General features: G+C 38.2%; 15 protein-coding genes and 2 long non-coding RNA genes across 25 annotated transcripts in view; 6 read left to right on the top strand and 11 right to left on the bottom strand.

Moving 5' to 3' along the window:
* Positions 1–3086, bottom strand: part of LOC114540990 (meckelin-like) — a 3565-nt gene extending 479 nt beyond the window's left edge. Inside the window, 4 exon segments of the mRNA XM_028560980.1 lie at positions 1–490; positions 867–887; positions 889–1876; positions 2565–3086. The exon segment at positions 1–490 is cut by the window's left edge and continues 479 nt beyond it. Of these exon segments, the coding sequence (XP_028416781.1) occupies positions 66–490; positions 867–887; positions 889–1876; positions 2565–3086 (1956 nt within the window). The 3' untranslated portion in view covers positions 1–65.
* Positions 3087–4797: 1711 nt separating this feature from the next.
* On the top strand, positions 4798–23710 carry LOC114540975 (DNA-directed RNA polymerase III subunit RPC1-like). The gene is made up of 42 exons (XM_028560961.1): positions 4798–4849; positions 5060–5195; positions 5394–5543; positions 5834–5993; positions 6155–6309; positions 6494–6547; positions 6630–6751; positions 7333–7432; positions 7505–7582; positions 8461–8598; positions 8679–8726; positions 8823–8926; positions 9092–9137; positions 9211–9306; positions 9509–9649; positions 9843–9912; positions 9995–10122; positions 10509–10644; positions 10752–10864; positions 10961–11012; positions 11515–11687; positions 12157–12268; positions 12664–12777; positions 12870–12965; positions 13045–13106; positions 13265–13420; positions 13984–14105; positions 14181–14246; positions 15085–15122; positions 15220–15408; positions 15540–15691; positions 16033–16119; positions 16243–16311; positions 16483–16599; positions 17246–17366; positions 17463–17535; positions 18226–18325; positions 18407–18475; positions 18663–18726; positions 19070–19139; positions 19764–19859; positions 22377–23710. Exons 1-41 carry the CDS (start codon positions 4806–4808, stop codon positions 19846–19848), a joined length of 4206 nt encoding a protein of 1401 aa, XP_028416762.1. The 5' UTR covers positions 4798–4805; the 3' UTR covers positions 19849–19859; positions 22377–23710.
* A 1129-nt stretch (positions 23711–24839) lies between these two features.
* On the bottom strand, positions 24840–26366 carry LOC114540977 (neurogenic differentiation factor 6-B-like). The gene is made up of 2 exons (XM_028560966.1): positions 25769–26366; positions 24840–25126 (listed from the first exon to the last, which is right to left on the bottom strand). The coding sequence occupies exons 1-2, from the start codon at positions 26306–26308 to the stop codon at positions 25064–25066; spliced, it is 603 nt and encodes a 200-aa protein (XP_028416767.1). The 5' UTR covers positions 26309–26366; the 3' UTR covers positions 24840–25063.
* A 3075-nt stretch (positions 26367–29441) lies between these two features.
* On the top strand, positions 29442–38353 carry LOC114540998. The gene is made up of 4 exons (XR_003689176.1): positions 29442–29566; positions 30564–30643; positions 33950–34004; positions 37437–38353. It is a non-coding gene; the product is annotated as an uncharacterized LOC114540998 (long non-coding RNA).
* On the bottom strand, positions 34680–36208 carry LOC114540995 (basic helix-loop-helix transcription factor amos-like). The gene has a single exon (XM_028560989.1). It carries the CDS (start codon positions 36013–36015, stop codon positions 35176–35178), a length of 840 nt encoding a protein of 279 aa, XP_028416790.1. The 5' UTR covers positions 36016–36208; the 3' UTR covers positions 34680–35175.
* A 174-nt stretch (positions 38354–38527) lies between the features above and the next one.
* LOC114540994 (prolyl 4-hydroxylase subunit alpha-1-like) lies at positions 38528–51884 on the top strand. Of its 5 annotated transcripts, none has more exons than XM_028560988.1 (14): positions 38528–39440; positions 40550–40878; positions 41076–41127; positions 41513–41754; positions 42327–42497; positions 44601–44668; positions 46857–46956; positions 47965–48018; positions 48532–48594; positions 49076–49144; positions 49646–49742; positions 49991–51368; positions 51612–51697; positions 51794–51884. In XM_028560988.1, exons 1-12 carry the CDS (start codon positions 39101–39103, stop codon positions 50059–50061), a joined length of 1656 nt encoding a protein of 551 aa, XP_028416789.1. In that variant the 5' UTR covers positions 38528–39100; the 3' UTR covers positions 50062–51368; positions 51612–51697; positions 51794–51884. The 5 variants fall into 5 exon arrangements, with proteins under 5 accessions (XP_028416789.1, XP_028416788.1, XP_028416787.1 ...); XM_028560987.1 differs by lacking the exon at positions 44601–44668 and adding an exon at positions 43866–43936 and having other exon boundaries at positions 38529–39440; XM_028560986.1 differs by lacking the exon at positions 44601–44668 and adding an exon at positions 43561–43631 and having other exon boundaries at positions 38530–39440.
* A 122-nt stretch (positions 51885–52006) lies between these two features.
* Positions 52007–53570, top strand: LOC114540997. 3 transcript variants are annotated; one of them, XR_003689174.1, is made up of 3 exons: positions 52007–52495; positions 53158–53247; positions 53450–53570. It is a non-coding gene; the product is annotated as an uncharacterized LOC114540997 (long non-coding RNA). The 3 variants fall into 3 exon arrangements; XR_003689173.1 differs by lacking the exon at positions 52007–52495 and adding an exon at positions 52600–52741; XR_003689175.1 differs by lacking the exon at positions 52007–52495 and adding an exon at positions 52610–52647.
* A 7685-nt stretch (positions 53571–61255) lies between these two features.
* Positions 61256–62980, top strand: LOC114540988. Its single transcript, XM_028560979.1, has 4 exons — positions 61256–61311; positions 61951–62266; positions 62425–62544; positions 62936–62980. Exons 1-4 carry the CDS (start codon positions 61256–61258, stop codon positions 62978–62980), a joined length of 537 nt encoding a protein of 178 aa, XP_028416780.1.
* On the bottom strand, positions 62805–66546 carry LOC114540996 (elongation of very long chain fatty acids protein 4-like). Its single transcript, XM_028560990.1, has 4 exons — positions 66416–66546; positions 65567–65694; positions 64665–64883; positions 62805–63403 (listed from the first exon to the last, which is right to left on the bottom strand). The coding sequence occupies exons 1-4, from the start codon at positions 66435–66437 to the stop codon at positions 63047–63049; spliced, it is 726 nt and encodes a 241-aa protein (XP_028416791.1). The 5' UTR covers positions 66438–66546; the 3' UTR covers positions 62805–63046.
* Positions 66547–66906: 360 nt separating this feature from the next.
* On the bottom strand, positions 66907–71880 carry LOC114540992 (E3 ubiquitin-protein ligase RNF19A-like). The gene is made up of 5 exons (XM_028560982.1): positions 71788–71880; positions 70375–71378; positions 68869–69031; positions 68177–68540; positions 66907–67909 (listed from the first exon to the last, which is right to left on the bottom strand). Exons 2-5 carry the CDS (start codon positions 71208–71210, stop codon positions 67566–67568), a joined length of 1707 nt encoding a protein of 568 aa, XP_028416783.1. The 5' UTR covers positions 71211–71378; positions 71788–71880; the 3' UTR covers positions 66907–67565.
* Positions 71881–72249: 369 nt separating this feature from the next.
* Positions 72250–99494, bottom strand: LOC114540987 (golgin subfamily B member 1-like). The gene is made up of 36 exons (XM_028560978.1): positions 99478–99494; positions 98709–98979; positions 98090–98350; positions 97236–97487; positions 96578–97123; positions 95993–96273; positions 95538–95792; positions 94781–95101; positions 93952–94266; positions 92840–93305; positions 91250–91305; positions 90606–91146; positions 89459–89784; positions 88588–89002; positions 88290–88445; positions 86953–87876; positions 86331–86609; positions 85166–85993; positions 84546–84809; positions 84086–84340; positions 82973–83344; positions 82172–82612; positions 81254–81538; positions 80210–80803; positions 79495–79749; positions 79177–79323; positions 78869–79096; positions 78064–78747; positions 77388–77674; positions 76923–77072; positions 76397–76773; positions 75639–76030; positions 75070–75371; positions 73955–74189; positions 72955–73559; positions 72250–72825 (listed from the first exon to the last, which is right to left on the bottom strand). Exons 2-36 carry the CDS (start codon positions 98898–98900, stop codon positions 72501–72503), a joined length of 12612 nt encoding a protein of 4203 aa, XP_028416779.1. The 5' UTR covers positions 98901–98979; positions 99478–99494; the 3' UTR covers positions 72250–72500.
* A 4047-nt stretch (positions 99495–103541) lies between these two features.
* Positions 103542–111459, bottom strand: LOC114540991 (rootletin-like). The gene is made up of 5 exons (XM_028560981.1): positions 109459–111459; positions 108577–108856; positions 106776–107012; positions 106159–106364; positions 103542–105622 (listed from the first exon to the last, which is right to left on the bottom strand). Exons 1-5 carry the CDS (start codon positions 110949–110951, stop codon positions 103546–103548), a joined length of 4293 nt encoding a protein of 1430 aa, XP_028416782.1. The 5' UTR covers positions 110952–111459; the 3' UTR covers positions 103542–103545.
* A 648-nt stretch (positions 111460–112107) lies between these two features.
* Positions 112108–112503, bottom strand: LOC114540986 (amelogenin-like). Its single transcript, XM_028560977.1, has one exon. The coding sequence runs from the start codon at positions 112501–112503 to the stop codon at positions 112108–112110; it is 396 nt and encodes a 131-aa protein (XP_028416778.1).
* A 1164-nt stretch (positions 112504–113667) lies between these two features.
* Positions 113668–115195, bottom strand: LOC114540985. Its single transcript, XM_028560976.1, has 2 exons — positions 115191–115195; positions 113668–115128 (listed from the first exon to the last, which is right to left on the bottom strand). The coding sequence occupies exons 1-2, from the start codon at positions 115193–115195 to the stop codon at positions 113700–113702; spliced, it is 1434 nt and encodes a 477-aa protein (XP_028416777.1). The 3' UTR covers positions 113668–113699.
* Positions 115196–123390: 8195 nt separating this feature from the next.
* On the bottom strand, positions 123391–129012 carry LOC114540984 (potassium voltage-gated channel subfamily A member 2-like). The gene is made up of 2 exons (XM_028560975.1): positions 128926–129012; positions 123391–124689 (listed from the first exon to the last, which is right to left on the bottom strand). The coding sequence occupies exon 2, from the start codon at positions 124660–124662 to the stop codon at positions 123391–123393; it is 1272 nt and encodes a 423-aa protein (XP_028416776.1). The 5' UTR covers positions 124663–124689; positions 128926–129012.
* Positions 129013–130538: 1526 nt separating this feature from the next.
* LOC114540976 (coiled-coil domain-containing protein 43-like) lies at positions 130539–135165 on the bottom strand. Of its 3 annotated transcripts, XM_028560964.1 has the most exons (9): positions 134997–135165; positions 134833–134917; positions 134370–134517; positions 134100–134158; positions 132438–133898; positions 132000–132056; positions 131373–131570; positions 131132–131212; positions 130539–130991 (listed from the first exon to the last, which is right to left on the bottom strand). In XM_028560964.1, exons 1-5 carry the CDS (start codon positions 135162–135164, stop codon positions 133711–133713), a joined length of 648 nt encoding a protein of 215 aa, XP_028416765.1. In that variant the 5' UTR covers position 135165; the 3' UTR covers positions 130539–130991; positions 131132–131212; positions 131373–131570; positions 132000–132056; positions 132438–133710. The 3 variants fall into 3 exon arrangements, with proteins under 3 accessions (XP_028416765.1, XP_028416766.1, XP_028416763.1); XM_028560965.1 differs by lacking the exon at positions 132000–132056; XM_028560962.1 differs by lacking the exons at positions 134100–134158; positions 134370–134517; positions 134833–134917; positions 134997–135165 and having other exon boundaries at positions 132438–133714.
* Positions 135166–138178: 3013 nt separating this feature from the next.
* LOC114540980 (protein IMPACT-like) overlaps positions 138179–139236 on the top strand; it is a 1674-nt gene continuing 616 nt past the window's right edge. Inside the window, exon 1 of the mRNA XM_028560970.1 lies at positions 138179–138720. Coding sequence (XP_028416771.1) covers positions 138357–138720 — 364 coding nt within the window. The 5' untranslated portion in view covers positions 138179–138356. The remainder of the gene's footprint in view (positions 138721–139236) is intronic.

The following is a 139236-nucleotide window of genomic DNA, read 5'->3' as shown; positions in this document are numbered from 1 at the left end:
GTTGAATGCCTGAGAAATATACCCACTTTATTGTAGCCAATTTTGTCGGAACTAAATGCATCATTTTATATCAAGAATCGTTCATCGACCAAAGTTTTCTTCGCTAAATTCTTCTTCCCAAGAATCTCTCTGATCGACTTTACAATTCGACTTTGAAGATAGGTGAGCACTCCAGCTAAAACGAAGTTCAACGCGGCGTAATCTACGATAGCAAAGAACAGGACTTCCCAGAGTAGCAACGTCCATTCGTGACCGAAGAAAAAGACGTTTGTAAACGAACGACCATCGTCGTTGTAAAACACTGCCTTGTCCTGAGGTAGTTCCCCAAGTTCTAAATCAAAGATTCTTTCAAGAAGTAGTTTGTTTTTTACGGCGTAATCGTGTTCTCGGAGCGAATGATCGATGAAGGCGGAAAGGAATCTATTCACAGAAGAATAAGCCTCGATTGTCTGCTGAACAGCCACGGAAAGATTAACTCCAGCCGAGTGACCTGAAATATTTACAGGTGGATGGTTATGGAATTGGTTGATGTGGGTGAAATCTGGTTTGGCGTGAGGTAAATTTTGTTTATCAGAATATATAATTTCACCTCAGTCACATGTGAGAAGAGTGCTTCTAGTTTGACTCTACCAAACACAGTAGTTAGTCCATATGTCTTTCATCTCTGTGACTGAGGTTTGATTCCTGTAATATGCAGTTGTGTGATTATAATTTCACCTCAGTCACATGTGAGAAGAATGCTTCTAGTTTGACTCTACCAAACACAGTGGTTAGTACATGTGTCTTTCATCTCTGTGACTGAGGTTTGATTTCTGTAAAATGCATTTTTTTATCATAGTTTGCCAATCGGAAGAAATATGGCTTACCTTGGATCTGAGGTGCATTTCTCGATATTCTGCGTTTGTGTTCGGATCGGGTCGTAAAAGCGGTCGTATGTCGCTCGGAACTTCCTCGTGACCATCACGTCAAACGTCTGCCTGTCGGAATTCGGTTCGAGGCCGCGTTTTCCGCAAAGATCGTCCTCTTCACGCTTAAACTGTTCGTGCATTTCCAACATGTCCGTATCGGACCGCCCGTGAACAGATCTTCCGTGAATATAGTGGCCGTAGAGTTTATTCTGAAATATCAACACGCTTACGTTTGCCATCGAGCACAGATCAGTGAAATCCCCAAACGGGTCGCCCAGGAAGCGTTCGTATATGAAAGAAAAGAAAATCCATTGGACAAACGCTATCGACATGTAAAGAAGCACAGCCACTGCAAATCGTAGAAGATGGCTTTGTTCGCCCACGTAATCTGTGGTGTAGTCAACCGAATATCTGCGCACGGGATCTGTAGTGCAAAGGTGCTCGAACCCAACCGCCTTGAGAAAGAAGAGCACCAGACCGATTTGTATTTCTGGACTAATTTTGCGCAGCGTCTGAAGTTCGTTCCATTCGTTTCCGATGAAGAGTGTTCTCCACACGCTAACAGGGGCTTTAGCGTCCACCCCTTGGTTGGTGGAACGGGGCAAGGGGCGTGGTCGTTCCCAGTCCACGAAGAAAACATCGATGCTGGTTTGGGACGAGATCACGTGAACCAAATCGATAAATTTGAATACGAACGCGATGATGAGCAGGTTTCGGAATATGTTTTCTTGCTCTGAAGTTGGAAGAAGGCGATACACGATGTCTTGTTCTTTGAAGAAGATCAACCAAAGGCTGGCGAGGCCGAAAAGGACCCAGAAATACATGGTCGCGAGGGAGCCTAGGGCGAAGGCGACGAAGTGAAGCATTGTGGGAAGGTCGATAACTTCTATACCTTTGCGTCGGCGCCAACTGTACACGAGAATGAGGCCGTATATAATCCCGAAGCCTGACAATACTCCTGCAGCAGTCTGGGGAGGAGAGAGAGGAAATTGTTATGTACTTGATATGGTCTGAAGGCTGTCATAGCTATCATTCTGATGGAAGGGTGAGTGCAAATAGTTACAGTGGGATGTAGATTTTCTCAAGATGGGGGAAACACTGATTTTTCAAGCAGATGCCCTCTTACACGCAGGCTGGCTAAAGTTCTCAGGTTGTAATTGTGATATTGATATGAACAGGTTTGAATAATGTTGTATTGCCCATATTGTTCAGAGTTGTTATAAACATTTAACAATTATTCGCCGAAGACAAGGTGACTATCAGGAAATTCCCTGATAACCACTGAGCCTAAAGCGAACAATTGTTTTAGTATTTTTGCACAAGTGAATTGACACAAGAACTTCATTTGTTCGTTTATCTCTTTGTAAGAAACATCCACAAAACGGCCAGTTGCCATTTTGAAATTTTTTATATTCACCTGAAGGTTAATATAACAGCATTTTACGTCAAATTTGACCAATCAGAATGTAGGATTTGTTATATTTACTTGTGCAAAAATACAATATTGTTACACCTGATTTAGTTTTAACAATATTATTTAATGTTTTTGACAAGACTGTAGTGTGAACAATATGGGCAAAACTACATTGTGCAATGGTCTTTTAATCGCCATGGTCTTGGAGTTCTTAGTTTTGTAGAGCAATTTGGTCAGGTTACCTTGACATCTTGCGAGATTGAAGAAGTGTCCATTTCATAGTTGACACTGAAAGAAACTCGCACAGTTGGGTCCCTCTTTAAGATATCATCATTCAGCTTGATAGTCTTGTATCTCACTTTGATATACGGAGGATAAATTTGACCCTGACCGTTTCGCAATCGAATGTGCAACTGAAGCATCTCTGCAACCCGGATAACCTTGTCGGCAGAGGCGTCTGTTTTCGGGTCGCCAGACACGGCAGGCCGGCCACTTAAGTTATCTACGAGAAAAAACCTCCGCAAAAGATTCCATGATTTAAAAGAGTCCTCATCATTGTTCTTGTAATTTTCTAAAACCATTGGAATTGCATACAGTCCAGTACTGCTTGACTTGAAATACAGGTCATAGAAAAACATCTCCTGTCGTTGCCAAAGATCGCTCACATTTAGATCGCAACTGTTCTCGTAAAGAGTTGCAAACTTGTTGGCAGCTTGACCTGGACGCACGATCCTTACACATTTGTAACTCACTAAATACATCATTTTTCAGCCAACAAAAGAACCATTCGCAGCATAAACCGCTACGAGGAAAGGCAACGATTGCTCAGTTTTGAATTTGATCTTAATATCCTCTTGGTAGAGTTCGACGCCAGGATCTTGCTGGCTGTTGAGGTAATACAACCATGGCATATATATGGGCCAGTTTGCATTATCCTGCCCCCCTTTGCTTCGGGCTTTTGCCTGTCCTTCAGGGGGATTGTTAACCATGGCAAGATACTCCTTACAAGGGTTATCATCAGCTTGCTTATAGTCCAACATAACGCACATATTCCCGAGCAGCTGGCAGGCGGTGAAATTCTGTTTTTCCTTGCAAAATGTTTTGGCCGTGGCAAAATGATCTTCGAGGAATTTGCTCCTTATTTCAACGTCGTTATCATAAGAGATATCCAAAACTTTTGTGTTGGTGAGTGCTTCGACATCGACACTGCAAGAGGGGCAAACCTTGCAAAAGCCCTCGCCTGCATTGGGATTAATCGCCGTATTAGCCGCACAGGTAAGGCACAACTGTTCATTTCTATTCCCGCCGTTTAAATCCCTTTCAACAGCTACCTTATTCGCACTACAGTCTTCACAACGGCCGTTTTTCCTCCCATTATTGCATTTCAAACAGAACCATCTATCTTCGGAAGACACCTGATCGCGCGGGCAGGGGCTACACGATACTTTTGGCCCGCCAAAATACTGTGAATTTTCTATTCTGAATCCACTTTTACAAGTGCACGATAAGCCATCAGTTGAAACGGCTTTACCGTTAGCGTCTTCGCATTCCCCGCATTGTAGGTTCGAGATTTGAAAGAATTTCTTCACGCTTCTGCAGTCCTCGATCGTTTTGTAATCGATCTCGAATAGCGTGACAGGAAGAGGCAGAAAGAGAACAGTACACAATGGAAACATAACAAAATAAAAAGACGCCATGTTGTTGAGAGCGACGCGCTCGCTTAGCAACGTGGGAGTCTGGGACGAGCCGACCTCACGCGGCTTTTGCCACTGAACTATATAATTGGTACATCGTTCCACAGCAAGCCCAAGGCCACGAAATTGAATTGAGTGAAAAGCTCTACACCAAACCTTTCAGTAATTCGGGATTCTTTTGGGATTTCTTTTTTTTCGAGATTTTAAAAATAAAACGAAAACGAAAAATGGTGTATTCGACCATAGTCGAGTCCGCCGGAAAACGGCGTATTCGACCATTGTCGAGTCTACCCCAAAATGCGAATTCGACCATGGTCGAGTGTACCGGAAAGCGGCGTATTCGACCATGGTCGAGTCCAGTGAACTGTATATTCATTTCACTGGTCGAGTCTACCCCAAAATGGCGTATTCGACCATGGTCGAGTGAACCCGAATTAAAATAACAATGACTGTCACTCGTACTTTCGACTAGTGTGCGAATAATACACCGAGCCCAACATTTTTTAAGATGCTTTAATTTTAGGTTCTTTCTTAACTCTTAAGTCGGAGGCCCCTTCAGGTTTGGGGTCCGGGGTAAAATACCCTCTGTCGCACCCCCCTTTGGATTCTGCTATGTACTCTCGGGTTCCGGGTGTAATTCCTAATCTCCGCGCGGAACTAATACCCTCGCACCGGCTCGGGGATAAATTTGGAATTATATACAAGGTCGTGTTCTCGTGGAACAAAAATTTTTGTTACAAAAACAATCCTTTAAATTTTAGAATAAACATGTAGTTTTCCAACACAAACATGGTGAAGGAACAGTTCAGAGAAACAGACGTCGCGCGGAGAGTGTAAGTAAAATAGATTTGATTTCATTATTTTCGAGTGATTGTATATTTTGTACATTTGGTGGTAGTGTGGTACTGTGGTAGCTAGTCTGTGTGTAGCATCACTAGCATGGCTGATCGAATGTTGTGAATTTCCTGGTATGATGTACAACCTAAAAATGATAGATTGACAATTAATTCATCCCCATTATCAAATTTTATTTATGATTTCAGAAGCCATCTGGAGTTTGGAATTTTCTCACCATCTCACATGCAAAAAAATGCACAGATCCAATGCGTCAGTAAGAACCTGTACATGCCAGAGAATGCAAGGAAACCAGCAGGGTACGGGGTGCTGGATCCACAACTGGTAATGTCGAATATTTTGCTTCTGGATCTGTGGTGTGGAATATGCGGATAGATTCTGGCATTCAGGAAGGTTCTGTGCATGGAGCTTGCTCTGTCTATGATCAGCAACTGCTCTTCTGCAATTAATCTGAATCATTAGCCTCCAACTAATACTTGTATGGATTGAAGCAATGTTGTATCTGACAATCCTCCTTTTCAGGGTATCAGCAACAAGGATCGATCTTGTACAACCTGCGGGAAACAGCTTGCCGACTGTGTTGGTCACTTTGGATTTATTGATCTTGAATTGCCTGTCTTTCATGTGGGATATTTTAAGGCAACAATAGCCATTCTTCAATGTGTTTGCAAGGTATACTTTTATGGTACACCACTTGTTGAATTAGGAGCTCTTTCTTAACTTAAATTTTATTTGCATCTTTTAAAACTGCTTCACGTTTGACTTTCCCAGTATTTTGCAAACACACTTGTTTCTTGTGGTATATTTTAAGGCAGCAATTCTAAATGTATATCTGTTCTAAATGAAAGAACAGCTTTGCAAATCTGAACCTCTATATTGTACCTGTCAAAACTGCTTCATGTTTGACTCTTCCTGTGTGTAACCATGTAAAAATGCTTGTTTCATGTCCAATTTTATTTCAGAGTTGCAGTAGAGTTTTGCTGACACCAGATGACAGGATTTCAACGTTGGAATCTCTTCGCCGTCCTGCGCTTAGTAATCTCGCACGCAAAGGAATACTGAAGAAAGTCAATACAAAATGTCGCAAGTTGTCGCAATGCCCGTACTGTGAGAGTCTTAACGGTGAGAAACCATTTTTTTCGTAAAAACTTTCAGAAGTGAAAGAATTTTATTAAATATTCATCTTGCCTGGTAATTTAAGGCTAACTAGGATTAACTTAGTCTTTATGTCTGTAAGATTATTGAATATCTTAATTGCCATATCTAATTTCCTTGAACTGTAGGAAATGTAAAGAAAGTAGGAATGATGAAAATTGTTCATGAGAAATATAAAACGACAAAGAAGATTTTGCATCCGGTGATCTCAGAGTTTCATGCCTCATTTCAAAATGCTCTTGAACATAATAAAGAACTGGAACCATTATTAAAAAAAGCTCAGGTGAATCATTATTTGATGGCAAACAAAGTATTAATGGCCTGTTATCTAATAAAAAAAAGCTAAAGGGCATTATGTATTGCACACTTGCAATTTTGCTCCAATTTTGAATCTGATTGTAGCAGTTAAAAAAGCAGTAAACAGGCCTTTTCACTGACTGCTTATTGCTCTCTTTTTTTCACTTTAGGAAATCTTAAATCCATTGAGAGTTTTAACAATTTTCAAAGATGTTCCTGATGAGGTTTGATGATGCATCCAATATATTTTTTGTACGAAATAGGATGACGATAATTTTCATTATATTTTTTCATATGTTTCCTTAGGATTGTCCATTGATTGGAATGTTACCCAGTATTTCCCGACCGGAAGATCTTATTCTCACTAGAATTGTTGTTCCCCCAGTTTGCATCAGACCATCTGTTGTCAGCGATCTTAAGGCAGGCAGGTCAGTGTGTTATATGAGATGATCTTTACTGGATCTGGTATAAATAATCTTTAGCTTTAGTTTAGTTTAGGTTTCCTCCTGTAGTAATATACTGGATCAATAAGAGATGATCCTTCCTGGACTTCTAGGAAAAACAGTTTAGAACTGATAGAGCTATCCAATATAAATAAAGTTAGTTTAGTTTAGGTTTCCTCCTGTAATAACATTGTATCAATAAGAGATGATCCTTACTGGACCTCTAGGAAGAACAGTTTAGAACTGATAGAGTTATCCAATATAAATAAAGTTAGTTTAGTTTAGGTTTCCTCCTGTAATAACATTGTATCAATAAGAGATGATCCTTACTGGACCTCTAGGAAGAACAGTTTAGAACTGATAGAGTTATCCAGTATAAATAAAGTTAGTTTAGTTTAGGTTTCCTCCTGTAATAACATTGTATCAATAAGAGATGATCCTTACTGGACCTCTAGGAAGAACGGTTTAGAACTTATAGAGCTATATCCATGCAGTATAAATAAAGTTAGTATGTTATATTACCCCTGCTGGAACTTATTTAATTGAATCTAATGTTTCTTCTACAGCAATGAAGATGATGTTACCATGAAACTGACAGAGATTATATTTCTTAATGATGTCCTTCGCAAACACCGTTCAGGCGGTGCCAAAGTTCAAATGATTATTGTATGTTTCACAAATGAGTGTTGATAGTTGATATGTTGTGCAAAAAATAGAATGTTTCTCTTCAATTTATAGGAAGATTGGGATTTTCTACAGCTGCAATGTGCTTTGTACATAAACAGCGAAACAACTGGGATTCCTTTGAGCATGCAGGTATTGTAAGTTTATAACTTTGAAATAGTATTAACAACTTCAAAAGTGAGAAGTGAATTGGATCTGACAAAGTTGGATCGTGTGACCAAGCCTTTAGCTCGCTAATAAGAGTGTGTTCAGACCCACAACCTTTTGAATAGAACGAGATTTTCATCTTTTCCATTATCTTTCCTGAAAAGGCTCTTTGAAGTATTAAAAGTTAGATTAGGGAATAGGAAGGCAATTTAAGGGGATATTTACATGATCCCGCCTTAGCTGAGATTCAACAAGACGTGAGATGGCTTTGACGTATTGAAATGAGTATATAACACGATCCCGACAGTAATACAGTGATTGCGACAATGACATGTGCTTCTTTGGTTTCATAAAGACTCATGATTCAATGCCTCAAAATCACATTAGCCTGGTTTACCTGACATTCAACAAAGCGTCAGATGATTTTGAGTAGTAAAAGGTTTACTGAGTCTTTATGAAACCAAGTAGCTGAAATAAGCACATACTATTATTGTGATGACTAAACGACTGCCTATTTATTGTACAGGGGCCGGTTGTATCAAGCCCGTTTAGCTTAAACGGTGGATAAGTTCAAAATAGAAAGCAAGTCTATCGTTTTATTCAACAAGCTTTAACCTCAATACAAAGATACTGTTTACAACTACATATTCAGTGCATAATATTCAAGTTGACTCATTCAAGAAAGATGTAAGATCGTTATTTAATTTTGACTTATCCAAAACGGGCTTGATACAACCGGCCCCATGCAGCACACTCTTTTCATTCCAAACCCATTTCTTCGCAAAATCTCGGTTAAACAGCCACCCAGCTAAATCTGCTATCATAATTTGCTTTGACATAATCTTTCATGTAATATTTCACAGCCTAAAAAACCCACAAGAGGCTTCGTGCAAAGACTAAAGGGAAAGCAAGGACGTTTTCGTGGAAACCTTTCAGGAAAACGAGTCGATTTTTCCGGAAGAACTGTCATCTCACCGGATCCAAATCTAAGAATCGATCAGGTGAGCATGCACTGATGCGTAGCACCACTTTTGTTGTTGTTTTTGTAGTTGTTGTTTATTTGTTTATGTTTACGTCTCAGGTCGCCGTGCCAATCCACGTTGCAAAAATCCTCACGTACCCAGAGAAGGTGAAAAGCATTTTAAACAAACGAAATCCATCTTGTGCTTCTTGTGGAAAGCGAATGCAAGAGGTCTTTCAATGCTGTATGTTTTCATTTCAATAGGTTACGAAGGCAAATATAGATTTCATGAAGACACTGGTCGAGAATGGAGCGACTGCCCACCCCGGAGCAAACTTTGTCATTCAAAAGGATACGAACATTAAAAAGTAAGAATTGGATCATATTTTTGAATGCTGTATCTCACTGAATAATGAAGTGCTTTGAGATTTTACCTCGTAAAGAGTTCCATTAACTTATGGAACTCATTAATGGAACTCTTTAATGGAACTCTTTAAATCAGATTTTCATGTGTTTTCGTTCAAAATCTTCAGGTTCCTTAAATATGGAAACAGAAAGTTTATCGCCAAAGATTTGAAGGTAATGAATGCATCATTTTAAACTTGCAATAAAAATGAAATTCAAATAACTGATTAAGATTATTTATTGACAGTTAGGGGATACTGTGGAACGTCATATGATTGATGGTGATATTGTGTTGTTTAACCGACAACCGTCGCTGCACAAACTCAGCATTATGAGTCATTTTGTAAGTAAAACCTCAACCAAAACTAACTTTATTTATACTGGATAGCTCTATCAGTTCTAAACTGTTCTTCTTAGAGGTCCAGTAAGGATCATCTCTTATTGATCCAGTGTTACTACAGGAGGAAACCTAAACTAAACTAACTTTATTTATACTGGATAGTTCTATCAGTTCTAAACTGTCTGCATCTTCTCTCGTTTTCCAGGCGGTGGTAAAGCCTCACAGAACCTTTCGTTTCAACGAGTGTGTTTGCACTCCTTACAACGCTGATTTCGACGGCGATGAAATGAATTTACATTTACCTCAGACAGAAGAAGCTAGAGCCGAGGCTCTCACTCTGATGGGGGTGAGGAAATGCTGTTATTTACTGGTTAACTCTCATTGGACTTATGCATGCAAATCTTCTTCTCAGTTGAATGATCATGGTGATGCTTGTGTTGTGTTTAGATGCTCTCATGCAAGGCCATGCAAACTCTTATTTACCGACTTGCATCAACTCTTGTTGCTCTCAATCCTAAATGGATTGCTTGTGGTTTTAGGTGAAGTCAAATCTCGTCACCCCGAGGAACGGGGAGCCCCTGATTGCTGCGATACAAGATTTTATCACAGGTTATTGCTTGGAAAATCCCGTAGAAAATGTCATACGTCAAAAGTAGGTCGCAATCCGACGAATGTTTGTTCCGATTTTTAGGTGCCTATCTGCTTACACAAAAAGACGTATTCTTAGACAGAAGTCATATGACACAGTTGTGTGCGGCCATGTTGGCGGGCAAAGACATTGATATGAGGATAAATCTTCCCCCACCTGCTATTTTTAAGGTAAGTGTCCCAGTGAGGTCGAAACCTGAACTGAACTAACACTGGATAGCTGTATCAGTTCTAAACTGTTCCTCCTAGAGTTCCAGTAAAGATCATCTCTTATTGATCCAGTGTTACTACAGGAGGAAACCTAAACTAAATTAACTTTATTTATACTGGATAGCTCTATCAGTTTTAAACTGTTCTCCCTAGAGGTTCAGTAAGGATCAACTCTTATTGATCCAGTGTTACTACAGGAGGAAACCTAAACTAAACTAACTTTATTTATACTGGATAGCTCTATCAGTTCTAAACTGTTCTCCCTAGAGTTCCAGTAAGGATCATCTCTTATTGATCCAGTGTTACTACAGGAGGAAACCTAAACTTTCATGAATTGCCTTATTTAGCCTGTTAAGCTGTGGACGGGCAAACAAGTGTTCAGTGTTTTGTTAAAATCTCACCGGGAAGCTTCAGTCAAGATGAATTTGCGGGTGAAAGGAAAACAGTACAGCAGTGGAGAGGAGTTGTGCAAGAATGACTCCTGTAAGATTCATACTGAACATAAATCTTCTAACTTTACGCAAACACAAAGCCTCGCAACATTGCCAATTCCGATGTCGTTTAGAATTGAAATTTGTCTTATCTTTCAGTTGTCGTGGTCCATAACAGCGAGTTAATGTGTGGTGCACTAGACAAGGCAGTTTTGGGATCTGGTTCTAAGAACAACGTTTTTTATGTTCTCCTGCGCGACTTTGGCCAACAGGTGACGGAAACTTAATTTTAGTAAACAATTACAAACGTTTTCCCAACATTACTAGTGAGACGTGAAAACATTTGCAATATTTGATTAAATTTCTAGTTTGCCGCCGATGCGATGTGGAAAGTGGCTCGTGTCTGTCCTTTCTTCCTCTGTAAGTATTGTTTTGATATTTTTACAGCTCATCATACACATCTAACAGCTGTGAAAAAATGGCCATTTTGAGGCTTATTGAATGGCAATTGAATGGCAATTTTGTTGGATCCAATTCATTTCTGATAGATGTTTAATAGTCTGTCGACTTGCAATGAATATTGGCAGCAAATACACCGAAGCCAATTCAGTATTACTTTTTCGATAACACACTACATCCCATACGTCAGAGGTGAATTGGATCCAACAAAATTGAATCGTGTGAACAGATCTTTAGAGTATTCCTTTTCTTTGTCGCTTCACTGATCTGATAATAGACTGGATATAGCAACTATACCAAATATAGAAGGCTCCCCTAAGCTCTTGGATGCGATGTGAATATTCTGTTTATTTGACTCTCTGGAAGCAAGTTCGTTTCTATATTCGTTGAATTATCAGAACAGTGATTTCTATCTCGTGAATGTTTTAATGGTAAAACCGCTGGTATTCTCGGTCTATTTCAGCAAACAGAGGCTTTTCAATCGGTATTGGCGACGTCACACCTGGTCATGGTTTGCTAAAGGCGAAGGACGAGCTGTTAAGTCATGGTTACACGAAGTGCGACGAGTTTATTCAGGATTTTAAAGAAAACAGATTGCAGACTCAACCTGGTTGCTCAGAAGAAGAAACACTAGAGGTCAGCGGCACTTATTTACGGTCCACCCTTTAATTTTATTGTTGTCCTATAAGTTCATGTTACACGGTGCAAATTTTTCTTGCAACTTGCAATGCGATTCTACTTTTGAGAAATGTAAATTAGTGAAAAGTCTTGCAGAAGTAAAGTGCATGAAGTGTAATAAACACAAAAGTTTCGTTGTTCCCAAATGTACATCTCTCAAAAGTAGAATTGCATTGTAAGTTGCAGGAAAAATTGCACCGTGTAACAGGGCCTTAAGGTATATTATTGACCTATTTACAGAACACGTAGGCCAAAGTAACTTCAATTTTAGATTTTAAAGTTCTAAATTTCAACCGGTCTCAGCTTTTTCTTTTCATCAATATTTCCTTATTATATCACATATCGTTTAATCCTAGATCTATGAAGCCGGTTTTTCACAATCAGCTCCACGCAACTATCGTATTATTGAAGTTTTCATTATATTTAGGCTGTTATCCTTCGTGAATTGTCTGTGATTCGAGACCACGCTGGAAAGGCCTGTCTTCGAGAGCTCCACAAGTCCAATAGCCCCTTAACAATGGCTGTCTGTGGATCAAAAGGTGAAATACTGTTTTATTACTCCAAGATTGTCAACTATCCAGTTTAAATAAAGTTAGTTTAGTTTAGGTTTCTTCCTGTAGTAACACTGGATCAAAAAGAGATGATCCTTACTGAACCTCTAGGAAGAACAGTTTAGAACTGATAGAGCTATCCAGTTTAAATAAAGTTAGTTTAGTTTAGGTTTCTTCCTGTAGTAACACTGGATCAAAAAGAGATGATCCTTACTGAACCTCTAGGAAGAACAGTTTAGAACTGATAGAGCTATCCAGTATAAATAAAGTTAGTTTAGTTTAGGTTTCCTCCTGTAGTAACACTGGATCAACAAGAGATGATCCTAATTACTAGACCTCATATACGGAATGATAACTCTCTATATTCTTTTTTATACATGCAGGATCCTTCATCAACATATCACAAATGATTGCTTGCGTTGGACAACAGGCTCTGTCAGGAAAACGTACTCCGAACGGCTTCGAGAATCGATCCTTGCCTCATTTTCGAAAATTCGGTATGAATTAGACATCCATTTGACATCTTTTATGCAAATGAACAGTATAAGCATCTTCTCCTGATTAAAATACGATGTTTCTGGTTCTTTAGCCAAGTTTCCAGGTGCAAAAGGCTTTGTGAAGAACAGTTTTTATTCTGGGCTGACTCCAACAGAGTTTTTCTTTCACACTATGGCCGGACGTGAAGGTATATCGGGGGATGATTCTTGATGAACGATGGCCAAGTTAAATCACTTTTACTGACAGCTTAAACTGTTTCAACTTAGGCTTAGTTGATACGGCAGTAAAAACAGCCGAAACTGGTTACATGCAAAGACGTCTTGTTAAGGTAAGACTTGAATTTACAAAGGAATCGAGAAAATAGCTAATGGTTGATTATTAAAATCATTCCTGTGAACCTCAGTCAATCAACCTTGAAAGATTATTGTACATTAACGTTGACAGAAAAGGCATTTACAACACGTTGTATGTATTCTCGTTTTTTAGTCATTGGAAGATTTATCGATCCAGTATGATATGACTGTTCGAAATTCCGTCGGGGAGATTGTCCAGTTTGTTTATGGCGGGGATAGTCTGGACCCTGCTTCGATGGAGGGAAAGGATAGACCCGTCGATTTTGACCGTATCTTGGCGCATGTCCAGGTAAAGAACTTTATGCTTTCTTGTGCTTTTGGATTAAAAAGAGATCTTTTTCTGTGTCACGTAATATTTACTTTAAACCTTGGTTATATAATCAGGCAACAGTATGCTAAAATTTTAAATATTAAAAATGTTTTGCAAACTCTAAATGCATCTATAAGGTATGTTTACTATATAATCTAAAAATATGATTAAAATGAAACGATTTCTCGGAATACGGCGAATGGAAAATAATACTTTAATCGAAGGTACTTTTGTATTTATTTCAGTGATAATGGCGTTGACATTTATAACATTGTTGGTAGCCGTTATATTTTGAGATAACTCTTGTCTTTTGGTGTTTTACAATCAACAAATACAGTTCAAAGCTTAGTTCACAAGTCACAACATAATCTAAGGAATAAAGTTAAAATAAATGAACTTTAAGTGATACGCCGAAATGATTTTATGTTTTGAACGTTTTCCCGCCAAAACTCGCAAAGTATATAAAAGGATCTCCTCTTAGGAAACAGTTTACTGTGGAAAACAAGTTACTATATTCCTTATTTTCAATTCTATTTCCTCAGTCATCCCTGCCCGATCAAGAATCGTGTGTATTATCAGCCGCGGAGATTAAAGATCAGACCGCTTCTGTTTTGAACGAGGAAAAATATCAAACTTGCAGCGATGAATACAGGAGGGGATTGAGGTAGAGGTTTTCAGCTGTGGTGTTCGGACCCATTTACAATTCTTTGCATTTATTTGGAGTTTCTTGTTTGTTTAGGAAATTTACGGACAAGTTGAGCGATAAAGTGGCTGATTTACACTCTCGTTATAGTTTTCCGGAGACGTAAGTAATGTTGATACTGGATGATTAGTTCTAAACTGTTCTTCCTAGAGGTCCAGTAAGGATCATCTCTTATTGACCCAGTGTTACAACAGGAGGAAACCTAAACTAAACTAACTTTATTTATGCTGGATAGCTCTATCAGTTTTAAACTGTTCTTCCTAGAGGTCCAGTAAGGATCATCTCTTATTGATCCAGTGTTAACACAGGAGGAAACCTAAACTAAACTAACTTTATTTATACTGGATAGCTCTATGAGTTCTAAATTGTTCTTCCTAGAGGTCCAGTAAGGATCATCTCTTATTGATCCAGTGTTACTACAGGAGGAAACCTAAACTAAACTAAACTTTATTTATACTGGATAGCTCTATCAGTTCTAAACTGTTCTTCCTAGAGGTTCAGTAAGGATCATCTCTTATTGATCCAGTGTTACTACAGGAGGAAACCTAAACTAAACTAACTTTATTTATACTGGATAGCTCTATCAGTTCTAAACTGTTCTTCCTAGAGGTTCAGTAAGGATCATCTCTTGTTGATCCAGTGTTACTACAGGAAGAAACCTAAACTAAACTAACTTTATTTATACTCGATAGCTCTATCAGTTCTAAACTGTTCTTCCAAGAGGTTCAGTAAGGATCATCTCTTATTGATCCAGTGTTACTACAGGAGGAAACCTAAACTAAACTAACTTTATTTATACTGGATAGCTCTATCAGTTCTAAACTGTTCTTCCTAGAGGTCCAGTAAGGATCATCTCTTACATTATTGATATAAGGTCAACCTCATTATATTTAAGACTGTTCCACTCAGTATGTTAATCGTATTTAAATCCACTCTTTAGAATGCAATCCAAACCTGAAAAAGGAAGACTTGGTTTGGGTGAGTCTCGTCTTCTCTTCGTTTCAACCCGTGTCATTTTATTATGAGTTAGTCCAATAAACGCCGATTCAAAACATTTTCTTTTATTTTCCCTCAGCTGTGGAGTGGGTGTCAAGATGCACCTCACTTCAGTTGCGAAAATTTATCGACATTTGTCACGAAAAGTTTATGAAAGCGAAAATTGAGCCCGGCACAGCGGTCGGCGCCGTGTGCGCGCAGAGCATCGGAGAGCCTGGTACCCAGATGACCTTAAAGACTTTTCATTTCGCTGGAGTGGCCTCTATGAATATCCTTTTCCCAACTTATATGTGATGTTCCTTCAGAAATAAGTGCATGCAGCAGGTGCATGGTTCATCCAGTCTTAGTATTTATATCAGTGATGTCTTTGCTTGTTTGTTCTCCTTAATTGATGTTCACATATTACCCTGGGAGTCCCTCGTATCAAGGAGATCATCAACGCATCACGTTCTATCAGTACGCCAATCATATCGGCGGGTCTCGTCAACGAGTCGGACCCGGACGAGGCGCGCATCGTTAAGGGGAGACTGGAGAAGACCACGCTGGGAGAGGTGAGAAAGAAATGAAGTTAGGCTTGTTTTTGGGATGCGTTGTTGCAGGGGGGTTATGCGAAGCCATGGTGCAGCATTCAGGGGGGGTAAAGACTACGCAAATCTAGGGTACCAGATCGTGTTCAACTTGTGGTGTTTTGGGTGATGGAAGGGAGTAGTTCCTCAGTTCGGGACAGAAAATAGTCCAGAACAAACCCTGTATACACTGCAGCCTAGTCCAATGCCAAACTGACTGTAGACGTTACTTTAAAAGATCAATCGGTAAATAAAATAGACAAAAACACTTCTCGAAATTCGATTTCGTCAGAAGAATATAGTGTAAAATAACTATCCTTTTTTAGGTGACAGAGTATGTGGAAGAAGTTTTCGCTCCTGACAGCTGTGTTTTATTTATAAAGTTAGACTTGAATCGAATAAAGCTTTTGAAGGTATTTGAATGACTATAGATATATGTCAATGCATCTTTTGTGTGTTTGTGGAAAGTCTTCAAAAGGTCTCCTTTTGCAAAAGTAGTTTCGACATGTTCAAATTAATACTTTATCTTTCATCAGCTTGAGGTTAATGCAGAGACAATCGTGTTTTCCATTTGCACGGCGCCAAAGCTCAAAGTGAAACGTCAGGTAGGCTTTGAAATTTCACGAGTAATTTCACAACCAGCATCAGCGAATTTTAGCTTTGTGTTCATCGTTTGAAACGAAGTAAAATTAAAGCAACCTGTGAAGAAATAAACGAAAGGGAATCGTGAAGAGAATTATCCAGAATGAAATACGGTTTTGTTTAATTTTCTTTAGCATATTCACATTTTGAGTCCGTGTATCATTTGCGTTTATCCACAAGAAAACAGCAAGAGTGCCTTGCATTTTGTCATGCAAACGCTGAAGAAATCTTTACCTAATGTTGTTATCAAGGTTGGTCACACTATAGGATTAAACTGGTTATATTTTGTATCGTGCATAGTTCTATCAGTTCTAAACTGTTCTTCCTGGAGGTTCAGTGAGGATAATCTCTTATTGATCCAGTGTTACTACAGGAGGAAACCTCAACTAAACTAACTTTATTTATACTGGAAAGTTCTATCAGTTCTAAACTGTTCTTCCTAGAGATCCAGTAAGGGTCATCTCTTATTGATCCAGTGTTACTACAGGAGGAAACCTAAACTAAACTAACTTTATTTATACTGGATAGCTCTATCAGTTCTAAACTGTTGTTCCTGTAGAGGTCCAGTAAGGATCATCTCTTATTGATCCAGTGTTACTACAGGAGGAAACCTAAACTAAACTAACTTTATTTATACTGGAAAGTTCTATCAGTTCTAAACTGTTCTTCCTAGAGGTCCAGTAAGTATCATTTCTTATTGATCCAGTGTTACTAAAGGGGGAAACCTAAACTAAACTAACTTTATTTATACTGGAAAGTTCTATCAGTTCTAAACTGTTCTTCCTAGAGGTCCAGTAAGGATCATCTCTTATTGACCCAGTGTTACTACAGGAGGAAACCTAAACTAAACTAACTTTATTTATACTGGATAGCTCTATCAGTTTTAAAAAATTCTAGGGAATGAAAGGCGTGACGCGTGCTATTATTCACATCGACGAAGAGAAATCGAAGCCTGGTCAGGAGAAATATAAATTATTGGTTGAAGGAAATGATTTGCGAGGTGTCATGGCAACCGTGGGTAAGACCACTGACCACCATAACAAAAGCCTCTCTGGATTAATAACATCCGTAAACGACCTTTGACTGAGCTGGTTTCAACTGAACTGTGTTGCAGGTGTGAAGGGAACAGCGACATCTTCAAACAACACAATTGAGGTCGAGCGTGTTCTCGGTATTGAGTCTGCGCGGTGAGTGTTTACTGTGTATAATAATACGTCGTTTTTCATTTTGCCAAAGGCATCGCGGACTGTCGTAAAGGCCCATTTACGTTATGCAATTTCTCATATACGATTCCTACCCTGGCGTATGTGAACGTATGAACACACGTACAAACGTGACAATTTAAATTCCAGCCTGAACAAAATTGAATGAAGAATGTGGCATAGGCCCTCTTTTGCATTCGTGAGAATGATAATTGCATACAACATATTGTGTAGTCTAAATAGGCCTTAATACAACCCAACCTTAGTGCAAATGACAAGTTAAAACTTTTTGCTTTTGCCTATATACTCAAGTGATGTGATATACTTTAGTAATGCCGTCTAATTTAGTAATGAAGCATCTGCGTCTACAATTGCCCGGAAGCTTATTCAAAGAAAAGTCGAAAATATAAATCAAGTTTATTATTTAAAAATTGTTTCCAAATCGAATGGGGACCATTTTTGTTTCTCAGAAAGCGAGTTTGTTTCAACAACATTGTTTCGAAGCGCGAAGACCCACGAACCACAATTTTTTGGCGACAATATATATTTCTTATACTGAGTTTCCCCAAGGCTAACACATAGTTATATAGCCTCAGTCACTCGCGAAATATGCGATACCGATATTTCAATTGCTCCCGGCCATTTTAAAGTTAACATTTGATTTGATTTCTGCAGAGTAACGATTATTAATGAAATCGTCTACACGATGACGAATCACGGTATGAGTATCGACGCCCGCCATGTCATGCTGTTAGCGGACTTGATGTCTTTTAAGGTATGCGATACGTCTATTTCTTATGATATTTAAAGCTTTGCGATGAAATGAAGGTGATGTGAATGTTTTATTTTTACTCAGGGCGAAATCCTTGGCATAACAAGATTTGGTTTGGCAAAAATGAAAGAAAGCGTACTTATGCTAGCCTCGGTGAGTGTAGACACTGATCTTAAAGCAATTGGAACGCGTCTTTTTCAACAGAAGACGTTAGGAAAATATTAGTGAAATAACTCAAGTCGAAGACTGTAAAATATTTGACAATACGAATAGCAAGGTTATAGTGAATAAATAATTCAAAGAGGACGGGGTAATGTTTATTAATTTGTCCACTTTTTAGTTTGAGAAAACTGCTGACCATCTATTCGATGCCTCGTTCCACGGAAGAAAGGACTCCATTGATGGTAAACACTGTAGTGTTTATGTAAAAATTAGACAGTAAACCTATAGCGTTTTCCTTTAAGCGGGAAGACTGGTCAGACCGATCATATTTTGAAATGAAATGGAGTGTTTCGTTAACTGAATATAGCGATAAAACTGCATTTTCCGTGTTAGGAAGATGTAAATAACGATATACTTGAATGCAGAGTTCTTAAAACTTTTCAAAATGCCAGTATTCTGTCTATTGAAATACAACAGGATCGGTTTGGCCGTTTTTACCGTGACGAGGAGGGAGGGCCCGCATTCGATAAACGTTGTTGTGATGAAACATTGATAATATCCACTGAAGTCTAGTTTTGTTTACAGGAGTCAGCGAATGCATTATAATGGGAATTCCTATGACAATCGGCACGGGGATGTTTTCCCTTCTTCACAAATATCCTTTTGAAATAACTTGAAACAGCAAGACTGTTAACAACGCTCTGAAATTACTAGCTTTTATACGTTTGTGAACTAAACCGCTTCAACCTGGCTTTACTATCAGGGCTGTTTTCTACTGTCGCATTTTTTGTAAGTGCGTTCACCCGCGAAAGAGTTTAAAATGTATTAAATTATACTTATGAAATCAACGATTGAATAGTTGCATAGGGTTGGATTCTATTGATGATTCGGTGTGTGTTTCTGGGTTAAAGTAATTTATGCAACAACTTAGAAGACACTTTGGCCTGCTTCCCACTGTTTTTGCACGCACGAACACGCCCGTAAAAGTCTAAATGCTTATATAAGATATCTTTAAAGAAACTAAGTGAATAAATCGAAAGAAGTTAGTTTTCAGCGTATTTTAGTACGCATTTGTTGACCAAGATGTTAAAAAATAAAAATTTGAAAGCATTTAGATTTTTACGTGCGTGTACGTGCGTACAAAAAACGCGACCGTGGAAAATGGAAAGCAGCCCTTATGCGGAAAAGCACTATCGCTCTTTCAAGGTGAAATTTATGCAAAGCAAATGCTAATTTTCCGTCACTTCTTTCATCTGCATTTTCCTTAATATTATTTCACATCGAACATTGATACCTCACCACCACAGCGACCTCTGCTGTTTGATAACCCTGAATTTCACATCCCTGGCTGCGAGCCAAGGTGACAACACTGAAGGTATGTTTATAGTAAGTAAACGTAGTATAGTAACTAGATATATATCTTTGATCTCATGTTACTATACATTGCATGAAGAAAACCTAAACTAACTTTATTTATACTGGATAGCTCTATCAGTTTTAAACTGTTCTTCCTAGAGGTCCAGTAAGAATCATCTCTTATTGATCCATGCAGGGTTACTACAGGAGGAAACCTAAACTAAACTAACTTTATTTATACTGGATAGCTCAATCAGTTCTAAACTGTTCTTCCTAGAGGTCCAGTAAGAATCATCTCTTATTGATCCAGTGCTACAGGAGGAAACCTAAACTAAACTAACTTTTTTCATACTGGATAACTCTATCAGTTCTAAACTATTCTTCCTATAGAGGTCCAGTAAGGATCATCTCTTATTGATCTAGTGTTACTACAAGAGGAAACCTAAGTATAAACCAAACTATCAAAAGTTGAAATCAGAACTTTTGTTTGTTAACCTTGTCGCTCGTGATATTTCAATATCTGTTACGTTATCAATGTTTCCTAATCTCCACCTGACGCGTGCCGCACTTTACTCATGTCAGAAAATAAAAACAATCAAATCTTTATTAAAATATTAACAATCGAATTCCTTGTTAACCTCGTGACATAACGCGTGCCACGGTATTTGCAAATCGCACATGTTTTGAGATAACTCGATCACGCTAGACATTTGGTTAATAGACACGATATTTATGAGATTTCGCTGGCGTCTGGCGTGCGATTTTATCTTTTCAAGGTGAAGATTAAATGCGCTTATTATTTTAGATTTTTAGTATAAGCCTTAATATATGACTATGTAACTCTCTGAGTATCACCAGTTTTGAACTGGTATAGCTAGTGTAGTTTAGGTTTTCGTCCTGGACCTCTAGGAAGAACAGTTTAGAACTGATAGAGCTATCCAGTATAAATAAAGTTAGTTTAGTTTACGTTTCCTCCTGTAGTAACACTGGATCAATAAGAGATAATCCTTACTGGACCTCTAGGAAGAACAGTTTAGAACTGATAGAACTATCCGGTATAAATAAACTTAGTTTAGTTTAGGTATCGTCCTGTAGTAGCTAACACTGGATCAATAAGAGATGACCCTGGCTGGACCTCTATAGGAAAAACAGTTTAGAGCTATCCAGTGTCAAAAAAGTTAGTTCAGTTTAGGTTATACCAGACTAATTGATAACACACGCGCTCAGAAGCACTTTTCATTGGCGAAGGGGAGCGATTACGGCAGGATAAAGCAATGATGAATGGTTGCAAAGACAACAGACGCCGTATAACGTTTTACAAAAGATAAATTTAGTGTAGCGAGTCGGGCGCGTGTCAGGCATTGTATAGTAAGGCAATTATTCCTGATAATACTTACGATAAAGCTTGTCTTGTGATTAACTTTCATCACACAAGGCATGAATTAATGATCCACTTAATATTGTCGCGTTTTACAATTGAGAGGTAATTATTGGCAAATGAATGTAGTTTAATAGCGTTGTAGGCGACGTGGGTAGCCGAATGCTCGTGATTATTTGGAGTGTTAGGTGTTAATCCTTGGAAACTCATTAGGAGCATTTTAACTGGTGAGCTATTATCCGGCTATATTAGGAACTATATATATGGCGAACGGTTAAAATCAGAGCCGCATGTAAAAGAATCGATTCTCTTGTGGAAAAATCACATAGTAGATGATCCTTGATGGACCGCTGGGAACTGATAGACCCATGTAGTATAAATAAAGTTAATTTAGTTTAGGTTTCCTCCTGTAGTAACACTGAATCAATAAGAGATGATCCTTACTGGACGTCTAAGAGGAACAGTTTAGAACTGATAGAGCTATCCAGTATGAATAAAGTTAGTTTAGTTTAGGTTTCCTCCTGTAGTAACACTGGATCAATAAGAGATGATCCTTACTGGACCTCCAGGGAGAACAGTTTAGAACTGATAGAGCTATCCAGTATAAATAAATTTAGTTTAGTTTAGGTTTCCTCCTCAGGCTGTAGTAACACTGGATCAATAAGAGATAATCCTTACTGGGCCTCTAGGAAAAAAAAACTTAGCTATAAGCTTAGGTTTCTCTGATATACTAGAAGAAAGACCCTGGATGATTTATCGAGTTATTGCAGACATATTTGCTCAGTCAGAGTAAACACAAACATGCTCTATTTACAGTGTTATATATTTTGTAATCTGGTCCAGGTGGCCCTTGTCAAATGGCAATTGCGTCAGCCAGTGAAAGGTTGCATTGTGCTGATAATTAACGGTCCTTTTTTACTGAGTAGAAGCATAGATTAAGGCAAAGTTGAAAAAAAACTATAGTAAAAAAAATTCAGTTTAGTTTAGGTTACCTCCTGGATCAATAAGATATGATCCGTTCTGGAGGGCATTTAGGGAGACTAGATTAGAACTGATAGAGCTATCCGGTATAAACAATTTCCTTCTGTAGCAACACATATGATAAATGCTAGCTTCTTGCGTTAAGAATCATTAAAACTTAACATTTGCTTTATTTAGTGTTTGTTGAACTCGAGTTTGGTCAGAATCTTGTGTTTTGTTCGTTGTTTTGGCCGAAGGCGATGGTAACAACGAAGCATCATGATGTGACCGTTTATTGGATTCTTGTATTTGAGGACAAGGCATCTTCCGTAACTCATTTTGACGTTTCTGTGTTGTGTATGTGTGAGGAATATAGTCTATTATTACAGAGGTAAACTTTTTTCATGCTTGCATGGACATAAATTATAAATCAAACGGGTGGCATAACAAAATCGTATCGCAAAATTTGGGACCTCATGTGGAGTAAGTTCAATGTAACTCTTGTGATTCAGTATTTGCATAGTTTGGCGCCAAAATCATGCTGCCTGTTGTTGTTATTCGCAGGCTGCCTGAAAGAAATTAAAAATGCAGTATATTTAAAGCATTGTTAAAGTCGTTGAATGGATGAATAATTAAGCTAGCGTGGACCTCGTGGTATACGGCTTCATGTCATGATGATAATATCTTAATGATTCTATCACCGTGGATGTAAAAAAACAATTCATCGCAAACGATACAGCACTACACAATGTGTCGTGGCATACCTTAGCATGGTTTCAAAACATACCTTAACAGCATATCGTGCCAGATTAATAACATATGATACCTTATCTTAACCGTAGCAAATAGTAACAATATCTTGGCCATAGTAATTCCACATCTCGTAATTAACCTTAACAAATATTTCAACTTCATAGTTAACCATAGTAACGCATCGTACCAAAACATATACGTTACCATAGCTTCCTATGATATACCATAGCTTGTATGCCTTAAAATCACCATAACAATACCTCAACATAGCATAGCGATCTCCTTACCTTAGCTATATTTCTTAATACCAACCCCCCCCTTCCATATTTCTTGCATGCGTGGCACTTATTCAAACTGTCTCTGCACACTCAAGATTCTAATCATGGCCATTAGTAAACACTTGAATTGTATGAAACTATTCGCTTAATGATTTGATTTTGAAGCGCCGAAATTCAATCTACTCCCCCAAATAGAGTAATTCATATTAAATCATATATCCCCTAAATCGGTGAATGCTTTAAAGTTTCATCAAACCTTCAACAATTCATCTTGATAAACATTTAAAAAAATTTATACATGTTCCTACACTTTAGTTCATTTTACGCGCTCAAAATCAACCAGTAAATTATGGGGATGCTTGCCAGTGAAGTATATACATATATATGTTTGAACCTTGAAGAATTGCATTTAATAATATTGTGGGCGCGTGCCATTGATTTGATTAAGTACCATGGCACGCGTTTGTTAAGCCTTCTTTAATTATTTTCAATATTGGCATGGTTCGTGAGACGCCATGACTTATGACAGCTCTGAAGATTGACAAGGATTCCTCGAGAATTCGCGAACGAACTAATTAGAACAAGAGAAACGCCCAGAAATATCGCTGGTTTTGTGCCAAGAAGGCTCGAGAATGGCAAAATTCGATCAAACGTTTGGGCTATTTGCAAAGCATTGACCGTGACGTATTTAACACACAATTTCGCAAAGTAAATAAGTCGGAAGATAAAAGATTATCCAGTAACAAAACTCTCGAATTTCAATCGAGTAAAAAGGTCCAAAACACTTCTAAATGTTACAATACAACTTCGGTTTTGTTTGATTTGAATGAATTTGTTACAATGAAACTTCTGGGAATGCTTTTCGTTCCTTCAAACAATCGAAGCGTTTTAGGCGGTTGTGGTTGCATGTGGGCTTTGACAAATTAGTGTACTAAAGAATTAGTTTAAAAACTTCACAAAGCCACAAATATTCGTGAAAGAAGCGTAGCAAAACGCGCATAAAGCCAAAGGTTTCTGCGACGAATGTAGTTAAACTAACAATTAGACAAGTGTCCATGTTCTAATTAGCAAAGCATGTTACTAAATGTTTTCTTTACAAAATTATCCGTCTGGCACAAGTATCGCTTGGGTAAATCCACAAACGAATGTTTTTGCCGTTTCCAAACAAGCGTTAATTGCCGAAGGCAAACACCGCCCCAAAATTGCTAGGAAATAGATGTGGATTTACCTTGATAAACGAAGCAGGCGAAATAATTAAACATGTCATTCGGATACAACCATCGCAGAGTAGAATTAGTTTTGTATTTGCAAATTTGGGGTGTTTGTAAACCCTATTCAATATGTATTCACGACAAAGCAAATATCACCTAACAAAGAGTGTTTTAATATAAAAATTTTTCTATATATAGCTTGTATACAAATGTGAGTTTGATAAAAGATTTAAAAAGATTGGATCTCTTCTTTAAAATGTACAAAATTTGCTGGTCGCAACTTTGAGTTTCTATCGAGTGAGGACGATATCGACTGAGCGTTGATTGGCAATCAACGGCCTTCGTGTTTATCTCGTCCACAGGAAGTTACCAGAAGCATATAGCATGCAATGTGTATAATATACAATAATATATTCTCAATATCTCTCAATAAAATATATATCTCTAGTATTCTGCCTGGCAGGATTGGTGTCCGTTTACTAAGCTTTAGCGAGGAACTCATTTAATTAAACAATATTATAATTATAATCAATGATTATAATTCTTCAATTTCTTTTGTATCGCTTCCTGATGCCACGGCAAACTTTGTCCAATCGATTGCTAACATAAAACGCCTTCAGAGCGTTCATAGATGCATTGAATATCACTGTTTATACCCGCGAAGATAAACATCCAGTTCAGCGTCGTTAATACCGTAATCAAAGTCCTAAAGACAACAAAAAGCAAACAAGTATTAAAATCCGTTTGATCCTCGCAGAGCGAGAAGGAGTCGCATTAGAAAAGATTTAATCGTTCTGTAAGCGTTTGACTAACATTGCCACAATTACAAAGTCGTTAAGCGCATATGTAGCACATTAAAATCTTATCAAGAAGCGGTGTGTACGTGTTTGTAATAGTTTTGTGTGAATTTCATGTGGCTATTAATCGTGTTGCAAGTTTGCCTAATAATCTCCGTATACGCAAGTTCTTGAAGTATACCGAAGTTACATTTTATGTTCTGGATTTTTGGTGTGGAATAAAAAGCGACGTATCCCCGTTGGTTGTAAACGAATTTCGTGAAATAAGAGCATGCAAACATATGTAATTTAATAGTCAAACTTAAAAAAGATACAATTAATCATAGCCTGTAGCCTGTAGGAACTTATAGCCGAGCTGCAGGGTAGGCAAGAATGTCCAACTATTAGTGTTGCAATTAAGTTGAAAAGTTGTTACTTTTCGATTCAATTTTGTTCCTAAATATAGAAATTGCAAAATAATTCTGCCGTGAAGTCGGTCCACGCTTGATTTTACGGGTGGCTGGATAGTGGAGTTTCTTTTATCTAAAGCATATGAATAAGCTTAATCTCACCTCGTTTGAAGCGGTGTCATAACAGGCATATTGTGTGTTCGGTTCAGGAGATAAGCAATCCTCTAACGTGGGACTGCTTGGTTCCTGGTCGCCAGAGCTGCAATCGATCAACATTGACCTCCCGTACAACATACTCGAATATGCCGACTGGCTACCGTAGTTCATGGCTTGATCGAAGAACATTGGTGCTGTCAAAGCAGTCATCGTGAAACTTGTTGCAGAATTTGCGCTTTGCAGACATTCGCTGAGGTCTGTGATGTAGTCGATTGCTTGACGGAGCACCTCGATTTTCGAAAGTTTTTGCGGATTTTGTCTGTCGAAGCAGGGTACTTTTTTGCGTAGACTTTCCAGTGCGCTGTTGAGGACGTGCCGCCGTTTTCTCTCACGGGCACTGGCTTTCAGACGTCGCGTTTTGTCGAGTACCACCCACTTTCTGTAGCGCGGTTTTGCTTGGAGCTCCTTTGCAACCTCCTGAACGCCATTTGTGTCCTCGGCATCGTCGACACATGGCGAACTCAACGATGTTTGGTAATCGTTCATTGTTAAAGCAGCACTTGCTACGAATTGGGGCTGTTGCGACGCAGGGAGTGTGTGTATAAACGAGCCAACACGCTGAATGTAACTGACACAAATGATCTCGCGGCTTTGTTCCGGCGCAGTTATAAAGAAAGCCTTGAGTACACGCGCCTGCTCTCTGGCCTATGAAATGCGCTCTCAAACAATGGCTCGCCTGTCAGTCATAATGACAAAGCGTCAAGGCCGCCCCATTCATTCAGTAATCACCAACTAAATTGCCAGCACGTGCCATTGAGAACTCAATGTCATTTTGCGTGAATGGGTCTTAATTGACTCCGCAATACTTAAGCATGCTCAAAAAGCATGCTTTTTAACAATGGGCTCGTCGGACTCGGGACTGTGTAGTATTTTATAAATGCCTGTCGTTCGGTTATCGGCATGCGTCGCTATAATTCGCTACAATACAATGTTTGCAACTTTTTCCAATGTCTGGCGAAACAAGTGCCATTATAAAAGGAATTTGTAATTATATGAAGAGGAATTTTTGTTTTTTTATCATCACGTTTGTAGTAAAAAAAAGTATAAAAATTTGGGCGAATATAATTTCCATATCGAAGCGCATGAAATGATGTTAAGCTAGACTGTGTCTGTCTTAACATAAGATCACTTCAAAAAAGCTTATATTCATTAATACTAATAGGTAGTCAATTTACAATCGTTACATTATCAAACCCGGTTGGCTTTGCATTAGATACAACAGCTCCTAACGACTAAAGTTGTTTGAAATTAGTCTATATTCAAAGACCTGCAGAATCGTTGCAGGATGAGCACCCATGCTTCACTGACCCAGGAAAAAATTTCGTTAACTCGTCGAAATTTGAAATAAGTAGGTGTTGAAGACCACGTGGTAGGCTGTTACATGAACATGAGGAGTTTTTTAGGCTGGTGAAAGACATGTGACAGCACGAGTTGTTGTACTGAATATCACCGTGTGAACAGATTCGGCAGGCTAGCCCGCTTTGCCTTGCCCACGTGTAGTATTAAACGATAATTGATATGTCTGTTGGAAACACGGGAAGTCGCTGTCAAAGCCTATCATACCAATTTAAGCTTCCCAAATCAGGAAATCACGGCGAATGCCATGCAGTAATCTCCGTAAGGAAGTTATCATCTCGAGCCGGCTGTAGAAGTTTATTTTGATCGACGAAACAGCGTTGTTACATGAATCCGATGATAACAGTGTGTCGAGTTGTTTTACCCAAGTGTGAATCACGCCACATATTTATGGGGTAAGGATACTGCCCCATAACTTCCCCCTCGCTCCCACCTCCGCTCTTCGATCGGGGGTGAAAAGAACTGGAAGTTTTGAAATTGTTGCAAAATCCGGCGTTTAGTAAACGTGTCTAAATTAGTAAAGCATGCGCAACTGATTAGCTGTAATCTACAAGCCTCATGTCGTAACATTTGATACCATTGAGAATACCGTTTACTCATTACCGATCCCCTGTAGTACACAACCGATCCACTGTTGGCTTACCCTAACTATCCGTTAAGTTTCTTTGCTCAAAGACAGTAAATGCGAACTATATCGAAGCTTTCCAAAACGAAATTTCGAAGGCAGAAGACTGCCAAATTAGTTTCATAAATGCATGGTCGATGTTGCGTTGTAAGGCTGCAAGCGTGTTTCAAAGAGCCCTTTTTCGGAGAGCAACTTCAACCGAATTATACGTGTTGATTCAAGATATGCGAGAATTCAGTTTTTTTCACTTGATATAGCTATGTAAACATGTCAGTTTTATTAAACAGGCACTTAATTTTTAAATTTGAAATGCGTAGTTCGCCGTAATGAAGAGTATTAGTCTTGGGCAGGAAGTTATGAAAATATCCTTGTATATAACAATCGTAAACATCCGGCTGACGTGTTTGGTGTTTTTTCTAAAACTAATTATCATGAGCAAAAATTTAGGAAGTTATGCCTCCTGTGTAAATTTAGGTGATTCAATTTTAATACACTGCCGATATAACACTACACGTTTCATGTTACTCAGTCAATGGACAGTCAGGACAGATATGAAAAAAAATCAGTTACAGGAGAGGACCTTATTTAACCAGTGTTACTATAGGAGGAAACCTAAACTAAACTAACTTTATTTATACTGGATAGCTCTATGAGTTCTGAACTGTTCTTCCTAAAGGTCCAGTAAGGATCATCTCTTATTGATCCAGTGTTACTACAGGAGGAAACCTAAACAAAACTAACTTTATTTATACTGGATAGCTCTATCAGTTCTAAACTGTTCTTCCTAGACGTCCAGTAAAGATCAACTCTTATTGATCCAGTGTTACTATACAGGAAGAAACCAAAAATATAGTAAAGTTATTTATAAAGGATAATATTACCGTTTTAAACGTTCCTTCCTAGAGGTCAAGTGAAGATAAACTCTAGCGTCGACAGGGGGGTGGGAAAGTGGCATAATTATCTATGGATAAAAGGGACCCCGGTCTGTTCGAACTGCAAAAAGATGCGTGCTCCCCGCCTTTAGGGCTATTCCTAATGGAGAAACGTCCCCGATCTTGGTTGGATGAAACCCAAGCCACTTTCTGCAGTGTGCGCGCGCGGTGATGCTGATTGCTGACCCGTCGCCAGTCTGTCCGTCTGCAACGCTTAATAAATGTGAGATAAAATCTTTTGACGCATTAGTGCACCTTCGTGCACAAATCGGGCCTGGTTGAAACTAAACAAATTAGACCATATTACTTTTCGAGAACTTAGCGAGTGTCAAATTGTTTGTTGACACTGCCAAATTAGCAATTATGTAGTTTATTTTCTTTTCCATTGTTTTGTTTGTTTTACAAGTTTAAGTGCCGTGAAAAAATCTTAAATAAACGCGAACGTATTTATGTTAGATTGCTATATCAAAGCTCATTACATATTGATGCAATGTTGATGATGCATAATTACTACAAGACGAAACCTAACCTGAAATAACTGAAAAGCGCTATCATTTCCAAATTGTTTTTCCTATATACTAGTATATAGCTTCAGTGTTACTGCAGGAGGAAACCTAAACTAAACTAAAGTTTATTTATAGTGGAAAGCTCTATCAGTTCTAAACTGTTCTTCCTAGAGGTCCAGTAAGGATCATCTCTTATTGATCCAAACCTAAACTAAACTAACTTTATTTATACTGGATTACTCTTGTTCTAATCTAAACTTTTCTTCCTATAGATGTCTGAAAGAAATTATAGTTGTTTGATCCAGTGATAATATGGAAGGAAAAGGTAAAATATAGTTTGATTTTTACTATAATTAACTCCCTTAGTACATTCTTCACTGATGCAACCAGTGACCGGGCCATCAAAAGAGTGCTTTAGCAGTGACTACGAATAAAAGATTCGTCCAAACTACGGGGCTTCCCGCCCCAAACTCGGTGCTTCCCGCCCCAAACTCGGTGCTTTTGCGTACGCCATCTACCTCGCAAACCAGGCTTTTTTCACCTTCGCTTCTGAACGACGAAGTTAATCAACAAACTCGTACGTAATGATTGGCGATTTACGAGTTTTGGCTGATGGCGTGAGCAAACAACGCGCGAAAATGACGAATCTTAGTCGTATTTCTAGTCATTGATAAAGCTCCCTCCTGAATACATTTACCACGTCAAGTGTACCACGCCGTTGAAAGGTTCAAGAGGCGGGGAGGGAGGAAGCTGCAGCCTCTGAGATTTAGTGATTTAAATCCGGCAATTTTTGATGAATCATACGCATAAATCTTTAATCGAATTTGCATGATTTACAAAAATTAACTTGTGTATACCCAGGTTCTCCAGGCTCTCTTTGATAAAGTAGTATAACAACTTGCTAAAATAGACAAAACACTTCTCGACGTTTCGACTTGAGGGCCTTCATCAAGAGAGTTTGTAGTCATTTTTCATACTAACTCTCCTGACGAAGGCCCGCAGTTCGAAATGTCGAGAATTTTTTTGTCTATTTTAGCCAGTTGTTTTACCACATTTGATGCTAAGTTGTTTGAAGACGCTGCGACGCTGCTCCCTGGTAATATTGGAACGTATCTCTTTGATAAAGGTTATTTATATATCTATAGATGCTTTGTCGTCTTTATAACGTACACAGAAACGGCCAGTCTTCTCGATAATTGTAGAATATCATTATAGTTTAAATCTAGTATTTCATTAATAGATTTAACTGCTCTTAATCCCCGATTGATTGTTATTCTCGTTACATGTTACATTCTGTAGTAGTGCAATATTCTTTGTTTTAGTTACAATCACCTGAGGCTGAACACGCGTCAGATGCCGACACGAGGTCATTTCAGTTCAAGGAAAAAAAATCACGTTTCAGGTTAGTAAATAAAGCATGGGGTCATTATGGCAGGAAATATTTAAGAAATGTAGGCTAGTTCATTAGATGCTAGCGCTTTGAGGAAAATTTTTGACTTCATTATGCTTGATTTGATTTCTGTAATATGCAGTTGTCTGATTATAATTTCACCTCAGTCACATGTGAGAAGAGTGTTTCTAGTTTGACTCTACCAAACACAGTGGTTAGTCCATGTGTCTTTCATCTCTGTGACTGAGGTTTGATTCCTGTAATATGCAGTTGTCTGATTATAATTTCACCTCAGTCACATGTGAGAAGATTGCTTCCAGTTTGACTTAAATGGAGTCAAAAGGCCACCGGTTGATAATGCTTATATATAATAACGTTTGCTTGCACACATTATTTTTTCTGGATAAAACGTAATGGGGAAATAAGCAACTGCTATAAAAAATACGTAAAATATTCCGACATTTAATCCTAAGGATTTTTATCTACACGACTGAACTATGCTTTAGTAACATCGTCTTGCCACTCTCCTGAATTGAGGAATGACGAACATAGCCATAGGTCCACGAGCCGCCGACAGACTTTCTTGTATACGAAAATACAATTCTCGAAGTCCGAAAGTATTTCATAAGAGGATTTTCGAAAAAATAGCTGAGTTATTCCGGAAAGCGTGTTCATTACCATTCTAGGAAGTCCCTACTTGACGAGCGGCACGTGTTCGAAACATGATACTTGACTTTCGAGTAATTAATTGCGGCCATAAAATTTCGCTTCAAAAGAACAGAAACTATAAATCAGAACCCTCGAGGTCTTTTATGACAAAAACAAACATTGTAGACAAGAGCCACTGGCCGACAGGTTCTTCAAAGACGCGCTTTAACCGACGATAAATATATATATTAATTATAACAATCTGCTCTGGTGAGGTAAATATTTTAGTATAGGCACGTTGCCAGCTTTAACGCATTAACATTGTTGCAAGGAAGTCGTAAAACACGTGTAGGACGTTATGAAGACGCTAAATATAACAATGAGTGTCTTTGAATAAAATTATATTTCCTGTGCATAGGATTAGTGCGAAACTTGTGGTATTTATTTCCCTATAAAGTTTGTGGTTTGTGAAAGATTTGTCCTTCCCATCTCAACCTTGCTTTCCTCATTTCCTCTGCAATATCTACCACCTCACATCTTCTTCTGATCTCTTTATTTCATATCTCTGACCAGCTCTCCTTCATCTCTTCTTATTACGTGTCGATATCATCTCAACCTTGCTTCCCTCATCTTCTCTGCAATGTCTACCACCTCACATCTTCTTCTGATCTTTTTATTTCATAATATCTCTGAGCAGCTCTCCTTCATCTCTTCTTATTACTTGTCCATATCATCTCAACCTTGCTTCCCTCGTCTTCTCTGCAATATCTACCACCTCACATCTTCTTCTGATCTCTTTATTTCATATCTCTGACCATCTGTCCTTCATCTCTTCTTATTACTTGTCCGGCCATATCATCTCAACCTTGCTTCCCTCATCTTTTCTGCAATGTCAACCACCACCTCACATCTTCTGATCTTTTCATTTCATAATATCTCTGACAAACTCTTCTTCATCTCTTCTTATTACTTGTCCATATCATCTCAACCTTGCTTCCCTCATCTTCTCTGCAATGTCTACCACCTCACATCTTCTGATCTCAGCTCTCCTTTATCTCTTGTTACATACCCTCACCTTCTGAGCGATGTTTTCCATTCCAAATCTTCCCATCCCTAAATCCACAATACATACGACCAACCCTACCCTTGTTAGGCCACAATGAGATCACGAAACCCGCTGATTGAAAGGATCGCATGTACACACTGACTGCGCAGTTTATAATACATACGTCACACAGCCATGAATTATTTAAGCAACATTAACGGCTATCTTATTTCCCGATACAAGTGCTATAATTACCGCCAAACACGATATGGGATCGTACAGGTGTTAAAATATCTCATAACAGCGAATCGTATAATTAAAATTTTGTTTTTCTAACCTTTTGCGAAGCTCTGAACTAACTTTGACCCAAGCAGTTTTAAAATGCCTTTGGGAAACGTGATTGCTTATGTTGCTCATGTAAAAAATGACTCCAAAGCGCCGACTTTACCCAGTTCAAATGTCGCACTACGGTGTAAAAGGGCTTCGTTGTTTTGAGTAACGTTTACCCTGTAATTTATCAAAATGAAAATTTAATAATATGCGGGCGAAGTATGTACTCCAAGGCATATATTCCTTGTCTTTGAATTATGAAATATGAACATTAATTTGACATTGGCAGGCTTCGGTTTTGAACGGTTACGCTTCGATATTTTATCATAAAAGTTCGGAATATGTTTTGACTTTTTAAAAGAGCGATTATTTTTTCGTCTTTCCGCGTGTATTTACACAATTTCATCCTTAATTGTCATATCTGATTCAGCTCGGATGAGAGCAAAGAGGCAAGTCTTATGATGAAATATCCTATATCAGTCATTTTTATATCCTCGTTGACCTGAACCGATAATCTCTGGCGCGGTTAACTTTTAATTTTGCCAACATAGGTTAGTTTGTTCGAGATATTGTCAAATTTCCAAACGATTCGGCTCGCGTCACCGGCTGTCGCTTTTCAAAACAGCGGCGAACAGCTGTGCTTTCCTTTTGCGATTGTGAAAAATTACATATACTGCATTAATTAATTTTAAAAGAAGTTCATTACTTTTCCCGCTTACTGTATCCCATGGGGAAGACTAGATATTAAATGTCGTAGGGCTAAATATATATGGATAAATTCAATGTATATTTGTAGCTATATTTTTAAAGATGATGCGTTTTTCAAAGCAGACCAGATGCTTGCGTCATTCACGCTTGTTTGAGATTTCAAATGATAGTTAAGTTCGATAAATAGCTGACGTTGATAAATTGAGCACTAGCTGCTGTTATTTTAGTTTGCATATTACGAACATGATTTTTCCCCACCGTTGCCATTCGTAACGAGAAATAATATGATTTATAAATTGATCTATACGGTATTGCCGTTTTTAATAAATATTGAGTTTCATGCAAAGCTAAAGACTATATATTCTTTAACTATATTGTTGCTTGACTTAAGACTGAAAAGCGTTCAGTTAAGGAAAGGCCGATTCTTTTTCCAAAGATGCACCCTCATGCGGCATATGGAACAATAATTTTCCGGGAAAGTTGAAAATGAAGAGTTGACAAGCTAAAAACAGCATTGTCCATGTTTTTTTTGGAGAGCGTCAACATTAATATCATGCATTTATGCTTTTTTCTGCCACCCGTTATAGCTTTGCAAATTGCAACCGAAAATAATACCTTAGCACACCACAGGAGACGATAAAGGTCAGTGCTGGCTCCGTAATACTCATTTCCTGATAAGAGTTCCATGCATGACTGGTCCACCTATATTAGTCCAGTAGGGATCGACTCTTATTGATCCATTGTTACTTCAGGAGGAAACCTAAACTAAACTAACTTTATTTATACTGGATAGCTCTATCAGTTCGAAACTGTTCTTCCTAGAGATCCAGTAAGGATCATCTCTTATTGATCCAGTGTTAATACAGGAGGAAACCTAAACTAAACTAACTTTACTTACACTAGCTGGATAGCTCTATCAGTTCTAAACTGTTCTTCCTAGAGGCCCAGTAAGGATCATCTCTTATTGATCCAGTGTTACTACAGGAGGAAACCCAAACTAAATTTAGTTTATATTATTTATACAGGATATCTGTGCATGTCATTTCCAAACTGCATGTGTTTTCCCTGAAGGTCCACCAAGGATAATTCTCTATTGATCCGGTTTTACAAAACCAAACCTAAACTAAACCAACTATTTGTCATAAACTGTTCTTCCTAGAAGTCCAGTAAGCATAATCTTGCATTATAGTTGAAAAAATATTCCGGGTAACATATATTAGGATTTTAGAATTTTGCGTTTTAAAGCCCTGTTCTCATATGCATCGCAGACAGTCGGCGACGTAGTGTATAAAATTTATTCAAAATAACAAAGCACTTTATATATTCATCAGTGATCACCGACAATATAGGCATCGCCGACCGTCGGTGATATATGAGAACCACACTAGCTCCTAAGAATCGGGGATCCATTGTCTTACTTTCCGACGGACAAAGCATTTTATGCACAAGTGACCTCGGGCAAAAGGAATTCCAGATTCTTTGGACAAGTGTGGATCAGGCTTAAAGAAGTAAAATTATACTGAATATAATTGGATATAGGTCTGTATTTCTGTTCATTTCTCACAAGATTTTTCTCACTAATATATTTACATGCTGATAATGTCTGTATTGCTTTGCACAATATTACGTGCCGTTTAATAAAATAATTTTAAATATACAATTGGCAACAAGCAGTAGATTCAAATTGGTGGAAAAACAAGCCTATATGCATGCAGCCCTTGGTAATATACAGCGAAACTTTACCGCCTCGAACCAAGGTGCGCTGATGCGTCAGGCTGTCAGGCTAGTGTTTCATATAGTCAACATATTTTCCCTAGAAATTCTTCCTACGAGAGCGTCCCTCGGTTTGCAAAGCGTTCGTGCAATGCGACACACAATCCGCAAACTGCTTGAGAGATCTTGCTGATGTATCACTCTCGGCCAGGTTAGAAAGCGCGGAAATGTAGTACGTCGCCAGCTTCAGTATCGCTAGCTTCGAGAGTTTTTGATCGTGAGAATAACTCGGCACAGCTCGCCGTAAGTTTTCAAACGCGTCGCTCAAAATATGAATCCTTGAGCGTTCCCTTGCGTTAGCTACCAAACGCCTCGATCGACTATTTTGTTTCCAAGAGCTATCCTTTTTCGTCGCCGGTGAGGATTTTACTTTTTTCGTCGAATCGCCGGACATTTTTTTACGAATTCCACGCTTTCCGCAGTGTTTTATTTGCGCACTTGTCTGTTCCACCTCTTCGAGTTGCTCGCCGTCATCTCCTAAATGGCTCTCTCCAAACTTTCTCGCGACACTTATCGCCTTCTTTCCCGTATTCGATGATTGCCCGTTCGACTTCGAGCCTGTTGTGTTCAGATAGCTCAAGGCGACTACATCGGGTTCGTCTTCGGTCGAATGCCGTCTTTCGTAAGACCTTTTCTCAGCCGCACTTGAACTATGGCTTGCTTTGCCACGCTTTGCATCTTTGCCAACGCTCTTAGTTCTTTCAGAAGCGGTGTTGTCGCTTCCCCTGGGACGTTTTAACGAGTTCGAACCACTTCTATCGAAACACTTTGCTTTCGAACGAACTTTTGAATCTTCAGAGCGACTCTGTGACGATCTTTTGCCTGATCTTTCCGAGTATAGCAACGGTATAACATCTGTTTCAGACGTCGAGCTTGTCATCTCCTGAAAACCTTTCGGCTCTATCCTAAACAGCGCGTGAAAATATCGCTCACGTTCCTTCCTTTTTCAGATCTTTCTTTTTCCGTTCTGAATGCCTTCAAGCCGCGAATATATCCTCTTCGCTTTTGACGGGGCTGCAGATTTTAATAACGACACAGGCCTCTTTTGATTTCGTCCTTATAATGTGCGTTGTTGTAACACCTGTTCATTTCTGGCGATGCACACACGCATGATGTCAATATATTCATCATAACGCGCCCTCTAGACCGGCGCATCTAAGCGAAATAGGCCACAATACAAAACAGTACATATCTTATTTACATACATGCTGCCAGTAGCCACCTGCTCGCGTTCAAAGAAACAAAGCATCGTGTACTCATTACAGCTCGAAAATCATAATGCTATTACAAATTATTAGGAAAGAGCGAGAATTTGATGTTAAATAAGTCTCGAGACGCCGAAGAAACCTTTTTATTCGTTGTCGCAAATCTGTACGCGTCCCGTGCCGGCTTAAATTATTAAGCCGTACGTTTTTTAAAGCGATGTGTGCCTTTGTATTTTTTATTTTATTGAAAGGGAAAGGGATCTTTTATTTTCGCTAGTATACAGCTGTGTTTTACGAAAGAATTACAGAAGCATGCATTAATACTGCTGTTGATCGCGGAGAAGTAATAGATATTTTCGGCTATATTTTAGGTTGATATGAAGCGAGTTTGCCGTATATAGACTTCACCCAAAAGTCTAGTGGCTTTAGAACAGAGCCTTTCCTAGTAACGGAAGCTTTTATATATGAGCGGCTTCAACTTCAAAATCGAAGGACAACTTTAATTATGAAACAATGTAATATTTTGGTGAGAGGGAATTAAAGACCGATTCTATTCGTAGGAGTTCCCACGAACAGCCATACGGCTTGGGGGAGTTTGACGACGGATGTTTTGCACCAGATTAAAACAAAATGCTTTTCGGAGCGATGTTTTCCATAGATAGCTATCAGCGCTATATCGCTTGACAGTCTTTAGGTGAGAGTGAGAGCAACTTTCACAACAAGGATCTCAAGAAATCCCGCGATGTATACTAAAACAGAACCCTTTTATTCCACCGACCGAGGGGGATATTCTTAAACAAAAAAGACGACGAAATGTTGTCGATTTCTGGAACAAAATTCACACGGGACAAGAGGCCTATTTACGTGCAGATGTGAGCACTCTGAAACGAAGGCTTGAGAAAGTTATTCGTGCCGGACAGAAAGCAATGCTTTGTTCAATACTTTTCGACCTCTTCAATTTGCTCAGCCAGAACAGGTGTTTTAAAAACCGGCCATGTATAATGAGGCATATTTTTTAATTTTCGTAGGGAAAAGAAGCGGGGGAGCGGCGCTGCATGGGGAGAAAATCAACTCTTTGTGTTTTTTCTTTTCTCAGAACGAAGATGCACATATCAGGGAGATGAATAAAGTCAAGGATTCGTAAGTTTGTTACAACGCTGAGCTTTCATCGAGTTTTCGATTATTCTGGGCAATATAAATCAGTTTGCAATCAGTTTACACAGATGTCAACACATTTGTGAGTGTGCCATTTTCATTTGAAAGAGTGGAAGGGAAAGATCTTGAAACGGAAGCGGGTTTGTCCTTCATAGTCTCCGGCGATTGGGTACACAGAAGAATAGTATGCCTGTTTGCGGGTTAGCCTTCCATCATGCAACGCGAGCATCCTCGTTCCCAGGTTTTCTGCGTACTGCGCAAAGTCAGTCCAACGAGCGACTGGGACTGAGACGAATTGTAGAAGATTTGTAGAAGATTGAGGCTACGTTCACACGGGACGGGACGAATTTGGGACCGTGCTCGAATTTGCCCGGTTTTTTCGTTTGAACACGTAGAACTGGTCAAATTTTCATCCATTTTTACCGTTTAAAGCCTGAACCAGACGAGAACCAAAGCACTGTACCAAATTTGTCCGTTTGAGAACTTGAGAACCTAAGAACTTACCGTAGTTCGGAATCAAACATTGCAATTTTATAACTTTTAGTTTGCTCTTTCCAGCTGTGGTGGTTTAATTATTTATTTATCCTTGCCTAAAAGAAAAAAGTTTATAAAATCGATAACATTTTTATCCCAACACTCCTGTGGTCAACTGCGATCAGCCGTTTGATACTTATACCAATTTAAGGTCGACAGAGAGTCAGAGCCCGAATAAATATCAATTGATTGGCTTGCGAAAATGATACTTTTTCCACGTAAAAATATATAACGTATTTTTACGTGTGTTTAGTTAAATACGATTTTTCTTGGTGGCGTAAAAGTCTATATAAAAATTGCGCCCTGTGATTAGTCGTATACCATTCGTATACTGGCGTATGTAATCGAATAAATGCGTGTAAAGATGTCACATTTAAAACTTCGTTATAAATTGATGAACACAAAGAGTGACGTCAGGATAAAAATCGTATACGACTAATCGCATTGTGTAGATCGGCCTTAATCCAGACAAGAATTCCACAAGTTTGAATTGAGCGGCCCATAATGAAAATATAAAATATATAATGGTCTCATAACAATCGTTTAATTACCGTATCGAGAGGACTTGAGATACTAAACTGTTTTAATTTTCGATTAACCCGTGCGTGAGCAATGAGCAGGTTCGGTACTGTGGCTTTGATGAAAGCCAGCTATTGCTTTTTAAAAATAGCCCGCTGACAATGCAATTAGTACTACTACAATAGCACGAAATTTGATTCCTAAAAGCCGGTCCTTTTCTACCCCAAACCTTCAGCTCTAAATTTCAAATATGTGGACGTCGGCAACAATTTTCAACAACGAAGTGTTAGTTATTTGTTTTTCACGCGTTATTCTTGTTTGAATATTTCGCGCAAAAGCGCAAAGTTTATTTGCGACATTTTCGACCAATCAGATACCGCCGAGTTCATTATCGAGCGATGAACATGGAAATTCTCCCAAGGTGTCGTGCAAAACAAACGGGTACTATATTATTCACTTCTGTTAAAAGCCTGTGATATAGACACCGCTTTGTTGAGCATTTCACAACAAAACCGGCAACTATCTGCCGATCGGTTGCCATTTTACGATAAAATGGACTGGCTTTTTACTTGGACTACGCTGTGTTTCTTCCTGGGATGCACGATTCGCGTGCGAAGCGGGGATGTATTCACGGCATTGATCGAAATGGAGAACTTGGTTTACCGTGAAAAAGAGATGATCGTTGGTTTAAAGGACTACTTGTATCAAGAACAAGCCAGGCTGGATAAAATAAAACAGTTTACGGAAAAACTAGTTCAAATACACGACGTTATACCCGAAGGAAGAGTGGAAAACTATTTGGGACATCCTTCAAATGCCTACTTGTTGATCAAGCGGTTTGTGAAAGATTGGTCAGCCATCGAATACATGGCCAAAAACCCTTCAACAGATGGTATGCAATAACCTCGATGTGTAATAGTTGTCAATCTCTCGTTTTACGTGCTAGGATGAATAGATTCTCAACTTATTTTGCTTGAATTTCTGACCTGAAGTACTACTGCGCGTTTCGATCAGGAGGTGTCATATTTTACTGTGTTCTACCAGACTCAGTTCTTATGTCATCATGCTGTCCTTGATAGTTGACAAGTAATGTTGAGAATTTGCATCATAAAAGTTGTCTCGAATTTGATCGCGTGTTTTTTTGCATTAATAATAGTTTAAACGTTACCAGCACCAGATTTACAAGTGAGCTCTTTACTTGTTAATAGTTTAATAATAATAGCAGCCAACAATGGGGAAATAGTATTGTTAATCCATTCATTCAGGCAGGTGGTCTGACGATGTTGGCAGCTACTTAGTCCAGCATTCTTTGACTTGAGAGTAAAAAGGAAATACTCAATCTGCACTTTCACAACCAGAATTGCATATACATTAAATGTCAGTTGAAAGCATTTGCTTGCAGACTATGCACAGAGAATGCCTTGCTAAAGTGTAGTATTCTGTCTAAAGCCATGTTTACACTAGTGCTTTGGCCTAGGTGTAAATGTTGGCCTTGGTGTGAATGTTGTTTATCTGGCCTAGGAACTGGTCTAAGCGAAAAAATCCAGGGCAATAAAGGAGGTGGCCAGCACCAGGCCAGACCTGACCTGAAGCATGATTTTTGTCATGTGGACAGGCTTTACCTAATCCTGATCAATTTTCAACTTAATAGTATAATCTGTATAGAATCCATACTGGTATTTCCCTTTTTTGCCATGTTTGGGATCTTCCAAGTATTTTGTCAATTATATGTTGGCTATTGGATATCATCAACAAGAAAGACAGTTTAAACATGGCATATATTGCCTAGACTTGTTTTAGACCTGGTCCAGGCCAGATCTAGGCCTTTAGTGTAAACATGGCTCAAGTAATAGCAGTCCATTCTAGTTCACAGTTGGAAAATACTGTTGAAAAGCACTGTTTTCTTCCAAATACCATCTGGAGAGTTTTCTCTCCAGCGAAAAATGCTGATTTCAACTACTATATGAGTTGACATTCACAAGTTGTTTTAACACATTGTAGGTTTGTTGGAGATTTTGGACAAACATCGAGGCTGGTTTCCAGACATATCTGATTTCGAAGGTGCAATCGATGCTATATTCCGTGTGCAAGACATCTACAAAGTCAAGGCATTGGATCTTGCAAAGGATTTGGTTCCATCTTCAACCAGAGGTTATCCTATGATTGCAAATGATGCGTTTGAGATTGGCAAGGTCGCATATGAAGCAGAGAAGTACAAAGAAGCTCAGAAATGGTTGGCCGCGGCAGCCATACTTTGGAAGGAAGGAAAAAGGAGTGACGAGGATGACATTGCTGAGATATTGGATTATTTGTCATATGTTGAATATAAGGTTAGTGTATATATTACATTAAGAAGCTTTTGTATCCTGAAATTCACTTATACTGTGGTATAGGAACTTCCACGCTATTAGCTTTCTCTAATGCCAGATATTTGTGCCAACAAATAGAGCCAAAAGCTTCTGAAGCTGTCCAACTAACCCATAGGCAGCATTTTACAAATTTATGACACTTTGCCTTTCCTTTTTAGCTTGGTAATCTACGGAAAGCATATAATCTGACTTTAACAATATTGATGTATGGTAAGGAAACTTCAAATATTTTAAAAAGCATCCTAAGGCTTGGGGGATGGGAGTGCATCACTACCTCCCCCCCTGTCCTTACTAGGCACTAACTTCTGGTTAAGAAAGTAAGCATTTAGTAACACCTGTAACCCCCCTAACTTTCTACCAAATTTTAATGTTTTCAGAATTGATTTCTGAAATGATTTGGCTGAACCTTCTTCATTGCCCTCTTGTAGCTATATAATGCCTTTGTCTCTTGTAGACACATCTTGCCAACATATTTTGAATTGCAACTTAAAGTTTTGTTTGACACAGCTTAGCCTTACCAAATTTTTTTTGAAGAAATCAAGCTCTTAGAGTTTTAGTGGGAATGCAATTTCAATGTTTGTCATCATTTCTTCAGATCCAAGTTTTCAGCGTGCGCAGAAGAACCTCAAGTATTATGCAGATGAGCTGAAATCCACTGGTCAGTTGACAGGTCAGAAGGGTTTGTTGCGTCCGGACGACACTTTGCTACAAGTTGATAATGATGATGATGATGAGGATATTCAAGACACGGCAGAGGAAAAAGATTGGAAAGGATCAAGAGCATTCAAACGTTATTCCAAATTATGTCGATCAGATGCTGATGCTTTATTTAATTTTGTAAGTTGAAACTGATCTTTGTTATAGTACTATTGTTAGGATAGTTGTTTTAAGTTATTTTTCCCTTAAGGTCCAGTAAGGATCATCTCTTATTGATCCAGTGTTACTATACAGGAGGAAACCTAAACTAAACTAACTTTATTTATACTGGATAGCTCTATCAGTTTTAAACTGTTCTTCCTAGAGGTCCACTAAGGATCATCTCTTATTGATCCAGTGTTACTACAGAAGGAAATCTAAACTAAACTAACTTTATTTATACTGGATATTTCTATCAGTTCTAAACTGTTCTTCCTAGAGGTCCAGTAAAGATCATCTCTTATTGATCCAGTGTTACTACAGGAGGAGACCTAAACTAAACTAACTTTATTTATTCTGGATAGCTCTATCAGTTCTAAACTGTTCTTCCTAGAGGTCCAGTAAGGATCATCTCTTATTGATCCAGTGTTACTACAGGAGGAAACCTAAACTAAACTAACCCTATTAATACCAGATAGCTCTATCAGTTAAACCATTTCCTACAGGTACAGCCATTTCGATTCTTCTCTGATACAATTTACATGAATTTATAGACAGTAAGTCAACAACAGCAGCTGAAATGTTGGTATGTCAAAGACAAACCATGGCTGTATCTTCGTGGAATCGGAGTAGAACGTCTCCATGTTTCACCGGAAGTTTTATATTTCCGAAATGTCCTTACCGATCCAGAAATCGAAGTCGTAAAGAGATTGGGAAGACCAAAGGTAATTTTCAGATAATATTAACTGAAGAATTATGTGTTTTTGTGTCGATGTTTCGTGAGAGTGGTGAAGTGGAATGAATTATGATGGATGGTTGAGTTGCTGGGTTTTGGGGGAAGAAGATGACATGTTTACAATTATAATTTTAAATCTGAAAGCCTTTCAAGGTGGAAAGGCACCCGTAGGCCGTATGGCCGTAGTAAACAATTTCGTGTACACATCTTTTTTAATTTAAAAAAAAGCTATGATTATTCTTAGAAAGTCCAAACGAAAAACTGGTTAACCTTATTTTTTAGTTTTGCGATTAGCATTATCATTTCAAAATACAAAATATCGATAAATTATTAAATATATCGGCATTCGACTTCGACAACAGGGTTGAAAATATAATCTACACAATGACTTGTTTAACAGGAACCTGTTATCTTGTTGTATTTCGAAACCTTTTGAAAGTGAAGTCGTGCTTAAAATCACTTTTAATTGACAACATTTTTAGCTACAACTTGTTCAACTTGTTTACTAGCTTGCTATATATATATATACATTATCTTGTTTATCAACTGACGACATGGTCAGATGAACAAGCTGACGACAACACGTTTTTTCATGTTTACTTTTGGCCGTTTGGCTAGACGAAAACACTTGAAAACCATTTGGTGCGTGAAATTCGTTGCGCTGGAAGAATCGATATAATTAAACGAAAATTAAAATATAAATTGTGAAAGTAAACACGTTAAGTTACGTGAGTAATTTCACGTTTTCTCAAATACAAATTTTTGCATGGGAATGCTTTAAAGTCTCGTCAAAACTCAGAAGGCAATTGCAGGTGTTCGTATGTAGATGTGTTGTGCTGTTAATGGTTGTAACTTTGAAATTGAAGGTTGTTTTGTATAATGAATAATATGAAATATAAATGAACCTAATTTAACGGTCCAGCGATAAGAAAACAAACTCTCCACATGCATGGCTTTCAAAATAACTCTCCACATTTCGATCAAAATAATGGCCAAACTTTGAGATGAGATAATCCATAAATAATCATGCATAAACGTTATTTTTACGACAGTTAAAAAGAGCCCTCATACGACATATTAGGACCGGAGAGATTGAGGTTGTCCCATACAGAATTAGTAAAAGGTTTGTACGAAACCTCCCAAATTAAACACTAGGTTACCTAAATTTAGCCTGTCTATGGGGAGGAAAATAGAGACTTCGTATAAGCGCTTTCTCGCCATCCGAAACGGTTTTTGGACGAAAACATTACAGTCTAATTTCTTTTAAAAGTTGAATGAAGGACGCGTTTTCCCTTTCGGCAGGAATCTAATATTTACTTTAGGCACCTTTGTAATACGTAATTTGTTATCTAAATAGTTGCAAAGGGCCCAGATTCGTGACGGACAAACAGGAATCTTAGAACCAGCCCTGTATAGAATAAGCAAAAGGTTTGTGTCACAGCTAAATTCGAAGTTTAAATTTAGTTTAAATAAAAACTCGCGCGCCGTTTTACGTACTTTTAGTCAAATATAAGGATTGCATGGTCTGGCCTATGAGAGATGTGGGAAAGGTGTTTGGTTTTTCATAACTTGTGTTGTAACGGAGAGTTGGTGTTTACTATTACATACGTGACATTCAGTATTGTATCCTTATCCTACCACAGCTTACATTGTTTCCTTTATCTACCTCTATTTGCTTTAAACCCTTACTTACTGTACAGATGACCGTGCCTAACTTCTAACACTGCTTTGGCTAAACGTGCAAGCTTGACTACACTATTTTATCCTACTCTGCTCAGCTCTATTACAAATTTTACTCCTCTTTGCTCTTTCTATCCTTCACTTGCTTCCCAACTATGCTAGTCAGTCTCTTTCTACCCGCTATTACCCCTATTTCACTACTCTCCTAGCTCTACTCCGTATATACCTTTTTACTCTATTCTACCCCTCTCTTGCAAGATCTTTTCAATTCAACTAGCTCCTCTTCTTTTAACTACTTTCTACTTCATTTTGCTCCGATGCGCTCTCTGTATTAATACTGCATGTACTCTCTACACAACTTCTTCATTGTAGTCTACTACAACTGCACTCTACTTCACATTTCTATCCCTAGCTCCGACGAGCAGTAATCTTCAATGAAGATGGGTCTCTTCACACCGTTGATTACAGAATAAGTAAAAGGTTTGTTGTTGTACATCGCAAATCACACACGCATTCATTTTCATTTCGTGTGCTGCTGAGGTTGGATCGTTAAATTTCGATCATTAACAATGGGTTTGGAAAGTGTTGTGTGTTGAATAATGAGTTAACACCCAAGGTGTGAATCTTCTAAATTTAAATAGGTAGAAATAAATATTGAAAAATGAAAAGATATCTTTTAAAATTGATGTCTAAAGGCAAGTAATATACCCTAGTGTAGAGATTGTGATGTACAGCAATGAATCTATTTTCTTTGTTACCCTTTCGACACGTACTTTCTCTATTTGTCGGCAGTACCATCCTTACTATGGTCGATTACCATGGTACCAACCTCACTATGGTCGATTACCATGGTACCAACCTTACTAACGCTTCTCCCTCTACAGACCAAACTATTACTCTAAGTTACCGTTTCATGCCTTACCATACATTGTCTTACCACTAGTATAACCTAACTTACCATGTTACACCATACTTTACCAAATTGTACCATACCTCTACTGTACTGTACCACAGAACGCATATCATACCTTACCAGATCTTACCATACAGTACATTTCCTTGAGATGCAATACCACACCATACAAATCCTTATACCATACAGTTGTACCATACCTTACCTTACGTACCAGACTTAACTTTATTAAACTTTGCCTTTACGTAGTATACTCTACTATACCTTCCTATATCTTACCAACATGCACCTACAACAGACGATACAGTTGTACCATACCCTACCATACCTCACCATACTGATGTTTACCTTTACATAGTATATTCTACTCTACCATACTGTATCTTACCAACATCGCACACCTATAACAGACCATACAGTTGTACCATACCCTACCATACCTCACCATACTGATGTTTACCTTTACATAGTATATTCTACTCTACCATACTGTATCTTACCAACATCGCACACCTATAACAGACCATACGGTTGTACCATAACCTACCATACTTCACCATATACTGATGTTTACCTTTACATAGTATATTCTACTCTACCATACCGTATCTTACCAACATCGCACACCTATAACAGACCATACAGTTGTACCATACCCTACCATACCGACGCACTAAACTCTGACACAACTTAACACCCTGATCTCCGGCAGCTGATCATTGCAAAATACTTCTTTTTCGTTAGCTAAAGCGAGCGGTTATACAGCATCCTGAAACAGGGAACCTAGAACCAGCCGATTATAGAATCAGCAAAAGGTTTGTTGTTGTACATCCATCTATAGTCACAAGCATCCACTGTTTCCCCCCAAAAACAACAGATATCCACCGTTAAATCTTTCGTAAAGGTCAATATATAAAATATTTCTAAAATTTGAAAACTAAAACATGATTTTACAAAATATAATTAAAATATAAAAGTCTGAATCCGATTAAGGCGATAAATATGATAGTCTTCAGAATAACAAAATTAACTATTTACTAGTTAATGATAGCCATCAAACGTAAATTAAACTCGAATTAAAATTGAAATTTAAAGATTTAAAGTCTTGTGTTAAAATATGTGAATGTACAGCAATGATCAGGGCTTCACCCCCCGGGATAAACTTATAGTCTAGAGTAAAATATTCTTTCAACTTTCAAGCGTAATAACTTATTACTATAATGATTAATCATTAACCACATTTATAAAACCGGTAAAGATATACTTCAGGGGCCAGTTGTTCAAAGCTAGATTATCGCTATTATCATAAATTTAATTTGCTTTTAAGTGCTGTTTTAAAATATTTCTGTTTGCCAGTTTATTTTAAAACTTATAACTTAAAATTCTTTTGGATACAAATTGTTAAAGTTCAGATATAGCTGCTGGTGTGTTTCATTTCAAAACCTGGTTGAACAAAGTTCTTCTGGTAATGAACTACTGGCCCTAGGGGTTATTCATAACTGATATCAAAGACTAGTACACTTTAATGAATTAACCAAACTCACGTTAAATCATTCCAATCCTTTGTTACATTCATTTATTCTGCATGAACTATCATTAAAGTAGTTACCAGGCCTTTGGTTGAAGCTTGAAGAATCTCGTGAAGTTAACAAGCTCAGCCTTTTGTAAGGCGATGACGAGCAACCCTCCCCTCCCTCCCCCTTATTTTAAGACCATAGCATTTTGGTGAACCCCGTTTGTTTTTCAAAATATCAGCGGTTGGTTGAAAGATTCCGAGGATCCTGTGATAAGACGTATCAGCAAGAGGAGCGAAGAATTAACTGGACTGACATTTGCCACGGCAGAAGAATTACAGGTTAGTCATACCGAACTATATAAGCTAACTTTTATTCTTTTGAGCTGGCTAATGTCGTTAAAATACATTTCGACGGTCTCCGTGTTTAATACTACAGGAGAAAACCTAAACTAAACTAACTTTATTAATACTGGATAGCTCTATCAGTTCTAAACTGTTCTTCCTAGAGGTCCAGTAAGGATCATCTCTGATTGATCCAGTGTTACTACAGGAGGAAACCTAAACTAAACTAATTTTATTTATACTGGATAGCTCTATCAGTTCTAAACTGTTCTTCCTAGAGGTCCAGTAAGGATCATCTCTTATTGATCCAGTGTTACTACAGGAGGAAACCTAAACTAAACTAACTTTATTTATACTGGATAGCTCTATCAGTTCTAAACTGTTCTTCCTAGAGGTCCAGTAAGGATCATCTCTTATTGATCCAGTGTTACTACAGGAGGGAACCTAAACTAAACTAACTTTATTTATACTGGATAGCTCTATCAGTTCTAAACTGTTCTTCCTAGAGGTCCAGTAAGGATCATCTCTTATTGATCCAGTGTTACTACAGGAGGAAACCTAAACTAAACTAACTTTATTTATACTGGATAGCTCTATCAGTTCTAAACTGTTCTTCCTAGAGGTCCAGTAAGGATCACCTCTTATTGATCCAGTGTTACTACAGGAGGAAACCTAAACTAAACTAACTTTATTATACTGGATAGCTCTATCAGTTCTAAACTGTTCTTCCTAGAGGTCCAGTAAGGATCATCTCTTATTGATCCAGTGTTACTACAGGAGGAAATCTAAACTAAACTAACTTTATTTATACTGGATAGCTCTATCAGTTCTAAACTGTTCTTCCTAGAGGTCCAGTAAGGATCATCTCTTATTGATCCAGTGTTACTACAGGAGGAAACCTAAACTAAACTAACTTTATTTATACCGGATAGCTCTATCAGTTCTAAACTGTTCTTCCTAGAGCTCCAGTAAGGATCATCTCTGTAATTTTTTGTTCGTTTGTAGGTGAACACGTACGGTATGGGGGGCCATTATGAGCCGCATTATGACCACGCACAGGTAAGAGAAGTTGAATTTTAAAATTCATATATTTCATTACAGTCTTGGCTAGACCTATTTCCTCCTCATAGAAACGATTTTCATTCGACATTTTGGAGAAATTCCAAGCTAAACAATCCATTCATTTAAACCATTCCCTCGATGGAAAAAAATAACCAAAACATATTTTAATATATTTATCCAAATAACTGAAAAATAATTTTCAAAAGCAGTAAATTTCATCATATATTAATTTAATTACTGTCGAGTTTTTGTTCGTTAAATTGTAGCTAATATAAATATACGTTATTTATATATGTATTCTCTTTTATTTATGAGTCAAGTCTGAGTTTAATGCCATTGCATATAACATTTTTAAAACACTTAAAAGTTCATTCTTATACGGAAAGTTTTAAGTTCTAAGTTAAAGTAATTGATGTAAACGTTTATCTATTCAGATCCTACGTGATTAAGTTAATTAACTAATAATTTGTTCTAATTAACACTGATTAAATCAATTAAACTAATTTTCAGGAGCACGAAGATAAATTCTCAGACTTGGGAACTGGGAATAGGCTTGCGACATTGCTTTTTTATGTAAGTCTGTTAACTACGGTAGCGACGTGACCCTTTGTTATCCAGGCACTTTGTCTTTCAGGATGACGAGGAAAAATTTCCCAGTTTGGGGACTGGAAATAGAATAGCCACTCTGCTTTTTTATGTAAGTTAGCTCGAGTGAGAAGAAGACTGGTAACGACACGCTAGGTGATGGATCGGAGTGACTGAAAAGACACGGTTTTAACCTGTGTCAACGTTTGGCTTTTGTTTACCTGGGCCGGCTGTACGGAGGCTGGATAGCGCTATCCACCGGATAGTGTTTTTTTAACCGTTCTAAAAATGCTCGAAAAGCGATAAAATTTCATTTTTGGAACCAACAATTACAAAAGAGGATCCTCGATTTAGGAATACTAAGATTTAATGAAAGCTCTAGCAAACGACGCGCAATTTTATTAAAATATCATATTATATATGTGGTCCATCTTATTCCCAGTAATCTTTACCTGTCCTTTCATTCCAGATGAGCGACGTTGAGCTGGGAGGCGGAACAGCATTTATCAACGTCGGTGCACTAGTGGAACCTCGAAAGGTTTGAAAAAAGATTCGTTAATTTTTAACATCTCTCCTAAAACAATACATGGACGATACATATTGATGATCCAGTGTTACTACAGGAGGAAACCTAAACTAAACTAACTTTATTTATACTGGATAGCTCTATCAGTTCTAAACTGTTCTTCTAGAGATCCAGTAAGGATCATCTCTTATTGATCCAGTGTTACTACAGGAGGAAACCTAAACTAAACTAACTTTATTTATACTGGATAGCTCTATCAGTTCTAAACTGTTCTTCCTAGAGGTCCAGTAAGGATCATCTCTTATTGATCCAGTGTTACTACAGGAGGAAATCTAAACTAAACTAACTTTATTTATACTGCATGGATAGCTCTATCAGTTCTAAACTGTTCTTCCTAGAGGTTCAGTAAGGATCGTCTCTTATTGATCCAGTGTTTTCACGTGCGATTCTCTCATGAAGGGGATACCTCATTCATTTAGTTCTAATCAATTCTTCCATTTCATTCATAATCAGGGCGATGGAGTTTTTTGGTATAACTTGCTGAAGAATGGGAATGGTAATGACAACACGCGCCATGCCGCATGCCCTGTATTTGTTGGAACAAAATGGGGTGAGTGTAAAAACAATGCGCGAAGGCGGGAAAGGCCTGGAACTAGAAACACAATCAACCATTTTACTCTATTTAATCACTTTTATTCGAGTGTTTTTGATAAAGCAGTCTTCACTTAATAGCTTCAAAACGTTTTGACATTCTCGGGATAGCAGTTCACTTGTCCATTCTTCGTATAAAAAGAGTATCGCTGCAAATTTTCTGCATGAAAAATATTTTCCAAACGGATCGTTTATTTTTTTTATTAGTGGCAAACAAATGGATTCACGAAAAAGGACAAGAATTTCTCCACAAGTGTTCGTTAAATCAATGGGAATAAATAATCTATTTATATATTTATATTTTTCTAAGCTGCCGCGAAACACCAAAAATTTATAGCAATGTACAATAACAGCACGCATGCTCAAACGACTCTTGTACGCAGGCTACGCGCGGTTCGGGCTACATAGTTCTATAAGACACCTATACGACAACGATAAAAGATTAAAACTCCTCCCCCAGGAAATTTAAATTTGCAGTCCGGAAAAAGCCATTTCTTTATTCTTGCATTTCATATAAAAATAAGTAAAACGCACTTAGATCTTGCCTTATGCATACAGAATTAACAGAATTATATAATTTAAAATTATAATTTAACACTGCTAAATATTATATTGCGAGGTAAATGCCGTTGGCAAATTCATAGTATATATTTTGTAAATTAATGAAATAACATTAGAAATAATGAAATAAAGCTAACTTTTTAAACCGCATTTCATATTTTCATCTAGAAAATTTTTGTAATGTTCGAAATCTGTTAGTTGTGAAGAACTACTTTGTGATCGACCACTAAACGTTTTGTAGAACTTAACTTTTGTGATGATTACTAAATGTTTTGTAGAACTGGGTGAATCAATTATGAGGTTTGGCACTTCACTCGATGCAGGTAAATTCTCAGTGGCAAGACCGTAGGCCAAGACCAAGGCATAACGTATCTTACCAACATTACACACCTACAACAGACCATACAGTTGTACCATACCCTACCATACTTCACCATACTGACGTTTACCTTTACATAGTATATTCTACTCTACCATACCGTATCTTACTACCAACATCACACACCTATAACAGACCATACAGTTGTACCATACCCTACCATACCTCACCATATACTGATGTTTACCTTTACATAGTATATTCTACTCTACCATACTGTATCTTACCAACATCGCACACCTACAACAGACCATACAGTTGTACCATACCTTACCATACTTCACCATACTGACGTTTACCTTTACATAGTATATTCTACTCTACCATACCGTATCTTACCAACATCGCACACCTATAACAGACCATACAGTTGTACCATACCCTACCATACCTCACCATATACTGATGTTTACCTTTACATAGTATATTCTACTCTACCATACTGTATCTTACCAACATCGCACACCTATAACAGACCATACAGTTGTACCATACCCTACCATACCGACGCACTAAACTCTGACACAACTCAACACCCTGATCTCCGGCAGCTGATCATTGCAAAATACTTCTTCAAAAGCGAGCGGTTATACAGCATCCTGAAACAGGGAACCTAGAACCAGCCGATTCTAGAATCAGCAAAAGGTTTGTTGTACATCCATCTATAAGTTAGTAAGTTAAGTGGTAAATCTCTTAGTAAATCGCCCTTGGAAGCTCTACTAGGAAAATTTTTCTATCTCGTTCCTTGACACACATCAGCGAGATGAGGTCACATCGACAGTCGGTAAATTTCTACCTCAAACAGGACGAGACAACGAATGCTGACACGAACCAACCAACCACACAACCAAACTCAAACTAACCTAAAACATTCAAACATATCTTTAGGCGGCGACGAAGCTCCCGAGAGCCCGGGTGGACGACGTGAAAATCTCTCGCTCGACGGCGAGAACTCGCCTGTGGAATTCTCGACGGTGAGTCTTTGATGATTCAGTAAACTTCGAAGATTCCTATCCTTTTCAATATTTCATGTTTGCAGTTCCATTGTGTTCTACTTTGCATAATTGTAGGCTCCTACTAAACACTGTCCGAGATGACTGCCCGGGATGACTGCTTCAGATGACTGCCTGAGATAACTGCTCGAGATGACTGCCCGAGATGACTGCCTGAGATGACTGCCTGGGATGACTGCCCGAGATGACTGCCTGAGATGACTACCCGAGATTACTGCCTGAGATGACTGCCCGAGATGACTGCCCGGGATGATTGCCCGAGATGACTGCCCGAGATGACTGCCTGAGATGACTACCCGAGATTACTGCCCGAGATGACTGCCCAGGATGACTGCCCGGGATGACTGCTTTAGATGACTACCCGAGATGACTGCTTCAGATGACTGCCTGAGATAACTGCCTGAGATGACTGCCCGAGATGACTGCCTGAGATGACTGCCCGAGTTGATTGCCCGAGATGACTGGCCGAGATGACTGCCTGAGATGACTGCTTGAAATGACTGCCTGGGATGACTGTCCGAGATGATTGCCCGAGATGACTGCCCGAGATGGCTGTCAATTTACATCCTGTGGACAGGTGCTGCAAGGCCAACGCCATCCAGAGTATGGAGTCCTAATCATTTTGTTCTATTATTGCTAGCCAAAGAACTGCCAACGATGACCTTCTCGGAGCAGAACAAAAACTATTCGGAGGCATGTCATTTAGTGTTATCAGTTAACTGGACTTTGTGAGAGTTTTCTTGCAAAATGTTTGCCAAGGTAATTATTTTAAGAGATCATAAAGACCTTGTAATGTTTCTCATGGTATACTGATCTGTGTTGTTTTCTGTGATTAAGTGATGTTTTTCTTCATGTTATTTATCACTGAAGCTAAAGAATTGAGATACAACAATCTTTGACTGACTTTAGGTGTAAGACGTTCGCCCAGCTATTGTAGACCGCATGGAATCGATTCAAGTCCTTTAAAAATTTGTGAATCAAGATGAGAATGAACTTAGTGAATCTGTAATTGCTGCTATAATGTTTTGGCTAAAATATAAAAAAAACTGTTGTATGTCTCCAAAACAAAGGAGCTTATATTTATGATACCAAAAAGTACAGGATTGTTTGACATCAGAAATACAAAGAATTCGGCACACAGCGACAATTCACCTTTTAAAACGAAACCAAAAAACTAGAAGCCAGAAACAAATCGTGCTTCAAAACAAAACTAGAATGCACTGCTTTTAAAATGTTGAAATATAGGAAAGGACAACTTTTTTCTAGGCTTTTAGTGATTCGTTTACAGTAACATCGCTCACGATGATGTTCGGAGTTGATCGGCATGTTATCGTACATTATCATACCACGTGATCTGCTATGATCACATGGTAATTATTGCCTAAAAAACTAATCTCAACGTTAAAAAAAAATTTCTTTAGATTGGTGGCGATCGAAGGTGGACAGCAAGATCGAAGCTCAGCAAGATTGAAGATTGTTCGAGGAAGAAGGAGTTCGCCGTTGACTAAAAGGTGGGTTCCGGCGATTATATGCGTAATCTGCGGTTGCTTTGTCCGACCCCAGTAGGGGGACCGTTTGCCTAGAGCGTTTTGGTCCCCCGCACGCTGCTAGTTCCCACTTGTAGGCCTTTACACTAATCTACGGGAAGGCCGTAGGCCTTCCTTAAGGAGTACAGTGTAGCTGAGCCGAACCCTTTTTTTTCGTTGTATATAGGTTTATCTGAACAGCTAGTTGTCAAGATGAAGGTGACTCGCCCGGCCAAATTCAAAATGGCGATGCCAAAGAAAACCATCCACGTGGACCGTTCGCGGACCTTTCTGAGCAAGATTGTTGTGCTGTCTGGTCAAAGTTAAGTATTTTACTTTGATGTTTGTGTGCCTTCTGCTAATTGTTGGCCAGAAATAACAAAAAGCCATATACAATATGAAATATTCTGCGTACAAGGTTATCTAAAGTTTCGAGCTTAATTCTGCCTGCAATGATGATAATTTTTTACTGAAAATTTATGTCATGAGCAATTTCCGCACCCATAGACTGAAGCAGAACTGAACATTTTGTCATTAACGTTTATCTCAACAGCCAGTTATCAAGACGAACGTCAAGAGAACAGTTGAAATAGAAAATAGAAATCAGTTCAAGACTCGCCCGGCCGCCGAATTCAAAATGGCGATCCCATCCACGTGGACCGTTCGCGGACCTTTCCGAGCAAGATTGTTGTGCTGTCTGGTCAAAGTTAAGTATTTTACTTTACTGTTTATGTGCCTTCTGCTAAAACTAGACAATAATTAAGATAGTTAAAAATGCAATTTTATATTAATAATGTCTTCTTATATTCAAGATTTTCCTTGGTCAACATTGGAAGTGAACAGAGGTAATTCGATTGTTCCTTCAAAAGTTATATCAGCCTTGCAGCTGAAATTCTTGTAGTGACCTTGTAATACATATCAACTGCCCGGTTGCTGCAACTAGGATCTTTTTTTGGAAAATCGTCAGGCAGTCACAAATTTTGTTAAGATTACTAAGTTAACATTGCTTCTATGCTCACTATATGTCACCAGTAATAAATTCCTGTGGTGGTCTTTAAATAAATATAGCAACCATAGTTATATGTAGAGGGATGAAGTATAACCATAGAATACCTGACCAAAAACTAGACAATAGTTAAGATAGTTGAAAATGGAATTTTATGTTAATCATGTCTTATTTATATATCTATATTCAAGATTTTTCTTGGTCAAGAGTGCAACATGAGCTGTGGATATGAACTTTACTGTCAGATGAACATTGGAAGTGACAAGATTTCTTCACAGAGGTAATTTGATTTTGTCATGGATGGTCAGCATTTGATTTTAAAAAGCCACTACATTGTTGAGATGACAACTATGAAATTGAAATTTGCTTCTATGTTCACCATGTGTGAAACCAATGATGAAACTTGATGCTATAACAGCTGAATCAGTCTGGCTGCTTACTAAATTATTATTATTACGGATTATTCCTGTGGTGGTCTTACAATAAATATCCACGAAAAAGTGGGAGAACTTGGGAGAAATTTTTCTAATTTCCCTGTGATTTATATTCTGTAGTACTCAGAAGGGTGATACCCAGTTTTTCTGTCTTCAAATAAAATAGTGACATATGTCTGGGTTGAATATATGCATGTGACACATTCTTTTTATCGAAAATGGCAAAAATATAATTGGCATAAAAGAGATGACTAAAGTAAGATAATGAGTAATATCTTTTAATAATGATGTCAGGTTGAAAATACAAACTTTGCTGCCACTTTTTGCCTAAAAGGATTGATGAAATGCTTTTTCTCTTTAGAATGAATGAAGTTGAAGAAAGTTGAAAGGCACCCCTGAAGAACCTGAATTATTTTAGCCCTATCCTAGATTCATTAATTAATATATTTTAGTGTGTGATAACATGTGTGAAATGTGATCAATTATGTGACAATTTTCAAAACTTGGATTTATAAAGAGAAATTATTCTTTGTAAAGTTTAAGAAGTAAACCTTTTTTGTCTGGTGGTGTTAGTGTTTTGATTTTGCATGTTTTTCTGTGTGCTTTCACAATTGAAAAGATTTTGGCAGTTGCTTCTAAATGTTTTTTGAAAAGTTTAAGAAGAAACTTGATTTTTGTCTTGTGGTGTTTGTTGTTTCGATTTTGCATGTTTTTCCGTGTGCTTTCACAATTGAAAAGATTTTGGCAGTTGCTTCTAAATGTTTTTTGAAAAGTTTAAGAAGAAACCTGATTTTTGTCTTGTGGTGTTTGTTTTGTTTCGATTTTGCATGTGTTTCCTTGTGCTTTCACAATTGAAAAGATTTTGGCAGTTGCTTTGGTTTTTTCTTATACTTCTTTTCTCTTTAATTTCTTCTTAGTTTTAGTTTTTGTTCTAAATATATTTTCTCTTATTTTTTTGATGAAATTTTTTTTTTTACTTTAGTGTTGAAGAAAGTTGAAAGGTACCCAGATTCATTAATTAATATGTTTTAGTGTGAAATGTGATGAATTATGTGACAATTTTCAAAACTTGGATTTATAAAGATAACTTTTTTCTTTGTAAAGTTTAAGAAGTAAACCTTTTTCATCTGGTGGTGTTAGTGTTTTTATTTTGCAAGTTCTTCTGTGTGACTTGACAATTCTAAATTAAACCTACTAATATTTTTTAAGTTAAAAAAAAACCTGTTAGTATTATCTTCTATTTATCTAGTTTTTTCTTTTTTTTCTCTCTAGTTTTCTTTTCTAGTTTTTACTTCTATTTCTCTAGTTTTTTTTCTACTTAGTTTTTTTTCTCTAGTTTTTTTTCTCTCTAGTTTTTTTTACTCTAGTTTTTACTTCTATTTCTCTAGTTTTCTTTCTATTTTTTTACTTAGTTTTTTTTCTCTAGTTTTTTTTTCTCTCTAGGTTTTTTAATCTAGTTTTTACTTCTATTTCTCTAGTTTTCTTTCTATTTTTCTACTTAGTTTTTTTTTCTCTAGTTTTTTTTCTCTCTAGTTTTTTTTACTCTAGTTTTTACTTCTATTTCTCTAGTTTTTTTTCTATTTTTCTACTTAGTTTTTTTTTCTCTAGTTTTTTTTTCTCTCTAGTTTTTTTTACTCTAGTTTTTACTTCTATTTCTCTAGTTTTCTTTCTATTTTTTTACTTAGTTTTTTTCTCTAGATTTTTTTTCTCTCTAGTTTTTTTTACTCTAGTTTTTACTTCTATTTCTCTAGTTTTTTTCTATTTTTCTACTTAGTTTTTTTTTCTCTCTAGTTTTTCTTACTCTAATTTTACTTCTATTTCTCTAGTTTGTTTCTATTTTTCTACTTTGTTTTTTTTCTCTAGTTTTTTTCTCTCTCCAGTTTTTTTTACTCTAGTTCTAGCTTACTTCTATTTCTCTAGTTTTTTTTCTATTTTTTTACTTAGTTTTTTTGTCTAGTTTTTTTTTGTCTAGTTTTTTTCTGTCTAGTTTTTTTTCTCTAGTTTTTACTTCTATTTCTCTTGTTTTTTTTCTATTTTTCTACTTAGTTTTTTTGTCTAGTTTTTTTTTTCTCTAGTTTTTACTTCTATTTTTCTAGTTTTTTCTATTATTCTAGTTGTTTTTTTCTATTTTTCTAGTTAGTTTTTTGTCTAGTGTTTTTTTCTAGTTTTTTTTTCTCCAGTTTTTTTTTCTAGTTTTTCTTCTATTTCTCTAATTTTTTTATTTTTCTAGTTTTCTAGTTAGTTTTTATGTCTATTTTTTTCTCTAGTATTTTTTTCTCTGTAGTTTTTTTTACTCTAGTTTTTACTTCTATTTCTCTAGTTTTTTTCTATTTTTCTAGTTAGTTTTTATGTCTATTTTTTTTCTAGTTTTTTTTCTAGTTTTTTCTATCTATTTCTCTAGTTTTTTTTCTAGTTTTTTAGTTTTTCTTCTATTTCTCTAGTTTTTTTTACTAGTTTTCTAGTTTTCTAGTTAGTTTTTTTGTCTAGTTTTCTAGTTAGTTTATTTGTGTAGTTTTTTTTGTCTAGTTTTTTTTTCTAGTTTTTTCTATCTATTTCTCTAGTTTTTTTTTTATTTTTCTTAAATTTTACAAAGAAAAAAGTCAAGCCACACACAGGTAGCCCAAGACAGACACAGGTAGCCCAAGACATAATACTTCGTAAAAAAAATTTTCGGAGAATATTAAAGAAATCTTTTTGAGGACGAAAACTTTTTTAGACGAAGTATTATGTCTTGGGCTACCTGTGTCTGTCTTGGGCTACCTGTGTCTGGATTGACCCTTTTGGCCAATTAAGAAGCCATTTTAGCATTATAAGACAGTTTTTGAACAGTTCAAAAAGTGGTCAAAATTGACCAAAATGGTAAGGGGTAAGCCTTACCATTTTGGCCAATTTTGACCACTTTTTGATTCTTCTAAAAACCAACCAAATATGCTCTAAAAATAAAAGATATTAGTCTTAGGAAGCCATTTTGGCCAATTTTGACCACTTTTTGATCGTTCCAAAAACCAACCAAATACGCTCTAAAATGAAAGATATTAGTCTTAAGAAGCCATTTTTAGCATTTTAAGACAGTTGTTGAACAGTTCAAAAAGTGGTCAAAATTGACCAAAGGGGTAAGCCTTACCATTTTGGCCAATTTTGACCACTTTTTGATTCTTCTAAAAACCAACCAAATATGCTCTAAAAATAAAAGATATTAGTCTTAGGAAGCCATTTTTAGCATATTAAGATAGTTTTTGAACAGTTCAAAAAGTGTCAAAATTGACCAAAATGGTAAGGGGTAAGCCTTACCATTTTGGCCAATTTTGACCACTTTTTGATCGTTCCAAAAACCAACCAAATATGCTCTAAAATGAAAGATATTAGTCTTAAGAAGCCATTTTTAGCATTTTAAGACAGTTGTTGAACACTTCAAAAAGTGGTCAAAATTGACCAAAGGGGTAAGCCTTACCATTTTGGCCAATTTTGACCACTTTTTGATCGTTCCAAAAACCAACCAAAATATGCTCTAAAATGAAAGATATTAGTCTTAGGAAGCCATTTTAGCATTTTAAGACAGTTTTTGAACACTTCAAAAAGTGGTCAAAATTGACCAAAATGGTAAGGGGTAAGACTTACCGTTTTGGCCAATTTTGACCACTTTTGATCGTTCCAAAAAAAAATATGCTCTAAAATGAAAGATATTAGTCTTAGGAAGCCATTTTTAGCATTTCAAGACAGTTTTCGAACAGTTCAAAAAGTGGTCAAAATTGACCAAAATGGTAAGGGGTAAGACTTACCGTTTTGGCCAATTTTGACCACTTTTTGATCGTTCCAAAAACCAACCAAATACGCTCTAAAATGAAAGATATTAGTCTTAGGAAGCCATTTTTAGCATTTTAAGACAGTTTTTGAACACTTCAAAAAGTGGTCAAAATTGACCAAAATGATAAGGGGTAAGACTTACCGTTTTGGCCAATTTTGACCACTTTTTGATCGTTCCAAAAACCAACCAAATATGCTCTAAAATGAAAGATATTAGTCTTAGGAAGCCATTTTTAGCATTTCAAGACAGTTTTTGAACACTTCAAAAAGTGGTCAAAATTGACCAAAATGGTAAGGGTAAGACTTACCGTTTTGGCCAATTTTGACCACTTTTTGATCGTTCCAAAAACCAACCAAATACGCTCTAAAATGAAAGATATTAGTCTTAAGAAGCCATTTTTAGCATTTTAAGACAGTTGTTGAACAGTTCAAAAAGTGGTCAAAATTGGTAAGGGGTAAGTAAAATTTACGACTTCTTCAATGTTCCAAACACCAACCAAATATGCTCAAAACCAAACAGATTAGTCCTAGGAAACAGTTTTAGAAAATTTTGAAAAGTCGTCAAAATTGACCAAAATAGTAAGGGGTAAGGCTTACCTTTTTTGTCAAAATTGACGAATTTTTCAATGTTCCAAAAACCAACCAAATATGCTCTAAAATGAAAGATTTTAGTCTTAGGAAGCCATTTTTAGCATTTTAAGACATTTTTTGAACAGTTCAAAAAGTCGTCAAAATTGACCAAAATAGTAAGGGGTAAGCCTTAGTGCCTTACTATTTTTGCCAATTTTGACCACTTTTTGATCGTTCCAAAAACCAACCAAATACGCTCTAAAATGAAAGATATTAGTCTTAAGAAGCCATTTTTAGCATTTTAAGACAGTTGTTGAACAGTTCAAAAAGTGGTCAAAATTGACCAAAGGGGTAAGCCTTACCATTTTGGCCAATTTTGACCACTTTTTGATTCTTCTAAAAACCAACCAAACATGCTCTAAAAATAAAAGATATTAGTCTTAGGAAGCCATTTTTAGCATATTAAGATAGTTTTTGAACAGTTCAAAAAGTGTCAAAATTGACCAAAATGGTAAGGGGTAAGCCTTACCATTTTGGCCAATTTTGACCACTTTTTGATCGTTCCAAAAACCAACCAAATATGCTCTAAAATGAAAGATATTAGTCTTAAGAAGCCATTTTTAGCATTTTAAGACAGTTGTTGAACACTTCAAAAAGTGGTCAAAATTGACCAAAGGGGTAAGCCTTACCATTTTGGCCAATTTTGACCACTTTTTGATCGTTCCAAAAACCAACCAAATATGCTCTAAAATGAAAGATATTAGTCTTAGGAAGCCATTTTTAGCATTTTAAGACAGTTTTTGAACACTTCAAAAAGTGGTCAAAATTGACCAAAATGGTAAGGGGTAAGCCTTACCATTTTGGCCAATTTTGACCACTTTTTGATCGTTCCAAAAACCAACCAAATATGCTCTAAAATGAAAGATATTAGTCTTAGGAAGCCATTTTTAGCATTTCAAGACAGTTTTTGAACACTTCAAAAAGTGGTCAAAATTGACCAAAATGGTAAGGGGTAAGACTCACCGTTTTGGCCAATTTTGACCACTTTTTGATCGTTCCAAAAACCAACCAAATACGCTCTAAAATGAAAGATATTAGTCTTAGGAAGCCATTTTTAGCATTTTAAGACAGTTTTTGAACACTTCAAAAAGTGGTCAAAATTGACCAAAATGGTAAGGGGTAAGACTTACCGTTTTGGCCAATTTTGACCACTTTTTGATCGTTCCAAAAACCAACCAAATACGCTCTAAAATGAAAGATATTAGTCTTAAGAAGCCATTTTTAGCATTTTAAGACAGTTGTTGAACAGTTCAAAAAGTGGTCAAAATTGACCAAAGGGGTAAGTAAAATTTACGACTTCTTCAATGTTCCAAACACCAACCAAATATGCTCAAAACCAAACAGATTAGTCCTAGGAAACAGTTTTAGAAAATTTTGAAAAGTCGTCAAAATTGACCAAAATAGTAAGGGGTAAGGCTTACCTTTTTTGTCAAAATTGACGAATTTTTCAATGTTCCAAAAACCAACCAAATATGCTCTAAAATGAAAGATTTTAGTCTTAGGAAGCCATTTTTAGCATTTTAAGACATTTTTTGAACAGTTCAAAAAGTCGTCAAAATTGACCAAAATAGTAAGGGGTAAGCCTTAGTGCCTTACTATTTTTGCCAATTTTGACCACTTTTTGATTGTTCCAAAAACCAACCAAATATGCTCTAAAATGAAAGATATTAGTCTTAGGAAGCAATTTTTAGCATTTTAAAACAGATTTTTCAACAGTTCAAAAAGTGGTCAAAAAGTGGTCAAAATTGACCAAAATGGTAAGAAGTAAGCCTTACCATTTTGGCCAATGGTAAGGGGTAAGCCTTACCTTTTTTGTAAAAATTGACGACTTCTTCAATGTTCCAAAAACTAACCAAATATCCTTAAAATGAAAGATATTAGTCTTAGGAAGGCATTTTTAGCATTTTAAGACAGCTTTTAAACAGTTCAAAAAGTCGTCAAAATTGACCAAAATAGTAAGGGGTAAGGCTTACCATTTTGGTCAAAATTGACGACTTTTTTAATGTTAAAAAAACTTACCTAATTTGCCCTAAAATGAAAGATATTAGTCTTAGGAAGCAATTTTTAGCATTTTAAGACAGTTTTTGAACAGTTCAAAAAGTCGTCAAAATTGACCAAAATGGTAAGGGGTAATATTCTGGATGGCGTTGGCCTTGCATCACCTGTCCACAGGATGTAAATTGACAGCCATGTCGGGCAGTCATCTCAGCCAGTCATCTCAGGCAGTCATCTCGGGCAGTCATCTCAGGCAGTCATCTCGGGCAGTCATCTCGGGCAGTCATCTCGGGCAATCATCCCGGGCAGTCATCTCGGCCAGTCATCTCAGGCAGTCATCTCGGGCAGTCATCATCTCGGGCAGTCATCTCGGGCAGTTATCTCAGGCAGTCATCTCGGGCAATCATCTCGGGCATTCATCTCGGGCAGTCATCCCGGGCAGTCATCCCGGGCAGTCACCTCAGGCAGTCATCTCGGCCAGTCATCTCGGGCAATCAACTCGGGCAGTCATCTCAGGCAGTCATCTCGGGCAGTCATCCCAGGCAGTCATCTCAGGCAGTCATCTCAGGCAGTCATCTCAGGCAGTCATCTCGGCCAGTCATCTCGGCCAGTCATCTCGGGCAATCATCTCGGGCATTCATCTCGGGCAGTCATCCCGGGCAGTCATCCCGGGCAGTCACCTCAGGCAGTCATCTCGGCCAGTCATCTCGGGCAGTCATCTCAGGCAGTCATCTCGGGCAATCATCTCGGCCAGTCATCTCGGCCAGTCATCCCGGGCAGTCATCCCGGGCAGTCACCTCAGGCAGTCATCTCGGCCAGTCATCTCGGCCAGTCATCTCAGGCAGTCATCTCGGGCAATCATCTCGGCCAGTCATCTCAGGCAGTCATCTCGGGCAGTCATCTCAGGCAGTCATCTCGGGCAATCATCTCGGGCATTCATCTCGGGCAGTCATCCCGGGCAGTCATCCCGGGCAGTCACCTCAGGCAGTCATCTCGGCCAGTCATCTCGGCCAGTCATCTCGGGCAGTCAACTCGGCCAGTCATCTCGGGTAGTCATCTCGGGCAGTCATCTCAGACAGTCATCTCGGGCAGTCATCTCGGGCAGTCAACTCGGCCAGTCATCTCGGGCAGTCATCTCGGGCAATCATCTCAGGCAGTCATCTCGGCCAGTCATCTCGGCCAGTCATCTCAGGCAGTCATCTCGGCCATTCATCTCAGGCAGTCATCTCGGCCAGTCATCTCGGGCAATCAACTCGGGCAGTCATCTCGGGCAGTCATCTCAGGCAGTCATCTCGGGCAGTCATCTCAGGCAGTCATCTCGGGCAATCATCTCGGGCAGTCATCTCAGGCAGTCATCTCGGGCAGTCATCTCGGGCAGTCATCTCAGGCAGTCATCTCGGCCAGTCATCTCGGGCAGTCATCTCAGGCAGTCATCTCGGGAAACCCATGCATCTTTTGCCACACTGAAACCTTACTTCCAAAACTTACACCTAATAAATCAATCGAAAAATCAACTTCTTCTATTGACACTTCACATGCTCAAACCACCACCTGCCTAGTTACCAGTCACTTGTCTTAGCCACTACACCATCATGACTGCTCTTGAATTCCATACACCTTTTGCCACACTTAAACCTTTCTCCCAACACTCCACTCAATCCTGTCTCCCCTCCACTTACAATTTTCCTTCTTCTCGACTTCGAATCCTTTTCTGACATATTACAAGTCAACAACATGAAATGCTATTACTTTAAAAGTCCTTTATTGTTTAATGAATTAATTGAAACTTCTTTCATTGTCATAGAGAAAACAATTCTTTTTTGCCTATGGAATTGTTAAATGTTCATGAATTTTGTCAAAGCATATAGAAAATTCAATTACCGTAAGTATATTCAGAAATATCACAAAAATTCACCTAACTTGTCTTCTTAGCACTATTATTAGATCTTTGACGAACAAATGCATTGTAGTAAAAATTTGAAAATAGGAGCATCATGCTTAGTGCATAGAATGGGCCATAAAGGCAAAAGCCATGGTACAGGTAGCCACATGAGGTATGTGCCAGTCCAATAACAAACTGAAAGATTTGTAATTGAGTAAGACGCTTTTTCCACAAAGGGCTTTGTCCTGGAAAAAGTGCTGATTGACCATAGTAGAGGTACAAGAATATATGGACAAATGAGTTCATACAGAGAATGAAACCAACTGGCGGCCATCGGTAGCCACGGTAAGCTAGATCACTCAGAAGCAACACTGAACAGTGATGATAGACCTAGGAAGATAATGGTAGAACCTTAAAGGTGGGTTACAGCCGGTAATGTAAACAAAAACTGTGTTTACATATTGAATCGCTATATCGCTTAAAAATGTCCTGCCCTGTTGAAATACTTATTAGTATTTCATAATTCACTTTACTTCTAAATGAGTAAGAGAGAGAGAGAGAGAGAGAGAGAAAGTTTATGTTCCTTGAAATTCAAAAAATATTGTGAAATTTGGACAATTTCTAAATCATATGGAGCCCCCCAATGTTAAGCAGAACCGATGTGCAGAAGCCCTGTAACCCGTCTTTAAAACTACCTGCTTCAATTATGCCCAATGTATGTTCTTATATGCACATAAATATTTGTAATATGTTTTAAATAATTAATGTATCTTATGATAAAATTAATGAAATATTGTGCAAAATATTGTACAATTAACCCTGAAATGGACTAGAGTTGCAAAACACCAGTGAGTAGGTGGGTGTGGTACCAGAGGGAATTTTGCCATATTCATGAAAATTCATGTAAATATAGCAGTATTCAATATAACAGTCATAGCAACCTAGGCTACGACTTTGCAGCCAGGGACCGATTGTTTGAAAGCTGGTTAGCTTAACCCTGGGTTAAAGCAAATCTTTACATTAATTTTTTTTCACCACTTGTTTACAAAGTTGAATATTTTTTTTTCATACATATTTTCTGGACCAATAGAAATAATATTTTCTAAAGTTTTAAAATGAGTGGTTCAGAGGCACGTAAACTAAAACACTGGATTAAAATCCAACCCAGGGTTATAGTGCTAACCTGGCTTTGGTGACCAGTAAATTTAATAATAGAACTAAGTTACTGGAAATTTTCTATCCTCTTCTCGTTACATGAAAATATAACCATCAAGAAAAATATACAGATCAGCAATAATACATCACATAACATTCAAAAGGATCAATCTTTATATGGATTGATGCATAACCTTCTAGAGGAGGGTTATAGACGTTTTAGAAATGGGAATATATTTAGCATCAAATGTGGTATAACAACTGCCTAAAATAGACAAAACACTTCTTGGCGTTTCGACCTGAGGGCCTTCGTCAGGAGAGTTATGAAAATGAGTTAGTATAGTATGAATACTAACTCTCATGACGATGGCCCTAAGGTCAAAACGGCGAGAAGTGTTTTGTCTATTTTAGGCAGTTGTTATACCACATTTGATGCTAACTGCTAAGTTGCTTGAAGATGCTGCCACACTGCTTTCTGGTATATATAGAAACTTACATGAAGAAATGATATCTGCCTTTCCTTATGCCGTAAAATCATGAACACCGTATCAAGAAGTTCTATCCATTTTGTGATGAAATACATGAACAATGGATGGGCTAGATCCTTGTGATTGGTCATGTCGAACAGATCCATAGTCGTGATAAATATAATAACGAAACGAATAACAGTATAGAGACTGAGCGCACTGCAGAAGAAGTTATATACCACCATGACCTAAAACAAAAACAAATATTATCAAAGAGAAAATAAAAAAATCACTCAAGTTCTGTTTTGTAAGTTAACATTACATTAATAAGAGACAATCCTTTGATTGACCTTGATTCTTACTGGACCTCTAGAAGAACAGCTTAGAACTGATAGAGCCATCCAGTTTAAATCAAGTTAGTTTAGTTTAGGTTTTCTCCTGTAGTAACACTGGATCAATAAGAGATGATCCTTACTGGACCTCTAGGAAGAACAGTTTAGAACTGATAGAGCTATCCAATATAAATAATGTTAGTTTAGTTTAGGTTTTCTCCTGTAGTAACACTGGATCAATAAGAGATGATCCTTACTGGATCTCTAGGAAGAACAGTTTAGAACTGATAGAACTATCCAGTATAAATAAAGTTAGTTTAGTTTAGGTTTTCTCCTGTAGTAACACTGGATCAATAAGAGATGATCCTTACTGGATCTCTAGGAAGAACAGTTTAGAACTGATAGAACTATCCAGTATAAATAAAGTTAGTTTAGTTTAGGTTTCCTCCTGTAGTAACACTGGATCAATAAGAGATGATCCCAACTGGACCTCAAGAAAGAACAGTTTAGAACCAACTGTTTAGCTTTCATATGTAGTTCATGGATATGCAAGCTCATACATATTATTGTTTTAGTAAAATTCAGAGCTGAAAACATACCATATTTAATTGTAATGGTTTTACATATTTTCTCCATAATGGTGAGAGGAAAACCATAATCAAGTATCCAACAGCAACTCCAAATGTTTGAAGATTAACCAAAGTTCCCAAGAAAATAACAAATCGGTCTGGAATTGCATGTACATGAAATTGTTTAAATATACCTATAATGTACTGCAGTAAGAGGAGAAACAATATTTTTCTTCAGGCAGTTCTTAAACACAATTGATGTGAGTTGTACTTTAAGTTTAAAGGAAACAAGTTAATAATATTATATAGGAAACTGCCCCAATGGCTTAGCTTTATTGATCAAAGAGCCCCACATCAGCCACCTGGCCATGTGAACTTTGTTTTTTTTAATTTTAGCATGCAAAATAACCGTTGTCTTAGCCCAACAAAAAATCGATCATTTGAAATTAACCTAATTTATTTAATTTAAGTTGGTAGTGTTTTACAAGACAAGTAAAAAACCATGTTAACGAAACCCAAATTATGTATCCTCAACAATGTTTAGCTCCTTAGTAAGTACAATATTATTGAACTTAAAGCAGGGAGAATTTGATATATTTTAGCACCCTCTTCCCACGTGAGAGGTGATCTAGGGTGTTTACCCCCAACTCTTATAACCCCCAGAAATATACACCAAAAACAACCTTTTGTTTTGCAATTTGTTTTGCATTTTGTTTTGCAACAAATTGTTTTGCGTTTGCAATTCTCTGCAAGGCTTAACCGTAAAATATCTGTTGTGCAATTTGCATCAAATAACGTACATAAATTATAACATAACATCCATCTCCCATATCATATGGCGGCATGGCATGGCGCCAATATTCAAAGATTTTTTCTTACCTGCAAATGTAGAAGATGCCATATTTATAGACGATAAACACGACCTTTAAACGACCCCCAAAATCCAACAGAAAAATTACAAAGAATATTCCAGAATGAGTTATATAATTATTATATAAAATAATTGCAAGTATTTGCAGCTGAACTTTGATCTTTGTTTTGTAAGTTTCGCAATGGCACCACAGGCGGCCAAAAAATTGCTCGAGAAATATTTCGGGAGTAAAAAATTGCGAGAAATATGCCTTATATTGACAAATTATCGAAAAATTTCTCCCGCAATTTTGGGCCCGAGATTTTTTACTCTGCGAACGTTATGCCATTCTCCCCCCGGGGCTGGGGCACACCACCGTCACCAGGCGGGGTGGGGGGGTCCGGAGAGGAGGGGCGTTCTGATAATGGTGCTTTTTAACAAAGTACAACTGCTGGAGAATGTGACACTTGTGGCATGGTCCAAAAATACTCAAAAATATAAACATTTAAGTTGTGAAAGAGGTTTTTATTCTACCATTTTCTAACTTGCAACAAAAATCATTTAAACTTCACAAATCTACACTATTTATAAATTAACTCAACAACTATTTAAATTCTAGCCTACATTATCTATATCAACATTGGAAATAGTTACAGTGGTCAGACAGACAAGTGTGAGAAAGTCAAGTGAACTGTGAACACACAGTTGCTTTACACTTTAACAATAATGCACTATCTCAAAAATACCATGTACAAAATGATGTGAAAGTTGGCTATTGATTAGCTCAGGGCAGCACTGACAGTACCCATATGTACAAATTCACTTCAGTGTCTTGCATAGTTCAATTACTTTTTTCTTCTTGTGACGAAAGCAATAATTATGTGTGAGAAAACACCAAACGCATAAATTCACGCCAATTAAAATAAAAACATTTTAAGCATAATACAACATATTGACTATGCACTCACTCTATTGTTTCATTGGCCGACTATTTTAAGCTTAAATGGAATTTTCCCTCACAGGGGGCAAGGGGATGTGAAGTGCAAGCAGTGGAAGACCCAATTAATCCCTCAGAGAGGGCAGAGTTCCTCACAGGACCACTGCAACATGCAGACATCTTCATGGACAGTGTAGATTTACTTTTATCAATATCTAAAGCATTATTTACAAGGGTACAATTCATGATTCGGCAACAATGGTTGGTTGCTCTACATCACCTACACATTCACTAGCCACCTTAAGTTGAACGACCTTCTTCAACGAGGATTCACTCATCGCCTTACTACCAGTTAGGCTACTTGTGCTTACTCTGTCGTGTTCGCCGACCTCTAGTGACGGGCTGGGATTGTCCGAGACATTTATGTTCAAATTCTCAATGCTGCTTGCGATGCTCACCGCACAGCTACGAGGCCCAGGAATCATGGAGCCACTATCCTCACGTCCACTTGGCTCGATATTGCTACTTGCAAGACTATAGCATTCTTGGCTCAAACTCACGCTGGGCTGTTTACCACTCTCCGCGTCTATAAAAAAACAAACAAATAATATTTACCTGCTGTAATTTGCAAACCAAAATGACAGGCAACTACAAACACAAAGTTAGTCTTAGGTGATTTCAAAAAATTGATATAACATTAGTTCACTGTATAACATGCAAAATAGATTGTTTTTTAGGTGATCAGTTGAAGAGAATTAAACTATTGGTTGAAACGCTGCTAAAATTGTTGGTGCTGCTGAAAGCAGCTAAATTTTACTTGATGTCTGTTATGTAAATGAAAGGCATCCATTACCTGGTGCTCTTGTGTTTATTGTCGCTACAACAGTTACGACACTGTCAATGTTCTCATCTGCAGCAGAGCTTGCCTCATTTGCAGTCGATCGCTCATTAGGGTTCGTAGCCATGTCGCCCTCAGAGTCAAACTCCAGGTTCACGCCTCTGCCGTTCTTTAGGGTTGTCACTGAGGCACAGCCACCACTGCGGCACAATGAGATTGGCACAACCCCATAGATGTAGCCAAGGGCGATGGGTACCCCCACACCTACGGTCAATGCAGCAAGCATGGGCGAGACCAAGATGGATAATGTCACTCCACTGACAATAGCAATGTTCCTCTTCTTCTTGGTATGATATGGCCGGTTGTATTTCTCATGCATCTGTAAAGTAATATGAAAATATTAATAAAGCAAACCATGAACTAAACTTATTTATACTGGATAGCTCTATCAGTTCAAAATTGTTCTTCCTAGAGGTCAAGTAAGGATCATCTCTTATTGATCCAGTGTTACTACAGGAGGAAACCTAAACTAAACCAACTTAATTTATACTGGATAGCTCTATCAGTTCTAAACTGTTCTTCCTAGAGGTCCAGTAAGGATCATCCCTTACTGATACAGTGTTACTACAGGAGGAAACCTAAACTAAACTTTATTTACACGGGATAGCTTTATCAGTCCCTGAACATATTGTAGTTGTTTAGCATACCTGCCGCCCAACATAGACTGGAATACCAATCACCATGGCAGGGAGTACAACCCCTGCAGCTAATGCAATCCCTAATGGAGCACCAATCAACGTGCCCATTTGCCACAGAATTTTCTTCTTTCTACTCCATGGCTTCTTTCCCCAAAACGTGCAGCCAGATGGACTGAAATTTGAATAAGAAATAAATTTCAAGTGCCAACTCATTATCTTATAATTTATTCCAATGCACCCACTCAATCATTTTCCTATAAGCAAAACGACTTCCTTTCTTCAAAAGAATTACTCAGCATTGTTTTATATTAGGCTGAGGAGAATAGCAAAGTGAAAATATTAGGACTCAAGTTGATTACATTTAATTTCCTAAATTGAATTGAACTTCACTCCCTTTGACACTTTACAAGTTTATTTCCTTGCTGTCAAAATCATCTCTATTTTTATATCTCAACTTAATAACACAATATACTGAATATGTAAGATATTAATCACTTTTGAAATCAGATTATGAAAAGAGGACATATAGTGTCATGCTTTCTTTAATAACAAACGTATTGGCCATAAGTAGTTTTGGCTTTCACTTATATTTGGTATTCACAGGGCTCGCATTCCCATTTTATATAGTATGTCTCTGATATTTTTGTAACGCATGTTTAATATTTTGTTGTGATGCAGTAGCATTATAATGAAAGTACAATTGGGTACTGATGAAGCTTACATTGGCCTGTTAAAATCAATAATGCACAAGATTAATTTAAATCTTAATCTTGACAGGAATAGACAGCAATCAAATACATTTCAGCCAATATCAGAAACGCAAGTCATTATTATACACATATGGATAGGACAAATTGTGTGATTCATATATAAATGGTATAAAAGGCAGTAGGCCAACAATGTTTTCTAGGAAATATCAAGAGTTGAAAGCATTATTTTATGAACATTAAAAAAATTTGTGATAGGCAAGTTTGATAAACACTTTAGAAGTCAAGGTTTAGGTGACAAGTACTCTCCCGAGGGCAGCATCTCTGAAGATTTTTAACACATAAAGTCATCCTATTTGCCAACTATCTGTTACTTATAACAATGGTTAAATAAATGAGTGAGATATTTGCAACAGATAAAATGCATCTTGCTTTATTAAACATTTCAATGTTGCAATTAAATGCAAATCAGTACTTTAGTCTAAATGAGATTGCAGGTGGTCCATATTGAAAGACAATATTAATGTACTTTGTCTTTGAAAATTTTTTTGTTTTCCTCCCATTAGGCATTTCAAGGCTGGCCGCTTTCTGGAACATTTTTAAACGAGCGAGGAAATGAATCATTGTAGCTTATTGTGATACTACTCTTTTACCCCATATTCTTTGAAGTAATATTTCTTGAAAAATTCAGGCAAAATATAAGCCACAGCAAGTCCTGGCAAATCCCTATCTTTGCCAGACAGATACTAGAGATATAAATGCTGTCTATTCTACAGAATTTCCCATACCAGAGATTAGTCAGGCCTACCTTAAGTAGTGAAGATCCGAGATCTCTTTCATACACAACCAGCAGAACTCGGCACCACACACAGCACAGGTCATATGGTTACATGTACCATCATCTAACTTTATGATAAAAGCACCACACCTCGGGCAAGGCTTCATGTCTTCACCTGATAAACTTTTACCATCATTCATGGGCAAGGTTCGAATATTTGAGGCTCGTCTCTGCCTAGCCATGTCACAAGTCAAATTTGGATGCCAGATTTGTTTACAATGATAACAGAACTCAGTTTTACATTTCTCTCGTTGGCATGTCAGTTTCGGGCAGCTGGCACAGCCGGCAGCTATTACGGCATACCCGCAATCCGGCGCAGGGCACCAACGGCAGTCAGGATCCGATACCAAGGTTCGCCTCAGGGTGAACTCGCTGTATTTGTTCATAAGAGCCTCATCATTGAGTACGAACCTAATATCGTTTGGGTGAAATCGTTCTGAACATTCAGGACATGTTAAATTCACCCTAGATTCATTGATTTCAATAATCATGTATTGTCTGAGACAATCACCACAAGTTCGATGCTCGCAGGTCGAAATATCTGGAAATAAGGATTGCGGTTTAACGACATAGCAAACAGGGCATACACAGACAGCTTCTGACGCACTTTTCCGTAAATGTGATGAGCTGGATTCCTTTCCTGATTTTGTTTGTCCGCTTTCGTCATGTTTACTGGCCTTGCTACTTCGGCCAAAAACACTCCTCATCGACGAACGAAAACGACTGTGTTTCTTCGGCGTCTGACTGCTGCTTTTAGGCGGCTCATTCGAGGGCTCCTCAGTCGCCTGTTTCACTCTGTCAGTCATTTTAAGGTCCTGATCTTTATCTCGCGTAGGTTTGACGGGTCTCGACGAGGGCTTTCAGCAATATTAAAATGTCTTTCGACAAAATTTGAGACTTCTATCACGGATACAAAATCGCTTCCAAGTGTCTGTCTTCATTCAGCTGTCAGTCAGCGTATTCAGTCGGCTATCCTGAAAGACGAAAGGAAACGGGTTTCACTTTAGAGAAAGATTCAATTTGCCCGAAGGCCAAAAGAACTTAGTACAAACAAGAACCCTTTTGTATATAAATTATAAAATGAGCTGGGAAAGTTTACAAGTTGTGACCACAGATGTAACAGAAACCTGTTAGCGGGAAGGAAGAGTACAGCTATCACACACTGTTATAACGTTTCTTCCTGAGATGCCGAATCCCAAAAGCGGCTCTCGTATTCATATATAATACAAAATATATAAAGGGGAATCAGCTATCGAGTTTCGCCGCTCGTTGACAAACGCAATTCATCAAAACAGTCACTGAATCACGCACGAAACACAAGTAAACGAAACCCACACAAAGCAGTAATGGCCAAATCGTTAGTACAATACGTAGAATACTTACATAATGCGTAAAATTCACGAACAAAGCAAAAATACAGAACATATATCGCGGCTTTCTCGTTGTCTTGCTTTCCTTTCGTCGTTTAAAAAACAATTGTCATGTGACTAAACAGACATCATGCCCATATATGGCACAGCTAGACCCAATGCACATTAGTATGCAAATTCGCTCGGCCTCGTCATGTTTTTGATCTGCGCATGTGCAATTATATGGTCCTTTCTTCAAAAGCACCGTCATTTACAATTTACATACGGTAAAGTTCAGAGTGTAAAAAATATATATATATCGCTGATCTGTACCAGTGAACTGATCTGTACTAAGACTTGATAACATATTTTTCATGATATTACAAACGCTAGTACAAAGACTGACTACAAAAAATACAAATCCGTTCCCAGGCTATTCGCTTTGGCTTGCGAGCTTGCGTAAAATTACTAAAATATGCAAATCTTCAGGAATATTTATAAGTGTAATTCAGTCATAACTAATAACATTGATTAGATCCGCGTAAATATATTTACAAAAAAGTGCATTATTTATATCTTACAGTTCTTTGTGTCTGTGACAATGCGTGCATGTTATTTTAAAAATATTATTGATTAGATATCGTGTATTTTGCAAAGTTCTAGTGTATGTTTGAAATAACAAGATTGAATAATGAGTGCGTATATCTTTACGTTTTGCTAAAGTTTAAAAAAGTAAATGCTGCCAACTCATTCTATTGGCGGTCGTTTACTTATCTGGTTCAACCTTACTTTTCTTTCTTGCCGCCGTTTGCGTTGGGCGTCCAAGCCCGCAATCTCGAACTCACCCTGTTTCTCGTCCCGCGCGACTGTCATCTCGAGAGCGGTCGCATCCCGTGTCTCCCCGACGTTCATGCTCATCATTGAGACTTGTTTGCTCGGACTTTTTGTCGGACTTTTAGGTGAGATGATCATCGTCTCGGACTCGGGAGTCTTCGACCTGTGTTCGATCTCCAACATTGTCACTTCGCTACTGGTCGTACGCTTTCGTTCCCTTCTCGAATCCTGCTTGAACCTGTTCAATGAATTTCTCAATTGTTAATGTCACTGAGGGGGAGTAGGAGTGGGGAAGGGATGCACAGGGTACATGCCCAAAAAACTATGGTGCGTCAACCAGGAATAACAATATTAGAAATCTTCTTACCCAAATTTTGATTGCACGCCAAATGTCGGTGAATTAGTTCCAGCGCTCCTGGGAGAGGCGGGAGATATCATCCTGGGACTAGAGGGCGACGTAGACTTCGAGCCTCGTTTGGGACCGATCGTCAACTGCGAAGTCATCCGTGGGGAACTGGGACTAGTGACGTCATACGAACTTGAAGACGTGGATTGCGCGCTCGTCTTGGTGATGGCAATTTGTGTAGTCGATGTTTCTCTGGTTTTGACGCCGAGTGGCAGCTCCAATGTGCTCCTAGCGACTCCTGGTTTCTGTTCTGGCTCAAACTTCAGCAGGAGCTCACGGTATGATCTCTGACTATCGGACAAATCTTTCTTAATCACTTTAACTTCCATTTCTAAGGTCGACACATGGTTTTGTAGCGTGCTAATTTCTTCGTTCTTGGACGCTTCAATTTCCTTGTATTTCTTCACTTCAATTTCCAATGTCGTTCTTTCTCTTTTCACAGTGTCCAACTCTACTTTTAATGTTGAAATTTCCACCTTCGCGTTCTCAACTTCAGCCGTCAGTTCACTCTCCCCAGTCTTCGCATCAACACCGTCTGACTCAACTTTAGCTAACTTCTCTTTAAGCTAGTATGGAAATAAAAAAGTGACGGTAAATGCTTGGATAGGACATCAAGTTTTTATAAACTAAGTTTTCTTTCGGTGGATAGCTCTATAACTTCGAGATATGTACAGTTCTTCCTAGGGGTCTAGTAAGGATCATTGATCAATGTCTGATTGATCCAGTTATTTACTACAGGAGGAAACCTAAACTAAACTAACTTTATTTATACTGGATAGCTCTATCAATTCTAAATTGTTCTTCCTAGAGGTCCAGTAAGGTTCATCTCTTATTGATCCAGTGTTACTACAGGAGGAAACCTAAACTAAACTAACTTTATTTATACTAGATAGCTCTATCAGTTCTAAATCCTAGAAGTCCAGTAAGGATCAGCTAGTTAACAGCGACATATGAATCTTACATCTTGCAGTTGGTACTCAAGCTCTTGTTTTTCTTTCCCAACAATAAACTCCATCGTCTTATATCCCTCATCACCACCGCGTGTCCTCTCCATAACTTCATCTCTTAAAGATTTCTTTTCAATCTCGCATTTCTTGTGAAGCTCTTCCAAATCGGAGTGTTTTTCCAGAACCAACTTCAGCTCGTATTCAACAGCTTTGCGTTGCCGAGCTTCCTTGCTGTTTGCCTTCTGCAACCTATGGTTGCACAATTCAGAAAAGATATTTTAAAACCATGAGCTCAAGTCCTATATGAGCTGAGAGTCCATGGCTGAGAGCCAACGAAGCGAGGGCAATTGCAATTACTATAGTTGGCCAACAGCCATATGACGTGAGCAAATGGTATAATTGTTTTAAGGCCAATTTAGACTACGCGATAAGTTGTATGCAATTATCATTCTGACGAATGCAAAAGAGTGCCTATGACACAATCTTCATTCAATTTTGTTCAGGTTAGTATTTAAAGTGTCACATTTACACGTGTGTTCATACGTTCACATACGCCAGGGTATGAATCCTATACGACCAATCGCATAGTATAAATGGGCCTTTAGAATACAGGCGAAATTTTTAGAATTTTAATGTGCAAAACTATATTAGATTCTCACCACAAATTCTCACTGTATTGCTGGCTGCTTTCTGACTGAGTATCTCAGCAGATAAGATCTCGTACCAGTTCATATATGCAGTGAGTATATAGCTATGTCTAAAAACTTCAATAGGGATATTACGGTGTATAGTTTGCTGTCTGTTTCCAGTAGAAATGAATATTTTTATTAAGCGGCTGAATTATATCTTAGACCGCAGGCTGAGATGTATTTTAGCTTATCCTGAATTAAAAATATGACTCTTGTCTTATCTAACCAACTCTCATGGAATCACATCGACCAGTCCGACTACTTTGATTCACAACTTTCACAATACAAACTGATTTACATATTCTCTTATATACACTCAGTAAGACCACTTGGTTTTATTCCTTATGCATACAAAAGAATATGTCAATCACGTCAGCTGACGCAATCGAGTCAGAATATATCAATGACGTCTTTGTTATAAAGTGAAAACGGTCAATTACCTCTCAATTGTTTGTTTGTTTTCCGTCTCTTCTGCTCGCAATATTTCAAGTTGTTTCATCTCATTCTCGTAGTTTTGCGTCATCAAGTCCAACCTCCGTTTCAAGGAGTCGATTGTCTCATTTGTCTCTTTCAATTCATGTTCTAACTTTCCATTTTCAATTTTCAAAGCGCCGTATTCATGTTCGAGCGAGTCTCGTTCCCCCTTTTCGTTGCCAGCTTGCGATTTCATCTTCTCGACTTCCTGCGTGAGGACGTTCAGTTGGACGGCCATTTCTCGGAGTTCCGCTTCTTTGACAGTTATCTACAAAGACAAAAGGTTTAGTTATATTTCCTTCCAAAGATGCAAGCTATTCTAGAGAGCAGCAATGCTACAAAACTAAACATTTCTCAGAAAGTACAACTTATTCAAGTAAATTTAAATTTTCCTTTTGAACTGTCTTAGCAAGTTATAGCAAAGCGGCCATTTAATTGTTCTAAAATCCACCAAGCAATTTGCAAAATAACTGGCTTAGCAAAATTCTCTAGCATCCAGCCATGTAAAACATTTTGGAGAGCCAACCGAACCTACCTTTAATTCCAAATTGGATTTTTCTTCTTTTTCTCTGCCAAGATCTACGTGCAATTGAAGATTCTCTTCTTTCAAAGTTTCGTTGAGGTGTTCCACGCTCGAGAATTCGCCTTGGTCTCTCTCGTTTCGCTTCACCAATTCTTTATACTTCGCTTCGGACGAGCTCAACTTCTCTTGTAACTGTAGCTTATCTTTCTTCTCAATTTCCAAAGCCTCAATTTGATATTTCATCTGGGTTAACTGTTGTTTAAGTTCGGATATTTCCTGATCGAATTCCTTGTTTCGTTTTGATGAATTCTCAAAGTTCTTTTGCGCTTCTGTCGCCTTCTTTTGCCAAGTATCTAAGTCATTTTTCATCGCGTTTCCTCGACTGTGCTCTGTGGTCATAGCACCTTTAAATAAAGAAAATCTATCTTCACTGGACCTCTTGGAAGAACAGTTTAGAACTGATAGAGCTATCCAGTATAAATAAAGTTAGTTTAGTTTAGGTTTCCTCCTGTAGTAACACTGGATCAATAAGAGATGATTCTTACTGGACCTCTAAGAAGAACAGTTTAGAACTGATAGAGCTATCCAGTATAAATAAATTTAGTTTAGTTTAGGTTTTCTCCTGTAGTAACACTGGATCAATAAGAGATGATCCTTACTGGACCTCTAGGAAGAACAGTTTAGAACTGATAGAGCTATCCAAGGAAAACAAAGCTCCAGACCTTTAAATGACCTTTCGGTACAAATAATGCCGAAAATTGAACACAAACCTTCGAGCTCTTGCACTTTAGCTTTCAATTCGCCAAATTCTTGTTTTGAAGCTTTCAAATCATTCTCAGCATCCTCTTTTTTCTTCCTGGAGTTCAAAATCTCGTCATTCATGCTTTTGTTTTCCTCCAACAGCTTGTCGCATTTCGAGATATGTTCTCGACATTCTCGCTCAAGTTCGGAGACTCTCTTCTGCAGTTGAGCCAGCTCTTGTTTCATTCTTACGTTCTCTTTTTCAGAGTCGGACGAACTTTCTGTGAGGCTGCAGACGTTTTTGTGAGCTTCAATCATCTTATTTCTAATCTCATCGTTTTCTTCACGAACAGCTTGCAACTCCTTTTCAAGATTCTTGTTCTTTGCCTCGTTGCTTGCCAAAAGCCTGTAGATTCAAAATGGATATAATTTATTCATGCGGACAAACACATATATTAATGTAGCCTTAATTCACGTTTTTAAGATAGGATGTATTGGTTATACGCCTTTTATTTTTCATTTTTATACAAAAGTTCAATATAAAACTACATATACCTTTCGGAGTCTTCTTCGGCCTTTCGTAGTATTGTGATTTCGCTTTGTAACTTATCATAGTTCTGGATGGTTGTACGAAGTTTAGTTTCAACCGATACTTTTTCGTTGCGTAGTGTCTCTATCATCTTTGTTTTCTCAATTATTTCTAGCCTAGAAAAGAAGAGGAGAATTATATCATGTTTGGAATTAATTTATTAAGTGAATACAACTAAAGTTAGTTTAGTTTAGGTTTCCTCCTGTTGTAACACTGGATCAATAAGAGATGATCCTTACTGGATCTCTAGAAAGAACAGTTTAGAACTGAAAGAGCTATCCAGTATGAATAAAGTTAGTTTAGTTTAGCTTTCTTCCTGTTGTAACACTGGATCAATAAGAGATGATCCTTACTGGACCTCTAGGAAGAACAGTTTAGAACTGATAGAGCTATCCGGTACATATCCAGCAATACATTAATAAAGTTCAAACCTGTACGTCTCTATCTTTGTTGTGACTTCCTTCAACTGCACGTCTTTGCTGGAAGAAATGGACAAGTCTTGTTTGTACTTTCTTTTGCTTTCTTCAAACTGAGCAATCAACGTAGTTTTTTCCTGAGAGATATTTGTTATCTCTAATTGTAGTTGAAAGATCTTTGCTTTCATTCTGTCAAGCTCGAACTGCTTTTGCGAGTTATCTACATTCAGATCCTTCATTCCTTGTTCCTTGTCGGAAAGTTTCCTTTCCATTGACATCAAACGTTGTTGTAGTTGGTCAACCTTTAAAAGTTAGATCAATTCATTAGTATATTCGTTACGGTTCTTTTCGTAGAAATTTCCTTTTAAAAGTCCGGTAATGCTTCTGATGTTGCCACTACAGGTGCAAATCTTCATTTGTGGATGGAGATATGGATCTATCAGTTCTAAACTGTTCTTTCTAGAGTTCCAGTAAGAATCATCTCTTATTGATTCAGTGTTACTACAAAAAGAAACCTAAACTAAACTAACTTTATTTATACTGGATAGCTCTATCAGTTCTAAACTGTTCTTCCTAGAGGTCCAGTAAGGATCATCTCTTATTGATCCAGTGTTACTACAGGAGGAAACCTAAACTAAACTAACTTTATTGAATTATAATTAGCTTTATCAGTTCTAAACTCGTTACTCACTTGATTAGAATCCAAACTCTTCACCGACTTCATTCCTGCCAACTCTCTGGAGACATCTTCATAATCCTTCCTTAACGTCTGAAACTTTCCAGAATCCTCCTCCCGGGCTCGTTCCCACGCCTCCATCTGATCTCGTTTCTCCGCCAGTTCTTTCTCGGAAACGGTCACTCTTTTGTGCAGACTCACAATCTCCTCGCGCAGCCCGGATTCGATGTCCTGGATTCTTTTGTACCCAGTCTCCAGGTGGACATTACGCTCTCTTGTGGCGACGAAATCACGTTCCAACTCATCTGCGCGATTCTGAGAAACTTGGAGTAGTGCTTCCAGCTCGGAAATTCGTTGCTCGGCTGATATCAAATCATTTTTCACCTCAGCGCAATCATCACGAAGTGTTTCCATATTGGTTTCACATTCATTGACTTTGATGGAACTTTGCTCCAAATTCTTCAACGCGATGTTCTTCTCTCGTTCCAGGTCGGAAAGCGTCGTCTCTAATTCGGTGCTTTTCGCTGTGGACTCGGCCAGTGCCGTCTCGAGTTGGTCACGTTGTGTTTTGAGTTGCTCGTCTTCACGAACTTGTTGTTTCAAAGACGCCAATTCCTTTTGCAACTTTGCGCGTTCCGAACGCAGTTCTTCCAACTCCATCATGGTGAATAGATCCATCTCATTGTTTGAACTAGCAACCTAACACAAGGAAGTTGGACGAGATTTTAGAAAACCTAGTTAGCTTAAGGTAGTGTTAAAAGGTTTGCAATGTTTGCCGCATCGATTCCTAGCCTTTGAACTATGATTACAATTCATTTACCTCCTCCACGGTACTCTTCGTAATGACATTGGACTCGAGAGAGGTTTGAAGCGTCGATAAATCATTCTTTACAGCGGTCATATCCTTGCTTAGTACTTCATTTTCTTTTCTAATTTCTTCCTTCTCGTTCTCGTGTTCCTTGACGATCAAGTTCAGCTGAATGACGCTTTCCTCCAAGCTCGTCTTCTCCGACAATAAACTCTCGTAGTCGACTTTCGTTGTGGAAATCTAGAAAATCAGAGATTGGCTCAAACGATACCCATATGAGAATTAAGAGTATTTCTAATTCCATCCTGCCAAATTCTCACCTCGTGTTTCAGAATGCTAATTTCTCTTTCAAATCTCACAGCTTCTTCCTCAAGTGAATCGACTTTGCCCATCATTTCTGCTTTTTCTGAGAACAACACATCGCAAGATCGTTGCTTCTCCAAAATTCGTTCTTGTAGTTGTCGCACCTAAATGGATAAATTGCAAGTTAATTGCACGGTTAATAATAAAGCCATCCTAGTCGACACGATGGAAATTGAAATCTTGGCAAAGAAAAACGGACTATACGGCTTACTTGTTTACAAAACATTATCGGCTGTTTGCAAATGCTGAATGCATATCAATCTGCTTCCTCTCACCTGAATTTTATATTGTTCATTCTTGCTCTGAGATTCTTCTAACAGCCCGTTGACTTGAGCGATGGCTTTAAGCGTCGTCTGAACTTCGTCTTCCATCTCATTTGATTTCTGGTTTGCATGTAGCAGTTCCTTCTGTAGCTCGTTACGTGTGTTGACGTAGCTCTCGTAAGCAGCTTCGAGTTCGGAGATCTTTTTATAACACTCAGTCAGCTCTTGTCTCTGTTTTTCCATCTCTTCCCGATTACCGTCGATGACCTGAAAATCAAAATTCCTTCTCAGCATATTTACGTTTCAGGAATATATCTTCGAAAACTTCGAAACCGTTTCTAAGATGAAAACAAAGCTATCTCTATTTCCCCTGGTTTCACAAGGTCATTGGAGAAGTTATCTATGTTTAATTCGACACTTTCCGAAATGGAATTGTATAGTCAATGAAAAAAAAGGGAAAATGCTGCATGGATAAAACCTTTTGTATCGTCACCAACAGGACCTTACGAGCCAAGCCAAAATTCAAGGTTTGGAATGATCCACAATGGACAGAGTGAATACCCCATCTTTTTCATCTTTTATTCGATGTACGCATTCATTATTTCACTTATCCGAATTCGGTTTGGGGCCGGTGACAAACTACCCACTTTCCCTTTCCCACATCCCTTTCCCCTCTTCCTTCCTGAGTGGCCCTTTATAGATTGATTATTGAAAATATCTATCTAACCTGATGAAGTTTTGCGCATTCTTTTTCCGTGTCGACCATCTCGTCTGAAAGGTGTTGAGATCGTTCGTTGCTGGTCTTCAAGGTTGCTTCGAGCCGCGTTGCCTTGTTACGAAACTGCGCCAACTCTCGTTCAACCCGTGTCACGTTTTGTCGAACACTTGCCAGCTCTTCTGCTGCGATGCGTTCTCTGTTCTCGCTGTCTTTGAGATACAGTTGAAGCTCGGTCATCTTATTTCGTAGAACAAACATTTCCTTCTCAACTGCATCCTTGTCTTTCCGAGATTTCGCCAACTCTTTCTCGAGACTTGAAGTCTTTGCCTGCATTTCCAAAAATTTCGATTCAAATTCGTTTCTCTCATCCTTCGTTGTTTCCAGAGTGCCTTTGAGCTCAACGTATTTTCTGCTGGCGATATCTTGTTCCTCGCTTGACTTGCTTTTCGCTTTGACCGTCGCGTCCAACGAGGATTTTATTTGTTCATTTTGAGCGCGTGAATCAGTGATTTCTTGCATCAATCTGGATTTTTCCTTTTCCGTAGAATCAAGAAGGATCTTAACTTCCGAGTTTTTATGTCTCATTTCGTTCAGCTCCGTGACCTGATGAAATAAAATATGGAAACAGAATGTAAACACTGTTCTCAGAAGGATTCTTCAGTTGGATAGCTCTTTCAATGCTAAACTGTTCTTCCTAGAGGTCCAGTAAGGATCATCTCTTATTGATCCAGTGTTACTACAGGAGGAAACCTAAACTAAACTAACTTTATTATACTTGATAGCTCTATCAGTTCTAAACTGTTCTTCCTAGAGGTCCAGTAAGGATCATCTCTTATTGATCCAGTGTTACTACAGGAGGAAACCTAAACAAACTGACTTATTTATACTGGATAGCTCTACAGTTCTAAACGTTCTTCCTAGAGGTCTAACTTAAATTTATTTCAACAAGTTACATTTCTAAAAAGACACGCTACGATTCTGATATACAAGAACCCTTCATGTGAGCCACCATATCAAAAGCGTGTCATTACAACCTTTCAAATATAATCGAACCTGTTTCACTCTTGTTTCCTCCAAACTTTCATATTTCGTTTCAATCTTCACCAACTTCTGTTGCACCAGCTGAACCTCTCGTTGTGATCCTTCGTAGTCTTGTTGAAGTTTCTGATTCTTGCCTCGAAGTTCGCTTATCAAATCTTTAAGTTTCAAAATCTCTTGTTGTAACCGATCATTTTCCTGTTTCATCATTTGCATTGAGTATTCCAGTTCTGATACCTTCGCCTCTTTATCCTGGAGTAACATGTTGTCGGAATAGTGTTGACGCTCGAGGAACTCAACCTAAAAGATCAGCAAATTTGTTATTTTGTGCAAAATATGCTCGATATCTCTTAGGTAATATTGGTAAGCAATACTGGTAAGAACTATTCCTCAACAACTGAAATTCCATTATAGCACAGTTATATAGAATATACATGGTTTGGACTTTGGAGACGACATAAAACTACAATACAACTGATTAACTATGTTGAGGTAGATTTATGCAAAAAATTATTCCTTTCTCGTCACATGTCTATTGTATTTTGCACAGATAAACCGAAATCTTATAACACATTTTTCAAGTCAAGGTTGAGGAGCTTAGCAAGACGAGTGCCTTTCATTTGGTAAATTTGGCTAAAATACAATAGACAAGTGATCATGACGAGAAAGAACCATTTTTTGGCATAAACCTGGACAATAACATAGTTAATGAGTTGTATTGCATTTTTATTTAGTCTCCAAACCATGTATATTCTATTAACTGCGATCATAGTTATTACATCTACCAGCTCAAATTTTGATAACAGGTGATGATGTTTTCCATCGTGAACCTTCAACATTGAAGGTAAATTACCGTCTTCGATAGTCTTAAAAAAGCTCTTTCATGCAAACTACCGGTCCTGTATCATGTTCAAACATGAAAAATGATGTTACCTGTTCTTTGTGAGCGACCAGCTGTTCTTTCGTAGAATTCACATCCTTTCCAAGAATCTTTTTCGCGGTTTTCAAGGTTTTAACGTCTGCGTCTTTGTCGAAGAGCTCCTTCCGTTGCATTTCAACGATGGTGTCTTTCTCTGCCAAAATCCTTTGCAGATTTGTCATCTCATCTTTCGTTTTATTCATTCGGTCCGTCAGCTCTTCAAGCTCACCTTTTGCGGCAGCGTTTTGTTTCTTTATCCTCTGCATTTCGATGTCATTGTCGGCCAAATCTTTCTGACACTTGTCTAATTCTTCACTGAGGTCTTCGTTTTCATCTCTGAGAGCTCCGACTTCGAGTTCGTATTCCGAAAGGCGTTTCATCATTCCAAACACTTCCTGGTCGCGCTCTTCGAAACGAGTTTGAACATTTTTGGCTGAGAGTTGGACAATGTTGATCTAAAATAAGAGTCATGAGATGATCCTTACTGAACCTCCAGGAAGAACAGTTTAGAATGATAGGGCTATCCAGTGTAAATAAAGTTAGTTTAGTTTAGGTTTCCTCCTGTAGTAACACTGGATCAATAGGAGATGATCCTTACTGGACCTCTAGGAAGAACAGTTTAGAACTGATAGAGGTATCCAGTGTAAATCAAGTTAGTTTAGTTTAGGTTTCCTCCTGTAGTAACACTGGATCAATAAGAGATGATTCTTACTGGACCTCTAGGAAGAACAGTTTAGAACTGATAGAGCTATCGAGTGTAAATAAAGTTAGTTTAGTTTAAGCTAATATTAATTTATTTTCAAATAAAAATATACCTCTTGACGCAATTTGCTATTCTCCTCAACCAAAGCATCCTTCTCTTCTCGTATCTTCTCAATTTGCTTCGTTTTTTGTTCCGCATCTTTGGCCAATCTTTCTGACGTCACTTCCTGTTGTTTTGCCTTCTTATTCCCGTCATCCACTTCGGCGAGGAGTTCGGTAACCTGCGCCCGCAGCTTCTTTACCTCTTCTTCATCCTGGTCAGCTGTCTCCTTGACCACACTCTCCCTGGCTAACGTGGAAACCTTCTTCTTAGTCGAGCTTAACTCCACTCGAACGTCGTCCAACTCCTTCTCTGCGCTTTGTAAGTTTGCGCGCAATTCCTCGCATTCTTTCTTAACCATTTCGCTTCCACGTTCGGCAACAACCTAGCAATTGGCAGGTAAATAGACCGTATGTATAATGACGTATGAAGCCGTGACGCCTGCAGGGAATTCTGGTTTTAGCAGTCACGGCGAAAAATTCAAACTTCAAAATTTCCCGCCGTGACTACTAAGACCAGAACTCCCTGCGGGAAACACGGCTTGTTACGTCATTATGCATACGGTCTATTAGTCAACAAGATTGGCAGTTTGAAATTCCGGACCACTGTTTCGGACTAGCCACACATCATAAAGGCATGTTCATCAACATACGCAATATCCGGTCCAACCTGTCAATTAGCCATCTTAACTTGGTCTCAATACTACCCTTAGTCAATACTAAGAAGTCCTCTACGGCCGAATGTATCCCATTTTGTCCCATGAAGACCCAACTTAAACAATTGTCTACAAGAGCAAACTAATTGTTGCGGAGAATTTGCATGTTTATCGATCAAAAAAGATTACAAACATTCATCGTGTAACCGACTTGAAGGAGTTTTAACCATAAAGTTAGCATTGATAGCGATCATAAATACGACTTTCTAAATGCAGTTTTTTCGTATTAAAAGTTGTGAATAACTTTTTTATACAACGTGTAATTCACTTTTTACTTCGCTTAACGGTCCATTAAACCTAGTAGGTTTAAACCTAGTTAGTATTATTAATAATATACTATTACTATCTCCTATTGTGATCTGCTAGTCTGTAGAAAATTACCATAAAGCCAACGAAAACAAGAACAAATACCTTTTTTTCGTGGACGGTTTCATAGTGAGCTTCCAGCTTTGAATACTTGCTCTTCACAACGATACAATCCTGCTCTAAATCTTTCTGCTTCTCTTTCAAACTGGCGTGCGCCATTTCCACATCATGTAGCTTGCTCTTCAGGAAAGATACTTCCGTGTCTCTGGATTTTGCTGTCTCCTCCAGATCCAATGCAGACTTTTCAGCCTGTTTTTTCTTCTGTGATGCCGCACTTAGATCTTCTTCAATTTGTTGTACCTTTTGAGAAAAACGATTGAAATGCTTCAACTAGCTATCAAAACAAATAGGAAATTTTTAATTTCTGTTTTTTGCTTCAATTTTTGGCTTCAACCAAGTATTACACTGAAATAGTAGTTAGCATTCCAGATTTTATTGCAGTTCATGCTGTAAGAGCCAAGACACTTATAATAGTACTGCATAAAAGCGCACCACTGGTACTAACCTTTTGCGTCAACTTCGTGACTTCCCGTTCTTTGCTCGTCTTATTTTCGCGCAAGGCGGTCACTTCCGACTCCAATCGGTTCAACTCGCCGTTAAGTCGACCAACCTCGGTGGTAGACTCTTCCAATGTTCCTTTTGCCTTTTCAAACTTTCCCGAAACGTCCTTTACCTCCCGTCGAGCGCCTGCAAGCTGATTCTTGTAATCTACCGTTGAACGTTTGAGTTCGCCAATCACTATCGCCAATCTTTCGTTCTCTTCCAGTACCTAAAAATTGCAATACAGTTGAAGATGGGTATGAAGTGTGAGTTTGGGAAATTTTAAATCTATTTGACAATGTTTTGAAAGTAGACTATGGTAAAGTCCTAAAGCTATGCTTTGGCATCCAACACGAAGAAAAAGCTAGGGGGAAAACGGCCCCAAAACCAGCCTCAAGCAACTAAAGATGGATAACCGAATGAACTCAAATTTTTCAGTAAAAGAAATTTATTCAAACTAGAATTTAAACTTTTGTTTTCATGCTCAACTCAGCTGGAGAGGAGCGCTTAGAGAGTCTTTAATCAGCGCGCAAAACATAATTGAATTGTAGAGATCTGTTGTTTCATTTGATCTGCGTATTTTACCTCATCCAACTCGACTTCCAAACTTGTCATTTTCTCCATCTTTCGTCTCAGCTCCTCTCGCATCCTGTTTTCACTTGTTTCCGCTTTCTTCACGCGCACCTCGAGCTCAGAGACAGCCTTGTGGGCGTCCAACACCTCTCTCTGAAGCTTCTCTTGCAACTGCGATTCTTTGTTGCCAGAATCCTTGCCAGCAAACATGTTCTCCTTAAGGGAAATCATCTCATTTTCAACCCTCGCTTTCATATCCGTCAAATACTTGACTTCTTCATCGCGTTCTTTCAGATCTCGTTGGCTCGATTCAAGAGAGAGTCTTAACTCGGAAGCTTCGCTGTTAATTCGAGAGTTCTCTTCCAAGCATTTCTCGTATTTTTCACCCAGTATCTTCACCTGTGCCTCCAACGAATTACCTTCGCTTGTCTTGCTCTCAAGCTTAAATTCGAGGTCGGAGATTTCATCCTGAAGCGCAAATACTCTTCCTTTTAGCTCCTTTCTTTCCGAATCAGCCGTCCTGAATTTCGTCTCAAGCTGAAGAACTTTTTGTTCGAGCATTGATTTGGCGGTTTCCTTCTCACGTTGAGTTTCCACCCAAGAGCGACGCTCGGTTTCGTATTTCTCATTTTCTGCAAAGCTTGTTCTCAACTTCGATTCAAGGTCTTTAACTTTCGATGTGGTTGCCTGGAAAAGCTTTTCCAATTCGTCGTATTTGATGGTGTGTTCACTCAGGTCCGAAGTCAAACGTTCCACGTCTTTCTCCAAACGCTGCGTCTCCGATCTCAGCTCGTTGTTTGTGTTATCTCGCTCGCTAATCTGTTCATTTAGTTGATCAATCTAATAGAAGAAGAACAGTTTAGAACTGATAGAGCTATCCAGTATAAATAAAGTTAGTTTAGTTTAGGTTTCCTTCTGTAGTAACACTGGATCAATAAGAGATGATCCTTACTGGACCTCTAGGAAGAACAATTTAGAACTGATAGAGCTATCCAGTATAAATAAAGTTAGTTTAGTTTAGGTTTCCTTCTGTTGTAACACTGGATCAATAAGAGATGATCCTTACTGGACCTTTAGGAAGAGCAATTTGGAACTGATAGAGCTATCCAGACTTCTAGGAAGAACAGTTTATAACTGATAGAGCTATCCAATTATAAAACAGCACTTTTAGTTTTACCTGGTTCAAACTGTCCTCGCAATTGTTTGTTTTTTCAGAGAGCTCTGTTGTCAACTCAGCCAACCTTCGTTGTATTTCCTCATTCTCCAGTTTTACCTTCAACAAGTTCGCCTCAGCTTGTTTACCATCCTCTTCCTTCTCAGAGATCTTACATTCATGATCTTTCAGTATTTCATCCAGCCTCGCAACAGTGTTTTGGCTGTCTTGTAATTCTCGCGATGTTCTATCAAGATTCCGCTTGACCGCGTCCTTCTCTTTCTTCAATTTTTCAATGGTTGACTAAGAAATGAAAAAGAATTTCATATGAGAAAAGTTTCTATTGTTCGATTCGATCACTGTATCACAGGCTATCTGTTTCAATAAAGTTAGTTTAGTTCACGTTTCCTCCTATAGTAACACTGGATCAATAAGAGATGATCCTTACTGGACTTCTAGGAAGAACAGTTTAGAACTGATAGAGCTATCCAGTATAAATAAAGATAGTTTAGTTTAGATTTCTTCCTGTAGCAAGACTGGATCAATAAAAGATCAATAAAATATGATCTTTAAACTGGATCAATAAGAGATTATCTTAAATGAAGAACAGTTCAGAACTGATAGAGAAATGCGTGTTTTAACTTACCTCAAAGCTTACAACTTTGTTGCGTGTAGCATTGACTTCGATCTCTAGTTGCATATTATTATCCCGCAATGATCTCACTGTTCCTTCAAGATCCACCATTCTCTGCTCCATAGTTCCAACTTCAGCGTTCAAATCTTTATTCTCATCTTCCAACTTATCAGACGCAAGCTTCAAGTTTGCCTCAGACGCTGTCAAGGTTCCCACCAACTCTTTCAACTGCATCACTCTCGCCTTCAGCTCCTCGATGTCCGTCTCCTTCTTACCTAAACTAGTTTTAAGCCTCTCGCTTTGCGATTCTGACTCCTTGCGTTTCCCGGAAGCTTCGACGAACTCCTCGCGAAGAGCGGTCAATTTCAACCGTCCATCTTCGAGCGAGGCCTGAAGCCTCTTGCGTTCCTCTCTGCTAACCTCAAGTTGTGATTCGAGCTTGCGAATTCTTGTGTTCATCCTTTCCACTTCGTCTTGCAAAACACGTTTCTCTTCAGCGAGTCCTTCGACGTCACTCTCAAGTTCTGTGATTCTATTTCGGGCCGAGATTAGTTCATCCTTGGCTTTTGTTTCCGATTGTGTGGCTAGTTCCAGTTTACCTTTATGCATGGAAACGCTCTCATCTTTCACATTTAAATCCTGTGCCATGGATTCCAGTTCATCCATCTTGCTTGCTGTTATTCGTTCCAATTCAATGATTCTTTTGCGGCTGTTTTTAAGTTCTGAATCAAGCTCGTCTTTCTTAGCCGAGACTTCTGAAAGGTTTTGTTCCAATTCCTTTTGTTTGTAAACGGTCTGTTTGAAACCTCGACCAAGCTTTGCGTACTCTTTAGCTTTCGATCTCAAGGTTGTGTCCAGCTCTGATCTCTTCTTGTCTGTTGCGTCAAGGCTTGATTTCAAATGGTTCACCTCGCCGGTAAGGGAAGATACATTACCCTAGACATAAAATAACCAACAACGATAAACTACTGTCTAAATGATAAACTACTGTTTCAACGATAGGTTAATGTCTCAACTCTCGACGATAAACAGCTGTCTGAACGATAAACTCCTGTTTCAACTACAATCTACTGTCTTAACTCTCAACGATAAACAGCTGTCTCAACTATAAACTATATTTTTTAATTATGTTCATTATTTTGCTGCAGACCATGCTAGAAAATTCCTTATTTGTTGGACTAGCAGAAATCTACGATCCCGCCCAAAGACAGACCCTTTTTGAAGTTTCTTTTGCCACTTTTTTTCACATAATACCGAACCTTCATTTTTGCCGCCAAAACTTCGAGAGTCACAGTGCGACTTGAGAAGGAAACGATCTACATGTTAACAAAAATTGAAGGCAAATGTACCTGAAGTACTTTGTTATCTTCGTGTGATTGGTTGAGTTCAGCTTTCTTAACATTCAATTCGTCTCGGACAGTATTTAGAAGTGATTCCATCTCAGACTTCTCCCGTTGAAGACCTTCCAGTAAATCTTCCTCATCGCTGACCTTTTTCTCATAATCCTATTGGTAGTAAACGATATTAAGTTTGTTTCAAGGAAAGACTTGATCTCTCGCACGTCAGTCACATCGTTTGTATAAACTTCGGAAATTTCAATACAACGGCGATGGGAATATATATTTTCCTTCAGAGTAAAAAAATTACCTGTAAAGCGCTGTACTGTTCCTCAACGGTCGATTTTACGATGACAAACTCGTTCGACACTCGACTGAAGTCTGCATTCTTTTCATCCAACTCATAACTTAATATCGACGACTTCTTCTTCAATTCTTGCAGTTCACCTTCGAGTTTCTCATTTCTTTGTTTGGACAAACTGAGATCCCTTTGAAGCAAGATATTCTCTTCTTCCATATTTCGACAGTTGCTTTGAAGCTCGGAGACTCGCTGGTAGAACGAACTGACTTCGTCTTTCAAAGTTTCGTTGTCTTTCAGTAAGGTTGTGTCGTTGATTTCAAACTCTCGTAGTTTTTGTTGGAACAGGAGAAGCTCGTCGTGAAGGTATTTCTTCTCTTCCTGCGCGCGGGCAAATTCGTTCTGATACTTCGTTGTCTCTTGCGACCTTCGAGTAAATAAAACATTTCAATTATTTCACGAGAGCAATGCCTGTATACCAAAAACTCACTCACACTCAAACTCATTGAGTGGGAGATCTCAATCTTCTCAAAACGCTTCCTTGACGGTATTTCCACTTGGATAAGAGCTTGATTTTACCTCAAATCTTTCCATTGATTAAGAAAAAAATAACTTTCTCTCATCAGTAAGAGCAAAGTTTCTATGTCACATTCAATGAGAGTTCGCGTGAGTGAGGTGTTTGAATACAGCCGTAAAGGTTTTTCGATGTAAACATGGTTAGGTAAATACGTTTCTAATAAATTGTTTATCTTCAATGAGGTTACTCTTCCAAACTATTTATAGGAATATTGCATTTTGAACGTTTAGATAAGCAATTCATACTAGGTATATACTAAACCATGATGCAAAAAGTTATAAAATCATTCTCAAAAATATTTCTCACCTTGAATCCAGTTCGTCTTGAAGCAGAGTAACTCTACCACGAAGCTCTTCTTTTGTCTTCTCAGCCGAGCGTTCGTTGGTTTTAAGCTTCTCCAAAACCCTTAAATTTTCAGAATACTTTCTCTCGAGCACGCCATTTTCTTCTTTGCTTTGAAGCAGTTTATCTTTGAATTCTTCCAGTTGTTGTTTAAGCCCGTTTCGTTCCCGAGTGATGGTCGAAAGCATTCCTTCCAGTTTCGTAACCTTGCTGCGAGTGTCCTTAACTTCTTGCAACAACTGGTCATTTTCATCTTCGTATGTTTTACGAGAATTCTTCATCTCTGAGACCTGTGGGAAATAATGATCTATCATATTCGCACCTAAATACACTAGACTGTACTCTGAAGTGTCTTTCCAGATGCGATAAACCGAACAATATTCAGAATGCATTGATAAAAAGAAGCACATCTGAAGAATAATTATTCAATGATACAGGATAATTCTAGATGCAATGATAGCAAATTTGTGCAGTGACAAACGTAATATTCATCATTTACCATATTTCGGTATATTCGACAGGTATATTCGACCATGGCAAGGTTGATAATACCATATTCAGGTATATTACTTCATCACTATTATTTATCGTGTCTTAATTTAGACTAGTCTCAATTTACGCCAAATTCGTATTTAATATTTTGTGTTTGTGAAATTTTGACTAATGCAATCGCATGAGTCGCATCAGTCTGGATCCGCTCCTGTGTTAACAAGTCATTTTCACTGATGAGAAATAGTCCGGATGTAAATTCGTCTTTATTTCTGTATTCAAATCGGTCATTGTTGACAGCACCCACACATAGAAATATTCTATTACATCAGCCACCTTGACATGTTCACGACACTAAAGGCCCTGTTACATGGTGCAATTTTTCTTGCAACTTGCAATGCAATTCTACTTATAAGAGATGTAAATTAGTAAAGAGTCTTGCAGAAGAAAATGCATGAAGTATAATAAACACAAAAGTTTGGTGTTACTAAATTTACATCTCTCAAAAGTAGAATTGCATTGCAAGTTGCAGGAAAAATTGCACCGTGTGACAGGGCCTTTACGACTAAATGTGTAAACCAGGCATATTTGTCCTCAGAGAATTATACGATATGCTACACACCTGTTTCTCAGCATGCTCCAGCTGTCGCTTTAACTCATCTTTCTCCCGCTCCAGAACTTCACAGATGGACTCAAGCTCGACAACATTCCCCTTCGCCGTTGCCAATTCCTTTTCCAACTTTGATATTTCGTCTCTATTCTCGCCAAACAGTTCCTCGAATCGCGCCAGCTTCGCTCGTGCATTCTCCAGTTGTTTTTCGAGATCAGCTATTTTACCATAAGCCTCTTCGCACCTTGATTCCAGGTCCAAGATCTTCTCCTTTGCTGAATGTTCGCCCCTACCAGCGTCGTTCAACTGCGCTAAACAAGTTTCGTGCTCTTTGAGAACTTTCTCTTTATCGTTCTGAATGTCCGAAATCAAAGTTTCCAGTTCCGTGATTCTGCTCTCAGCGCCACGGAGTTCCTTGTCGACTGTATCTTTTTGCTTCTTCAACAATTCTCCGGCTGTCTCGTTTCGCGAGAGTTCATCAGCAAGCGTTTCGATTTTCACTTCCAAAACTTGGGCCGACGATTCCAGGCGTTCAATGGTTTCGCGTTTCACACTTGAAAACGAAACAATTTTAACAATTCTGAACTCTGCGTGTGTCTTTTATTAAAATTTAACCTCAGTAACATTTGAGAAGAGTGCTTCTAGTTTGACTCTACCAAACACAGTGGTTAGTCCATGTGTCTTTCATCTCTGTGACTGAGGTTTCATTTCTCTAATATGCAGTTGTCTGATTATAATTTAACCTCAGTAACATTTGAGAAGAGTGCTTCTAGTTTGACTCTACCAAACACAGTGCTTAGTACATGTGTCTTTCATCTCTGTGACTGAGGTTTGATTTTTGTAATATGCACTTGTGTGATTATAATTTCACCTCAGTCACATGTTAGAAGATTGCTTCTAGTTTGACTCTACCAAACACAGTGGTTAGTACATGTGTCTTTCATCTCTGTGACTGAGGTTTGATTCTGGTTTGATTCCTGCAGTATGCAGTTGCCTGATTATAATTTTATCTCAGATGAGAAATGAGCGCGTTCTGGCATGACCAGGGACCGCGGAGCAGGGTGGCTGTCTGGGCTTTAGCCCCACCAATAATTTTTCCGTAATTAGTCTTTAATTTCGAATATTTTTTAGTTCGCTCGAATTTACAAGCAATACAAGCGCCAAAATGCTGGAAACTTTATATAGAGCAAGCATTTGACCATTAAAACAGCATGGTTATCCATTTCAAAATATTTGACATCATAACCAAAGCATGGTTATATTGTTTAATGTTTGTATATGAGCGCCAAACATGCTGGAAACTTTACATAGGACAAGCATTTGACCATTAAAACAGCGTGGTTAACCATTTCAAAAAAAATTTGACATCATAACCAAAGCATGGTTATATTGTTTAATGTTTGTATATGAGCGCCAAACATGCTGGAAACTTTACATTGGACAAGCATTTGACCATTAAAACAGCGTGGTTATCCATGTCAAAATATTTGACATCATAACCAAAGCATGGTTATATTGTTTAATGTTTGTATATGACCGCCAAACATGCTGGAAACTTTACATTGGACAAGCATTTGACCATTAAAACAGCGTGGTTATCCTTTTCAAAAAATTTGACATCATAACCAAAGCATGGTTATATTGTTTAATGTTTGTATATGACCGCCAAACATGCTGGAAACTTTACATTGCATGGACAAGCATTTGACCATTAAAACAGCGTGGTTATCCATTTCAAAATATTTGACATCATAACCAAAGCATGGTTATATTGTTTAACGTTTGTATATGAGCGCCAAACATGCTGGAAACATTACATAGGACAAGCATTTGACCATTAAAACAGCGTGGTTATCCATATAAAATATTTGACATCATAACTAAAGCATGGTTATATTGTTTAATGTTTGTATATGAGCGCCAAACATGCTGGAAACTTTACATAGGACAAGCATTTGATCATTAAAACAGCGTGGTTATCCATGTCAAAATATTTGACATCATAACCAAAGCAAGGTTATATTGTTTAATGTTTGTTATGAGCGCCAAACATGCTGGAAACTTTACATACTATCTATTATTTTCCATTAACCCTTAAATTGAGAGGCATTTGCGGCGATTTCAGAGGCCTATATTTCAAAATTTTCCCGGACTTTCCTAGCAGGTGCGCGGTTCCGAGCCCCAGCAATACGAAAAACGCTCCGCGGTCCCTGATAACCCCGTTCTAGTAAACACAACGATCTTACCTCTTGCCGAAATCCGTCACAATTCTTTTGATGATCGATATAGTCTTTCTGCAACTCAGAAAATCCGTGTTTACTCTGTCGAAGAGCTTCTTTAGTATCGTGCAATTCCTTCCTCAAACTCTCCTTCTGTTTCTCCATGCTTTGGATCTGTGCTTCCAACGTGGTGACCTTCACGCACCTTTCTTGATTTTCCTTCTTCAAATTCTTTTCCATTTCTTCATAACTCGCTTTCAACTCTGATGTTTTAGTTTCAGCATCCACTTGGGACTCGAGCATCGTCGATTTTTCTGCTTCTAGTTGACGATAAGTAGTCTCCCATTCTGTCTGTTTTGAAGAGTGCGCTTGGAGTTCTCCTTCCAAATCAGTAATCCTCCAATCTTTCGCATCCAGTATTATCTTGTAGTCAGCGACCTCTTTTCTCAAATCATTCAGTTCATTATCAGTTTCTTGGCGTGTTTCATTCAGCCTAGATGAGTAGGGGAAGATAGATAAGAACAGATGGGAATCTATACAGAGATTGGTAGAACGCTGTCGCTGTCTGCTATAGAGATATAGAAAGGGACAGACGAGAGATTAAGACTAATAGAGATACGATCGGATAGATGTGGATGGAGACCGATAGAAATACAGATAGTGTGATAGGTAGATTGATGGAGATAACTCAAAATAGAGGCGAGGATAGACAGAGACAAATAGAGATAGACTGGACATAGAGAAACGTGCCTATACTGATAGAAAGACAAAGATATCTGAACGTGGACAGACGAGAAAAAAGGATTTAGAGAAATGGATAGTTAAAAGACAGACGGTGGAGACACATGGAAACAGACGGTGACTGATAGGGATAAATAGAGACAGAAGGAGATAGATATAAACACACATAGATAGATTCAACGAGATATACTAAAGGTGGAGATAGAGACAGATAGGGACAGATAACGAATGAGACCGGGACAGATAGGGACAGATGGAGATAGATAGAGAAAGATCTTGCAGAAGGCAGCTGATCTAGAAGTAGGAGAAACGCAACTGGACGACTAATTTAAATCGAAGATCAAGGGTCGAAGAGTTTAGTTAAGAGCATAGCATGCGCACTCGAGTATTTTTTTTACCTCGTTATTATATTCTGCAGTTTCTTTGCATCACTCCCAAGATTTTCAGTCTTTAGCTCGCCGTCGGTGACTGTCTTCTGCAAACCTTGAATCTCATCCAATCTCTTCTTCAAATCAATCCTGGTCTCCTTCAGCTGCTGTTGTAACATGTCTCGTTGCAATGTCAGATTCGAGATGCTCGTCTCCAGTTTCTTTGCTTCGTTGGAGTACTTCACCTCGGCGTCGGCGAGATCTCCTTTCAGTCTTTCGGAGAATGCCTCAATCTCAGTGACCCTCTTCCTCGCCTCTGATAACTGCTGTTGTAAGTCCAATAACCTAATGCATTGGGAAAGACGTTGATACATGAACTTACATAAAATAGCGATTGTATCCGGGATTTCCGAGCTCATTGGGTAAAGTATGAAGTTTGAAGACCACACTTTTGCGCTTATTCGCTTGCGGCAAAGTCCAGAGATTGAAATTTGTGGACGTACTTAATCAATAAACAAGAAACCAAAACTAGCTATGAAATATACCTAGATGGCATTTGAATTTGTGTACTGATACTTTCCGCATTAGGTAAGACATCTATGTGGCTATGGAATACTGAATGTGCTGTGTCAAGTTTGATTCTATGTCAAGTTTGTCAAGTCTCATTCTATGGTTCCTAAACACATCTACTTAAACCATGGCAAATCAAGAGGCTATCAGCCATCGTCCATCGGTTATCACTACAATACGAACACCGTAGATTATTTTGTGGTGTTACCATTTAAACGTGTAATTTAATTCGCCTGTTTCATTTTCCCTCAACGACTGAATCATTCCATTCCAACCTACACATACAAACCTTGTGTCGGCTGTCCCAAGCATATCCTCATTTCGCACCATCTCTCCATTCAATTTCGCTATTTTTGCGTCACGTCTGTTCAACTCCTCTGTCACCATTGCTAAATCTCTGAACAACTTCTTTTCCTTCTCGCGATAGTTCGTTTTCACTTCTTCCAATTCTTCAATTTTCAACTGAAGCGTCGCGATCTCTTTCTTGCACTCAACAATCTGCTGGGAACGTTTCTGGGCTTGAAGATCGGCCTTCACCAGTTGTTTCTTGGTCTCGTTCAGCTCTAAATCTCGTTTCTGTATTTCCACGTTCTTGTCACTTTCGCCAGACCTTGGTGGAAGAGAAATTGTGATGATAATGATTAAGAGAATGATGAAGACGATGAAGACGATCATGGTCATCGATAATCATTGATCTTGAACAATGATTATCGATAGTAATCAATCGGTGATGAACGAAGATTATCATCGATAATGATCTATGATGATGATGATCGATGATCATTGATGATGATGATGTCTAGTCCTATAAAGCTATATAAAAAAGTCGACGTTCCAGTGCCCCTAATCTCAAAACGTCTGCCACAAATCTCGAGGGCGTTGTCTCCCCATTTTTAATCAACTGACTCTCTTATGCTCAAGAGGAAGTTGATTCCTCATGAGATATATAAACTGTCCTTCCAAGTTACCCTCCCAAAAGATATTCGCATCAGCGCTCCTGGGTGAGCAGAGGAATCTCCTGACCGAAATATGACAAATCTCCTTACCTAGATGCAATTTCGCGAACTTTAGTGTCCAGATCAAACTGCAGTATTGTCGTTTCCTCTTGTAGTGCCTCCACTTGACCAGTCTTCTTTTTCAAATCCTTGACAAGTTGGTCGCTTTTTCTTCTCAGTCCTTCAATTGTTCGCGCGGCCTCAAGTGCTTCCTCTTTGTATCTCAAAGCATTTCTCAGCTCTTCCTTCAACGAAATTTCCTTCTTTGTATCGTCTCGCTTTTCTCCTTCGAGCTGTTCCACTGATCTGAAAACAAAGGAAACTAATTGTGGATTGATTGTGGTAGATCGAAAATGGCGGTCAATGATGAAGTTTTGCATTTTTAATTTCTGTTTTCTTAGGTTTTAATGATAACTACTAATTAGCGTTGTGTTTAGGTTTTGAGACTCTGTACGTAGCTAGGCTAAATTCCGTACAGGCGTTGATAAGGTCTAAACCAACTTTACCTCTTCAAAGCTTCTACTTCATCTGCTTTCAATTTCATCTCATGAGTCAATCGTTCCACATCTGCAGTCAGTTTGGTGGCGGATCTTTTCTGTTCGGTAGCTTCGCTTTCCACTCTTTTATTCTCCTGTTGCAACGAAGCAAACTTTGTTTTGAATTCCAGTATTTGCTCCTTCAACCTCTCGTTGTCCTCTTCAAAACGCCGTTGAGTGTTCTTTGCTTTTACGTGCAATGTTTCTGAGTCTGAAAGCTTCTTTCCCAACGAAATAAGGCCACTTTCAACCTGAGACAGATAAACAAATAAAGCCGTTAAACACTGCCAGGGAAATACTTTTAAGACGTTAGTAGACCTTTTTCTATCGTTCTTCTAAGAGAAGAAGAGTTAATCTCATCGGTCATTGTTTTTTTTCATTTTGCAGGTGCAGATTTGAAAGGCGTTTAGCTGGAAGGCTTAAAATCCACCGTTTAAGCTAAACGTCTCTCTAACAACCGGCCCCGAATACGAGTGACACCATGCATTCAAGAAATTCTCAGCTTGCAAGGATTCATCTTTCGCAATGGTATAAAATATCTTCACAATGACATACCTTCACTTTTTCTCTGTCATTGGTATGAAGTTCGACCATGAGTGAGTTATACTCTCGCAATAGCTTCTCGTGTTCATCTTTTTGTGACAGAAACTGAGATTTCGATTCCTCCATGATTTTATCTTTTCTCGTCAACTCCGTTTTGGTGAATTGAATCTCCCTTTGCGAATCGGCGAGGCGACTGTTGAGAAGATCAATGGTGTCTTTACAGCTCTTGAGCTGTGTCCCTATTTCCTCAATTTGCCTTTTAAGTTCTGCGTTTTCTCGAGAGCTTCGCTTCCATTGAGTCTCAACTTTCAAGAGTCTGTTCTGCGTTTCCTGGACGTGATGTTGTGTTTCCACACGCTCGTTGTTCAACCTTTCTTTCGATAGTTCGACAGAAGTCAGTTTCTTGTGCAATTGGATCACTTCATGTTTGGATTCTTTCTTGTCCTTTCTCAATGCATCGTAGGCTGTCTTCAGCTGGTTTAGTTTCACATTTGCCGTCACAAGATCCTCCTCGGCTTTTGATTTTTGTTCTTTGAGAGTCTGGTACGATGCGTTAACCTGAAAGGTGCCATAAATCTCCATTATACTTGAAGTATGCTCTAAACTCTAACCTATGCACTTAGCTCAGTCACAGAGATGATAAACGCAGTCTATTTAGATATCGTCTAACCTTTGTGACTTCTATATTTGCAGTTTTACACGTGTCCTCCAACACTGTCAGTTTTGACGTATGACTACGTTCAGAGCTCTCAAGATGACGAACTTTCTCTTGCATTATTCCAAGCTCTTGTTCCAAACGAGCTTTCTTCTCTCTCAAAATTCCCTGGGAATTCTCCAGCTCTCGTATTTGTCCTCTTGCTGCATCAAGGTCCCTTTTCATCGCCAAATGCTCCTTCGTATCCACGTTCGTCTCCACGACCACCTTTCGCGAAAAGATGAATTTGAAAAGCCCCGTGAGTATCCGTGACAATGCACGAAATCTACATTATAATGTGAGTTCGATGACATAATCCTTCAAAATATCAACTTTTTGAAATCAGTAGGGCAGGTAGAAACTCTCAGTCTTTCAATACTACCCGAGCATGTAAACCAGAGCTACACTCTAGCTCAATTCATACTATAAATTGAAAAGCCCTGTGAGTATCCGTGACAATGCACGAAATCTACATTATAATGTGAGTTCGATGACATAATCCTTCAAAATATCAACTTTTTGAAATCAGTAGGGCAGGTAGAAACTCTCCGTCTTCCACTAATACCCGAGCATGTCTATCGCTGGTATTCAAAGAGCTAACTAACATTCACACTCAAGTGTGACAGAGAAATTTTGTTATTTCTGATCAATGTCAAGAAGTTCTTTCTTAAGCTAAGGAAAGATTTAAGGTAAAACACTGAAATTCAAGCTTTTATTCGACTGAAGATACCATCATGGAAACGTTATGAGAAGATTCAGATCTCTCACTCAGTGAGTTCGGATGAGTGAGTTTTTAGAATATAGGCGCACGCCTCTTAGAGTAGCCTTACCCGTGTATCCTCGCGGGATTTCCGCACTTCCGTTTCCAATGTGGCCAACTTCGTGCGCATTTCAGAGACAACCGTTTCCTTGGTGACGCTCTCTTTTTCATATTTCTCGCAAAGCGTGCGATGCTCTTTAAGTTGTGTTTCCAAGCGCAAAATGATCTGGTCTTTGTCCTGACCGCTGTGAGATTCAACTTGGCTGAGCTGAACTGAGAGAAATTCTTTCTGTCTACGTTCGTTCGCAAGTTCTGCTTCGAGTTTGGAGATCTAAGAAATCAAATATGCCAATGATTAATTTACTAAGTCTGAATTTATTTTTTGGTTTCCTCCTGTGGTAACACTGGATCAATAAGAGATGATCCTTACTGGACCTCTAGGAAAAACAGTTTAGAACTGATAGAGCTATCCAGTATAAATAAACTTAGTTTAGTTTAGGTCTCCTCCTGTAGTAACACTGGATCAATAAGAGATTATCCTTACTGGGCCTCTAGGAAGAACAGTTTAGAACTGATAGAGCTATCCAGTATAAATAAACTTAGTTTAGTTTAGGTTTCCTTGTATAGTATCAGTGAGTCATATTATGAGAGATATTATTCAGTATGTCAATACTTCGCCTAAAGCTTACCTTGCTCTTAGCGGTAATAAACTTCATATTATCAACATGTTTTTCCTTCACGTAGCGGTCACTCGTCTCCTTGACTTTCAGCATTTCCTGTCTCAATCCATCCACTTCACTCTCCAGCGACTCCTTGATCGACTTCAATCGTTTGATCAAGTTGTCCTTGGCCTCCACGTCCTTGGCATACGAGTCGTGCATTCGTTGATGCTGAGCGAGGGTCGTGTGAAGATTTTTGAACTCTTGTATCAGATTCTCTTTCTCTGCGTGGATTTGATATCTACAAGAATATTACACGAAACTCGCTTAATTGGTGGATACATATTAAATAAAGATGCAGTATTCACAAAATGGTCCGCAAGAGCCTGATATAGGAGACCTTTAGCTTAACCATGTAATATGTCAAACCGCGGACAGCAAACAGCTAATTTCAGATAACATTTAAAATTAGATTTTGGCACCGGCCTCAGAAATCTAGCATTTGTTTTGTAAATTCGAAATGAATTTTTCTGTTTGCCGTTAGAGGGTTGTCGTGAACGTCAGCTATACAAAGATCTCTATAATGGAAGCTTTTTCTCGACAAAATGAAAGCAATTCCGTTTTTTTTCGAATTGCAAGCAGGCAAGAAGGAAAGAACCAGTATAGTGGTCGTATCTTGCAAAGCTTTTCTTAAATATTGTGATAGATTAGACTGTAAAGGATCTAGTCAATTTGTCAAACGAACCTTTGCTAAACTGGTCATAACAATCAAGAATTAAAGCACGACTCTGCGACTTACCTTTCAGTAATAACGGATTCTTTAACCTTCTTCTCAATGTCATCCATACGCTTGTGCATATCTCGTATGAATTTACCATCTTTTGGATTGCCGTTTCTCAGATCAGCATTTTCCGCAGACCCGGGGTAACCACCCGACGTGGCCTGATGGCCGTATTCTGCTGACTTTAATAGCGACTCGTACTCCGAGGTAAGTTTTTGTAATTCCTGGAGATTTTCATTTCGACTCACGGAGGATTTCTTCAAAGCACTTTTTCGTGTAGCACTGGAACTTTTGCTGACTTCGTTCAAAGATCGCTCGGCAAGATTTAACTGCGATTTAAGCCAGTCCTTAATAATAGTAATAGGCTTGTTCTAAATGATATCACTTTATCTCTTATTGATCCAGTGTTACTACAGGCGGAAACCTAAACTAAACTAACTTTATTTATACTGGATAGCTCTATCAGTTCTGAACTGTTCTTCCTAGAGGTCCAGTAAGGATCATCTCTTATTGTTCCAGTGTTACTACAGGAGGAAAGTCAGGAAACCTAAACTATACTAAATTAACTTTATTTATACTGGATAGCTCTATCAGTTCTAAACTGTTCTTCCTAGAGGTCTATCAAAGATCATCTCTTATTAATAAGTGTCATTAGCAGGAAACATAAACTAAATTAACTTTGTTTACACTAAGATAGTCCTGTCAATTCTAAGGTCCATTTAGGATCATCTCTTATTAATGCAGTTCAAAACTGTTCCTCTTATTGAGGTAAGGATCATCTCTTATTGATCCAGTGTTACTATAGCAGGTAACCTAAACTAAACAAAGACTAGATAGATCTATCAATTCTAAACTATTCTTCCTACATGTCCGTTAAGGATCATATTTTATTGACCCAATTCAGTCGACTGAAATCGTTTCACATCTAAAACTAACCTTCTCCACATTCAAAGAAGACATATCACTTTCAACCAAATTTAACTTCTCCACAGCGCTGGTCTTCTCCTTGTGAGCTTGATCCAATTTCTCCGCCATATCATCGTTCTCGCGACGAAGTTTTCTCACCAAACTGTCCTTGTTATCTGCCGTTTCTTTCATCTCGTTATATTGTCTCTGCATGAGGTCCATAGATCTTCTCGATGCGTCCAACTCTTCTTGAAAACGGCCGAGTTCGATATCTTTATCGTGAAGTTTACCTTCGAAGTCGCTCGTCAACTTCCCGTTCTCGAACATCTCGAAACTCGAACTGCTTTGGCGGACGTCACCATTTACCCTCAGCTCCTCGCGAAGTTGACGAATAAATGTATCCTGAAATATTCAGAAGCATTCGTCATGAATCTCGGCGGGGTTTTGCATGCAACAGATGGTCGTTAACAAGTTGTTATCAGGGAAAAGAAGAAGTCTAAGTTTTAGGTGTACCAGTCTTAGATTAAAAGCCAGGTAATTATAAGCAGATATTCGCAGAGTGCGTCTGTCTTAATATAAACAGAAAGCAAATAAGGCGTTTAGAATACTGGACTTATTTATATCAATATATTTTCTCAGGATACCGACATCAGCGTAGCGTTTTTCAATACTCAGGCCTCAGGGACCTGTTCTGGGTTTTCGTTAGGTATTAATGTAAAATAACAAAACAGTATATCTAGAAATATAGTACAGTACGGCACATGTGACAATACAATTATTATACAATATACGATGCAATATACGGTATTACACGATTCCATGAAATAAATTTCAAAAACTCTTTAAAATAATGTATTATATTACCCAATAAGCAACAGCCAGCCCATCTTTTAAACTAGGAAAAACTTACGAAGTTATACCTAAAGCATTACTTCTCAGGAAACAAACTGTATGTGAATCCTTATTAAATTCGAACTACACGATTCTTATTGGCCAATTCTGCCACTAACGAAGAGTTGCAAGTTAACTAACTCTTAATACAAGCGACCTTTGGTATTTGAATACCATATTGACAACTAGAAGCTGGCTTATGCAGAGGAATTTGGCTCAGGCCTATGGTTCCTGAGGCACTGCAACTCGCACGTCCTACTTTGGTGATGAAGTTTCCGTGCGACGTGAATGGTTTACGAAATTATCGCTGCGATAAACAGTCTAAGTTCATAACGTTTTTCCTGTGCTAACCTTTCCTTCCAGAGTGGCTTGCATTTCCAACATCTCCAGGTCGGATCTTGCACCGGGATTTGAACTGCCTGTTGCTCCGAGTTCGCTTTCCATCCTTCAAAATCCACAAATGCAACTTGGACAAAAGCTCTTCGATGGAATCTCGCAACAACAAACGTCTTGTAACTTGTATCCACACAAACGCGGAATGTGTATGGGCTTTTCTGTATCAGAACTCAGGAATTATCTTGCTATCACTGTACTCGTTTCAAAAAGAGCCAAAACAAAGCGATTTTCGGTGCAATACAGCAGTTTTCAACCGTTCTTCGGCAGCTGGGAATGACAAAAACCATCTTGCGCACACAACATTGTTGAAACCTTGCAATATGAAATATTTGACGGCTAGACTGACCAAAAGCGTCTCTGGTTTTGACGGCGGGGTGAAATTTGTTTGTTTTCGTTCCTCGTCGAATGGGAGGCCATTAGTTGAGATAAGTTTAGCAGCGGCAAGCCTTAAATGGAATAGAAGAGAGTAAACTACCTGTTGATGGAAACTTTGAAGTAAAATATGCGTGAAAGTTGTCTCGGGCACCTGTTGCAAGGCTGTTTTGAGCTGTCAAAACATTATTTCGGCTGTACTTGAAAACTACCACAATTTCTCATCCTGAAGAGGACTACACGAAAAGAAATTCGATGTGTTATTTTTTAGTAACTTCTACTTGAGAACTAGTGAAGCAAAATTGTCGTAAAAACGACGATATGCAAGAATCTTTGACACGAAAATTATCTGGCGCTATACGAAGTATTTGATACACTCAGTCTTCCCACAAGCCACCACGCGTGTTTTCTGTTCGAGGCAGAAATTGGCTTCGGTTTCAACCCCGCGGCATAGTTCTCCAGACCACAAAGTAGAAGAATGTCAATGAGCTATAGTAATTATCACGCTTTCTCAGTTTCACTCGAAGTGAAAATATTTACCAATCTTATTAAATCAACAAATTGTCTTCAGAATTCAAACTCACAAACGCTGTTAATTGTCCGTCGCTTTTTATTCTGTCTCAAAGATGTAAAAAATCATTTCTACATTACATATAGTCGTAGAGAAACATACTCCAAACCGTACAACATCTCTTCCATCGCGTCGTCTGTGTTCAAAGATAAAGCGAGGCCTAATTTGTGATTTCCTCGCAACAGACTTTGTTATTTTTGTATGCTAATTTTTGTATAAAAACGAAGATTATATATGTAGAAATCAGACGCGTCAAAACATTAAAATTGATCACTGTAATTATGTACTTCACAATATCACGATGAATATCGCTTTTGCGTCGTTGAATTGTGGGGAAATGATTCTAGGAAAAACCGTTAACATTGCGTATTTGTTATGTCAAAAGTGAAAATGCACCAAAACTGCTTCAATATAATAATCTATTTTTCATTTCTCGTATTGCAGCTGTCGTTTTACTGATAACAAAATGAATACGATAGTTTCCGCTGTTTCGCTTTTTATACAAAAACTTTAAAATATGATAAAAATCCACTTAATTGTTACATTTGAAACGTCCGAATAATTGCGGGTTTGACCTACTGTGAATCATTGAGCGTACTAACTGAAATATAGTTTGTTATATAAAGATATTCGGGTTTGAACTATTCGTTTTAAAGTTGTCCTATTGTTCTGTCTGTCTGCATGATTCAATAAACAAAAAGGCCGTTTACATAACACTACAAATCTGTCATAACATTTCGTTTTTTTGGGTGGAACATAATCAATTTTAAACGATGAAAGAACACTTTACAAGGTTAAGAATGACTTTTATTATGCCAGGTAGTACGAGAAAGATCCCCAGGTAATTTAGCGAGTGCAAAACAGCTGTGCAGATTCTAGTTTTTCAATCCAACTCGTGACTCTATTTCAAGCACAAAATCTTATATTGCAATGAAAAGATAATGCTAGTTCTAGGATTCTGTGTAATTTCTAGTAATTCCAAGCGCTTGCCTAAGCCACTCTATCTCAGTCTTCATAATAAGACTGCTAAGTTTTAATTCTCTCAACTCTTGGTTTTTGCGTTCCAAATTCCTGGAATATTCGTCAACGAAGTTCCTATAATCTTCGCAATTTTTATCCAATTTCTCGTTCTCGCTTCGACATTCTCGTAATTCTTCTCTAGTGTCTTCCAATTCCTGGAAAATCTTATCATCCTGGTCTCTACGTTGGCTTGTGACAATCTCTATCAGTTTTGCTTTTAGGTTTTCGACATTTTCGCTGCAGTGAAAGCATGTTTTGGGAGGAGGAGGTATTCCTTCCGCATAGTCTCCAGCGAATTCAAATATGGAATTGCTATCATCTGCGTTTGTTGAGAATGATTCTGAGGGGTCGTTTTTACTCCGAGCTAAGCTCTGTATATTCACATTGTCTGTTGATACAGGGTGAAAAATATCTTCGTCTTCCAAAAGCGTTGTATTACGTTTCACAGCCGAGCGATCAATGTAATCACCAGATTCGTCAATGCATTCACCAATTTCATCACCATATTCTTCACCTTGATCACCCACTTCACCATTACACTCACCAAGTGCTGTTTCTGATGCAGGATGATCTGTGTCTTCGGATACTTCATGTAAATCATTCTCTTCTGCGTACTCACCTTCCTCTTCCTCTTCCTCTTCTTCTTCGTGTATGACAAGAAAATTCCCGTTGAAATCTTTTCCGACAACAATTTTGGGTATCTGAAAATGTTGATCACGAGAAAACATCGATGGATGGTTTAATTCATTATCATGATTATACCCATATTGGTTATCCCCAGATTGTTCACCATTTTTACCACTTTTATCACCATATACACCAACTTTATCCCGATGCTCACCAGAGATTCCTCGAACTTCATTACCATGCTGTGGCATATCACTTTCAAGAACAAGGGATCGGTATAGATTCACTACATTAACTCTATCCTCATCTTCTTCCCGTGTCTTTTCACTGTTGTCCTCGTTCATCAACCGTTCACCATGATCACCCCCATCAATCTCCTCTCCTTCTGAAATCTCTTCAACGGATTCCAACCCAACCCCACGAACATCCGTCGCACCAGTCCCTTGGTGCTCACTACCTTTGAGATTCAAATCTCTATGTAAACCATTAAACTCTGGGTCGGATCGTATGGAATATTGACTTGATAGCCGTGGACTCACGTGAATACTTTTCCAACTTTCGTCCAAATTCTCGACTGTATTTGCAGCTACACCACTTGTAGTATTCGCTTCTGCCTTGCTCGTAGAGTTGCTTTCTTCCTTTCTCTGATCATTTGATGCCTCATCTCCTTGTTCAAGAGACGGATCATGAGGTAATTCATCATCTTCAAGTTTTGAAGCACCCAAGCCATCGACCACATCTTTGCCAGTGGAATCTCCTGCGGAAAAATCGATTTCAGAACAATCCTCCAAGCTATCCTCGCCCAGCGTCCCTAGAGAACCAAATTCGTGTCTACTAAGGCGCTGAAGATTCTCAAACTGATCATCAGCAAGCTCAAGGCTATCCTTCAACGAATGTTTCTTGCGATGTTTCATCTCATCAATGCTCAGCTTATTCACTAATCTTTCCACTTCGTCTTGTTTTCCCTCCAAGGAAGAGTCGACCAGATCGAAACTACCTTTCAGAACTCTCTGCCACTTCACTTGCTTGCAGTTTCGACAGAGATCTTTCTGTAGTTCCATACTGTTCCATGAGTTTCCTCCCAAACTACCAGCCAGCACTTCTGGGCTGGAACTGAGCTCGTATGCTTTCCTTTTATACTCGTCCAATTCCTCTTGAAGTTCCGCCACAGTGCTCTTATTCTTTTTAATAATCTTGTGTAGTTTCGCAAGGACTTCGGTTATCGAATTAAACTCTTCATGATATTCCTCTTCGGAAAGAATCAACATATCTGAAGCCCAGGATTTCATTTCAGAGCACTGTTGATCGATTTTCCTTCGAAGATCATCATTGACCTTTTCGAGCTCCTCATTTTTCGATTCCATCTCAGCAAGCTCGTTCCTAAAGATGAAAATAGTCATTCAGAGTTGGCACTTGAAATAGTTTAATGTTTCACAGTTCCAGTGAACTGACGCGTCTTTGTCTGATTCAATTCATTTCTAACGTATGGAAAATAGTCTGATGTGTCTAGTCTAGTGATAGAAGCAAACCGAATTTACTTTCATTGGTTTGCTGCCTATACATTACAAGCTACAAAACATCTACAGTCTACAAAAACACATTCGTGAAAAGTAATCTGAATCCGAGGAAATTGGAGTGTGGTGCGTGGGGGGGGGCAGGGTTCACAGGATGGGGGGGAGGGCGACACCCGTCAGACAAACATATGACAACGTGTTACCCTTAGTCTTGTGGTCTTGGAGAAAAAAACCTGTAGTTAGTTGGCTTTATAGATCTTCAACATCCTGAAAAATCCCCAGGGTGGCCCTGCTTGATTCTGTGTTGTGCTAACTACTGCTGCATATGATGAAGGGAATCAACGCTACCATCGTTTGCTGTTACGTAATTCCAACTTAAAATATATACTTCGCAATCCATACCTGGCGCTTTCCTCTACACATAAAAATGTCTGGCTTTGACGTCTCAGTTGAGCGCTCAGATCTTTTTGAAAACTTTCTTTCAAATAGCAAACGTCGTCTTCGCCTTGTTCCTTCTCGAATTCAACTTCAGATTCAAGAAATTTGTTTCTCTGCTGTAGTTTCTCTATTTCATTTTGAAGCTGCATTACACATTCTCTGTTCTTTTCCTAAAATAAAAAAAATCTGATTCATTTCACACGAAATTTTTCTAGAGGTCCAGTAAGGATCATCTCTTATTGATCCAGTGTTACTACAGGAGGAAACCTAAACTAAACTAACTTTATTTATACTGGATAGCTCTATCAGTTCTAAACTGTTCTTCCTAGAGGTCTAGTAAGGATCATCTCTTATTGATCCAGTCGTTTTATAGAGTTTGAAAAAATTCTGCAGTATGACGTAGTTTGCCAATCAGGAGCATCCTTTGTCCACAAACTGCGTCACAAAGAAGACTTCCAATAAAGGTCTGCAGGAAGAGTAACCTAAACGAATTTCCACTGGATAGCTCTATACGAGTTCTAGATTGTTCTTCCTAAAAGCCCATCTTAATAGATCATCTAAACATGGATTAAATTACTTACATCCTCCCTTTCCAGTTCTTCCAAAGTTCCGTGTAAATCGTTTGTATCTTGTTTATGTTTTTTTATCCAATGTTGGATCTCCGCGTCCTTCTCTTTACAAATGAACTGGAATTTCGTGTATAGCTCTTCCAAGAGTTTCGCGACCAGTTTCTTGTCTATGTATCCGTTTAAGGCCTCGTTATCGCTCTCAAATTCATCAACGTGTCTTAGCAGCTGCGTAAAGTCCTCGTCGAATGTCTAAAGATAGATCAGAGATCTGTCTGTCCATAGTTATTACAATAGGGAGATTTAGCATGAGGACGTGAACGTCAAAGACGACGTGAAAATGGCGAGTAAATGGCGTGGCATGTCCATATTTGGGCGCATCACACCATTTATTCGCCATTTTCACGTCGTCTTTGACGTTCACGTCCTCGTGCTAAATCGCCCTGATAACTATGTTCTGTCGGTTCTTTTTAGCAGTAGGGAGCTTTAGCAGCGACTACAAGTACGAGATTCGTCACTTTCGCGCGTTGTTTGCTTACGCCATCAACCAAAACTCGTAGTCGTCGGACTACGTCGGACTTCGTCGGACTACGTCGGACTACGTAGTCGTCGGACTTTCAAGTACGAAATTTATCAAAAAACACAGAATGGACATTATACCAGAAGCCTTACTCTTTGCATTTTGCTAATGTTTTCGTGTCCGAAATTTTTCAGAAGCGCACGCGTCATTCTACGCAATTCTACGCCATCCTGCCGGGTGTGTGCAGGAACTTTGTACCCCCATGAAAAAGTTCCTGCACACACCAGGATTGCGTGAGCAAGACACAAATAATTGAATACTAAGCGCCATTATGCTTGCGTGTGTTAATTCGCGTATTTGGCTTGCGTCAGGTGGCGTCACACTCAAAAAATTTCGGACGCCAAATGCAGAGTGAGGCTTCTGGTGTAATGTCTATTCTGTGCTCGAAAGCTCGGCGACTACGAACAAGTTTTGGCTGATGGCGTAAGCAAACAACACGCGAGAATGACGAATCTCGTACTCGTAGTCACTCCTCAAGCTCCCTAATAGGGAGCTTTAGCAGTGACTACGAGTACGACTACGAGTACGACTACGAGTACGAGATTCGTCATTCTCGCGCGTTGTTTGCTTACGCCATCAGTCAAAACTCGTAGTCGCCGGGCATTTGAGTACGAGTTTTTTGATAAACTTCGTACTCGAAAGCCCAACGACTACGAGTTTTGGCTGATGGCGTAAGCAAACAACGCGCGAGAATGACGAATCTCGTACTCGTAGTCGTACTCGTAGTCACTGCTAAAGCTCGCTATAATAGCCTGGGGCCGGTTGTATAAAACTCTTTAACTACATTTTGCATAGTTAAATCCTACAGTTAACTCCGAAATACACGACTCTGATTGGCCAATTCTGTGCTTAACTACAGTTAAAAGTTAACTAGTCCGGCTTTTAGGCAACTGGCCCCTGAACAGTTGAACAAAATGTGTCATACGGATTATATTATGTCAAATACTTGCAATGCATGAATAATTCACGTTTCTTATCGACGCTAATACACCGTTAAAAATGACAGGTCCGGGACATTTAAGTAAATGCAACTAAAAGCATTCCATTAAAATAAAACTACCTGTGACAACACATAGAGATTGTATCTTTTAGACACCGTTTCAAATAGTCAATTAGTTATACCTTTGTTTGTGCAGCATACACAGTACTAAATAAGCTTTTAGATCAACTACAGACATGACAGTTCGCAAATTAGTTTTGATAGAAGCGTATAATTGTCAACTTGTTCATATTTACCTCGTACAAATCGTCGTTTTTTGTACCAATTAGCGAGCCGCTTATAAAATTATCCGACGAGAATTTTCCTTGTCCTACACGTTCGTTGTTCAAAGCGGGTTCATTGTCTGTTAGCGTTGAATCGTTCCTCTCCCCGTCTGATGAAGACATGATGGAGTATCCTGTTCCTTCGTCGACGGAAGATGATAAACTTTTGCCCAATTTTGAACTCCGGTAATTCTCCTTTAATTCTTCCGACGACTTTTCTTCCAGTTCACTGATGTCAAGGCAACTGACGTACCTGAATCATAAAGAGTACAAAATGTTTCAAATTACTTTTTACCTGTTCTTCCTAAAGATTCAGGATCATCTCTTAATGATCCAGCTGCTTACTACAGGAGGAAACCTAAACTAAACCAACTTTATTTATACTGGATAGCTCTATCAGTTCTAAACTGTTCTTCCTAGAGGTCCAGTAAGGATCGTCTCTTATTGATCCAAGTTACTACAGGAGGAAACCTAAACTAAACTAATTTTATTTATACCGGATAGCTCTATCAGTTCTAAACTGTTCTTTCTAAAGGTCCAGTAAGGATCATCTCTTATTAATCCAAGCTTAAGTTATTACAGGAGGAAACCTAAACTAAACTAACTTTATTTATACTGGAAAGCTCTATCAGTTCTAAACTGTTCTTCCAAGAGGTCCAGTAAGGATCATCTCTTATTGATCCAATTGCAAGTTACCGCAGGTGAAAACCTAAACTAAACTAACTTTATTTATACTGGATAGCTCTATCAGTTCTAAACTGTTCTTTCTAGAGGTCCAGTAAGGATCATCTCGTATTGATCCAGTGTTACTACAGGAGGAAACCTAAACTAAACCAAAGTCAGGCTAAACTTTACCTTGTATAATCCTTCTCTTTGATTGTAGCAATCGATGTCTCTAGTTTCACGCTAATACGTTGACAAACTAGGCTGGCTTCCTGATCGGAAAACTTTTCCAAAAGTCCAGCGACAAGCTGATGAACATCGCCAAGCTGTTCAACGTGTGTAGCTTCGAACGTTTGCGCGTCAAAAATGATCTCCCTTAACATCTGAGTCTGTTGTGTCAGCTGTTCGAGAAGTGCATCTCTGGTTAACTGTAGTTCGTTAATCAGAGCTTCACGCTTGCTCGTCTCCTCCGAGTAGATTTCATCTTTTTCCTTTGTATCAGCCTCGACCGCATCTCTGTAGGTAGAGAAACGCTCGAGAATCTCCCTAATCTCAGACTCCTTTGCCGACAAGATGGAGTGAATCTCTTCGTTAAACGAAACCAACTCGTTTATCTCGTTCCCTTGTTTCTGGTTCGACATTTCAATTTCGCTTTTCGTCTCCTCGACCTGAGCGGCCAGGCTCTCAACTAAAAGTTCGGTTCCTTTAATGCTAGATTCCAGCCGTTTAACGTCGTCGTCTGCTTGGGAATCTAATAAATCATCTGTATCACGCTTTTGTATCAACCTATTGAAACGTTCTAGGAGTTCATCGACTTCTGAATTGCTCACTTCCTCGAAAAACGTCCCAAGGAAAGCGTCGTTCAAAGGTTTTCCATTTCCGCTTGAACTAGACAATACGCCGTGTGTCTTTCTAATGCACTCGATATTTTCAAACGATTTTAATAATTCGGTTGGCAGAGTTTTATTGAGATCCGGGCTTTGAAAAGTCAAAATTATGCCAGGATTTTCACTTTTTTCTTCAGTTGAGGATGATTTAAACGATGAACAATGAGAATATTCTGCTGATTCGCATGTATTCAACAACGTGGTATCGTTTTGCGAATGACTAACCGCTTTTAACGAGGCAGACAATGGATCTTCATTGCTTTTCTTTATCGCTTGCTCAATTTCGTTTGTCGATGTTAGATTAGTCGGGTAAATGTCTCGATTTTCCGTGCGAAGTTCTGACGAAATATCAAAGGGTATTTCATTTAGAAATGAACGCGCAATGGCAAAACAGCGATGAACAGGCGACTTGTTTTGTTTCGTATGCTGATTAGAAGCGTCAGCCGACGAATGACTTTGCGAATTCGCAGGGACTAATTTGCTGTAAAACGAATTGTGTACACTGCCACCTGTCCGTCGAGAGGAATAATTTGGAAAATGATCCGAGATATGTTTTTCGTCGATAACCGCAGGACGGGATAACTCGTCCCGGAAAGAATCCGGAAGACTTTGTCGTCTCTCGCGGACGAGATTGTGCTCTTTTTCGAGAAGAAGTCCGATAAAATTCGTCGATTTTGACTTTTGTAGCGGCCCGGGTCCGTCTTTCTTGATATCATTTCGATATTCAAACGAGACACCTGCCGGACATGAATTGCCCCGGAGCCGTTTCGTGTGCTTGTTGTTGTTGTAGAGAGGCATTCGTAAGTACAATTTGACACCGAAATTTCCAACTAAGACAGTTCAGAACTAACTTTCTTCCGAAAGTCCCTACATCAACACGAATTCTACGGTATAGACTAGCAGAGATTAGGCATCAGTCACACAAAAGATCCACACGGAACTTCGGTTATGAAAAATACGGCTCAATTTAAACAAATCTAGTGCTCAAACACCGATTCGCGATGATATTAGAACGCGAATTTTCTCTGCATGAACGGTATCCGGCAAAGCTAAAATATGTTCAAATTAAAATATTATTGTATTTTGATTGTAGTTAGCCATAGCAACACAGTGGGGAATTATAGATTTTCAGCTGCCAAGCAGCGTTGAAGAGCTTTTTGAGAATTTTTGTACAGTCTGATGTCAAAATCGCATGAATAAAATGCACACGTCTACAGTTTATATTGTTCACCGTTCTAATCCAAACGCCAAATCCAGGCAGAGCGATATTTCTTTCGTGAAAGCGATGCCCAAGAAACAAGCCAGAAACAAACACAACCCACGCACACAAGTTATCCTGGAGCAAAAATAATGGTCACGTCTTGCGATTTCCTTCCCAAATTTCGTTCCTCCAGTTGACGAAATGCCCACGGAATAAACGCGTATTATTTTCGTAAATGCAAGACTGCTCTGCAATGCAGCCGTAAATCTATACTAATATACACATACTACTATTTTAATATGCAAACTTAATTTAATATGTACATGAATATTGTGTATATGAATATAGTGCACGCATTCGCACATTAAAAATACAAGGAAATTAGTGTTCTTTCGACAATTTATATAATGTTGTGATATATACTAAATTCACAAGAAATTAAATTCACATTGTGATATGCATATTTGATTTGCAAGAAAATACAAAAGGTATTGCCAATGGCAACGTCATTTGCTTACTCTCCTGCATATAAATCCTTTTGCTGTATTCCATGATTATTATTCATATGACGATAATCGATCGATCGATCGATCAATCAATCAATCAATCAGGATGTTTTCATATTGCTTTAGGTATTCTCCCACAGGAAGGTTAGACACCTTAAGTAACTCTCTGGACAACTTGACCTTGAACACTTCAACAGGGTTTAAACACTGGTACAACAGGTTTGACCAGTTAAACGATGGTGACAGGCTATATGGGTTGGACTGGCACAACAGGTTTGATTGGTTCAACAGTTGCCACTCGTTCAACAGATTTGACCGGTTCAACACATGCGACCGGCTCCACAGGCTTGACTGGCTCAACAGGTTGGACGGGTTCAACAGGTTTTACTTGTTCAACAGGTTTGACTGGTTCGACAGGTTTTACCGGTTCAACTGGTTTCACCGGTTCATCAGATCCAAACGGTACTAAAGATTTGCCTTCAAATGGCTTGTTTAATTGACCTTGTTGTGTGTCGGTAGGCTTGAGAGGATTCTGGACAGCAGAATTTGATTCGTTTAAGAGTTTTGTAATTTCTCGCAACGTTCGTTGGTGCACGGGTAGTGACGGAACACGCCGGTGTTGAAATATTCGTAGCCAAACCATGGCACAGGAAACAACAAATAAAACAAACAAAAATACACGTTCTCGATGAAACATATATATCATGTGCCGCCGGTGACTGTTGTGAAATCGTCGTAAACTGTTGAAAAAAAAGAAATAAGTCTGAGTTCAAGGATAGCAAGGCAAGTAGAAAAGCTCAGCGCCAATGACTGGAATATCGTAACATAAACCGCTATATATTAATATATTATATATATGAATTAGTCATTGTTTATTGTTTATTGTTTACTGTTTACTGTTTACTGTTTACTCGCCTTAATCGTCAACAAAACTGAATGCGACAAAATTATCTTGGCCACAAGCAAGCGCTGAGTGAATTGCTCACCGACGTGGTCGAAACTTCCACTCCAGACCAGTCCTAGCTTTAGATGGATCCACAAAATCTTTGTAATTTCACTAAATTGGGAGCATGTATATATGATTGCCGCAAAGAGTCTAGCCAGAAAGATTTCTGAACGTCTGAAGAACAAAGATCAAAGATAGCTAAGTTGATTCTCGTTCAGACACGTAGACACGCACAGCTTTTATTATTTCATCTTTACAAAATAAACAGGTCATCCAATGATTCGTTTCAGCTGGTAACATATAGCTATTACTAATGACGCAATGCTCTTGTTTTTAAATCTGCAACATTGCCATTGGATAGTCATATACCAAAGTAGCATATGATAATAACATATATATATATATTTTTTTTCTTGCGGTTCGAATTCATATTCTAGCGTTTCCTGCAATCTGATTGGCTACGCGAGCGGTCCGTGAGGCCGTACGGACCGCGCGAGATTTAAAAGCAAAGAGCCAACGCTAAAATATGAATTCGGACTAAAAGAAAAAAAATAAATCTATTATTTACCAGTTTAGTTGGTCTGTATAGGTTAATATTTCCCTCGGTCTCAAAAATGTCCCTCGGCCTGTTTTGAGACCTTGGATTTCCTAGATTTCCCTATACGGACCTCCAATCTGGTAAATAACATATATATATATATATATATATATATATATATATATATATATATATATATATATATATAATATATATTATATATATATATATATATATACTAACCCATAATGCGATATATCTCAATGAAACTAACTAGAAAGTTGATTTAACTCTTGAAATATACTTTTTCACATCGTCTTTGGCGTTCCCGTCCACAATCTAAATCCGTCTATGATCACAGCAAATTCTTAATCCATCTTTTCCCCTGACAGATATGATGTGGTTTCAGGTACGTGGCACCATAATGCGCCGTCAAATATCGGGCCGTGTCATTGGGACAATACGTGGACATTCCTAAGAACCTACACGGTCGCAAAGGTAATACGATGTCTCGCTTTAAATACTTACGTTTATATTCATCGTACACGACCGAGCGGAAATCCTTAACGACGAAGATATCCATGTACACAAAAGGACCTTGAAATAATCTCCCGTGTGGATCGAGGATCGCGCAGTCATCAGTTACTCTTCTCACCACATTTCCTTTGCAGTCTTTTCGAGGTGTGTCGTCTTTTGGGTGGGGGGAATGCCTTTGTAAAAGCAAGTGAACTGTCCCATCGTTTAAGTCGAGAGGTCGACTCGATTCTTCTGGGAAAAGTTTATGATATTCATCTTTGAATATGCACACGTCAATATCGGAGTCATACGGAATGACATCGCCGTTCCGAACAGCACCGAGAAACGATCCAAAAGCGATAAAATATCTCGTGATGTTTCTCCGCTTTGCTATCTCCCTCCAGACGTTGAAAATTATTTTCAATCTTGATCTGTACAAACTAGTTTTGCAGCCTTTTCCGTAGTAAGAATCTTGAGCCTGCTGAAAATGATCTTCTTTGCGTTTCAACATTTTTCTGGCTGTGGAATTTAATTGGGTTTCATGATTATTTGGTGGGAGTTCGATGGTCAATAGTTTGGTTTTGTTTATTATTTGGTGAGGTTCGATGATAGTTTGGTTTTGTTGATTATTTGGTGAGGTTCGATGGTCAGTAGTTCGGTTTTGTTGATTATTTGGTGAGGTTCGATGGTCAATAGTTCGGTTTTGTTGATTATTTGGTGGAGTTCGATGATCAATAGTTTTGTTTTGATGATTAGTTGGTGGAGTTCGGTGATCAATAGTTTGGTTTTGATGATTACTTGGTGGAGTTCGGTGATCAATTGTTTGGTTTTGATGATTAGTTGGTGGAGTTCGGTGATCAATAGTTTGATTTTGATAATTACTTGGTAGAGTTCGGTGATCAATAGTTTGGTTTTGATGATTAGTTGGTGGAGTTCGGTGATCAATAGTTTGGTTTTGATGATTACTTGGTGAAGTTCGGTGATCAATAGTTTGATTTTGTTGATTACTTGGTGGAGTTCGACGATCAATAGTTTGGTTTTGATGATTACTTGGTGGAGTTCGATGATCAATAGTTTGGTTTTGATGATTACTTGGTGGAGTTCGGTAATCAATAGATCCACGTTCGTTACTGATAGGCAGAGTTCGACCATGAATACGAATACTCTGATTATGACTAGGAAATCTTTGATGAACAATCGATTCAATTTCACTATCGTTAATAGATCTACTTCGATGAACAATAGATCTATTTTGATGATCAATAGATCTACGTTGATGATCAAGAGATATACTTTGTTGTATTTTCTCATGAATTAGAGCCTTTATTACGCCATTATTATCAACAGTGGCTAGATTTTGACTATCCACATGTACAGTTAGATTCACGATCAAAATTTTGACCAACAATCTTCGTTCTCTGACGCCATACCATCGTTCCCTTGCCAGCTTTACGATGCGGTTATTAAACCACAGAAGGAGAAACGGTAAAAGTCCAAGAAATACTATGAATAAAAAGACTCTTCTGCGTCGCAAAGCCTTCATTCGGCAGACAGGGCCACGTTTACATAACATAACAAATCGAGTGCTCAACAATGAACGAAAAAAACTTTGAAGTCAGAACAGTTAAATTCTGTTTCTGAAGTTCAAACTCGTACAAACGAGAAAGAAAATCTCTGCAGCTATTTATATAGGTCTAATTTTTTTAAACCCTTTCAAATATTTTTTCCTATCTATAGTACTAGCTAGTTTCCGGCCAACGAAACAAGAAACGTATATAAATTATGAAGCTTGCATTTTATATAAATTCTATACAGAAAAATGAGTTTACCACTGAACCCACAAATTCTTTGTAATTTCATGAAATCGGAAGCATGTATGATTGCCGTAAAGACTCTAGCCAGAAGATTTCCGCTAAACCTCTGAGGAACAAAGATAAGCTATATATATATTCGATTCTAATTGACACGTATATAATAAATGCAAAGCCTTACTTTGTCTTTGCAATTATATAAGCAGGTCATGCAGGGACATTTTTAATTTTATACTGACCGGCGGTACCTCTCATTTCGCCCCCCAAGCAAAGGTCTCTTTTGTCATTGAGTTGCATTCCTCGTTGATTAATCCCTCTGATACCTTGGAAACAAAATTCTTCTACTTCTATTATGGGAAATGCAGATCTTGAAGACAAGAACACCAAAGACAATACAATACAATACAAACAATTTATTTAAACACGGAGGAATATTCAGTTAAAAAATACAACTGGTTTACAAAATTGCCGTGAGAGAGTCGTTATATATATATATATATTAGTAAAATAATCATTTGTAGCTTTCTTAAATTGAGGAAAGAGGGTTAAACTACGCATTTCTTCAGGAAAGCTATTCCATAGCAAAGCCCCGTAGACGACGCGAGGTTGGCGAATACTAAGGGCCCACAGTAATTGGTTTTCACTGTTGTGGTGTCCCTGCCATTCTTGTCCTTGTTTTTTCCAGACGCCTGTTCGACGTCCTGTCATTTGTATTGGCAAAGTTAAATAAATAAATAAATAAATATATGCCGCATTACGCCATTCATTCGCCATTCTACTGTAGATCACGTCGTTTTGACGCTCCCGTTCACAATCTAAATAGGGAGCTTTAGATTTGACTACGGACTCCCGCTACGAGATTCGTCATATTGACGTGATATTCGTGATGCTTTGACTGACGCCAGAGACTCGTAGCCGTCGCTCATTTGACTACGGAATTTTAAGAAAACCTCGTAGTCCTCACTACGTGAATTAAAAAGCAATAAAAGGTTACATTTTCTCGTTTTTTCCAGAAAATATTTTGAAAGAACTGTTGATCATGTGTATAAACTTTGATTACGTGAATTTTTCGAAATAGTAGGCGTAAAATTTCGGAAATATTTGACAGGATAAACATTCGTTCATTATTGTGTTTGCAGAGTTTTAAATAGGTATTCTGTGGTTTTATCATGCCAGCATAGATGGCGTATGCATACAACGATTGTTTCGCGCCACAGTGACGAATCTCGCAGCTGTAGCGGGTGCCGTAGTCGAATCTAAAACTCTCTAATCTGTCTATGATCACAGCAAACGTGGTCTTGCATCGGGCATATTCACAAACCATCTTTTCCCCTGACAGATATGATGTGGTTTCAGGTACGTGGCACCATAATACGCCGTCAAATATCGGGCCGCGTCATTGGGACAATACGTGGACATTCCTAAGAACCTACACGGTCGCAAAGGTAATACGATGTCTCGCTTTAAAAATCTGTAATCATATTCATCGTACACGACCGAGCGGAAATCCTCGAGGAGAAAGATATCCATGTACACATAGGAACTCTGATATAATCTCGCGTGTGGATCGAGGATCGCGCAGTCATCAGCAACTCTTCTGACCAAACTTCCATTGCAGTCTTTTCGAGGTGTGTCGTCTTTTGGGTGGGGGGAATGCCTTTGTAAAAGCAAGTGAACTGTCCCATCGTTTAAGTCGAGAGGTCGACTCGATTCTTCTGGGAAAAGTTTATGATATTCATCTCTGAATATGCACACGTCAATATCGGAGTCATACGGAATGACATCGCCGTTCCGAACAGCACCGAGAAACGATCCATAAGCGATAAAATATCTCGTGATGTTTCTCCGCTTTGCTATCTTCCTCCAGACGTTGAAAATGATTTTCAATCTTGACCTGTACAAATTAGTTTTGCAGCTTTTTCCGTAGTAAGAATCTTGAGCCTGTTGAAAATTATCTTCTTCGCGTTTCAACAATTTTCTTGCGATGGATTTTAATTGGGTTCCATGATTATTTGATAGAGTTCGATGGTCAATAGATCTATTTTGATGATCAATAGATCTATTTTGATGATCAATAGATCTATTTTGATGATCAATAGATCTATTTTTATGATCAATAGATCTATTTTGATGAACAATAGATTTATTTTGATGATCAATAGATTTACGTTGATGACCAAGAGATATACTTTGATGTATTTTCCTATGAATTAGTGCCTTTATTACGCCTTTATTATCAACAGTGGTTAGATTTTGATTGTCCGCATCTATAGTTAGATTCACGATCGAGGTATTGACCAACAATCTTCGTTCTCTGACGCCATACCATCGTTCCCTCGCTAGCTTTACGATGCTGTTATTAAGCCACAGAAGGAGCAACGATAAAAGTCCAAGAAAGACAATGAATAAAAAGATGCTTCTGCGTCGCAAAATCTTCATTCGGCAGACAGAATCACAGTTTACCTGAAATAACAGCAAACTGAGTGCTTGGCAAACAAATAAATAAACTATATTAAAAATGATAAAACTGAGTTACCACCATAGAGGAATACCTTAAACAGTTATGCACCGTTAAAACGTTCTATCATTTTTCTGATATGGCCAGTACAAAAAACTGAGCTATTTTTAAAGGTTTTTACAATGTACAAATATCCACTTGGAGCTTTGATTTTATTGACAAAATACAGTTCCATGTAGTAACCCGTATAGGAAAAAAAACATACCTTTTCTTATTCTGGCTAAACAAAGAACAATAATCTTCTTTTCATGTAGTCTAGAGAAAACCTTTCTCTAAGCGCTAGCTCTTATGTTTTCCCCAGAAGATGCTCAAGTTCAAGTCAAGCTTCAGGGTACATCATCTGTTCGTTGAATGATTAATTCACGTTCCAGTTGTTAGTTTATCGCCGCACGGCGTGAAATTACGACAGAATTAGATCTTAAATACTTAATAGAATCATGAAAGCACAATGACAGGTTACCACCAGGTATTTTGTACATACGTGTTCCCGGAATCATAACAGTATTATCCGGCGAGCAATTGCTTTGAAATTGTAGTAAAAGGTGGCCTTTGTGACTTGTATTGCGAGCTGTAATAATAGACCCTTTTCATAATGACTTTAAACGCGGAAAGTCTGAGGTTACACGATAGTTTTGTGGAGCCAACTTTCCGCGTTTGACGTCAGTATGAAAAAGGTCTATTATTACCGTTTCATTTATTTTACACAAAAATGTGGTAAGAAATCTTACCGCGTATTAAACGGTACATGTCGGCAAAGATATATATTTTCCGTAACGCTGTCAAATTGTGTCAAGCAGGGACAACTGAATCAAGATTTTGTAGCGCCTCACTGGATGTTGAATAGTTTCAAAAGGGTTAAAGATTCTTGTTCGCGTTGAAATCATTAAATTTATGATCTCCCTATGAAATCCAAACCCAATACATCTGAGGAACAAGATGTAACAATGTTTATATGGATGACACCACCTCGTATGAAGTGATTGATGTATCATCCCATACATGCATGGGGAAGTCCAATTGGAATCTCACAGGAATGGGTGGATAAAGTAATTCAATTTACCAGAGACGAGATGATGGAGTTAAACGGAGGAAAATGTAAGGAAATGATTATTGATTTTCGAAGGAACAAAACAGATATACCACCGATTAACATTGGCGGTTGTCAAGTAGCTCGAGTACTCTCCTATAAATTGCTTGGATTATGGATTGATGATGATTTTAAATGGACGACCAACACACTGAATATATTGTAAAAAAGGCAACCAAGCGATTACATTTTTTAAAAAGTTTGAGGAGGTATACGAAGCACCTATTGAGGATCTTTTGATGTTCTACTGTGCAGTTATTCGATCTGTTCTGGAGTACGCGGTATGCAGATATGGAGTGGTGGACTTACAAAGATGCAAAGAGATAATATAGAGAGAGTTCAAAGAAGGGCTCTTAATATTATTTATCCGGAGCATACTGGTTATAAGGATTATAGCAGCAAATTAATCGTGAGTAAATTGGAAACCCTGGAAGAACGTAGAAATAAAGCATGTGTATTGTTGATTAAAGATTTAATTGACCCGAATCATCGGCTTCACGAATTGTTGCCAAAACATGTGAAAAATGTTAGTGAAAAAGAAACGAGATTTAACAAAGATAAACTATATAATTACTTCTGTAGGACAGAACGTTGCAGACATAATCCATTAGTCCATGCTATAGGATTGTATAATTTATTTTTAGATAGGTAATCTTAGATGTACTTAGTATAGCTTAAATTTTTAATCTAGAACGTTGTAATTTAGCTTAGGCTATTGAACGTTGTAATAAACCCACTTATAATGAAAACTTTATTAATAAGTTTTTAGGGTATATACAATTGTAAATCTTATTTATATAAGGTAATTTACAATCGGCTACTTGAATCAATCAATAACTACAATTTAATACTAATACAAACAATACATCATCTCTAAAACATTATAAAATTTATATGAAACTGGAACGAATCATGATTACAATTTACACTCTGATAGCTATTTCTTGAAATGTATTAAGATTCAAGTAAGAATTTGCATAATAATAATAATAATATGCCGCATTACGCCATTCATTTGCCATTCTAGATCACGTCGTTTTGACGCTCCCGTCCACAATCTATGATCGCAACAAACGTGGTCTTGCATCGGGCATATTCTTAACCCATCTTTTCCCCTGACAGATATGATGTGGTTTCAGGTACGTGGCACCATAATGCGCCGTCAAATATCGGGCCGCGTCATTGGGACAATACGTGGACATTCCTAAGAACCTACACGGTCGCAAAGGTAATACGATGTCTCGCTTTAAATACTTACGTTTATATTCATCGTACACGACCGAGCGGAAATCCTCGAGGACAAAGATATCCATGTACACATAAGGACTTTCATATAATCTCCCGTGTGGATCGAGGATCGCGCAGTCGTCAGTGACGTTTTTCACCATATTTCCTTTGCAGTCTTTTCGAGGTATGTCGTCTTTTGGGTGGGGGGAATGCCTTTGTAAAAGCAAAGTGAATCCCATCGTTTAAGTGGAGAGGTCGACTCGATTTTTCTGGGAAAAGTTTATGATATTCATCTCTGAATATGCACACGTCAATATCGGAGTCATACGGAATGATATCGCCGTTCCGAACAGCACCGAGAAACGATCCATAAGCGATAAAATATTTCGTGATGTTTCTTCGTTTTGCTATCTTCCTCCAGACGTTGAAAATGACTTTCAATCTTGACCTGTACGAATTAGTTATGCAGCCTTTTCCGTAGTAAGAATCTTGATCATGAGCCTGCTTAAAATCACCTTCTTTGCGTTTCAACAATTTTCTTGCGATGGATTTTAATTGGGTTCCATAATTACTTGATGGAGTTCGATGGTCAATAGATCCACGTTCATTACTGATAGGCAGAGTTCGACCATGAATACGCAAACGATGATTATGATTAGGTCTACTTCGATGATCAATAGATCTATGTTGATGATCAATAGATCTATGTTGATGATCAATAGATCTATGTTGATGATCAATAGATCTATTTTGATGGTCAATAGATCCACGTTCATTACTGATAGGCAGAGTTCGACCATGAATACGCAAACGATTATTATGATTAGATCTACCTCGATGATCAATAGATCTATGTTGATGATCAATAGATCTATGTTGATTATCAATAGATCTTTTTTGATGATCAATAGATCTATGTTGATGATCAATAGATCTATTTTGATGATCAATAGATCTATTTTGATGAACAATAGATTTATTTTGATGATCAATAGATTTACGTTGATGACCAAAAGATATACGTTGATGTATTTTCCTATGAATTAGTGCCTTCATTACGCCTTTATTATCAACAGTGGCTAGAGTTTGACTATCCACATTTATAGTTGGATTCACGATCGAGGTATTGACCAATAATCTTCGTTCTCTGACGGCATACCATCGTTCCCTCGCTAGCTTTACGATGTGGTTATTAAGCCACAGAAGGAGAAACGGTAAAAGTCCAAGAAAGACAATGAATAAAAAGATGCTTTTGCGTCGCAAAATCTTCATTCGGCAGACAGAGCCACGTTTACATAACATAACAGCAAATTGAGTGCTCGGCAAGCAAATAAATAAACTATATTAAAAATGATAAAACTGAGTTACCACCATAGAGGAATACCTTAAATTGCTCTGCACCGTTAAAACGTTCTATATCATTTTTCTAATATAGTACAAAAAACTGAGCTATTTTTAAAGGTTTTTACAATGTACAAATATGCACTTGGAACTTTGATTTTATTGACAAAATATATTTCCATGTAGTAACCCGTATAGGAAAAAAAAACATACCTTTTCTTACTCTGCCTAAACAAAAAACAATAATCTTCTTTTCATCTGGTCTAGAGAAAACTTTTCTCTAAGCGCTAGCTCTTATGTTTTCCCCAGAAGATGCTCAAAGCATTAAGTCAAGCTTCAGGGTACATCGATCATTTGTTCGTTGAATGGTTAATTCACGTTCCAGTTGTTAGTTTATCGCCCACGGCATGAAATTACGACAGAATTAGATTTTAAATACTTAATGGAATCATGAAAGCACAATGACAGGTTACCAGCAGGTATTTTGTACATACGTGTTGCCGGAATCATAACAATATTATCCGGCGAGCAATTGCTTTGAAATTGTAGTAAAAAGGCGGCCTTTGTGACTTGCATTGCGAGCTGTAATAATAGACCTTTTTCATAATGACGTTAAACGCGGAAAGTCTGAGGTTACACGATAGTTTTGTAGAGCCAATCAAATTTCGTGTAACATCAGAGTCGACTTTCCGCGTTTGACGTCAGCATGAAAAAGGTCTATTATTACCGTTTCATTTATTTTACACAAAAATGTGGTAAGAAATCTTACCGCGTATTAAAAGGTATATATGAATTTGCTGAGCTGGCAAAGATACATATTTTCCGTAGCGCCATCAAATCAGTGTCAAGCAGGGACAACTGAATCAAGATTTTTGTAGCGCCTCACTGGATGTTGAATAGTTTCATTTTTCCATCAACTGTTCCTGGCTTGAATTTGAAGTGTGTATAATACCACTCAGTCGAAATTAAGACCCTTTAAACCTCTAGTTTGAAAAGGGTTAAAGATTCTTGTTCGCGTTGAAATCATTAAATTTAAGCCAGAAATTTTTTCAGAAAATATCTGAACTATCGATCCTTCGGCAGGAATCATTTCATCAGTCAGGCTCTTTGGCACGGATAAGAAATTAGACTGTGCCAATGGAAAGGCGCTGTATACACTCTATGCAATTTTCTTTGTAACTTGCAATGCAATTATAATCTTGAGGGATGTTCATTTGTAAGGAGTGTTTTAAATGCTAAGAAAACGTTAGCAGATCGTAAGAAATGTTCGTATTTGACAACTTTAGATGCCTCAGGAGTAGAATTGCATTGCAAGTTGCAAGGAAAGTTGCATAGTGTAACAGCGCGCTAATGCAGTTTCATAATCACAAAAGACAAATCGGATGCACAGATGAAACCTCTTCCAAACAACTCGATAAAAAAACTCAACCAGCGCGCGCTATTTTATTAAACAATTAAAAAACATTGTGCTCAATAGAGATCGCTAAAATGTTGAACAAAAAACTAGCAAATTCCTCTATAATACTGATCTCTGTCAAGTGGACAGCTATCTATTTGACGAGAGATAAATTCTTTGCATATTATCCACTAGTTTCTTCTGCGTTTCACCCAGTTTGTCCTGTGTTTGCGGGTTAAGAAACGCGTGTGTGTAGTGTTTTAGGAAGTTCGCGACCAGGATGGGGGTGGGGAGGCAAAAAAGCAGAATACCGCTGATCGCACAGAGCGCGCTAACAAACCGTCCCAGGACTGTCTCGGGTACAATGTCACCATACCCCACGCTACTCATAGTCTGCACAGCCCACCACATACTGTGGGGGATGCTCATGAAATCACCCTCTGGTCCTTCAACGATGAACTCGACGCTGCCGAACACGACAACGGCAATAATTGTGCAAAATAAGATCGGGCGCATCTGTTCAACGCTATCGACGATCGTGTTCAGCAGAATCTTAAATCCTACGCTGTAACGTGACAGTTTGAAAATGCGCAAAACGCGAAACAAACGCAAAGCACGCATCACCAGAAACGAGCGCACGTCTTCGAGCTCGTTTTTGAAAAACAACGTAACGAAAAACGGAAGGATCGCAAGCAGGTCCACAATACCCATCGCGGACATAACAAAGTCGCGTCGTTGTGGAGCGGAATATAAGCGGCAAAGATACTCTCCCGTGAACCAAATGACGCAAGTCGTTTCAAAAGCGAACCAAAGATCGCTATCTTGTTTCTTTCGAAGCGTCGCCAGAGTTTCTATGTTAAATATCACGATTGAGAATACGATGACGATGATAGATATCAGTGCAATGATCTGACCGAGACGACAACTATGAGGGAACTCTAAAATCACCCACATGCGTTCCTTAAAGGTCTCTCCTACCACTGGAGTCGCCAGTTCATTGACGTCATCATCGCGCAGCAGAACCGCTAAGGGGTCTGGATTCGTGATTTGATAAAACTGCAGTTCCTCGTCGAAATCTTTGACTGAGATTGTACTCGGTCGCGCGAGAATCCCGCGTGACTGATAATAGAATAAAATGGAGTCGAAAGAGCCATTACTCCGCGGCAAATTGTACTCCTCCGTGCGTTCGTTATAGAAATGGTTTCGTTTCGTTGGACTGCCGAGTAACGTGTCGGGAAAGGTGCTTAACGTTTCCTCGTACGTTTGGTAGCGTGTTCCGTTCACGTTTAGCGTGATGCGTTTGCTCGTCGGATCGAGGTAACGCGATCTCTGACGACGAAGATTAAGTACTTTTGGTTGATGCTGATTTGGGTATTGCTCGTTTTCTGGACTGGAGACTATGAAGCTTGCGTCTGCAAGCATCGTGGTCAGAGGCCTTTATGTATGAAACTAAAAAAAAGTGAAAGTGACCAGAAGGTTTGGTTTGATGACTGTTAAGACTTTTGAGAAGGCCAATAATCAAAATCAGTCCTTATAAATTTTGACTGAATTGACCCTGCAGTGTTTTATTTAACATCTAATCCAGGAACCGGTTGTATCAAGCCAGTTTAGCTTAAACGATGGATAAGTTCAAAATAGAAAGCAAGTCTGTCGTTTTATTCAACAAGCAAACTAAATGTTTTTAACTTAAATACAAAGATACTGTTTACAACTGCATATTCAGTGCATAATATTCAAGTTGACTCATTCAAGAGAAATGTAAGAGTGTTATTTAATTTTGACTTATCCACCGTTTAAGCTAAACGGGCTTGATACAACCGGACCCAGAACTGTATAATCTCAAAATTCAAGCCTGATCGGCTAAATTTTAAGTTCAAGGGCCGGTTGTTCGAAAGGTGTTTAGCTTAAATGGTGGATAAGCCAAAATTTAAAAATACTCTCATACATCTTGTGAATGACTGAACATGCATTTTAACCATTAAATATATACTTTCATCGAAATATTTCAGCTCATTTGTGGACAAATGAGATAAAGAGATAATTTTGTTTTCCATTTTGAACTTATCCGCCGTTTAAGCTAAACGCCTTTCGAACAACTGGTCCCAGATCTTAAATAAAGCTATCGGGATCGCACTGCCAGAGATCCTGGAATTACACAGATGGAGCTCTTCATTGGCAAATCTTAATAAATCGCACGAATCAAAGTTAATCACTGCGGTTTCTTTTTAATCAAATATCAGTCTCAGTAGGCCTTAGAAAAACATTGGAAACTCTTATGCAAAATTCCAACTGTGATGGCAGAAACTTTGACGGTGTAAACTAGGAAATATATGTTGTCTGAATATATCTAAATAAAGCATTATTATTGATTGAGCATACATATATAGTATCAGAGTAAATTAAGTAGAAGGTATAAAGATACTTGTATAAATTAGTGTGAGACATTCAAATTTTTCTTGTAATTGTATCCCGCACGGTGAAGCTAGCTTTCATTATAATTAGATTACAAGATTGCTTCCATTAACGGCGATTAAATATACCTCTGTGCCTGTGTACGCGTATTTATCATAAGTAATCTCAAACCACAAATAGTTAAACTCGGCCTTCTGAGAGCGTTCCTCACCAAATTAACCTTGTTTCTTCAGTGTAAAAACTTACATCTCGGGCAGAGCGCCAGGAGAATGCTGACAAACACGTCGGATATACATGAATGTATAACAAACGCTCTTTCTGGCAAAGTTTTGCCCCTTTTTTCATAGTTTTTGGAATGCGATTTAAAGGTTTGCAAACCGCAAGTATGTCGGGCAATATACCGATGTAAACTCGTTAAAATTGATTTACAAACGGCAATAAATGTGTACCGTGTAACCTGCGCTTGCAACCGAAAATGGTATAAAACATTAATATAGTTTGATGAAAGTACTTTTATCTACTTTATATAAATATCTGTTAAATCTCTAGAAACAACGAGGATAAACGTCGTCCTTGTTATAATTTATGTATACAGCAAATACAAAAACGTTAACACAACATTTGGATAACATTTTTGAGAAGCTTACTTGCAAACAGGTTCCCAGAAGTTGGCTGGGCTTTCTGAAGACCATAGATAGCGTTAGGCCCAAACTCGGGCTGGTTTTTAGGCGCGTATATTTGATGTATAAAATCTTCTACAACTAATTGTATATCTTTGAGAGGTTGCGAAGCGTTAAAATACGTTATCGCCCGGCTTCCATTATTTTGTAAACAGAGACAGGTCATTGCTGGTGGTTTTACATTGCAGACATTTTGCGATATAAACGTCTGCGTCTAGAGTGAGAAGATGCATGGCAAAGGTGCACGTACAAAGATGAGGTGTGAATACAGCGTAAAGGAGAAAGGAGGGCGTGGAGGGGGCGTACTAAGGACGGGTGTATGGTGGAGTTAGGTGGGGGATAATGAAGTAGGGTTCCAATACACGAAGGGGAGTACTGAGGGAGAGTGCGTGCATAGTGGAGGTATGTTGGGGTTTAATGAAGTGGGGCTCTTGGATACGGTGTGAATACAGTATACATGAGAGGGCGTACTTAGGGAGAGCATGTGGTGGAGATATGTGTGGTGGTGCGTGTTCGAAGATACGGTGTTCATCTCGCAAAAGGAGAATTCTCGTGCAAAGAGAAGGGGGCTCGCGCGGTCTACGAGGGGAAGGGATGTACGCACAGTTTAGTTAAGGTGTAATTAAGGTGTCAATAACCTATAGACCCTTGTCGCATTATACTTTTGATAAAAAAGCCACGAAAATCGACACGTTTTCCCGCAAAGATTTACACGATAAAAATTATTTCATGAACAGATATTTGCTGGTTGTGATGTGGTTATCACGAAATTCAGGAAAGTGATTAATATTTTACGGTTGTTGCAAGAATCAATTATTTCCCGCACGACTTCCTTGGTAATATTTGCGTTACATATTTTGCATTCCCCACAGCATAAACCGCTCCAATCTATATTTGTTTATCAGTCTCTTTCTCTAGTTTACACCTCGAACTAAGTAAGAATTCTTAGCCGTTTCGTTACGCTATCAACGATTAAAAAATAGTTGTGTTGCTTCGGCTATTTTATTAAAAACACCTTCAGGAACCGAAATATCGACTTTAATTTTAAGTTGGCTTGCGGGTGGATGTCTAAAAATTAATTACTTTTAGCCATATTAAGATAAACACTTAAACATTTCTTAAACAATATCAGGGAATGAAAGTTTAGGAAGCAATACCATATTTCGGGCGAATATCCAGGCGAGGTCATGCCAAAGGCTGTACGTGCAAGAAAATGATGTGTGCTCATAAGTAAGTAGAGAGGGAGAATGTACAGGAAAAGGGGTGTTCATAGGCGGTGGGGTTATAGGATGATTTGCATATAACTATATTACAAGTTAAGTTGCTTATTATACAACTGCGTGATAAAGATTAATAAAAGACAGACGGAATATTGTTTGCGTTCATACTTCAAACTTGGTCTATTATATTTGCTATCCTATTATCTAAATCGCGAGATTTGCTTAATCTAATGAACCAAAACCTCTCAAGGTTTTGACCTAAACCATGGCAAATTGGCAATAATTACCTTTATGCGCGGTCACAAAAATCAATTGCTCCTTCCATTGCCATAGTTCGTTCGTATTTGCCTCAGGATACACTTACTATCCTTTGCCGAAACGCTATTTTTGACCCTTATATTCGAAAAATATTTCTACGATTCTATTTCACCACTACAACTCGATCTGAACAACACGAGTTGTTCCCTAACATCAAAAATTTTACAACATATTTGTGTGGCTGGATTTAATAATAAAAACACTTTCGAAAACCGTAATATGTTACATGGAATTGAAATTTAAAATTGACCTCGCTGGGAGCCAATTTAATGAATTTTAACAGCGTTGTAAAAATTTGCCGAATATAAGGATTCTACTTATTTGGATTGTATGTGTAATGCTTGAAAACCTTCCTAAAAGATTTTAGCATCATCAAATGTGGTATAATAACTGCCTAAAATAGACAAACTGATAATGACAAATGATATTAACTCTCATGACGAAGGCCCTCAGGTCGAAACGTCGAGAAGTGTTTTGTTTATTTTAGGCAGTTGTTATACCACATTTGGTGCTAAGTTGTTTTAAGACGCTGCCACGCTGCACCCTGGTTATATTGGAACTTCCTAAAAGATGCCATTGCAGGACCATGGAATTTCCTTCTACATAATACTAATGTAGATATACCAAGGATCCTTTGAAACTACACTCTTATGATTAATTTCATTTGTTGGATTTTAAAGAAAGCTTAAAAAAGTCTTCGCATACTTCGGTTGGCATGCATTTTTCTGGCAATGTATTTACCACTCAGTTTTCCTAGTCAACTCAATAAAGATGACAATCCATAATCGTATGAAGATCAGGGTCCTATTTTCAACAAGTTTAATTTTTCCTTTAATCCGCGCGCTTCTGTTTTTCGCGTATTTCTGCTGGAAGTTCCATTTGGCTGCGCGCGCATTTTCTTGTCGGTGTTCCCCGGTCGTTGCATTTTTTTGCGCGCGCGTTGTCCGGATTTTTCCCGGTCACTTACGGGTGCATATTATTGAAAATGCAATGGTGAATTGGAGCAGACAAAATTGGATTGAATGAATAAGATAATAGAAAGCAGTCAATCTAACCTTGGGACAGTCATCTCTTTAACCCCCCGAAATTCGACTTTCGTTGTACACAATTGTCCGTGTTAATCCAACGCTATCCATCGCGATAATAGGAGCATCCATATACGACATCACAATGCGTTTTTAATTATTATTTTTTCCAAGAGAAGCACATCTAGAAGTCATCCATCTAAAATGAAAAATATACCGAGCATTTAATATTCCTTGTGTGTGCGGAAAAGCGTAACTTGCACGCTAAACACATAAAGGTAGTTTGCAAAATAAATTGCAAATAAAGATAGAAATTATTTTAAATCGTCGGTCATTTCAGTCACCTCGAAATTTGAGACCTCGGTTATACTATTGTTTGGAACCAGTACCAACCAATATTATCCGTGCAGTGCTTAAGGTACCAATTGCACGATTTATACTAGAGAAGAATTATCCGTCTGCCCAATTTAAACACACGACAAAACTATCTAGACGAACTATGTCACAGACAAATATGTCAGACGGAACAGAATAGCGTAAATAGAAAGTGCATGGGAATTGGAAATGATGATCAGATAATGAACTATTTATTTAAATTCGCCTGAATAATCTGTTTGCCCGTGTTTACACGTTTGCTCAACTGTGCGTACCGTTCACCTTGGGGAGTCGGAAATTCCGCTTGGAAAAATTAAAATGGTACACAGAATTTCCATCGGAGAGTTCGCATGTATGCTGAGATAACACCTTGTACCATTTGCTTCTCCGACTTGCCAAGGTAAACGATAAGCACCTCTGTACTCTACTTACAAGTTTGTACTTTACTTAATATGAACACAGACGAGCGCAAATTAGGACGTTTCATCTAAGCAATGATACGTTACTGACACTAACCTGTCGATTTAGACAAGGAACGACCAATTTACCATCTCGCAAGTTTATTTACACGGAGAAGAGCGATAAAAGTTATTCTGTAAATCGTCTTTACATTCAACAATGCCTTCGCTCTTCTTGTCCCAATACAAATTTTGCCGCCAATTTGCATCTCCCTTTGTCTCCTAATTGGTCGAGCGCTGTTCATTATACGAGCTCTGATTGAATGCCTTTAGAAAACTTGGCCGTGATTGGCTGCTGTCTGAACCATCCATTTGGACAGAACCCTCAGGGTATTTACAAACTGAGGAATTTCTAATTTCGACTAATTAATTGTTGTCGCATTGTTCAGATTTCAAAAGAATCGAGAAGGCGATAATTTACCGATTAATTCTTCTTCCTTGAGGCTATGTGCACACGTTTTCAGGCGTTTTCACATTCGTTTTCATTCCAAAACGGTTTCAAACACCGTCAATTTACAATGAAAGTTGAAGTTAATTTAACATATTAGGCATATTTTGTGTGGACAAAGCAATAAAATAGACAAAAACGATTTAAAAAACGCTCGAAAACCACGCTCGTGCGCCTAGCTTATTTTGAATAGCTTCTGTAAGTATAAGTTTTATTTACATCAAGCACAATCGATAAAACGAAAATTATGCACTTTCACATATGACAAAATTTGACAATTTGACATGCGTTTATGCTCTTACAATCCAATTGGAAATAAACAGAACTTTTAATACAATTTTATTATTTTTATTTTACCTTTACAATATTCAATAAGTCTATATATATACAACTTTATATGATGCTGTAGCGTTTGTTATTTCCAAATTACAATATTTCTCCTTAATGTTGTTAAAGTATCGTGTATGTTACGATTTTATATAAAAAACATTGCTTGATTTTTTGGGAGATGGGGGATAATAAGTTCAGCTGGGGGGTATACCCTGAGAATATTAACATGGGGGTAAATAAAAAGGGCAAGGGGCAACACACCCCTAGGAATATGACCTCAAGGTGCAGGTTGGTACTTAGAAATATGGGATAACTGTACAGTAAATTTATACTATTGTGGAAGGTGGGGAATATGGTGGAGGTGGCCCCAAGACTTCAGAGTATGGTGGGGGTTCATCCCCAGGCCTGGGTCGTGTGTATCGAGCCTGTCTTGTTGGTCGAGTTGACACATGAACATTCTCCTGTGAGTCTTGTCTATCAGTATCCTGAAATGGGATGAGGAATGAGGGTAAAATGGGTACGTAACAAAAGATGAAATGGGGAACCAAGTGGAGCAAAATAGGGGTGACAAAGGGGAAAAAATAGGTGTTACAAAGGGATAAAATATGGGTAATGAAACAACTACCTGCTGTAATTCAACACATGGTCTGGACAATGGAGTTGTGTTGTTTGGAGAGTCATCAGCACTCCTGCCTCTTCCATGATGCTAAAATACATTATCCAAGACATAACGTGTTGAAAACCAAATTACCACAAACATCAGTCATGATTGACCAGAAATGCACCCCTATGCTTATTTCCCAAGCTATCCCCTCCCCCCAATAGCTGTTAGTTTACCCACTTTGTGACTTGCCACAGCCACTGACCTTGCATATTTTGCAGTCTTCTAGTAATATGTTGCATCCCATGGCGGTGGACAAGCACGCAATACCCATGTCGAATGTTGACACGCAAACCAAACATATGACAACAACTTCGGATTTTTTCATTGTGCTCAACATCCAAGCGATGCCAATAAGATTGGTGAACATGGAGAGCAAGGACAACACCATATATAGTCCTGCCTAAAATATTTATTTCAAGCAAATATGAAACAAACTGTCTGTTATATTTGCTTTGGGAATAAGGCAATATCAAAATGGAGAAACAACAAATGGGAATGTGTAAAAATATGAGGAAATGAACTATAATACAAGAAAAGGCAAATTCTTTATCAATTTTAAAGGCTTGTTAACACAATACTTTGTATCCAGGGCATGCGATTCATTTCAAAATTTGCTTTCAAAGAGTATAAACATGATCACATGAAAATATGCCAAAGCACTTGCTTTAACACATCTGAAGGACAATTGTATCCAACAGCTCTCAATAGTGTAAATGGCTGTAATGATCATGCTATTAAAATTAAATGACCACAAAGCTTCATTAGCATTCAATTTGATAGCAAATCAATACTTTTAAACTTACAATAAGCCTAAATATAAAAGACTTACGAAGATTTTTGTTTTCTTCACATGACACTGGACTCCAGAGAATCCGGTTAAAAGCAGCTATGAGAAAAATCGAGATGTCATTAAAGCCATTAAAAAGAATCAAAGTATTACAGGTCAGACATGGACAAGTGGTCGGTGCTTTGCAATTAGCCACATTAGGGGACACACTCACGTTTCAAGAGCGAACAGCGACGAAATGTGGGAAAATCATAAAGAACCCTCTAAAAACACACCGTATCAATTTCAAACAATTCACTTTTTTCTCCGAATCATTTCTATTTGAAACGCAGTTATAATAGAAGGTTGAAACCCGAGTGCACGTTACTTCGAAATTCTGTAACCAAAGTGTAAACATTCTGGGTTTTTTATATCGCTTTTAAAGAGATTCATAAACGCATTTTATATATACACAAAAACGGTGCTCAAAATACGACTCACCAACAGACCAATCCACAAAGGCAGTCCATAAACTTGCTCGATTGTCCGACTTTTTACTATCGCCATTGAAAAAATCCCGATTATAATACAGACAACGGAACAACACAAATGAATTATCGCCGTTTGTAATGCTAGTTTTCCGCTTCGATTTCTCCTCAAAGACCGCACCAATAACCGTGGATTTTCTTCCATACTCTTGCCTTTTAACACAAGTTCCCTTTTTAAAACGACGTAGTGTTAATTGAACAGCAAACACAAGCTGTTTCGATCTTTATTAACCAGTTCAAAACGCGATTAGGGTCATGCCGGCTTACAGCTGTTCCACACGCGATGAATACTTGAAGATGCAAATCGACGCTTATGTAAAATTCGTCCTTGAGAAATCTACTTCACGCTATCACATTTTCACACCATTATGGAGTAGAGGGCAAAATTAACACTTCCTTTTCAACAAATATACAAAGTCTATTGATTTGTTTTTATGGCACTTGTTATTAGAAAATATTAAATAAACATATTCCCCCCCAAGAAATATTGCCACACTTCAGACTGTTCAGACAGGGGACCCAAATATCGGTAATAACTTTTTCTAGACATCAACAATTAATTATGTATAGTACAAGCCTCGTTTTCGTGCGTGTGATAACGAGGGTATATTCCACTAGTAATTCTACTTTTGGGAAGGGTGTTTGATGTAGTTCCCATAAAAAAACTCTCTGGGGCACTTTTAAAAAAATTGCCCATTCTCATCCCTGATCTGATAATACACTTGGTATAAACAACTATACTGATAAAAAATTACAAATAAATACTACCTCCATATTGGCCCTCTAAATAAACAATAACAAGCTGACGATATTATAATACGTCATTATAACTTGAAAACACTCTTTCTGGATTTCACATGATGTAGCAATTATCTTCATTGGGTCACCAAAAGTCATTAACTGACAGTATCCTTCCACTGATGAGTAAAATCATAGATAGTTTTGTTAACTCATCAACTGACATTACTCTTCTACTGATGAGTAAAATCTGACATTAGACAGAATTAAGTACTAAGTAAAGCAAGGTTCATCTGGGTGCATTGCAAGCTAATGGGGGTTGACTATGGCTACTTTTTATGCAGTTGCTACAACCAGTGTAAATCAGATCAGTGATTTTACTAACAATATAATTAACTCTTCTCATAATATCATTTTTCATCTTAGTTTTCAAAAGAAATTGTTCTTAGCCAAAGGCCTTGGCTAAAACCCATTTCATAATGCTTATGCTACCTCCTTCTCTCCCCTTTTTGAGTTCGTTTTTTCTCCTTGTCTTTTCTTTGTTCCACTTTTGCCTTTTGTTTTTCTCGGTCTTCCTTGTTCTTCACCTTCTTATCTTCATTCTCCTGTCGTTGCTTGTCTCGTTTCTCCTTTTCTTTATCCAAAACAGACTTGGCATTCGTGTTCTCAAATAATCCTGGAACATTGTGTGAAAACTGGTCAGTCAATGAGAACAGTGAATCCCAAGTGACACCCGAAATGGATGAAAAGAACAACCTCAACTGCATATGCCAAATAAAATAGACTAAAGTTCAGAGTTGCATGTCCATTCTAAAAGCTTTAGTTGAAGACTGTTTACTAAGACCGCTCTTGGCAAGAATAATACATTTTCACTCACCTAAAGCCTTTTCTAATTGTTGTGTTTTATTTGTCTGGGTCTCCTCACCACTGCTTGAAGTAAGATTCGTCAAAGAGAAACCTTTCAAAGCTTATTAGAAGGCAAGCCTTTGAATTGGGAAAAAAAGTAAACAAGGAGAAGCCTTTCAAAGCCTATTAGAAGGCAAGCCTTTGAATTTGGAAAAAAAGTAAATTGTCTTCCTTACAAAACACCAATTCAAAAGATGGAAATAGTATATAGGACTTATATTGACTTTTACTCAAAGGATATTAGTAATCTTCATCAGATTCCTGTCCATATTGTGCAATCAAACTCTTTTTAACATCTTCATCGAGTTGATGTGATGGTTTCTTGTTGACATTTGTTGCTTTGGTATGTTTCTCCACAACTGCAGCCAGAATATCTTTTTTCTGGTTCTCTGATACAAAGATTAAGTTTAGTTTGGTTTCGTCATAAACTGGCAATTATAATGAACACATTTGTCTAGATAAGTGGGCAGTTCCTGGACCATAAAACTAATAAAAGGCATTCCAGAACTGCTTTATTAATAATAACAGACTACATTCCATATGCCAGTTGTAAATTGATTGTACAAGATTGGATACAAATACAAGAACCAAACAGATCTTAACATAAACTTTCTGATACTTTGATTTTTAAAAATGAGCCAAACTTGCTTTAAAACATTAATTATGGAGTTTATTAATGAAGATTTGAGTGGACCCCAACTTACTCTCTTGTTTCAGTTTTTCTTTCTGATCTTCAAATTCCTTCCACTTTTCAAATATACTTAAAGTAACATTCGTATCAGGCGACTCCTAAATAAAAAAATATTATTAAGGATGAAATTATCGGTTAAAACTTATTTCCACACAAAGACAGAGTCTTATAAAATACCATCATTCCTTCCATTGTTTCCTGCAAGGCTTCGTATTTTTCTTCATGAGTCGAATCATCGCCATCTAAAATACCTGAGATGTATTCTCCGAGAACTTCTTCGTCAAGATTTAGACTTTTTAATCGTGAACACAACCACACGTGGAATTCACTCCTGGCGTCCGCCATCTTTGCTTCTTTCAAGAAATTGTTTCCACTTCGTGAGTTCGTGAAATTGAATATGAAAAAGATTTCCCGCTTGTAGGAATTCACTGGCTAAAAGTGAGAGACCCCCCCCGCAAATCCCCAATCTCGCATCTAAGATACCGGACAACCACTGGGACAACCTTGTACCCAGGGTTTCTCTCCGTGCCCAGGAGACCCTGGGTATGACGATGGATATGGATGGATTGAACACACGTCACTTTCCAAACACCAAACGAGCACTTGTCTTATTTGTCACTGATATGTTCATTAGTTGCTAAGAGTGTTTTTTGCATGCAAAGCATTTATGTACAAGCACAGCCTTTGTCACCTGTGGAATCTCTGGCATACAGTCTACAAACCCCACCTTTAAAGACCACCTAGGTACTGTCACGCTAAAATACCACTTCCTAATTCAGTAGTTAACAAAATGTTTTCTAAACTAGTGATCATGTTACCATATAATTGTATGGCCAATAAGTTTCAAATTATTCTAACAAATAAACATTCTTTTTCAATATAAATCTACAGAATAATTTACACTTTGTCACACTTAAATTGTGTTTCACTTAGTCTCCTATTTTACAATATCATGTTGCTGTTAAATTTTATAACCACATGCATCTCGTTCATGACTTGGATAGAGAATAATTTAGATTTGAAATTTTGCAAAATATTGTGATATCCTATAAATATTCTATAAATGAGAATAAATTAACAAATTCTGATCAACCACACGCTTTTTTGCTGTTGATAAGCTTTCAAAGGCTAAAAGATAACCCTTTCTCAATATATGAGCAAATGAAATACTGTCTCCATTAATCACTTGGATAACTATAGCCAAAAGTCTAAAGGTTCATTTACACTTGCGATTTTTGCTGCAATTTTACGTGCAATTTTCTTCTTTTGATAGATGTGAACAAGTAATTAGTCAAGAATGTTCTGACGTATAAGAGCTCTTACTTGAACATCAGTAACTAATTCACTTGTTCACATCTATCAAAAGAAGAAAATCGCACATAAAATCGCAGCAAAAATTGCAAGTGTAAACAGGCCTTAATGTTCATATTCCAGTTATCGTGTATACCAGGAAACAGCCTGAAACAAACTCAAGATATTGACTTTGGCTACGTTCACATGGGAATGTTTTTAAGCTTTTTCATTTTCGTTTTCATGCTAAAATGATTGCAAACACTGTTCATGTACAACAGAAGTTGGAGCTAATTTGATATATTGTGCATTTTCCTCATGTTTTATGTTTTCAGCTGGGCAAGAAAACAAGACACAAAGGATTTGTGAAAATGCTTGAAAGTGACACTTGTGTGAACATAGCATTCAATTCTTTCACCTTTATCGACATTTTAAAGCAAGTGTAGGCACTCTCTTATAAACGTAATGTTGATGTGAACTTATGGAAATTACATTTCCATACTTCCACCATAGCAAGGAATAGGGCACAGCCATAACCATGCATAATCATTTGACAACACTAATAATTGGTTTTCCTATCAGATTTGCGTCGTTTCCTGTAGGCATTTCTTGAGTTTCATCACATTTCCCAACGAAACCAACTCGCCTAGCCACCGTAGGATTTGAGTTACCAGCACATTACTTGCCACAACGTTTCCCCCGACAGAAACCTTGCTATCTACTCGTCGACAATTCTTTTAACACGAACCTGGTCGTGTCTGCCAGTATAAAACCAAGCAATATCCAAAACACAAGAAAAACGTAGTACCACGAGAATGTCACATTTCCATGAACCTTGCTACACATGAGGCAAACTAAGATAAAACTCAATATCAAAAGTAGTAGAAACCAAAACTTCCGTATCACCGTTTGTTCGTCATCGTGAAATTGTCTTCGTGAGTGTCTTACAATTCTCGACATAACAACGAGTATTGCAATGCCATTGTATGCTAAAACTGGGGTGAATACAACAAAAAAGTTCCAATCGCTTTCCTTGTCCGCTCGAACAACTAAAAATATGATTGTGATCAGCGTTACGCTCCAAAGACCCAAGACTCTCGCTGGCAGAGGAACGGCCATGTTTATTCATCGGCTTCGTCCGCGTTTTGTTTTGACTGGTGACAAATGTGTAAAAGTGGAAAAATGAAAAAAATAAAAATTAAATAAAATGATTGAAAATATATAATTAAAGACAATGTAATAAAAGACAAAAGCAATATTTAAACAAAGAACTATCCACGTCAACATTGTACAGCGACAACCGAGTATTTTATCGTAAAAGCTTTAGAAGAGCGGTTTGTCGTTCATTTTTAAACAACGTTTATAAATTATTACCCGAGCTTCGGTTATTCGTCCTCGATTTTGCTTAAGAATTTCTGAAATTTCTCCCAAAATTTCGTGCAACTCACTCAACATTATATTGTATATAGCTCAGTGTGCAATCCGACACCCACCTCGCGGGTAATGATCTACCTGCCTTAAAATCAGGGCTCACGAGTGGCGCGCGCAAACCCGCGCACTTGAAAACAACAGCGCGTGAACGTGAACGGAACGTGAAAGATAGTGCTGGGCGATACCAGGAATTTTTTTTCGATACCGATACCAACTACTTTATAATTGGTATCGGTCGATACAGATACCAATTTCGATACCAAAATTTGTCATTAATCTTGTGTTTCGATACCAGTTTCGATACCAAGATTAACATTTACACACGGATTTACGCGCGCCGCGCGGATTTGACAACACGGATGGCCGCTTTTCAGGCGCATTTTGTGACAGCGGAGGAAGCAGACCGGACCCAGAACTTTAATTAGATAGAATAAAGAGTCGCATAGTGGTGCATTGTTTTTTTTTACTTTGCTCACGATTTATCGAATTTAATTTAACTTTTCGAAAAAATATTGCAATAAACATTTGTCTAGAAAAAGGGGTGCAAGTATCGAACGATACCAGGTCAGTAATCGATACCGATACCACGCTCGCTAGTATCGCTGGTATCGAATACTGAGTATTCGGTATCGCCCAGCACTAGTGAAAGAAGTACGTATGTCAACAAGAAAATGCAGTTTGCTTACGTGTATTTAAACTTCCTATAGAAGTTCAAAAGAGGGCGGAAAGTTCTTCACGAGAATCAACCGTTTCCAAACAAGCTCCTGCAGAAACATTATAGCGAATAATCGAGTTAAAAAGACTTGGTTTTAAAAAATGACCGACTGTGACAGCTCACGACAAAGCGATGAGATTGAAGCTCTATCTGCGATTTACGGAGACGATTTCTTGATGGTGAACGAAACGGAAAAGCTTTTCGATGTGCGCGTTCGCCACGAAGAGAACTCATGGTGGTCCCTGACACTACAGGTATTGCTGCCGAAGAACTACCCGAGTTCCGTGCCCCCGGTTTTCGAGGTACACGGTACCTGGCTCGGTGATTGTGATGAGTTTGAGTTGAGGGATAAACTGTATGAAATCTATCGCGACAATAAGGACGAATGTGTCGTGTTTCAGTGGGTCGAAGCAGCTCGAGACTTCATGAACGAGAAATCAGTTTTATACGGAGACGAATATGGAGGTGGGCGATTGTTACATTACTGTAGTTAATAATTTATATATTTGTTACATTTATTGTATCAATCAATATTTCCATGAAATATTGATTGATACAATAAATGTAACATGTTACTATATAACGACTACTGAAGCTTATTTTGAACAACCTGATATTAGTGATATAGATTACCCGCTCATTCACCTCATATACAAATAACTGAATCCAATAGCATTTTTATAAATTTTTTTGAGTTTTGCTGGATAATTTAAAGTAAAATAGATCTTGCAACAGGCTCAATCCCCCATATTTTGGTATGAATATTTGTGCTGCAAGAATATGCAAATATATCATAAGTTATACAAACCACACTGCTGCTTTCTAGAAGTTTTTCCCAAAATATTGCCAACATCCTGTTTCATCAGCCAAAAAACTTGCATCATGTGCCTGTGAAGTCAAGTGGTCTTGAGTAGCTTTTGTATGTTAATGAACTTATTCTTGATAAACTTTGACCAATTCATGATGCTAAGCAGCATCATT

The sequence above is a fragment of the Dendronephthya gigantea genome, unplaced genomic scaffold (assembly GCF_004324835.1).
Source record: "Dendronephthya gigantea isolate DGI-Jeju-01 unplaced genomic scaffold, DenGig_1.0 000259F, whole genome shotgun sequence".
Classification (NCBI taxonomy): Eukaryota; Metazoa; Cnidaria; class Anthozoa; order Malacalcyonacea; family Nephtheidae; genus Dendronephthya; species Dendronephthya gigantea.
This window is presented reverse-complemented; position numbering and strand designations above follow the sequence as displayed.

What these genes read in the sequence shown, in the direction of transcription:
- LOC114540987 (XM_028560978.1), bottom strand. Translation starts at nt 98,900, where the DNA reads ATGCACGACTCGTATGCCAAGGACGTGGAGGCCAAGGACAACTTGATC. An exon ending in AAGATAACAAAGTACTTCAG is followed by an intron (nt 87,877 to 88,289) that starts GTACATTTGCCT and finishes TTTTATGTCTAG; the next exon opens with GGTAATGTATCTTCCCTTAC. An exon ending in TGGAAGTCGAGTTGGATGAG is followed by an intron (nt 84,810 to 85,165) that starts GTAAAATACGCA and finishes TGCAATTTTTAG; the next exon opens with GTACTGGAAGAGAACGAAAG.
- LOC114540991 (XM_028560981.1), bottom strand. Translation starts at nt 110,951, where the DNA reads ATGCCTCTCTACAACAACAACAAGCACACGAAACGGCTCCGGGGCAAT. An exon ending in AAAACGACGATTTGTACGAG is followed by an intron (nt 107,013 to 108,576) that starts GTAAATATGAAC and finishes ATCTATCTTTAG; the next exon opens with ACATTCGACGAGGACTTTAC. An exon ending in AAGAACTGGAAAGGGAGGAT is followed by an intron (nt 106,365 to 106,775) that starts GTAAGTAATTTA and finishes TTTTTATTTTAG; the next exon opens with GAAAAGAACAGAGAATGTGT.
- LOC114540986 (XM_028560977.1), bottom strand. Translation starts at nt 112,503, where the DNA reads ATGGTTTGGCTACGAATATTTCAACACCGGCGTGTTCCGTCACTACCC.
- LOC114540996 (XM_028560990.1), bottom strand. Translation starts at nt 66,437, where the DNA reads ATGGCATCTTCTACATTTGCAG. An exon ending in AACCATTACAATTAAATATG is followed by an intron (nt 64,884 to 65,566) that starts GTATGTTTTCAG and finishes TTTTTGTTTTAG; the next exon opens with GTCATGGTGGTATATAACTT. An exon ending in GGCAGATATCATTTCTTCAT is followed by an intron (nt 63,404 to 64,664) that starts GTAAGTTTCTAT and finishes TTATCTTCCTAG; the next exon opens with GTCTATCATCACTGTTCAGT.
- LOC114540992 (XM_028560982.1), bottom strand. Translation starts at nt 71,210, where the DNA reads ATGACTGACAGAGTGAAACAGGCGACTGAGGAGCCCTCGAATGAGCCG. An exon ending in CAGTCTATGTTGGGCGGCAG is followed by an intron (nt 68,541 to 68,868) that starts GTATGCTAAACA and finishes ATTACTTTACAG; the next exon opens with ATGCATGAGAAATACAACCG. An exon ending in AATAAACACAAGAGCACCAG is followed by an intron (nt 67,910 to 68,176) that starts GTAATGGATGCC and finishes GTTTTTTTATAG; the next exon opens with ACGCGGAGAGTGGTAAACAG.
- LOC114540988 (XM_028560979.1), top strand. Translation starts at nt 61,256, where the DNA reads ATGGTAAGGGGTAATATTCTGGATGGCGTTGGCCTTGCATCACCTGTC. An exon ending in CAGTCATCTCGGGCAGTCAT is followed by an intron (nt 62,267 to 62,424) that starts CTCGGGCAATCA and finishes AGGCAGTCATCT; the next exon opens with CGGGCAGTCATCTCAGGCAG. An exon ending in ATCTCGGCCAGTCATCTCGG is followed by an intron (nt 62,545 to 62,935) that starts GCAGTCATCTCA and finishes TCATTGTCATAG; the next exon opens with AGAAAACAATTCTTTTTTGC.
- LOC114540995 (XM_028560989.1), bottom strand. Translation starts at nt 36,015, where the DNA reads ATGACAAGCTCGACGTCTGAAACAGATGTTATACCGTTGCTATACTCG.
- LOC114540977 (XM_028560966.1), bottom strand. Translation starts at nt 26,308, where the DNA reads ATGAACGATTACCAAACATCGTTGAGTTCGCCATGTGTCGACGATGCC. An exon ending in ATGACACCGCTTCAAACGAG is followed by an intron (nt 25,127 to 25,768) that starts GTGAGATTAAGC and finishes TGTTGTCTTTAG; the next exon opens with GACTTTGATTACGGTATTAA.
- LOC114540994 (XM_028560987.1), top strand. Translation starts at nt 39,101, where the DNA reads ATGGACTGGCTTTTTACTTGGACTACGCTGTGTTTCTTCCTGGGATGC. An exon ending in CTGATGCTTTATTTAATTTT is followed by an intron (nt 41,755 to 42,326) that starts GTAAGTTGAAAC and finishes ATGAATTTATAG; the next exon opens with ACAGTAAGTCAACAACAGCA. An exon ending in CGCATTATGACCACGCACAG is followed by an intron (nt 48,019 to 48,531) that starts GTAAGAGAAGTT and finishes ACTAATTTTCAG; the next exon opens with GAGCACGAAGATAAATTCTC.
- LOC114540984 (XM_028560975.1), bottom strand. Translation starts at nt 124,662, where the DNA reads ATGCTTGCAGACGCAAGCTTCATAGTCTCCAGTCCAGAAAACGAGCAA.
- LOC114540976 (XM_028560962.1), bottom strand. Translation starts at nt 132,629, where the DNA reads ATGGAAGAAAATCCACGGTTATTGGTGCGGTCTTTGAGGAGAAATCGA. An exon ending in CTTTGTGGATTGGTCTGTTG is followed by an intron (nt 132,057 to 132,437) that starts GTGAGTCGTATT and finishes TTTTTCTCATAG; the next exon opens with CTGCTTTTAACCGGATTCTC. An exon ending in TGAAGAAAACAAAAATCTTC is followed by an intron (nt 131,571 to 131,999) that starts GTAAGTCTTTTA and finishes TAAATATTTTAG; the next exon opens with GCAGGACTATATATGGTGTT.
- LOC114540975 (XM_028560961.1), top strand. Translation starts at nt 4,806, where the DNA reads ATGGTGAAGGAACAGTTCAGAGAAACAGACGTCGCGCGGAGAGT. An exon ending in CATTATTAAAAAAAGCTCAG is followed by an intron (nt 6,310 to 6,493) that starts GTGAATCATTAT and finishes TTTTCACTTTAG; the next exon opens with GAAATCTTAAATCCATTGAG. An exon ending in AGCGATCTTAAGGCAGGCAG is followed by an intron (nt 6,752 to 7,332) that starts GTCAGTGTGTTA and finishes TTTCTTCTACAG; the next exon opens with CAATGAAGATGATGTTACCA.